This window comes from Melozone crissalis, unplaced genomic scaffold, assembly GCF_028551555.1.
Source record: "Melozone crissalis strain CALT ecotype California unplaced genomic scaffold, PUWL_Pcris_2 ptg000009l_1, whole genome shotgun sequence".
Lineage (NCBI taxonomy): Eukaryota > Metazoa > Chordata > Aves > Passeriformes > Passerellidae > Melozone > Melozone crissalis.
In genome coordinates, this window is record NW_026535787.1 from 11289854 (window position 1) to 11434032 (window position 144179).

Consider the following 144179-nt stretch of genomic DNA (forward strand, 5'->3'; position numbering starts at 1 on the left):
CTAGTGCCAACTATAATGTGAATATAAAACTGAAGACTTTTTAAGATTCAAAGTTCAGCCATGGGTGTTGAAGAGTCCAACCTTAACTACTACTAATATGTGAGCAAGAAGGAAAAAAATTCCAAAGCAGGATGAACATATTTTAGCAGTATTTTCAGAAGCATAAAATATTGTTAGGAAAGAAGTACAGACATGCTCCACAGTTATCTCAGCTTTATCTTGTGCTCCCTTTCCTCCATGTGCCTGACTTGCCCTTCTCAAATGTATTTTTAACAGTGTTGGGCATAGACAGCTGGTCTGTCTGGCCCATGCTTTGCTATGGAATTAAAAAATCTGGTTCTAGATGAGGTGACAGCTTCTGTTGACATGGAAACAGAGATAACTTTGTGCAGTCCACCATCAAAAGAGAGTTTCACAACTGCACATTGTTAACTACAGGTTACACACAGTCATGCATTCAGAGAGGTAAGTTTTGATCAGCCATTTGAAAAATAAATTACTTCTTGAAATATGTTCCCATAATCCAGAGATATCTTTACTAGGACTGGAAAATGTGGCTGAAGAGCTGATTTTTCTTCTGTAATCTTTCTGCTTTTGAATTGTAGAGTGCTTGTTCTGGATGCATGAAGGATTCTAGAATGTGATACGCCACAGACTTTGTTACAGTGAAAAAGTGCCTTTTCTGAAATGGTTGCAGAGGCTGGGATAAGAAGGTAAAGAAAACTAGTAAGTGAATTCTGAAGGAATGCTCAAAGGATCTCTAGCATTCCACATATATATAGGTGCAGTATTTTATATTTCATATAAAACAACTGACTTATTCAAGAGCTCCTTGCAGCATTACTGTTTACTACAGCTACAATCTGTGTGTATTGCTACGTTTTCTTAAAATTCAGATTTTATACAAATCACTTGTTTTATCATATTGGCACTGGGACAACAGAATGAAGCAGGGATGGATTTTCATGGCATATGCTAAAACTGTTGCATTAGTAAAGACTGATTGAAAAATAAATCCTGCTGTTGACATGCTGCTCTTAACTTAATCTAAGTTGCTCTGACATTATGCTCATTTAGTTACTAATTCTTATTATGATTACACATTCAGGAAAAAACAAAACTGCTTGTTGTGTGGACACAGTGACAGATGTCACTTGGGGCTAATTTTAATGCATCCCCCCATTTTTACTTAGGTAGTTCTTGAGGCATTAAATGTGCCCCATTAAGTCAGTTCTCCTTTTTGATTTCTGAAAAACTGAAAACCACATCTCACATATCTAACTGAGCATTACAAAATCTCATTGTGAAAGAATCCCAAAAACTGCAGTCAGGTGGAGCTGCCTCTTTGCTGGTAAATATTAATGTAAACCTCCCTATAATTACAGAATCAGGACAGGTTATGTACATTTACCTGAAGTGTCAGCTGAGTGTATCTGCTTCTGCAGGCCACATAAATAGTTATTTCCATTTTTCTTGCAGTTCCTGAAGCTCTTGAAATTTAATACTGACATGTAATCAGTCTTCTCTTAAGATCCCCCATCAACTGCTTAAAAAAACCCAAAAAAAGTAATAAAGTTCCTGGGTACAGCCCTGTTATATTAGTTTAATACTGACACCTGGTGTATCAAGTACAATCCTAATTTCTTGCCCAAGGGAAAGTTATGTGCACATAGGCTAGGGGAGGTAGCCATAAATGCCTTAGGAACCAATTCCTTTTGCAAGGTCTAGAGAAAACAGTCTGAGGAGAGGCATCAGTGCATGGTAATTTTTACTTTATTTAATTTTTGGGGAGAGCTTTCTGTGCTTACTGCCAGACTGACATAACCTTTCACTTCCAGTTATTTTCAGAATGCAGCTGGGAGAGCTGCAGACTGAACAATGGCAAAGCCTGAGAGAAAAGAAAATGCTGGACTAGTGTCAGCAAAGCCACTCCTTCTCTTTCAGTGAGCTGTACCCCTCATATTTGACTGTAACTTCTGCTTTTTGCCAGCTTTGAAACATTTATGAAACACTGTAATTGTTCAGGCCCTGCACACTTTACAGCTCCCCAAGACAAGGCAGATGTACAAACTCTCTCACAGCTGACACAACTTCATCTTCTACATTTCAAAGGAATTTGAGGAAGACAGAATTTCCTTGAGAAAGTGAAAGAAGACAGATCCAAGGGGTAGAAATTGCTTTTATTTAAAAAATCTAAAATGTTATTTATAAAATGCATTTCATCATCTGCACTGGGAAACAATTAGGGAACACACAATTGTTGAGGCCTCTTGATGCTTTCAGAATTTTAACTCGCCAAACAAGCCTTAGCTGGAGAAACTGGTTACACACCTACCACCACAGGCAATCATAAGGATTACAGGAAGATTTCAGCCTTCAAGCATCAACTTTTTTACAGAGAGACTTTTGGTAAGCAGCCCATGTGCATACCTGGAAATATCCACTTAGTGCAGTGGACTCATCTTTAAAATTCAATTGTTTGTGCCAAAATACAGTATCAAAAGACACAAAATAAATAATTCAGAACATTTAATAAATAAGGATGCATTGTGATATCCAGTGTATAGTAACTTCTCAACTAAAAACTCCAACCTGTAGAGATCTCTGAATAAATACCCTTTTGTGGATTTAGTTTGTACAAGTAAGCAACCTGCCCTTCCCTTCCAGTTCCCAGATAAACACTGAAGGAGATTTAACTCCCCCAGGGTGAAGGAGGATATGAAAGAAAAAAATACTTAATTTATTTGCTCTGAGAGTTTTAACAGCTCCTACCTAACTTGTCCCAAACCTGCAAAGCTTTTAATAGTTTAACTTCTCTGTGAAGTGGTTCTGTTTTATATAGGTCTGCTTGCCTTACACAGTGCATTAGAGACATGAAGACCAAAGTCCTACTGTACCTCCAGTGGATTTTGGGATGAACTTACAGCAGGGCAGAAGGAAAGGCCACAGTGACTCTAAAGAGTTGGTACAGATGTTGAACACACACATTTACAAAGCAGCAACTGAGGACTGTACTGCACCCATCCATGGTGTCACTGAAGAGGCACTTCTTTCACTGCAGGAGTTTTACTTACTGGAAGCTCCACACTTAGTTGGGGTCACTTTCAAAGAGGCACAAAGGAAGGAAAGAATCTTCAAATTAAAAAAAAAAAAATCCTGGTTTTCAATGCAGGAAAATTAAGCAGATGTCAGCAGTACTTTGGGAATCCTCTGTCAAGTTAAACAATGCTGATGGAGTGGCTGTGTGCAACTGTGATTCAGTTTAAGAGGTTTTTAATTGGATTACTTCAAAGATGCATTTAGACAATAGCTATGCAAACAGCTGAATCAGCACAACTGATTTATGGCAGTGCCATAAATCAGGCCTGCTGCCAGGAGAGTAATAAGCCTATTTTAATATAGTCATAGGTTAAAACAATAAATCTAAGCCCCACACTTTATCTTAGCAAGGTTAATACAAAATTATTCTGGAGAAGACAAGAAAATCCTTAAAACCACCTGTTACTAGAGCTTACTTGATGAAGACTGGGCTGATGGATGTTGAAACCAGTCTTAGCTGAAAGAAATGTTTTTTTGGTAGGAAGTTCCAAGCAGATAACTGAATTCAGCTGGTGCTTGATTATTGCTTAATCCCTCCAAAGAGAACTGTCACCAATTCGGTTTTTTTTTCACATCTGTGACTTTGTTCTCCTCACAACACATTTTCAAGGTATCTGGATAGTGATCTATTTGCCTAAAAGAGAGTCCACCTCAAACCCTGAGTTGCACACAACACTGTTTGTTTCCCAACAGGACAGCTACAATCTCTGTTCCATTTAGAGTAGGGATATGAAAAAATTTCAACCACATAAGAACTAAAAAGCACAAAGTAGTTGGGTCAATTTTCATTTACTAGGGCTACAGGAATTACATTTCATCCAGGCCATCCCTTCTGTCCCACACTTTCTCCACGAGGACAGTATGGCTTGGGGTGCTTCACAGAGAAGATGTCACACATTTGGAAATGCAGAATGATGAAATTCATGTTGGTCAAATTCAAGGGAAGACAGGCAGGTGTGGCTTCAAGATACATAAAATCACTGTAGTTTTAAAGTAAGGCAGGGGCAGGTATGAATATTTGGCAATATACCCTCGTTCTCTGTGGAGAACATCAGCACCTGTGTTTAACCATCACAGCCAGGTCAGGAATGAAGCCCTTGGAGACCAAGAAACTGCACTGGCAAGAGCCACATTTTCAATAACGTTTCCTAATCATGGGACAATTTGCCACAGAGCCTCAGCATACCATTATGCTGTTATGAACAGCAGAAGAATCAAGTGAATGCTTCAGTCTCATTTAAGCTGCAAGATGCCTTTAGGAAAGGTGCTTAAATGCTCAAATGGCTCAATCTAATAAATAAGTGTAAGCTGAACACTGCCAGTGCTCTGTGCATTAATGCTGCTTCACAGTCCTTCCAAGGAAATACACTGGACCCAGGAATACCTCAGTACCACATCATCTCAAACCTTTGGTCACATTCCCTTGATACTTTGAATACACACCGCTCCAGGATTTGCTAATAAAATTTAGCAAGAAAATGTGGGTGTGTCATCACTGGCATTTTCATCCAATATCCCCTCTGCAAGTAAACACAGCACACTTCAGAACTCGTTTGTACCTTTAAAGTAACATCAAGCTTTAGCACAGGTAGGTGTCCAGTAACACCTAATGGGAACAGGTGAAAATTGAATAGAATGAAGCTAAGATCATGTTCCATTGCCAGTCAGATGAGTATGGATCCTTTTGGAGAGCTGGAATGCAATTGAGAAGAGTTTCTTTTCAGTTAAAATTCGTCTTCCGTAAATGTTTGTTGGGGATTTCTATAGCACTGACTTGGAGAGGCCAGGACCCAGCAAGAATTCCTGCTTGGATGGCTACACCTGTCACAACTGCCAGGTCAGGATCCACAGAGGTGTTGGGTTCCTTCCCAAAGAAGTCCCGAATGACTTCACGTATTTTGGGAATCCGTGTGGAGCCTCCCACTAACACAATTTCATCCACTTCAGCCTTGTGCAGGTGCCCTTCCAGCAACACCTGTTCAATGGGCACGAGGATCTTCTCAAAAAGGTCCTCATTTAACATCTCAAACAGCTTCCGAGAGATTTCTGTTTCAAACACGACTTCCACAAAGCTGCCCTCTACTTTGGAAGCGTCTCCAAGATTTTTCAGGCCTTCTGCGTTTTGTGACGCACTGTTTGCTTTTACCTGGCTTTTTGCAAGTTCTCTCGTCAGCTGGTTTGCTGGCAGAGTCAGCAGCACCCTCAGTGTAGCTGCCTCATGGACAGTCAGGTTTAATTTGGCAGCTTCCACGGCCTGCCTGAGGCGGTGAATCTCCTCCTTCTGCGTGGGCAGAGAACCAAACCTTTGACGGAGCTGATCATACAAATACACCATCAGCCTCTGGTTGAAATCCTGTCCTCCCAGCTTGTTGTTACCTGAAAGAAAAGAATAGAAGACATCAGACAGAGCACCTTCAAAGCCCCAGAAAACAGCTTCTCTTTTACTGGGAGATGGTGCTCAAGGGCCAGAACAATCACAGAAGGACCACAAGTACATGAGCTCACAGAGACAACAGACAAATATGCTTCTCCACTGCACACATGGTGGATAATAATTTCCACTGTTTTGTTTTGACTAAAAACAGTAACTCACTTAGTGGATCTTTGTCTAATTAAATCAGAGTGAAGCTGCTGAATCTTTCTTTGCTGTTCCACTCTAACTGGACTGAGCAGCAGCAGCAGCAGCAGCTCACATCAGAACTTGCTTGCTGAAGGCAACACAGGCAGCTGGCACTGTGAGCATGCAGGCCAGCTGAAGGATGGCTGTCTCTTCACTAGAGTGACCAAACACTGCTGCCAGAGCTCTGTGCCCAGGGATGAACCATTCATACACTAATCCCAAAACTTCTGGGTTAACATCCTGCACATTCCCAAACCCTGCTCAGCTCAACTGGCACCAAACCCCAGGCAATGAGGCACCAAAGCACTGATCAGTGATCTGCCAATATTCCCAGTTTGAACAAAGGTGACAGAAAGATTTGAAACAATCCCAACCCCCCAAAGTTTGGTCACAGAAAGTGTAACATGCACCAGCACTTTACTAGTGGGCACAAAAGTTAACAGACACGGATAAAATAAAAGCACAACTTAGAGCCAAAACTATGACTCTGTGGTCTTAATTGCTGAAACCAGCCACAAACCTAATTTTGCATGAAAATCAGCTGAGAGTGCATTGGGAAAACACTCTGTGACATGGCTGGTATGTTTTAAAAGTCCCTCCAACAGTGACTTGAGGTGTACCTTGCCTCCCCCTCCTTGAGAAACAAAAGCATTTTTCTCACCTGCCATGGCTCGTGTGATGAACATCCCTCCCATCTTGTTCAGCAGAGACACATCCAAGGTTCCTCCACCCAGATCCACTACCAGGACATTAAACACATCAGCTTTGTGCAGCCCATAGGCCATAGCAGCAGCTGTGGGCTCGTTGATTACTCGCAGAACGCTGAGCCCTGTGAGCAGCAGAGACAACAAGCAACACTCAGCAAACTGCAGTTCTTACATCAGAATGACATTTGCCATTACTTGTTGGGCTTTTTTAACCACAATCAAGTTAAGTGTCAGATCTAAAGAAGTAGTTTCCTAATCAGTAATATCCAATGAACTCTTTTCCTTACTAAACCCTAAAATAGTGCTGCTTCAGCATCAGGGCAAAATCACAAACCTTAATGTGCCCAAGCAAACTGCTTCCAGAGAAACCTTGCTAAAGGAGCTTTATTCCATGCACTCTATTTCTGCTTAAATGATTGTTCAAGGGTACTCTATATAGCCTCCCTATGTGGAGATTATAAAAAGGACTATTTTCTCTGAAGTAAAACTTACTTCCAGGCACCTATGTCTGCATTAGCCAGCTGCACCTGTTGGTACTCAGAAGTTCTGAGCTGTTCCTCACAATAAATCCATTCTAAGCTTCTCTGTCACTGATTCACTGTTTCTATATCCTCCACAAAGACCTTGCTGTTAGTGAAACAGACCTCAAGCTCTCCAAGAAAAACTCTGGAACAGAGAGACATCACCTGCAAGGTTAGCTGCCTGAATGGTAGAATTCCTCTGCCTTTCATCAAACTCTGCAGGCACGGAGATGACTGCCTTGGAAATGGACATGCCAAGGTTGGCTTCTGCCATTTTCTTCAGTTTCAGCAGCAGCTTAGAGCCAATGCGCTCTGGAGTGATGTGAAAGGTTTCATTAGTTGTCACAGAAAATTCAGCTAATCCATTCTTGTTGATAATCTAGAAGGATAAAGCAACACAACCCCCAAGTGAGAAATCTTCCTATGCTCCACCACCCTGTTCCCACCAAATATTTTATTTGCATGTAGTCTCTTTATTCAGGAAGAGTTTAAATGTGCTTTTGCCATTTCTGGGCCACTTTTATTCCCTGATTAGGAGGATTACGTAAAACATGCCACTTAAGGGGTCAAAGTATATCCAAAGAAATGATACCCACTATGCCCTAGTAAAACACATTAAAAAAAGTTAAGACCTAGAAACTGTGGAGTCAACTTCCAACACCTCATTCAAAGACAGAGGGGATGGATTTTTAATCATCAGATTATCTTTCAGGTTTCTGAAAGGAAACAAACAGCTTGCTACTGAAACAGCTTCTCTCAACAATATTAAAAAATTAAAAATACTTCCACTTTTCCACTTCCACTGCAAGTGGAAAAGACCACTTGCAGTACACAATTTTTTAATTATTTTTTCAACCAATTCTGCACAATGCTCATATAATGCAGGTTAGTTTTCTTTTAAAAAACTTTCAAGTTCTGCTGCTGGTCAAGTAAGTAGTAAAGTACTGAAGGAAAAAACACACTGGGACAGAGAAGATGTGGCTTTAAAACTTTTTAGGGTTTTGGTTTTTGGGGTTTTTGTTTGTTTGTATTTTACAATTTTAGGGAGAAGTAAAGTTTCAGAAAAGCACAGTTAACATTTCAAGTTTAAATTCATCCTTTCAGAGATGGGGCTGGAAGGTTACCCAGAAACACATTTCTCAGTAGGGAAACACAAGATCCTCTGGAAAATCATTATCAGCTCTCATGAGGTGTACCTCAGCAGAGGTACGCAACTTCCACAGCCATTTCCTTCTGCTCTCTGGATACTTCTTGTTTTCAGGCACATCAGACTGCGCCATGTAACTCACAGTCTGACAAGATGATCAACCACATTTCAGGTATCAGAGAATCAGGTTGGAGGGACTTTCCAGCTCATCTCCTGCCAGGGGAGGGACACCTTCCACTAGACCAGGTTACTCAGAGCCCCATCCAACCTGGCACTGAACACTTCTGAGGATGGAGCGTCCACAACTTCTCTGGGAAACCTGTGCCAGGGCCTCACCACCCTCACAGTAAGGAATGTTTTCCCTAATCTCTAATCTAAACCTACTGTCTTATCAGTTTGAAGCCATTTCCCCATGTCCTGTCACTCCAAGCCCTTGTAAATAATCTCTCTCCATCTTTTCTGCAAGCTTCCTTTAGGCATCGGAAGGCCACAGTTAGTTCACCCCAAAGCCTTCTCCAATCCCAGTTCTCTCAGCCTTTGCTCCCAGCAGAGCTGCTCCATCCCTCTGATGCCCTTGGTGCCTGCTCTGGGCTGGCTCCAGCAGGTCCCTGTCCTTGCTGTGCTGGGAGCCCAGAGCTGGATGCAGCCCTGCAGGTGGGCTCTCAGCAGAGGGGGCAGAGGGGCAGAATCCCCTCCCTGCCCTGCTGCCCACGGGGCTCTGGGTGAGCCCAGCACACGGGGGGCTCTGGGCTCCCAATGGCCAGGCCATGGCAGCCTCTCACCCACAGCACCCCCAGGGCTGCTCTGGATCTCCATGCCCAGCCTGGATTGCATCCTGCTTGGAGGGAACTGCAGCTGGAGGCTGCCTACCTTGAAGGGATACCTGCTGCTTTCACTCTGCAGCTCCTCTGGAGTGAAGACTTTCCCGATGAACCTCTTGGCGTCGTAGATGGTGTTCTGGGGGTTGGCATCAGCCAGCTCCAGGCCCTGGTAGCCCACGTGCACGCCCGTGTCCGTGAAGGAGACCACGCTGGGGATGCTGCTGTGGCCGCTCTCGTCCAGGATGACTCTCACAGCCCCACTGCCCGGCAGGAACACGCCCACGGAGCAGTAGGTGGTGCCCAGGTCGATCCCAATCACCCTGGGCGTGGGCATGGGCAGGTACTGCTGTGCCAGGTAGCTGGCCAAGAGCAGGGCCAGCACAGCAGAGCCTGAAACATGGAGATGGGAACAGCGGGGTTAGGGCATCACTCTGCAAACCTACAAATCTACACGAGTTTCTCTGTGTGACACGCTGCACCTCCTGCTGCTTTATTTCACAGCCCAGAGCTTCGTTAGCTGCCTAATTAGTTTTTAATTTCCTGCTCAACAGAGAGCGGCTAGGAGTCAAGAATTTAAAGCATTAAATATTAAACTGATTAAGGAAAAAGAAGGCCAAGAGACAGCCAAGCCAAAAATATCACCAGGCTGTAATAATTCTGTTTCTCTCTGCATGTTACTGCAGTAACACAGGGTAATTAGTGCTTCTGCAGGAGCTGCCTATAAATGGCCCCAAAAGGACACTGAGTTAATGGGGCCACCCAAAATCACAGTGAAATGACAAACTCACAATCCTAACACCTCCAGCTTCACCAAAAGTCTAAAAATAAGGGGAAAGAAACCCATAGAACCTAATTCTGTTTCAGCCATAACTCCCAAAAAAAGAGTATTGCCACACCTCTGAATCTTTCCTGTACCTTGAAACCCAAGGGAAGACCAGTTTATGTGCAGAAGAGTTTGTTATTGATTTTAATTTTACTTATAATCAGCAAACACACGAAACCCAAAATTCTAGCATCAAGTAATGCTTCAGATGATTACAAAAAAAAAAAGTATCAACAAAAATCTCAACAAGAAATGTAAATAAATTAAATTTCAAGAAGCGGGTGACCTCTTTTTTTCCCAGCAGGCCATCGTAGTGCTTCAACCAGACTGGCTGGAAAGCCCTGGCTTGCAATGGGCTGCAAATCTTCCCAGGCATTTCTGAGCAATGTGCTACTGAGCACTCTGGCTTTCAGAGTATCCTGCAATGGCTCAGGCTGGAAAGGACCACAGTGGGTGATATGGTCCCAGCTCCCTGCCCAAGAAGGGTCATCCCGGAGCACACGGCACAGGGCTTTGTCCAGACACTTCTGGAATACCTCCAGTGAGGGAGACTCCAGACCCTTTCTGGGTGATCTGTTCGAATTTTTGCTCTTTCATTGCACAGTGAGGAAGTTCTTCCTCATGTTCAGGTGAAACTTCCTGTGCATCAATTCCTGCCCATTGCCCCCTGTCCCATTGCTGGGCACCACTGAGCAGAGCCTGGTCCCTGCTCTGACCCTTCCCTGCAAGAATACATTACTCGGAATAGGAAGAATACATTGATGAGGTCCCCTCTCTTCTCAAGCCCAACAGCCCCAGCCCCTTTAGCCTTTGCTTCTAAAATCTCCAGCCCCTCCTCATCTTTGCTGCCCTCCGTTGGACCCGCTCAAGGAGTCCCATGTCTCTCCAGTACAGAGGAACCCAGAATCGGACACAGCGGAAGACACCGAGCACGGAAAGTCCGTGCCACCCTGGAGGGCCAGCCCGGGGCGACACCGGTGGCAGAAAGACGCGACAGCAGAAACAAAACTCCCCCAAAGCCCGCAGCCCAGCCGCGCCACCGCCTCACCCAGCACAGCTATCTGCCCCGCCATGTCTGCCCGTGGCTCCGGCGCTGACGGCTCTTTCCGGGCCGCGCGGGGCACGCTGGGAACGGTAGTACGCGTATCCCGCCAGCTTCGGTGTTGCTATGTGTGAGAAAACCACAACTCCCAGTGCGCATTGCGGCCCGGCCGGTTCCGGCGGGTACCAGCCAATGGGCGGGGAGACGCGTTACCCGTTAGCAGGAGAGGAGGTGTGTGCCCTCTTAAAGGCGCATGCGTAGACTTGAGCGGGGAGGTCGCGGTGCTTGCTGGGAGCGGAAGTCCCGGGCCCCGGCGCTATGGTGCTCTGCGGCCTCCGGCCAGGGTGAGGCGTCAGAGACCGCGGCTGTGGCGATGCCGGAGCGGAATGTCTTCCTTTATCCCTCTCGGTTCTCAGCTAGAAAGTACCGAAACCCCCGCTGCAAGGGTTTCGGGAGAGCCTGGCCGTGGTGTGTTTCACACGCCCAGGAGCCAGGTTCACAAAGGAGACACTGTTCATTCTGCTCAGTGTTCAAGGCAGAAGCTTTCCACACATCAAGCACACCGGTTCTCAAAACTTTACAATAAATATATTCATTTCAGCAAACAAGTCACAGTTCGCTGGCTACAAGTTCTCTTATTAATGGTGAGGGGAGATTTGCTTCTTGTCCACCTGGCACTTAGAGAAGGAAGGAGAATGCAGGTGAAACCTAAAATGCGTCCTGGAGGGGCAGAATTAGCAAACACTAAGAAATGCAGTGGGAACCAAACTCTGTGGTTTGCTTCTCATCAGTTATCCTTTTCCCTTCCCTTCCCTTCCCTTCCCTTCCCTTCCCTTCCCTCCCTCTCATCATAAGGAATAATGGATTTTCACATTCTTGCAGAGCAGGTTTCTGTTTCAGGCAGAAGTTTAAGTCAGAAGCTTTTTAAATAGAAAAAAAATATTCATAAATGAGTAGCTGGTAGCAAATAGCATAGTGGAAGAAAAGTTAGACTAAGTCCTATGCACTTACCATCTCCAGCATCTCTGTTTCTCCTAAGTGACGGAAAGACACATGACACAAAAGTCATTCCCAGGAGCTCACTTCTTAAAATCTTCCATATGCAAAGAAAGTGGCACTGCTTTAAAGTAATAGTAAAAAATGCATTCATTCTCCACTTATGGTTAACATATAGTGATGTGCTTCATTCTCAGCATGAGAAAGTGGAAGGTCCTTGGAAAGGGATGGAAAGGTTAAACCATTCAGCCTCCTTAATGGCTCATGATCTGTCTGTTTTCTAATTACTTAATTTCTTTTCTTAATTTCTTTTGGATACTTTAATAATTTTTCTTGAAGTGGGACCATTGCAATTTTGCTCATTCTTAAGTGGGAGGAAACTCATAATAGCTGTTTACAGTATTTCCCCATCTCATGAGCGGGTACCTTGTGTTTTTTGCCACTGTCAGTGGATGGTGAGCAGAAAAAAAGGTTTAGCACAAACAGGGTGTACAATCAAAGTGGATTTTGCTCATGATTTTGATATTTAAGAGCAGCTTTTTTTAATACATAGAGACCATCTGAAATATGATGCTGCAGAGTGCAGATATGTAGGGATGTGTTTTTAAAAAGTACTGACACAAGCCCCTCATTACAGAGATTTTTTCCTTTTCTGGAGCAGAGGCCGGGCTTTGGGTTTTGTCCTTGAGGTTAAACCTCTAAGAGACTTTGGGATCACTTGTTACCACACCTGCCCAAGGACAGAACTCAAATGCCTTTTTTTTTTTCTCCTGTGTAATTTCCGTTCTGTTTCTCTTTAGCAGAGCAGCTTAACGAATTCAGTGTGTCACTCAGGGCCTCCCCAGCTGACTGACTCCCTGGAGGCCTGGCTGTTCCCTGGCAGTCAAGTCAAGGGGAGCGTCTCAGCAGCCTTTCTGCCCTGCAGCAAAGCTCTGCCCTGCCAGAAGCTTCTGCAGAAGTCACTGACTCCCCTGTAGCTGCTTTGGGGCTGCTGCAGAGTTTGAGGGCTCAGTCCTCCACAAGGATTCTGTAGTGCCTTGAGCACATGGTCTTCAGCAGATGTGTGTTGGAACCCAGGACATCCCTCTGGCTGTGCAGGATGGCCAAGACCCCTGCCAGGGGGCTCAGAGACCCTGGCACAGAGCCCAAGACCCCTGTGGTTTTGATTATGACCCATGGAGCAAGTTACCAACCTTATATGAAGATCAGCAAGCCACAACAGTTTAGGTAGAATATTAGTGAAGTTATCATGGGGTGGAAAAGTAGAATTTTGGGGTTTTTCGTATGGGGGTTCAGGAGGCAAGATGGAGGGAACAGGGTGTGTCCAGCCTTTCTCCTTCTTCTTCTTGGCCTCCATCTTCTGCTGTGATGTTGTCACTTTTAGATTGGTTTAGAGTGGAAGCTCACTGTAACATAGGTGATAGGCATTGGAAAATATTGTAAACATTGTACATATAGTTTTTAGTATAAAAAGATGACACCACCCCGGGGGCAGGCAGTGTGCCTGGAACTGTCCTGCTGGATGGACCTCAGCTGGACAGGAGAAGGAATTTTATAGATAAGATACAATTAACAACCTTGAGACTGAGAAATTAAGAGCCCTGACTCCTTCTTCAAGCACCAGGCTGGGAAAAGAGACTTTCTAATGCACCTCGAGGTCACTCTGACAAGCTAGAGACCCCAACAGATGTGCTTGAAAGAAGTCCACAAGTGCCTAATTGTTTCCCTCCAGGTCTTCTCCATGACCTAATTAGGACCTGCTCATGGATACTCCTGGACTCTGCACAGTGATGCCAGTCTTGTCTTGCATCTCCAGAATAGGCAGAACTAATCCTGGTGATCTTGCCCTTGTGTTTTTGGGCATTGCCACTGTGTCTTCTGTATCACCTTTTTTTACCTACTCTTGTTTGCATCTGTCTCCATTTTCCTCAATTATCTGAGGGAGAGCTACACTTAGGCATGGATTGTTCAGGAACAGAAGGGAACATTCAGTGTTTCTAGAAAAAACAGCTTGATTCTGCACAGAATAATTCAATATTCATTGGGCAATGAGGGAGAGGCTTATTTGACTGGGACAGAAAGCTATGGAGCCTCTGCCCCACAGAGTGGGGGAGCATTTATGCTTTCTCCTCATGAGGAAAGCATAAATGTGTTTGGGGCAAACACTGAAAGGCTTCTCTTTGTTTTCCTGGAGTGCTGTGCTTTTGCCACTTCCCTGCCACAGCAGGCAGGGCACATAGTCCATGTGAGCACCCTCACTTGAGGGTGGGCAGTGCAGGCTCAGACCTGCACAACTGCTTGGAAAAGCTGTGATAAAGCTTCTCTGGGGGGCCTGAGTGTGATGCTTCAGTGCCAGGGGCTGCAGTCCTGAGCTGCTTGCCTTGGACACCTGGGCTGGGCCACAACTTTGGCCACCACACACCGGGACCCTGATACCCACCTGGAATGACTGTAAAGGGAGTGTGGAACCAGCTCCCTCTGAGGGGCTGGGCAAATGCTTGTTTATCCTTCTTAGTGCATCTGTTTACTCTGGTAGTAAGCTGTTTATAACATTTCAAACGCTTTTCAGGGATTAATTTCCTTCAAGGGGCTGTTCTTTTCCCCTGGTGCTTTGATAGGTGGAGGTAAACATGTTTTTGTCTGCAAGTAGCTTGAGGGAGAGAATTGTACTTACAATGTAAGAGCAGAGGCTGGTTTTAAAACAGTCTCCCATCAGATGTGAACTGGTGTCTGCAGGAAAAATCCTGCTACACTGGGGATTATCACTCAAACCCTACACCTGTGATGTGCTAAACACAGTTCAAGCATTCGGTGTGCGTGGAATCAAATACAGCTTGTTTTCATTTGCAGGATGCTTTGCATCAGCTGGATCCCTGCATTTGGAGAAAAGGGAATTGAGTTTGCAAAGCATCCTCTTTTCTGCTGTTGTGCAATTCAGGATTTCATCTTTCTGGGGTTTACTGGGTGAGTGCTTTCTGCATTGTCTCAGCCAGAGTCTAAAGCTGAAACTCAGGATGCTGGGATATGGTCAAAACACAGTGTGATCCCATCAACCCAGGGTGATCAATCCATGTTTTCCCACTATGAAGGAGGAAGGGGGAGAGGGATTGAGATCCACTTTGTAGGTGGAGAGAAGCATCAGTGTCTCTCTGAGAAGGGAGGTGATTCCTGCAAGGTATTTAGGAGATGCTAGAATCTGAAACCTCATTTTCAGTTTTTAACGTGGATAACAGTGCCTTAGTGCGAGCACGTTGTCAAAACTGCAGAGGTCCCTGATAGTTCCTTTCCCTAATTAAAACACTGATCTTCTCCTGCTGTATATGCTTGGGAAAGGGATGGATTTCACCAGCCTTCCTCTGACAGTTCAATGTCAGGCAGCTGGATAGAGGAGCACAGCCTTCAATTTAGATGCAAAAGTTTCCATTAAAATTCCAGCACACAGCCTAAAGATTTCTGGCTCCTGTTGAGTGGCTGGGCAGGGGTGTGCTGCATTCTCCATCAGTCACAAACCCACCCCCCAGCTGGAGGCAGCTTCTCCCAGGGCTTCTCCCAGGATCCACAATCCCAGAGAGCTGAACCACGAGGCGTGGGAGGAGTGCAAGCAGCACCCAGCAGATGTCTCTGCCATGCAGCATTCCTTCCCCAGATTGCTTGTGGTGTCTGACAGATACCTGCAGATTCATATAAAGCATATTAACCTTTAGCAGGAGTTATCCAAAGTCTTGTAAAGGCGTAACTCAAGAAAACGGTGCCACATTTTCATTACAGTTTCTTTAATTGCTTTAAAACACCCATTTCACCAAACCCTCGTAAAATAATTTTGAGGTTAACAATGAAATTACTATTTCCCCTTTCATGAATACAGTTGCAGTGATACCAGTATAATGTAACCCAGTAGGTGTCTAGGAAAAACAATTTGGAAGAGAAAAGAGATTTTCACATATTTTTTTATCTGTCCCACTTTTCTTCTTGAATTTCAGTTGGTCTTAATGCTGATGCAGCTTCCTGTGGGGTGAAAAATAAAAACTAGAGACATTTTATTGAAGAGAGAAAGCAGTTTGGCACTTACTGATCTGGTAACTGAGAGTTTCTCTTCCTGCTTGACCATGGTGAAGTGGGCCAGCATTGCCAGGCCAAAAGGCAGCTGTGAACTTGGCTGAATTCTCCCAGCCACATCAGCCTGGGGTGGTGGACCTGAATCGTGGCTTGGCTTGGATTCATGCTGGTGCCTGGAGCACATCATCCACCTTCTGCTCAGCTTGGGTGTCCTGTGTGGGAGCAGGGAGAGAGGGACTGCACGGGGTGACAGGAAAAGTGATCATTCATAGCACTTCACTCGCTGTGTGAAGGGCTGCAGAGCTCAAGGATGGGATGGCTGGGAGCCTCATCATCTGCACCAATCATCATGGTGATAATGATAATGAATAATAAGAGTTCCAGCAGTCTCCCAGGAGGCCACTTTACCTCCTTCGTGTTGTTGCTGTGTATATGAAATCCATACAGATGTCAGTCAGGCTTGTCAATCTGGTCTATTGTAAATGACAACAAAAGGATAAACACAAGAATGCACTCAGATACAGCTGCCTGAACAGTGAGCTCCCCAGGCAGAGAAGTTTTGCAATGTGTGTAGATAGAGAAAAGTTCTGTTCTCTTTTTTTTTAAATTTTTTTAAATTATTTTTTTTTTGAGTACTCAGGCAGAAGTATCAGAGTATCTGTTTTACATTTGTTCTTTTCCTGGAGGTGTAGCCTACACTACCTCAGTGGGTTTGTTCACTGGATAAGAACTTTTGGGCCTTTACTGTGAATCTTTTGACTGGCACAGATCTATTCCAGTCATCACTTAGAAGCAGTGTTATGGTACTCCAGGAGCAGCTATGCTCTATCTATTTTCCTAGAAGACCTAGCTCCCTGGCCCATATTGTTTCCAATCCAGGAAAAATTAACAGGTAAGAGCATGTATTCCTCTTTACACTGTGTGAAGCCAAGGAACACTGAAGGTCAGTGACTCAAGAATAAATAACAAGCCTGGAGGGCCAATACAGTTAGAAACACTGTCCCAGAGATCTCACAAAAGCATCCACCTTCTTCCATTATTTTTAGGAATCTCTATTGAGCAGTATCATCAAAGATTTGATGGGAGAGGAGAGGACACTTCTCCTGGTAATGGCATTTCCTAATGATCTTTATAGTACACATGTGTCCTGCAGGAACCAGAGTTGCCATTTTTGTGTAAATGCCCACCTTACTTCAGTTCAGTGGATACAAGGTTCAGGTACAACTGAGATGTGAGCAAGCTCATCCAGCATTACACAAACTCAGTTTTGGTGTCACTCATTCCTGAGTGCCATATGTAAAACCAACAGCACTTGACAGCACAGCCCACCACGCTTCTTTCATACCCTCTGAAACAGGGGTTGAAATGTTGAGAACACAGAGGAAGAAAACTGTGTCATCAGCCTAAGTCAAGGTCCTTGGTGTTGCTTTGTACCTTCCCAGAACCTCTGGTCAATTGGCAACCACTCTGCATTAGTTGTTCCCTGTGCCAAGGCTCACAACCTACCTGGAGGGCTCTGGAACCTGTTCCTGACAGCATTGATGGAATCGTTCTGACGTTACTCAGATCACAAGACAAGCCAAGATGTCAGCCACACCATATCTTCTTTTTTCAGCATCACCCCCCCTGCACTGTGGTGTGAGTAGCAAGTGTCTGTTTAGCCTGGAGAGAAGTTTGTTGGAAGCAGATACTGAGGAGTTAGAGCCATTCCAGGAGAAGTGTGTGCAGCTAGGGAAACCGATCCATCCACAGAAGCAGAGGTCAGCTTTCTGTGCAATCACAATAAAATCAAAGTCCCATGCCAGTTTCCTCTCTCTTTCTTGAATGATTGCACTGTGTGTGGGTCTGGGCTGTACCAACACCTTCGTGCAGCCCATAATTCATTGCCCTGCTTTTGGCTCGGTCCTGCAGCTCAGATATGAAATGTTTGAAAAATCAGCCACTGCTTATACATGCTCAAGCACAGGCAGAGACTTCACAAGATATGCAAAATCTCTGTGCCAGCATATTTGTGGGCGCTGAGCCCTTAAGCTTCAGAATATTTTTAACAAATACAAAATACTGATAAAAATGCAGCAGTATGTTTATGTCGTGGGACTAAGAAAAATTTCTGTGTGCAAACAGTCTCATTGGGCTGGACTGCCTTTTTCTTCTTTTCCTGCTTGCAGTACATAGCACAGAGGGCTCTGTGGCTGTGATCACACTCAGGTGCTCCCACAGCACCCACAGCTGCAATTAAACAGTGTGAGGGAGGGATCTCACAAGCTCAGGAAGAGGCAGTAGAAGTATATCAATTTCTGCTGAATTGTTGGGACAGAGAATGTGTCCCTTATGGTGTGGAGCAATCCCAAATGTTTCCCATCTCAGTATAATGCTCTTCCCTTGCTGTCAGTCAGTCCCAAAGTGAGCAGAGCTGACAGATGTCGATTCCTTCAGATTTTCCCTTTCCTAAGGACCTTGACAACTTCAGCTGCTGAACAACAAACTCGCCTTTTTTTTATTCTCCTTACCTGTTTACTCCCCCTGTAGCTGTCCCCTCTCTCATGAGGAGATGTAGATTCAGTTCACATCATGCAACATCAATACTTTGCACTCACTTTGCTGAAAAGGATCCAAGGAACAATACAGCAAACTACCTGTCCTTTTCTGTCTGCTGTTTATTGCAGTCACCATCGTCTGTGCTTTCATTTCAGAAGCAGTTAGGTATGCCAGAAGCACTTTAGGATAGACACAGATGCACAGTGCTGTGCCAATCAAAAAAAAAAAAAAGAGTTAAAAAAGCTGCAATGTGCTTATCAGCAAAATAAAACAAATGGAAACAAAAGGTGAGGTGTTGCAATTTCAGTAGTAATGAATAACTCAAATTGCAAGATCTGTCTGCATCCTTGTTGCCACTACATTAATTGAAAGCAAAACAATACTTGTATATCATGCTCTGTATGGTCACAGCTACTGATACACAGCTTTTTGAAGTGGGATTACACATTCTTGGTCAATATATGGAAAATATGGCATGTCTAGATAGTTCCAAAGTGTATGGGATTGGGAGCCAAATAATTATAACTCTTTGGTAATTTGATTTTGTACAAGGGGTCTCTCATAAAATAATATTGAGTTGTCTGTTATCTGCAGTCACTGAGGGTTAGTAATTCACTGCCCTTTTGTTTCTTCTTTCTGATTATTGTGTGGGTAAGAATTCTGCAGGTGAGCCTCTTCTGTGTGACTTGTATGTATTTTTGTTTCAAATTCCATGGCTCTAAAATCTGAGCAAGACAAACAAAGATTTTAATTTTTTTAATTAGACAAAAAGCTCTACTAGCTGAAACCTTTTCCCAATTCTCAGAACTCTTTTTTTTACTGCAAATTGATAAATTTTAGTTCGAGTGTGTGATAAACAGCAGCAGAGCTCTTCCTATAAAAGACAGTTCTGAGAAAATGCAGCTTACTTTGCAGCCTGCTGTAATGAGGTAATTCATGGAGGGCCTGTCAGGAAAAGCAGCTTGCCATCTCTGTGCCATTTTTAAACAATGTGTATTATCTATTTTTTCCCCTCCACTTTTTGCAGAAATACTAAGCTTTCTCTATATTACACTGAAGGATGGTAACATAAATGGAGGGGGGAAAAAGCATTTTTCTTTTGAAACACAAACATTTTAATCAACCTGGGTAATGGATCCACCTCTCTGCTCCTCCTGCTGCTGTTCCCCATCCAGCTGGGTGCTTTGCAGTCTCCCTTGCAGTGACATTGTGTGGCACCACTGGCTTTTCCAGCTGCTGGAGCAGCAGCAGAGCCCAGCACATGAGCACAGTGACTCACACTGCTGCCCCTCTGGGGGGAGTGCAAAGCCCAGTAATGCTGATTAACACAGTCTCCAGCAGTTAACCCAAAAGTCCATTGCAAACCCATCTATGCAATAATATTTTGTGCTAAATAAAACCTGAGAAAGTCAGGACTGGGGAGCAACTGTTCATGATAGAAACAAAAGCTGCATTTGTTGGGCACTGCTTTAAACCAGCAGAACTCTCTGGTTCAGCCTGCTCTCTCCGCTGTTAGGCCTTTTCCACAGCTATTTTCCAGCTGTTATTTTTTAATGTAGAATAAATGTTTTGTCTGTAATTACATTTAAGTTATTCTATGAGGTTATAACATTCTGCTTTCCTGTCTGAGCAGGGTCTGTTCCATCTGAATTGCAAAATGGATATAAGATTGCAGTAGTTAGAGAAGGAAAAGCTGCATTAGACTGGAGTCCATCATGCTGTAAGGGTGTGATATAACACTGTGACAGAGGCCATATCAGATATTAAATTGCTATAATACAGAAGTGTTTTGCACATTCTTAAATTATAATGAGAAAGAGCAGCCTAGGAGTGGATTTCTTATCAGTGTAAGAGCTGAGTTACCATGAGAGAAAGAGGTTATGCACAGACTATTAGAACAAACAGTCTGCTAGGTTGGCTCACATGATTAAACCTTCTCCAGCCTGAGCCCTGAACATTTGGGACCATAAGGTCCTGGGTGACCTGCTCTCATACTCACAAGCAGAAGAGCCTGGTTCTGTTCTTGGCTCTTGAGATAAAATCTGTGAAAACCCAGTGGGTTTGGAGCAAAGCAATTCCCTGCTCTGCGCTTCCCAGAGACAGGAGGGACTGTGTGCCATGGCACATCCACTCTGTCCCCGGCAGCTGGAGGTGGTGGGTTTGTGCTTAGCACCTGAAGACAAACTTTGTCTTGCTGGGAGGATGAAAAATCCCATGCCATGTTTGCACAGGAAGAGATAGAAACTTTTTGGCATGCTGGCTGGTCCCAACATTCAATGGCTCGATTCTGTTTAATTTCTCCTGCATTTTAATTGATGTAGATGTAACTGGTGCCTTGTTTTACCCAGAGTGAAGCAGAGTTTGAAATAGCACTTTAAATGTTTGTACACTCCCCTCCTCCATCCCCCCAAATGCCAAGTAAAACAGCTTTTAACACACCTTGTTAACTGGTACTGCACATTAATGCAGTCGGGGAAACTGCCACTTTACAAATATCCTCTTTCATAACTATTTTCTGTATATTTGTTTTCAGCAGAGTATGAAACCATGGGATAGAAATGCTTTGATAGTTTTCTGCTTCTGGATGTGTTATTGAAAAACAAGGAATATCTTTAGTGCAGAGCTTTAAACTCTCACAACAGGTTTGGGGTTTTTTTTTCCTCTCTCAAAACACTTGTAACAAAAATACACTGCACCAGGTGCCCTGGTTTCATTTCTGCATGCTCCCTTCTCAGAGGTTTCACATAACTCAGAAATGGAAAGTCAAACTACACAGTGTGTATTTGCTGCTGATGGGCATATACACAGGGGCAGACTAATAAAAATACTGTATTTTTTCTCAATACAGTGTACATTTCCAGTGCTGAGTAAATACTAAATGCAATGGCTGAAAGATCCTGTTACTAAGGCAACCAACTCCCATGTTATCCTTAAATATATATACATAGTCTGTCTGCTACTTGCAAAGAAAAATTCTTGTCAAGATTTGCTGAACTGAATTCTTGATGAGGTTTGTCTTATAAAAGGCTAAATGTTGTGGGTGCCTCAGACTGGACTTGCAGGTTGACAATAAGAACAGAAGCTGATGGAGAGGATAATGATTTTCAAGTTGCAGAATTATGACCAACTTGTACAAAATTGTGGCAGGACAAAACTTTTCTAAGGCCTATGCCTGCCATAAGTGACTCCAGAGAATTAACGTGTGTAAATATTTCATAGCACCTTTTTCTGAGACAGCTCTTGTAACTTGCTGTGTTAGACAAACAATTAATTTCTATGGTAATTCCTGTAAGGAATGAGCCTAAGCAAAGTAATGCCCAGTGGCATGGAGGTGGTGTTTGGCCTGTACATTTTGCTATTATTATTTATTTCCAAGTACATATTTTTGATATAAGAGCCCATCCTATCCTACAGCTGGCAAGAGGTCATAATTCAACAGTGCTGCAAAAGAGTGAAGACTATAGGTGAGGCACCACATGCACAGTAGAGCTTTCCTTGTTTTCTCAGCTGTGACTGACTTTTTTTTGCCATAAATGTTGATTTTGTGGGCCACTCAACTGTAGTATTCATCCAATGTAAATAAAAAGAGTTCCCTCACTGAATGTTTAGTTCTTATGCAGGTGCAGTGTCATTTTACTTCTGGACTCAAAATTAACACAGCAACAACAGAGGAAGGCTGAAAGCCCAGAGCTTTATGGCCTGACCTAAACCATCCTTGGAGGCAATCTTTGGTTTCATGGCAGGTGGCCTGTGGAGTAGAAATATTTCAGTGGACCTTGAGCAGGACAAGTTTGCAGCTTCTTGACCTCATCATGTTTTCAGTGAAGCACTACAGGTGCTTAATAAATTAATAAATTCTGTATTCAGGCTTTAGGAGTTACCTTAAAAAAAATTTAAATAGCTTCAGCTTAGTGCCTTATCCCAGTAGCTTGGGACACTAAATGAAGCGTTGTTCTCTTATTGTTGTTATCTTATTTCTAGAGCCCCATACCTTCTGAGTGGTTTTCTCACAAGCAGCTCTTCACAGCAGTGCTGTTCCCACTTCTTCATCAGGGCTCCTCCAAAGCTCTCCTTGACTGGCCAACCCACCCCCTTTTATCCCAGTTATCTTCATTAGCCACAGCTGCCACCCAATTAAGGACATCACAGCTGCAGCCCATCAAGAACAACTAGGATTGGGGCAAGGCCACTTATACAATACACAGATTTTACTAGGACTCCTACTATAAGGAAGTTATCTATGATGGTGTTAATTGCCCCATGTGTCTCTGAAGAGCAGATATTAAAGCAGATATTAAAGGGGTCATAGAGTAAACTTGAGGAACAGTGAAATGGTATTAGGTGAGACTTTCCCCTCCTACAGAAGCCTTAACCCCAGTCTGTCTCTCAGAGTCTTAAGTAGTGAGGCAATTCACAAACACTTTTTCCATATTCTGTGTTAAGTCTAAGAATTTTTTGTCCAGAACCGGGGAAATTCACCTGTGGGCCACAAAGATCTCTCACTGCTTTGCTTTCCTTTTTTGAGCACTGAGTGAAGTGTCTCTCTCATGCCTTCTCTCAAATCATGTAATAGGGCTAGGAGGTCCTTATCCATGTCCCTCAGTTGGGCTGCTCTCTCTCCGTGGCTTGTGTCCAAGTACTTTCAGCTCTTTTCAGCATCTCAGAAGTGACACCATTCTGTTCCCATTTTAGAAAATACCAGGGATACGCTGAGGCTGAGAAAAATCCTTCCTCCTAAATAAGCTGTTCTGGATAAAACTTTCCTTGTCTCATTCCTGAGTCTTTTCAGAGGCTTCCCTGGTGTGGTCCTAAAGGCGGCGCTTGTAATTAGGGAAACTCATCCTTCCGAGCACAATTGGTACAGTGCTTTTGTCAGTTATCCCCCAATAGGGATAATGGCATTTTATCCCTAAATCCAGAGGTTAAACAGGTTTTAACGAAAGTCCCTAAACCCGATGCTTAACTGCACCGTGCCTGAGCTCTGTCCCATAGAATCCTCCTGGCTCGCCAGCAGATGCTCGAGGAATGCACCCCTCCCCTTGGAGACCTCCATCCATCTGGAGTTCCCAGGCAGCCCTAAGGCTGCACTTCTCCCTTTTCATCAACAATAAGCTCCTTGCTCTCAAAACCTTCAGGGAGTGTGGATTACACAGGCATGGAAATGGGATTTTTAGTAACAAGTGGCCAAATGTTCAGACATCTCCTCTAAAGACATTTGTGCTTCTAGTGGAAAAAAAAGAGCCTGATCCCAATAAGGAGTCTATTTCTAAATTAATAATATTTTTTAAACTCCCTCAAGTCTGAGATACATTAAAATACAAGGTGACATTTGAATATGTGCTGTGGGTCAGACTCTGATGCTCTAAGGCACATTGAGTACTGTTTTACTTGCAAGTAGTTCCATTAATTTCAGTGACCCACTTATGGAGTGAGACACCACTCAGCAAGTGAAGAGACGTTAAAAATCTGTCCACAATATTTGATGATAATTTGATTTCTCTGCTGCCTTCCAGACCCAGTTGCCCCATTCTGCTTTCACCATAGTGCAGCATCTCTTTCATAGATGCTGACATCTCTAGATGGCTGTCAGCCTTTGTGATGGAGAATATCAGAATAACACTGCAGCTGTGTCAATAAAGCAGATATGCATCCATTCATGAAGAGGATATTTTTGAGCAATTCTTGTAAATTTCCTTGGGTTTTTTTTCCTCTTCTAAGTTGATATTCAGGTTTCTGTGACTATGGTAACTTCTGTGCATTTGCATATTGTAGGCTGTGCAGCAGCAAAAGGAGATAATTGATTTTCTCCCCAAAGCAATTTGGTGCTCTTCACTTCAGAGATCATCCTTTGGATTATCGACTCCTTATTATTAGTCATTTGCAAAATTATTGCTATAGCTGTGAGGTTCATAGCCCTGTTAGACTTTTGGCTTCTTTTCCTCTGGGTTTTCTTCCTGACCAGGAAGGTTTTAATCCTCTTGTACTTGAGAAAAAAGAAAAAAAAAAAAAGCCAGCCAGCTGTACTGGCACCTCCTCCCATAAGGCTGACATTTCAAATCAGTTCTTTATCAGCACATGCTTCTTGCTTGCCTTTACGATAGCCTCAAAAAAATGTTGCAAAGAGCTTGGTCAGTGGTGATAACCTCTCCAAAGCAGTGACCTACAGCAAGGAGAGGAGTGTTTCTGAGCAGCCACGGTATAGTAGCAAATAAGCAGTTTGTACTTGGCTACACTGTCACTCTTCTCAGTGCTCACATTTGGACTAACACTGTGCCTATGCCCACTTTTTTTTTTTTCCTGTTTCAAATATATTTATAAAACTTCAGCACAAAGCCTCACTCCAGGTTAAATGGTAGATCAACATTAATCATATTATTTAGTCCAAAATTTTCAAAATTCTCAGATTAGCTTTTGAAGACTCAGAATGGACCTAGTGTGGGAGCCTTTTTAGTTTGGGTTGGATATTCTTTTAATGAAAAAAGGTGAAGTTAATGTTTTACGAAAAAACCCCAAAAGTATTGATAGTGCAGCGCTTACTTGCAAGTATAATTTTCAAAGCATTTCGGACTTTACAGAAGTGGTAGGGATAACATGAATTCAAGGTAATATTTGAGCTTCAGACACAGCTATTTCTCTGTTTGCACTCTACATTCATAGTGGCATTTCTCAGGCTTTGCACTGTTCTAGCACTGCAGGTAGCAGTGGGAGTGACTCAGTGCTTCCATTTCCATCTGTGGTTCCCCACCTGTGTCTTTGTTGATTTCTGGCTTGCAGTTAGGGTAACATTGAGTACAAAGGGCCTGGTGTTGTGCACTTGTATCTGAACTGGCACAGAGGTGGGATGATGGAGCTGTCACAGCAACCCCCATGGCACTGGCATGGTTGGCCATCCATGGCACTTGCACATTGTGTGTTAATTTGGTTGTAAATCAAGCTCTGTGAGCTTCCTGCCAAGCTCACCATCCTGGGGGCCAAATCATGTAGAACTGGAACCCAAATATGTATGTATGGTTTTACTGGTGTCCCAGTCATGGCTTCCCTAGTGCTGGAGAAAGAATGATGTGGAGAAATGGTGTTTTGGGACAAAACATGGAATAGCAATAAGGGCTGTGACTACTGATAGCATTTCTTTTGTTGTACAGTGTTAATTACAGGAGTATTCATACACACATGCATTCATGTGCATATACACAAACCCCTCATTTTCCTTCCTTTTTATTAGGAGCCATCCGTGTCTCAGGATCACCTCTGTGCAGTTCAGGAGAGCTCTGTATGTCCAATTCTTAGCCTAGCCTTTACAGACAGGTGTCTCATCTCAGCCCCATATGTCTCCAGTAAATGTGATGCTGCAAACTTTATAGTAAACTTGTTCTATAATCTAACTTTTCCAACAGTTATAACATTTGCCTATTATTTAATCTAAATTCCCCCTTGCTGCATCTTAAACCCATTGCTTCTTGTTCTGTTCTTGTTCTCTAATGAGAATAATTGGTCTATGTCATCTCTGGAGCAGCCCTTTGCATATCTGCAGACAGTAATGCTTCCCCCCAGTCCTCTTTCCTCCACACTGAGCAGCCCCTGCTCTCATAACCTTTTCTCAGAGGTCTTATTTACTAACTCTTAAATCATTTTTATTGCTCTCATCTGAACTCTCTCCAATGTCTCTGTCTGTTTGAAAATGCAGTGCCCCAAAATGAGCGTTGTTCTGCGAATGAGGCCTGGCTGGTGCTAAGTAGAGCAGAATAATTATCCTGCTTGTTTAACAAGAGGTATTCCTCAGCATGGCTCTTGCCTCAGCTGCCAGGGCTCTGTCCCCTGGCCTCCCCACCCATTTGTTATCCTCTGCAACCCTGCAGAAAACAGGAGCTTTCTAAAGCAACATTTTTAGGACAAAAATAAATAAGTTAAATCCTCATGTCTTAACTATTCCCAGTTCCAAAGGGGAGGTGCTCCCCTCTTCATCTGCTCCCAGCATGGAGGGGCTGGCAGTGTCTCTGCTGCCTCCCCACAGTTCCATGTTGGCTCTTGGATAAATCCAGCTCAGACCCAGGGCACAGAGCTGTGTGTGAGCAGTGCTGACCCTTTGGCTGAGATGCACCCCAGCATTTTTAGTGTGGGTGCACTGTTAACCTCTTGGCCAAGCCTTGTGACTCAAACATTGCATTTTCCCAGTCCTCTGTAGCTCTGGAGGCCTGCACAGGAGCCTTGTGTAGGTGGGAAGGACAGCTCTGGGGGAAAATGGCAGGGTCAGAGGAGGAAGAGCACCTTAATTTTTTCACTCCCATTCAGTGAGTGCAGGATAACTTCAAAAGAAGTTATCAAAGCAAGGGGTTTTATTTTGTTTTCATGCCCATAGCAGGAACAATTTGCTGGAGCATAATTTCTGGTATTTGTTTGGGCACTTGGTGTTTAAGGCTTGAGGGGTGAGGCTGTCCAGCAGCACGGGAGCTGCAGGGGCACCAGGGTCTCACAGGGATGTCTCAGTGCTGGGGACCTGCAGGCACTGACTCAAAGCTCCCTTGCAGATAAATCTAAGAGGTTATTTCCAATTCTGTGCTGGCTTACACCTGTGGGGCTGAGGTGCTGATACTCTCAGCGATCATCCTCCAAGGAGAACGTGGACAAACATGGCATATCACTCCTAATATTGGCCACCACCACTTCATAGGATTCTGTTGTGTCATAAAGTAAAAAACTTTATATTGCAATTTACACTCAAAACATAGGGACAGCAATACTTCCAACAAGTGCCATGTGACACTTAAACTGTTTGACAGGCTTTGGAGCTAAATCCAGAGGCCTCTCCTTCAAACATCCCCTTTGCCTTTGCAGAGCTTGGAGTCAACCCTGGAGACCCTCTGGCTGGAAGTGCTGCTGCAGATGATCACTTCTTTCAGAGAGCAAGACAACACCTGCTGACGCATTGTTTTGCCTGCAAAGAATTAAAAACTCTGTGAGTGCATTCTGCACAAATGTTCCAGTCAGACTTCAGGAGAGAGTGTGAGTGGTAAAAACACACCCACACCTCAGGCTCAGTGTTCAGCAAAGGTGCTGGGCCAGGGCTTCGGCTTTGCTGAGTCCATGTTTGTTGAAGCAGAGTGAGGAGCTGGTTGTGACTTCCCAACTCTGTGTCAGGCAGGGGAAGCCATGGATTTGCTCCTGTGTAGCATCTAACAGCATGCCCAAGGCCTCAGTCCTGGTGCATGTGGATGGTTTAACCTGGGCACATCCCCTTGCCCTTCCTTCCCTTCCTTGTCTCTGCCTCCCCTGCTGCCTTTAGAGTGGAGGTGGCAAAGGAGCAGGGGTGTCGCAGACATCTTTTCATTAAAAATCTTTCCTTAGGATTTTTTCTTTCTGAGAAGCTGCAAGGCCACAGAAACAAAATGTAAACATTGATTATCTGCTGCTGTGGAATGCAACAGGTGGATCTGTGATTGGTCTCATGTGGATGTTTGGAATTAATGGCCAATCCCAGTCAGTTGGCTCGGACTCTATCTGAGACACAAACCTTTTTTATCATTCATTCTTTTCTATTCTTAGCTGGCCTTCTGATGAGAACTTTTTCTTCTATTCTTTTAGTATAGTTTTAATACAATATGTATCATAAAATAATAAATCAAGCCCTCTGAAATATGGAGTCAACATCCTTGTCTCTTCCCTCACCTGAAAACCCCTGTGAACACCGTCACACAGGGGCACAACTGAGGGAACATTTCAGTGCTGGAAATCTATCATCTATGCAGGTAGCACAGCTTTTCTCTTTTACCTCAGCCCCTCTCAGAGGATGCAGAGAATGTGCCCGGGATTTACGAGGCTGGTGCTGAATGCAGCCAGCATCACTGCCTGCTGCATTTTTCCACCTCGGTGCACCAGTATGCTGCTTAATAGACCTCTGGCATAATGTGCAACAGTACCCAGCTCTGCAGCTCAGAGCTAAAAATGAGGAGACAGGAAGAGATGAACAGCATAGCTGTTTTTCATGCTGCATGAAGGGAAATTACACAGGAAGTAAGTCACCTCCTGAAGAGACTAGACACGAGAGGAGTTATCTTTCTCTGTTAAATTAAAAAGAGTGATTAAATGCCAGATAGTTCAAGCACCTTGGGCAGATACTGCACAAGCACTTTTCTTGCTAAGAAAGTAACCACCTAAGTTACTGGCTGACTTTAAAACAACTGAGAAGCTGTACTTGTAAAAAATCACTATTGCTAATTTACCTTCTGGCAGGTGTAGGAACCAGATTTGGCTCTGAGCAGCACTTCATGCAGTACTGCAACACTGCAGCTGTAAAGAGTACCTGGGCATGTGAGGAGGACATGGTGTCTGGGCTGCTCCATGCTTGACTGCTGAACTTGAATGGCCCTCACAAAAGCTTCACATATTGAGCAGAGAACTGTGAAACCCAGCCCCAGCTGAGTGCATGGTCTGCTCTCTCCTTTGGCTTTGCTAAGGCATGCAACACTGGGTTCACATAAACTGACTGGAGCTGGGGACTCTGGAGCAAGGTATCCTGGAATCTCCTATCACATCCAGCATCTCTTTGGCATTTCTTGTTAGCTAGGTCAATACACCTGCCAGAGGAAATTCTTTTCTCGTGCTGTCTCAACACTAACCCTGTTCTGTCTCAGTCACAGCAGGTGAACTAAAGCAGAATGGTCCCTCCAAGGTGTCAGAGGGTTTTCAGCACAGACCACATAGCAAAAATCTCCGTATCAAATCTTGCACACAAGGAAAGATTTTCTTTTTTTCACCTTTCTATTTTTGTCCCTTTTACCTTTCACCACATTAGTCATACTTAAAGGAAAAGTGCAGTTCATTTTAAAGTGTCCTGTCCCAGTCTATATGAAAACCTTTCCATTCATCTCAGCAGATGTTGGCAAGTTGTGAACCTGACTGCTAAAGGACAGACCCACAGGGAAAAGGATTCATCCCATCTTTAAGCTCTCTGATTCTGGGATTTAGCAATTTTCTCTTAGTGAAGATTTGCCTCCACCAAGAAATAGGTGTAGCTGGGGTTTAATTGGAACTGATCTGTACAAAAACTTCCCCTAAAAGCCTAGTTTCCTCATAAAGAGGAAAGAATTACTACACCTGAATAAAATTGTCTGCACAGAGACCTGGCACAGTATTGCTACCCCACATTTGCCATTTCATGTTATCAAGATTTAGGTAACACCCACAGGCCTTTCAGCTCCCCAAGCAGCAGGAAAATTACAGGAACTTCCTCGGAGTCTCCTGCTCTTTCAAACTCCCAGCATTAACAAAACAGTCTCTGAGTCAGTGGAATTGTAGTAAAAGTAAAGTAGTGGGGTGTGAACTTCTCCCTCTGGTGTCCCTGGCTGGAGAGAGAAGCAGAAAAACTTTGTTATTCAGATCAGCTGCTTCTCCTGGGCTGCTGCTCTGGCTGCAGTCTGAGGGCAGTGGGGGAAGGAGAACAGCACAACCCATCATTTGCAGCTCACATCAAAAGCTGACCAAGCCAAAGGAGCCTCTTTCTCCCCCACTCTTATAAATGATAGTGATAACTTTTATGGCGTGGGATAGGAAGGGATCAAACTGTTGTTATTATACCTTGCTCCTTTGAAATATATACTTCTAGTTGCCCATATATGCTTGGCTACTCAGGTCCTAACAACATGATGGGCTATCTATAACGCTTTTAAAAAATCATCTTTGAAGGATGAGTGGGACAGAAAACCCTCATATCTTTTAGAGACCAGCCCTAAAAGCAGATTCCTTCTAAATCCATCTATTCCAGTTAATAGGGCTTGGCACAGCCACTATGTCTACTATTCCAGACCTTAAAAGATAATTTATAACAGAACTTTGAATGTTTCCTGGCTCAATGCATTTTTTAATATACTGGATCATTTGCATTAGTGTCTCTGTTCACCTTATATTTCATGAGTAAGTAAATTGTGAAAGGTTAACCTCTTCTATAAAAAAACAGGACTTTATGTGGAAGTCAATATTGGCACAGTCTGGAGAAGAACTCTGTCTCAGCTGTCAGGGTGAATGTTTTGTCTGGTCTTCATTGCAATTCTTTTAGTTTTACTCAGTCTCTCTTTCCTTTTACTTTTTTTTTCCCCCCCCTAATGCTAAAAAAGGAAATTTAATAAACTAACATTAGCATCAACCTCTCTAAATTGCCAAGTCATACTCTGGCTCGCTTTCCCCCCACGCTGTGCACCACGGTGAACATTTATGCTTACACCACGTCCCTTCCTGAGTAATTTATAGCATTTAAAAGCTTAGCTGGTCCTGTGGGCTGCTGGTTCCTTGGTGCCTAAGTGGACTCTTGGCTCTGAGGCAGCAGCTCCAGGTCTAGCAGAGCCCCCCCAGCGTTTGATTGCTCCCCCACTCATCCAAGGACATAACCAGCAGCATGAAAGATTCTCCCCAGACTGATGCACACAATTAACTGAATTACTTCAACAGGGTGTGGATAGGATGGGTTTAAAGTGGAACCTGTTACTGTGCCAGTGGCTGGATGAGGATCCTGCTGTGCCATCACAGGGGAGGAAAATCCTTCCCTGCCAGCTCTCGGAGAAGGAGTTCTTGCTGTGACAGCAGATCCAGCTCACACGCTTGATATAATGCCCTCAATTACCATATCTCTGTAATTATCATCCCTGTCTGATAAGCCTTGTGGAAACTATCAGATCTTGAGCAGAGGATCTGGGAGACTTGTAAGAATATAATGTCTAGAATTGATCTGTCTGTTTAATGTTTCATCACCCGGCCACCGATTGATCATTCTTTGAATAAAATGATAGCATAGCTGTATGCCAACACTTGTGATTCATTTTCACTTAGCTAATCAAAATGTTGTTTCACAAGACCCTGATGATGTTTAGGATGCCTTTTAGGAGGTATTCCTTACACCAAGCTGGCTGACTCAGATGGTCTTTTCCTTATACTATTACTAGACCAAGCCCCATGATTTACGAGGCATGCTTTCCTCTAGCAAGTTCCTACCAGGGTGCAGAACAGGTTGATTTAAAAGTTTATCAGCTAGAGAGAAATCATAGTAAATATTATTTTTTTTTTTTTTTAGAGTTGAAGGAACTGCAACATCCCCACATATCCTGGATGAATAACTGAACATTTTCTATTTCTACATGAAACTTAAGGATTATCTGAAGATTTCTGCCAGGTCTGTACAGATCACCCATTCATCTTTAGCTGGACAAGCCAAGCATCTGTTTTCAGTCTATCTCATGCTGAAACCGTAATGCTAAGATCCAGAAACTGACCTGCTTTTAGGAGGGCTTCTTTTAGCAATGTGAAAAAAATGCAAAGAAAACTTCTTGCTGCTTCTTTAAGTCATGAACTGCGTTCATGTTTGTAGCTGAGCTTTGAAAGCCTGCACCCATCAGCCAGGGAAGTGACTCTAACTTTTTTTATGAATGCTAGTTGTTCTTTTTGCTGCTGTAATCCTGATGAGTTAAGCAGTGTAATGCAGTTTGATGTTTGCTGTAGCAATGGAGGGGTGAGTAAAAATCACCTCTAGGAAGAAGGAAGCACTGAAGTAGAATGAAGCAGTGAGTCAGGAGACTCTAAAGTAGTTAAGAGACTGTGGTTTTCAGACTACAATTGTAGGCAAGTATTGCATAGGCCTCGGGGACACAGGTGAATTTTACCCAGAAAACAAAGCCTTTTCCCACAGGTTCATGTCTGGTATAATTATGTTCTAAACTTCTGCCTTTTTTTTTCTTTTTTAATATTCTGTGAGCCTCAGTAGCAGCAGCAGTGGAAAAATTGCTCTGTAGCGCTGAACACGCTCTGCCTACAGCAAAGGCAAAGTTCATAAAGGACACAGAAAGCACAGAGCCCCTGTTAACCTTCTGAGAAGGAAGGTGTGTTTGTGTGTGCCAAGAAAGCAATCTTTTTTTGCCTCAGGTCTTTGTACAGTCTCCTATGATTTCCTTCTAAAGAGAGAAGACACCACTGTAGTAATTTTGTAACTATCACCAGCTTTAAAAAGACTGTGGGAGCATCTGGAGGGGCCAGAGTTGTGATTCATCATGTCAGCCACCACCTTGCCCATTATTTTTAAAAACTGAGTTAAACAGCCTCTCAGACACTGACAGCTTGGATAGAAGCCTAACTCAATGGCTGGTGGCTGGAACAGCCACTGGACAACGTCCTGCAGAGCGATCAATAATCCATATCCAGTTTTTGGGGGTTTGGTTTGGGGTTTATTTTTGTGTGTGTTGTTTTTCAGGTTTGTTTGCTTTGGTGGGGTTGTTTTTGTTTTTTTTGTTTGGATTCACTTGTATTTTCAAGTGTGATTTCTAATATTTAATGCCTCTTTCACAGACCAATATGTCAGACTTCCAACCCCTTTGCTTTCTGCAGCATTGATGGCCTCTGAGTTAGTGATGCTTGTGCAATTCCAGATGAGAGCTCCCAGTGCTCACGTGGCTCCACTTCTTCCTGATTAAGCAGAACAAGTGAGCACCTGATTGACTTTTACCATAAATGCTGACATTTTGCAGCCAAAGGGGAGGGGTTGGGGGGAGAGAACCCTTTTGATAGTGTTTAAAGCACATAGGCCATTTTCAGCAAGGATTTCCATTTCAAGAGATTTGTTAGTGTAGTCTTGGATTAGTCCATGCATCGAAAGCTTTACTTAGGAAGATTTTCACCCTTTGAGGCACACACATACCAAAGCTCTTTGTTGTTTTGAAGCCATGATTATGTGCTGAATAATGAATATTTTTAAAAGCCTTATGCAGCCACACTGTGATACCTTGACAATTTCAGCCAATCTCACTCTATTTTTCTTTTTTTTTTTTTGACATTAGCTAACATAAAACTTTTGTGCAAAGACTTTTAGCAATTTAAAAGTTCTTCAGTGCCAGGCAACTGACTTGCTGAGATGCTGATTTAAAAAAAATGAAAGGTATCTTATGTTGATTTTGTTTCAGAACAAGCTGACTAGCTGCAATTGAGGTTAATTGACCTTTATAATGGATACACAGGACAGTCCTAAAGCTGTACACATAAACTGCAAGTTTATTTGATAGCAAATTGTCTTAATTGACATTCATTGTGCATCTTTCTGTTGTTTATTGCTAGTTGCTCATGTGAATAGTTTGTTGATATTATAGATAGGACAAACATTTGTTTCAGATAAATAGGATTTTCAGTTGAATAGGTTTTAATTAAATGATCCCCTGTATTCAATTTTGAAACTATGAAGTACTGTATAGTATGTACCTAAACCTCTTATCTAGGATCTTATATTGTTGAATCATGTCTCACACAAATTTGTTTATTTTTTGACAAATAACGCTTAATTTTTCTGCCAGTTTGGCAAGATTTAGGTGTTTTGCCAGAGAGAACAACAAAATTTCAGTGTTGAAGAGATTAAATTTATGCAAGAATTACAGGTGACTGGTGTGCACATGCTCATGCACAGCTCCTGTTTTACTGGACACTCAGACATTGTTTTCTGTTCACCTCACTGAACAGCTGTAGGGCTGACCCACCCATGTAGCTACAGCCTTTGTGCTTTTCACAACACACAAAGTTTCTCCCACCTTAGCTATGCGTTAAATATATCTACAAATTCAGTCCAAACCAGTAAATTTTCCCTTTTTTTTTCCTAACAAAATGAAGCTGTAGCTGGCAGAGTCACTGGTCACACAGCCCCTTCCACTGATGATGGCTTTCCCTCCATGCTGCAAGCAAAATGAAAGAGCAGCCCCTCCAAAGCCTTTTCTAGGTCACAAAGGATCCTTTCCTTAACCAAGTTAAAATAAGAAAAGACTGCTATTACATTTTGGCTGAAAAGTGAAGCAGAACTAAGACAGGTAGATGTCCTGTGGGCATGTACCTACCATTGAGTGGTGCACAGCTATCAGTTAGCTGTTATGATCTTTTAGCTCCTTCTGATACTTCAGCACTCTCTTTAAATATCCTTGCAGCTCAACACATCAATAAGGAAGTATTTGCTGTATATTTTTACCAAAGAGACATTTAAAGAGAAATAACTGTTCTTGAGTAAGTTACATTTTATTTTAATATGCTGGGGTAAATAATGATAGTCATTCACCTCTTATGTTGGAAATGAGAGCAAACTTGGGAGGCAAAGCAGTTAGGCAATAATGTACAGAGAGATTTCTTTAAAAGAGTGCAAGTTCCTCGGGTTTGCTGTATTCATTTTTCTTTAAAGTGTTTTTTTTCCCCACATGAGTGGCTTTCTATTTCCACTTCTTTTACATTTGCACTCTCTAAAGTCTAAGGTTATTGCCAACAGTATTTTGAGAAGTGCCTTCCCTGGAGGATTTTTTTTTTTTTGGATAGGCAGCAAGGGACTGCTCTCAAATACGATGGTGAACATTTTAGAGAGATTTGTGATGTAGTGTGCATCACAGGCATAAAGACCTTGTTCCTTTCCGAAGAAAAGTGGCAAAAGGCTGGGGCCTGATTTTCAGCTCTGGCTGAGCTGCAGGAGCAGTCACTGAGAGCTGCACTGGGTGCTGGGTGTCAGAGCAAAGCAGGTCAGTTGTGTCTGGGTGAGCTGCTGCTTCAGGAGATGGGAATAGAAGCAGCAGGCTGTCTGTGCTGGTGGCAGAGGATACACTGCATGCAAACTCCACCCCAAATCACTGAGGAACCCTCAACACTCTTATGTTTGCTTGCATTCAGGGTATTTATGATTCACAGAAGGGTTTGTTCCTTCTGTATGAAAGCTGAGGCTTGGGAATGATTCAGGCTGAAGCTCTCCCTCCCTCAGCCACATGGACATAACTGGCAGCCAAAAGGTGTCACCAGCTTGGCCACAGTCTGCCAAAATTCCCTGATGGCCCTCACAGTCCTGACCTGTCTCCATGTCCTAATGCTGAGCTCCACAACACGGCTACACCTTTGATGTTCCACCCTAGAAACCTGTGCAAGGCATACAGCACGAGAGGTCTTCCAGAGAAATGTTCTGGATTGGCATGGGGAAAAGGCCTTGGGAGCTGAGGGCATGTGTGCTTTGCCCAGGAAACATGCACTCTGTGGGACACTGGCCAGGCTTAAATTAAGCAGCCAAGGTATAGAAGCTAATCAGGAGCACCACTTGCCCTCCAGCCCTCTTGTCCCTCATTTCTGTATGAGTTCTTGGCACTGGCAGATTTTCTGTGCTATTGCTGTCAGCAGACACTTCTCATGCCTAGCAGAGATTTCTGAGCATGTCAGACCTAATACTGCTGAGCCACAAAAAATAAAATGACCCTCTCAGACCCTCCAAGCCCATCATGGACCTCCTCCCATCTATGTCTGTCACCATTACAGTGCAAGAGTTCCATATTGCTAGAAGTTATTACCTCTTTGATGTTTCTTGTAGGCACTGACTCCTCCTTGTCCTCACAGCAGCCAACTGACTCCAGTTCCCCTCAACCAACCAATCCACTCTTTTATAACACTCTGCTTATTGGTACAGCTGTGGCCTGTTAACATCAGGCCTGCTCCTAAATCTTTAGTAAAAAGTCCAGCTGCAACTCTTTAGGGGATAAGATTACATTCTCTACCACCTTCATTTACCCACACTGTATCCCCCTACATATGTCCTCCTTCTAGAGAATACATATTTCCCTGAATACTGAGTTCATGTTCATTGCAATGACTGCTGTTCATGCAGACATGGTGGAACTCTGTAGATTCAACAGCTGTGTTTGCCTGAATTTGTTACTGCTCTCCAGCCCCTTTTGCCTATGTGTCTATGTGTCTGTAGTGGCATTTGTTGGCCTTTCCTAGCCAGGAGAAAGTAGAAGGTTTGAAACCACTTCTGTTGGTTTTGCAGTGAACAGACCAGCCCTTCCTCTAGGATCAGTTTATTGCAGAAGAACAGAATTATAGATCCATAGAATGGTTTGAAAGGAGCATTACAGATCATCTATTCCAACTCTCTAACTGGGCAGGGCCACCTTTCGGAGGACCAGGTTGCTCAGAGCTCCATTCAACCTGGCTTTAAACGCTCCCAGGGATGGGGCATCCTCAACTTCTCTGAACAACCTGTTCCAGTGTTTAGCCACCCTCACCACAAATATTTTTTTTCCTAATCTCTTATCTAAACCTGATTTCTGTCCATTTGAAGCCATTCCCCCTTGTCCTATCACTCCAGACCTTTGTAAATAATCCCTCTCCATCTTTCCTGTGGGCTCCCTTCATGTGCTGGAAGGCCACAATTAGATCACCCCAAAGCCTCCCAGCCTTTCCTCCCAGCAGAGCTGCTCCATCCCTCTGATCCCCTTGGTGCCTCCTCTGGACTGGCTCCAGCAGGTCCTTCCTGCGCTGGGAATCCCAAAACTGGGTTCAATTTAAGGGTTGTCAACCTGCAGCAAGGATTCTTTCCTGTGTCATTCCTCTGGCCAATCCTCAGGGAATCACAGGCAGATGAGGAGCTGCAGGCTGGTGGGTTTATCAGAGTACATACAAACTGAATGCTCCATACAGCCATATTATAGCCTGTTCCACGTTGTCAATTATAGGCAAAAATGTGCTCATTGCCTCCCAAGAACTGAGGATCAGGGACACAGATGAACATCTCATGCAGGAACTCTTAAAGCAAAGGGATACGCTTGTGCCATCCTATGTCACCTATTCCTGGGCCAGCACACAGTGTCATTGTACAAAGCAGTACCACAACATATGCAGCCAGCAGACAGAGCATGATGTAAATAATCTATTCAAAAGCTAACATAGCCCAAAACCGCATCTGTGAGCTGTGAAAAAGGCAGAGTGTTTGCCATGCTGTTACTAGACATGTTGAGACTGCTTCTCTCTGACTGACAAAAGGCTCAGGCATCTGTGACACTGTGACTCAGTGGCACGACTGCCATCAAAGCTGTCTCAGGACAGATACCAAGCTGCCACTGTGACCCAAGGACTGGGGCAGCCTGTGGCACATCTTCCCTTACGTGCTGCCCACAGATCTGTGAGTGTTTGCGTGGGCAGAAAGAGCTGTACTGGCCTTGACTTGATGGAAAAACTGATTTCCAGGCAAGGGGCAGGGTGTACTCATCCTGTGAACACTGTGACATCTACAAACTGGCCTGCCTGTTTCACAGCACCCATTTATTCCTTCAATATTGCCTTGTTATCTGTGCACCAGCCTTCTTTACAAATGGGTCTACCAGTGTGATGCAGCTCCATGGCAATGCCAGAAATTATTTCAATTGCCACAACGTGGGAGAAAGTGCTGTGGTACAAAGGAGCCCTTTATTTCACAGCTGATGAGCTGTGGGCTTGTGCACATCACAGACCAGACACTCAGGGGTAGAATTGGTGAGCTATGGGATGGAAAACTGAGTGGAAGGTGGGTGGAAAATTGGCTGGGCCCATTGGCAGGGTTGTGTGAGTGCTGTGCAGTCCAGCTGGCAGCCTGCAGTTGGTTGAGTCCCTCGGAGATGAATCCTCTCCAGAATTTCCACAGAGCTGCCCAAATTCTTCCTTGCTCTCCTGTGCTCATGGGCACCTCAGCACAATGAAAGCAAGCCCTTCCTTGCTGGTAGCCCCTAGGCTGCTGCACTCTGGCTTTCAGAGGTGTTGTTACAGATTCTGGAGAGCAGGAGGCTGCCCCCAGGGATCTGCAGGCTATTCCACATGGATCATGCATGGCCTGGCACTCAGCTCCTCTTTTTGATGGCAGAGCAGCCCTCCTTTAATGTGGTGCCAGCTGTGGATGGCAGTCACATGGGGCTGAGCACAGGGCAGCACTGGCAAACACTGCTAACTTTGACCAGAGATGGGTTTGCTTTGGGACGGAGGAGGCCTGCCACCACCTGAATTTTTGTGGGGTGATGGTGGTCACAGGGGTCTTAGGATGAGGGAAGAGATATAGTTCTGATTCTACGTTACTGAAGGCTTGATTTATTATTTAATGATATATATTACATTAAAACTACACTAAAAGAATAGAAGGAAAAGTTTCATCTCAGAAGGCTAGCTAAGCTAAGAATAGAAAAGAAGGAATGATAACAAAGGCAGCTGCCTCAGACTCTCTGTCCGAGTTAGCTCTGCTGTGATTGGCCATAAATTACAAAAAAGCACATGAGACCAATCACAGATGCACCTGTTGCATTCCACAGCAGCAGATAACCATTGTTTACATTTTGTTCCTGAAGCTTCTCAGCTTCTCAGGAAGAAAAAGTCTTAAAGAAAGGATTTTCATAAAAAGATGTCTGCGAGAGTCGCCCAAGTCTTTCTGAGCTGTGGCTTTCTGCTGTGGGCAGCAGCAGCAGCAGCAGCACATGTGTCAGTAGCCAGCCCTGGGGGAGTGCTGCACCTGCAGCACAGCCCTGCGCAGCCAGGAAATCCCCATGACTAAAGGCTGCAAGGGCTGCCCCTCATCAGCTTTGCCTCTGCTGTCACTGACTGGTTTTGCATCTCTTTGCAACTGCAAGGAGCAGTTTCCAAATAAGTGACTTGCAAATGTCTTAGTCCTCCTTAAATGTAGAGGCAGGTGAATAAAAATGAAAAGGGACGTGACACTCTTGAGCAAGTGACAGAGAGGAACAAAACCTCTGCTGCTTTCTTCTCTTCCCTATCTCAGGGACATTTTAAGAATTGCTTGAAAGTCACTTAGATCTCCACCAGACTTTTTCCAGGAACTCCTAGAACAACCTTTTATCCAGATTACCCAGCACTTAAACCACTTGGAGAAATGCTTTTGCCATTCCAAACATTTTAATCCATGATCAGTGTGATTAATGAGACCACTGAGAGAGGAAAGCAAGTCGGGTCTGCTGCTTATAGAAAATACAATTTTTTTGCTTTGTGGTTCAAAATTTCCTCATTCTTTTTCTCGGAACAGTGTGAGAGAGCGGAAGTGTCTCAGTTTGAGATCTAATCTGCTCTGCCTTCTCAGGAAGCTACAAAAGTCTCAAACAAGCTTTCAGTTGATGTCTTTTTCTAAATAAGAGGCCCTTTGGACAAAGCCTTGCTGATTTAGAGATCAGAGCAATTACAGCTCATGCCCTTAGTTCCAGATACTTTACCTTACACCTGTATCCCCTTGCCATCAGCCCAATAGGCAGAGTTTCATTCCTCTAAAATACAGCAGCTGTTGGGTGTTTTGCTCTGCTGAAAGCTTTGCCTGTCTCATTGCAACTGTTTAGGGAGGCCTTATTTTCATTTGCAAAACTGTGCAAATTAACATTTGTCAGAGTGTTTATATCAGGGCACAGCTCTGGTCTCTGTGGCTGTCAGTTCTTGACCCTGCTAACTTAACTGCTTCTTGACAGTCACAACCATATTTAAGCTCACCTCAACATCCTTTTATAGGTTCAGCAATTTTGCAGATGTCTTCAGAACCTGAGGACTAAGTGCAATCTGCCACAAAAGCCACAAGCTAAACCCCTCTGAGAGAAATTCAAGCTGAATTTAGTCCTTCTCTAGAATGAGGAGATGATAGAAGCCAATTCAAAGCCATTATTTCAGAAGTTAAGTCATATTAAGTACTGTCAGTACTGCATGTCACAATGCACTACTGGCTGGAAAAGCATTAAGAAACAAATACAGCTGCTTGATACAAGCTCTCACATTCTGCATCCCACCAAGGGTTCTGCATCCCCACAACACCTGGCAGTATGGGGTTATTGCTGCTAAATTATGACATTTGTTGCTGGTATGAAAAAGAAGTTAAAACCAGAAACAAATCATAGTACCTCCCTTTATTTTTTTTGTTTTGTTTTTGTTTTGTTTTTTTCCTTAAACAGAGTTTATTTACTCCAAATCTTTGAAATCCTGTTAATGCAATTTTCTAAAATGGCAATTTTATACAACAGCCTTCAAAGCAGCCTTGTGTGTTAGGAGTCTGACAGCAGCAGTCTTTTGAGAAGTCATGAAAAGTACAGAAAACATTTGCATTGGGGAAAAGAAAAAGAAAGGGAGAAAAAGCCTTCCATTTGTTTATAGCTTCTTCAGAAATACTCTTTTAGGGGTGGAACTTTTTGTGTTTCATCTCTTCTGAAGGTGATTTTCTTTCAAGCTGTCAGCAATATGTGGAAGCTCTTTAACATAAATGCAAAATTCCTTAAATTATGAAAATTTTGTGACTAATGACTGAGCAAAAAATCCCCCTATTGACTTGACACACAGATTCTTATGGATGCTAAAAATGCTCAGTGGAATTACTATTTACTGTGTTAGTCTTAGAAAAGAGCAGTCTTTGAAATGTAATGACGACATTAAAAATCAAGTATTTTGAAAGGGTTTAAACACATGATTCTGTTTATTATTGAAGGAAGTACTCTAAAAGAAGACAGGCAGTTAAAAATGTGTATTCCAGTGTGAAATATACTGGGAAAAGACAATAAAATCTCATATGAAAGACAGTCAGGTACAATAACCATGTTAGCTTCCAAGTTCTGTATACAAACACATACTCTATTAACAAACTTCACATCACACAAAAAAGGCAACACCTTCACAAAACATTATCATAAAAGCAGAGCACTGATCCTGATGGCTTTTTGCTATGAGTTTGAATTCTCTGTATAATGCTTGGGACAAATGAGAACAGGTGTGAAAAGAACCATAAAAAAATTGCCACTGCCATTTGGATGGCTCTGTTCTTCCACAACATAGAGACCACAGAGAACTAAATTCAGATTCACCCTGCAGTTCTCTCATGGTTCCAGGAAAAAGTACAGGAAAAATGACAGTCTACTTTAGAGCTCACTTTGGAGAAAAGTTGTCTGAAACAGCTTTAATATTAGTGAGAATTGTCTTGGTACTTTTCAAAGTAGAGTGTGACTGTATCCACATTTTTATTATGATGATATATCAATGAAAAACATTCTGTACACAAATCATCAAAACACAGCTGAAAATAGAGACAGTGTGATGAATCCATATATTTTTAAAATAAATATGTACAATATTTACATTTTGGACAGTTCCAGAAATTAACATCTCCAGATTATGAACCACTACCTAAAAAAAAATCCCTACTAATATAGAAAATGCATTTGCTGTACAAATATTTATAAATACTTTTGTATAAACTTCTCAGGGTAAAACCTGTGGATTCATTGAAAAGAAAAACATGAGAAATTCTTATCAACTAACATTTAGCTATCAAGTGTCCACATATGAAACAGTTTGAGCATCATGAATCAGAAAAAAGTAGATTCTCAGTGTTGAGAATATTTTGTATTCTGCTTCTGTGCCACCATACTGACAAATGTGATTTTCTTTTCTGAAAATCTGCAGAAAAGCAGCAGGACCGAATCAGTTTGACTCACTGATTGTTATTGACTGCACCATGTCACACAGGGCTTCTGGGTCTGCTTCTTCTTTACCATTATCTGAATTTTCTGATGAGATGTAACAGCCAGAATCTCTTGGACAGTCATTTAACTGGGATTTGTCAAAACTCTGGTGAGGGCTCAAGTTCTGCGTCTCCTGACCATCCTCACTTTTCTGCTGTTCTTCAGCTAGAAAGAACAGAAAAAAGAAAGAAAAAATTGTCAATACAAGTACCTTGGGAAAGAGCTGAGATAGCAGCATGACTGATCTTGAAGAACTTTGGCAACAGAGCTGGTAACCTACACATGACTACATCAATACATTTTGTCCATCAGAAGCAGAGAGAATTAAAAGTGCGATTACACGAGTGTAACAACACCTGAGCTGACAATGGGGCTGGTCTTTTTCCTTCTGGATGTTTCTCAGAGATGCATGCTGGGGGCTTTGGCCTGATCCTTCATGCTGAGGTCCTTTTTTGGCCTGATCCATTATCCTGAGGCTGTGCAGAGTGCAGCAGTCACTGTGTGTGGTCACCATGCCCACAGCACAGATGGAACCTTCCCCTTCCCAAACTCGTGTATCACAGACTGGGATACTGAATTAACCACTGGGCCTGGTTTAAAACACATTTCTCTATAGATCTGTGTCTTTGGAGTGCAGCCCCACCACCTGATGTGCTCTCTGCAGCACAGAGAATGCGCTGCCCTTCAGAAGTGCCTGGCACAAAGACGCGCCAACCAGCTTTTCTAAGCACCCAGCTTTTCAGCAGGAGTGGGTGGCTGATGGAAACTTCCACCAAGCTCAGCTTGATATCCAGAAGGTTATTTTCCAAAACACAGAAACCTCAGAGGAAGCTAAGCTGCCTAATTTCTGCTGTATAGTTTTTGAATGCTGTTCCAAAACTAAGTAGAGGCAAATTATCTTGCAAATAATTTGCCCTTGTTTAGCTGCTGGATGACTAATCTGTTCAAATTCAAAAATCTGGAACTCAGTGGCAGTATCAACAGACCCCTCAAGAAAAGTTCAACAAGAGAGGACATACAAGTATCTAATGACTCTTATGTGTACTGGTTTTAAATTTCCTCTTCCTCTTCTCTGGCTATGAAGTACATGTTTACTCACAGTAAATTTCTTAAGAAAATAAGCTATAAAATATAAATATTTCCATTTCCTACTTTTTTCTTGTGCTGTTACCAACCACCTGTAGCTGTAGTTTTACTTCAAATTGTATTTGGCTTTCTGAACAAAGTATAGGGAAACATCTCAGAGGAAACAGATGGTTTTGCTCCAGATTTTTATCCCTTCAGAAAAATAGTACCTTTTTGCTTTTGCAAAGAAAGTTCCCTTCTTCTACTTGTTTTGTTCCTCTTTGGTTAAACAGTCAGTTCTGGATCTTTAGTCATATTTAAACTGTCTCAGTTCAAGTCGAAATGGAATGGAAGTCCAAAGATATGAAGGATTTCATGCTGTGTCAAAATCTATATCTATTTTAGTTTCTAGAATTTTAAAATTTTCACAAAGAGCATTCATATAGACTATTATTTCAATAGTTGGAAATTTGGTAAAATGTGAAAGATTTTACATTTGATTTTTTTATCTACCTTCTATTGAATAACACAGAATAAATTAGAAATGAAAGGCTGAAATTTTTCACTCCTTTAAGGTGAAATGGAACAGTGGGAGAGTTTCTTCGGAGACATCGTGTGAGATTGCAACAAGCTTATTTCACAAAACATTTTGATTTGTTGAGAAGCATTTTGAGGTCTTGATGGAAGTCTTGTAGATTTGTTTGGCCTGATTAAATCTGCTTAATATCCTTTAACTTCCAATTGCCTAATAAATTGTAAAAATTAACTGATTTTTTTAAAGAATCCAAAGTCCTAACTTGGTTATTTTTTCAGTAAGGTGTGAGAGTATAGGCTTAAGCAGATGTATTTTGAAGAATAATAAAAAAAAATACTTTAAATATTTTCCAAGGAATAAAAGTCCCACCTTGTTCTCAGCTAAATTAATTGTTAATTGCACTTGCATGCGAGAGCACACGTTGCAGTAGATTTAATTGATATCTGTAACTGTTTGATCTCCTTCTCACTTTACAGAACACAGTTTGTCATGTCAAATGTTATCTCTCTCTTTGCAGGGAAAATATTTGATCATGTAGGGTCCCATTGATTTCTGATTGAAGTCAGGAAGGAATCACAAAGGCGTCGCGCTGGTGAAGGCATTCCCACTGCTGCTGGCAGTGATAGCACAAAATGCAGCACAAAGAGCAGCGATGCCCCAGCAAAGCCTGGTCCTGAGCGTGTCCCCAGCTCCCTGCAGCCCCATCCCACCTTGGGGCAAAGGGAGCCAGGGTTTGTGCAGCACTGGGAGCCCTCCTGCCCTTGGCCTCCCCCAAATCCCCTCGGCCGCCGACGCTGCTCGCTGCCCTCTCATCTTCCCCTCCAGCTCATCTGCTGCCCTGGCAAGCACTGACCTACAAAGGGTTAATCCTGTTTACATTGGCAAGGGCAGAGAGGGGCCCCCATCCACTTTGTTTGTTCTACAATGGGGAGAAGACCGAGTAGCCAGTGGATTAAAAGGAAAATGTGGTCTCAGCCACTGTATTAGTGCCTTGTAACTGGTTGCCTATATAATCTAAGCAGCTCCTATGTGAACAACAGATCCTAATTTTTTATCAATGTCTCCCCAGGGAAAAATGCACAGACAAGCCTGGAACTGAGATTTCTTCTTTTTTTTTTTTTTAATTCTAAATTTAGGTCAATTAGGAAAATGAGAAAATTCTATTTAGAAGACAAATATATGTAAAACTTCCTGTAAAACTAGTTGAATTTTCTTACATGAAAAACTGAAAACCAAAAATATTCAGGTGTTTGAGACAGTAAAAATGCTATATTTTCTATTTTTCATTCTAAGCAGAAAAAGTTGGAAGAACACCCCTCCCCCTCCATTTTTATGAAGAAATGACTGTAAGCAAACTTTGGTGCTTTTTTTTCCTCTTTAAAGCAGTCTTAAATATTATGCAGTAACTACTAAACCATTTGAACAGGATCCTGAGTATTATAAAAATACATATTGTGCAATTTTAGAAGTTGCTTCATGAGAAGAGCAAAGGAACTTTTACTCTTTTTCTTTCTTTTTTTTTAAGCTTTTGGCTCTTCTATTCCTTTCTGCTTAAGTCCTTTCTCTAACATGTACACACTCAAGTTTTACATTAGGAAAGGTGGGTTTGGTGCTTTAATCTTTTGGACATCAGAAGAAAGCCACGCTGCACAGAAAACAGGAATTGATAAAATTAAACTGCCGTTAGATGTTGCGGAATCATCAGAAATAACTATCTTATCAACAAATGGAAGTCCTATCATTTTTCTACAGTAAAGCAGTTTCACAGAAGATAAATGGCTCTCAGTCACTGTTGTCTATGATATGGCCAGAAGAGCCCAAGATATGCATCATTTTGACACATATATTCCAGTACTCTTTCAGACAGTAGGATTATATTCAGACTTCTGAAAAAAATGTGAGGCCTTTAGCCTTGGTGAGAGATGTGTGATGCATCCCTTATCTTCCTCACTACTTAGACCTTTAAAATGAGTTTTTGTTATTCAATGACTTAGATGTGCACGACACGTGCAAGGATAGATTTCTTTTTCCCTTCACCAGCGCTTTTCCCCTTTCTAATGAGGTTAAAGTCCTGATTAGAGAAGCACTTTAAGCTTGGCTTTAAGGGAATTCAGCTCAAGAATGCGCAGAGGTCACTCTGACTCCTGTGCAGTTATGTCAGATGAGTGGCAGGAGGCTTGGATTTTGTCTTGGACAAAAAGAAGGTCACCCAAGAGCAAACCAAACTTCATGAGTGGGCTCTCTGAGAGTTTGCCTTTGTGAGTTTTGTCAGCTGGGCTAGGAGCACTGGGCTCCTGAGTGCTTTAGGCTGAGTCACTCACCTTGCAGCGGTGCCGTACTGAGCAGCACCTTTCAGTAACTAAAGGCTCAAAATCACAGAATCACAGGATACTTGGAACAGACCTCTGGAGATCATCTGGTCCAACCCCCTGCCAAGGCAGGGTTACCTGGAGCAGGTGACACAGGAATGTGTCCAAATGGGTTTGGAGTGTCTCTAGAGAGGGAGACTCTGCTCCCTGTCTGGACAGCTGCTCCAGTGCTCTGCCTCCCTCAGTGTAAAGAAGTTCTTCATGTTGAGATGAAACTTCTTGTGTTTTAATTTATGGCCATTTCTCCTTGCCCTGTCACTGGATCCTACTGAACAAAGTCAGTTTTGGAGGATGAAGCCAGACCTATGTATGTACACATACATACATATATCACCTGTGCCAGTTAGACCATCTAAGTGTGAAAATGAAATGAGATCTCACAATGCATCAAACTCAGAAAGGATCATCTGGGAGCAGTAAAGGACAGTAATTCTTGGAAAAGAGAAACCTGGAGTGGCTTGTGCAGTGCTTTGGACATTCAAAAGACTAATTATTTTGTGGATATTTACAGATATGCAACTTAAAATATTGCATCCACTGAAATCAATGGCACAGCTTTTATGGGAGCAAAAAGTTATTGAACTGATGTGAGAACTTGTGGTGAAAACAGAAATGAGAAGCTTCTTTTTTTAGCTAAAATCTGGAAGCAAACAGATGTGCTGAAAAAAAAAAGGTGAAAAATTCTAATACTCATGCAAGGTTGAGCTTCCTTGGGAAATCTGGAAATATTATGTCCAGGCCAATGTGTTGTACCACAGATCAGAAGGAGAGATTGTCTTTGAGCACTGTTTGACCTTGACAAGGTACTGTATTATCCCTTGTGTTGAAAGGCACTGCCCAGTGTAAAATGGAACTCTTGGTCTCTGATTCTCACGTAAGGGATATGACTGAGAACTGAAAGTCGTGTCCTTATTTATCTCCTATCTTGCTGTCCAAGAACAATAAAAAAAAGAGTAAACCTTATTTGGTATTAGTAGTGGAATTTAAAGTATGATCTGCACTTAAATATGAAAAGCAAGCTAAGGAAATGGATTTGGGGAGATAAGTGTAAAATATTATCCCCCAAATTGCACATATTCACCTTTTGGGGTTTTTCCATAAAATTACCTGCATGCACATATCAAATGGAGTCTAATTTTTCTTTAGCTCAGAGTAGCTTTGGACTAGGATAACCCAGTGGATTTCAGGGGTGAACCTCTTGACTTAAATCATGTATTTGGGAAGAGAATTGAGCCTATTTTGCACACACAGAAACATGTGTCCTGGGAAGCGGTCAAGAAAAGAAGTTCCAAACTTCTTTTAGTACTTTATTCATTAACCATCCAGCAACTGCTTCACTTTAAAAATAGCATCCTACAAAAGCACAGACATCCATCTCCTGTCTAGAAGCCATCTGGGAGAAGAATGGAAAGCTATTAAGAAATACTTTATGAAAAAGCCTTTTTTTTTTTTTCTCACAGCCATGAATTCATGGAAACCAAGACTTTTGCCCCAAATATAAAGGTTTGACCAACTTATAGAAAATCTAAAAAAATGTCTGAGAGGGGGGGAAGGTCATGAGGAGTTTACAAATCCTTGCAATTCTAGGATAGCCTTGCTACATGAAGTACTTGAAGATGATGAATTTGGGCCTGGACTCTCAGGAAGGAGAGAAAGAAGACAGTGCAGTAATAGAAAAAAAATCTGCTTTAAAAAACTGTGTGGTAGCAATTGCTAAATAAAACTTACTTTTTAAAATTCTATATACTTATACCATAAGTAAGAAAATTCTATATTCTCATACTATACCCATAGTATAAGATGGGTAAAATTTGTTCTTTCAAATTCACTCAGGTCTAAATCGCATGTAAGTTTAAAAAAAAGTCACTGCCAAAAATCCTGTATTTTGCATGGCTTTAAGTAGCATATAATGTGGAAACTACTGCTGCAGGTCTTTTGGTCAGAAAACTCAATAAATGTTTATTCTGTGAGATGAATTATACACGAGTATGTGTCATGAAGAAATTACTTAGTATAACATACAATAAATGTCAAGAAAAAGCCAAGGAATGACAAAGAAATTAAAAGCCTTGTAAAAACCTCTGGACATGTCACAAGATCAGATTTCACATTAAACAAATATGAAATCTTGTTTTACTGCATTTATAGGAGGGTCTAGTAAAATGAGGCTATGTTCCAGCACCCTTGGTTGTTCTGAGTAATGGCAGTGTCACAAAAACTCAGAAACCCTTGTATTTCAACTCTGGGCCATACCTGCCTGTCCATCCATTAATCAAACATGGAAGCATGAATGGAATGCAGAGACAGGGAAGTCTTCCAAGCTCTGTGAGGAAGATGGGCCTAGAACAGTAAATAGAGTCCATGGCCTCAGCTTATTTTTAAAAAGTGAACTTTTTACCTGGAAAGTGCTGAAATTCTATCTAGAATTCTCTTGGCCAATAAACAGATTACGTTGTAGCTGTGGATAATTATGCAGCTCACTTCTAAGCAATGCACAAAATCAATTTTAATTAAAAAATCATTTATGCTGGAATGAGCCATGCCCATTTAGGAAGAAAAAAAATATTGACCCAGGAAAGTTCAGTCCAGATGCAGAATTCACTTTCAGAGTAGCACCCAGCTCTTTCAACCCAATTTTCCAATCTGATTGACAGAAGGACAAAGAGGTCAAACGATTCGTACAACGTCAGACTCACGCGGAGCTTATCCCCAAGATCATCTTGACACCCTGTCTTTTGTTATAACAACTTAACAGATAGCTACTCTCCAGTTTGGTCTTTAGTATCCTCCTTTCTGGAACAGCTTGTTCAGTTCTGTCCCCACCAGTCATGTGACAAAGGCTCTGACCCCTCTGAACCAGACACGGTGAGGATTCAAGAGCCAAACTAGGGCAGTATTTACTCATGGCTTACCCTAAAATATACACAAATCTTACAAAATTTAACTAGACTTAAATGAATGCTTATAGCTGGTATGACACAAAAAGGTGTTGAGGTTCTGGTCCCTGTGAGCATTCAGAAATTATGGGAAAATTACTTGATTGAATTTGAATACTGGAAAGATTTGCTGTACCTACCTAAAATGCATGTGAAACAAATATTCATTTCACGTCTTGAAATGAGACTACAGTGGCGTCACTGATTCTGAAGCATGGACCCCTTTATAAGATTTAATGGTATTATTCCCAGAGCTGTTGCAAGAATTTGAACTATTAAACCATGCAGATAACATCAGGGACACTGTTTTGCCTGGAGAAGTGACTAAATCCTATGCTGCCAACGTAGGAAGAACCCAATTTGGGTAATAGGGTGAACATATTCATTTTCAGAATATGGGACATACAAGGACCTTAGGTTTGGTTTTTGCACAGGTGCATGAGGAACATTAGGGGTTAATACACATTCAGTGTTGAAAGCTGCTTGCTCTGCTTTTTGTTACCCAGCCAATACAAATAGCAAACCAGACTCTCACCACTACAGAGCAGTTCAGCACTCGTGTGGTCTGTTAGAAACCATTATGTTAAAGTTTGGCTTTCACACCTATGCAAAACTGCAAAATTACAATCTAGCATTTTTCTTTACTATTTTTCTTGTGTTAAATGTGGAAAAACATTCTCAGTAATAGGTGCAGAAAGCACAGCAAGGCTGGTTCCCACAGCAAACACACCATACTCAGTATGTACATTTTCAGGTGCCTTCCTGGCAGATCCCTGCAGTAAAACTTGTGCAAAATGTAATCCTTTTATTTTCTGGATTCACTCTTACAATATTTGCTTCTACGTAGACAGCCCTTCAAGAGTTTTTTTCAAACCTGTCATCTCACAAAGCTATAGACCAGAAAGAACTTCTGAACCTGGAGGGCAAAGAAAACCTTTCTAATGGCACTCCAACAAATTTGCAAGAGCCTTTCACTGGAAGCTGAATAAGAACAGGAACAACTTAAGGTACAAATGGGGTCCCGAAAAAAGCCCAAACATTCAGGAAAAAAAAATGGAAAGCTGTCTACATACTGAGGAGATAATAAGTGGATGCCTGAAAAAAATTGCTATTAAACTATCTCAGGAAGACATTGTTTATCCTTCTCTCTCTTTTTTCTGTGCTTCTCAATTGGAAGTGCACATTTGATGACATGACTGCTCAGCATAGGGTGAGTATGCACAAATATTAATGAAGATGAAAACCCCTCCCTTCTCATTTGGCTGAGTATCTAATTAAGTACATGCTTAGCTGTAGTTTCTACAAAACTGACAAAATTATTTACAGACTGGAAATATCATTAAAATATCATAAAAAAAGTTTTTCCTGTTTTGTATCCTAGCTTTTCCACTCCCCACAAAAGGCACAAGTGAAGAAAACAAAATGGTGATCAATACATGTGCATAAACAAAATGGTGACCAATACACATGCATATATAGACCCCATATGTTCAACTCTTGGAAGCTCACCAGAAACACAAGTTAGATTAACTTTGAGAGAAGAATGCAAACCAGCTATTATATTTATTTTTTATATATTTTTTACACTATGTTTTTACAAAAAAAAATGCTAATTTGGATAAGGATTTAAGTGTGGGATGAAGCGAGGGAAGAAAAAGTTTGTAATTATCTGCAGAACGCTGTTTAAAAAATTAAAGAAAATTCTTTGACCTAAGCTCTCTTTTGCTTAAGATATTAGTGCATATAATCTTGATAAATCTCAAACACTTACTGTCACAGTCCTGGAGATTTTCAATTGCTGATAACAACCTCGCCCTGTCTTCTGGGTCAGAAATATTTAATTCAATAAGGTGGCTTTCATGTAGATCCTTTAAGTCCTCTAGAGTTTCATAGCCATTCAGCAGGAGGGTCGAGGCATATTCCTACAAAAGGAAACAAACAAATCCTCTCATGGAAACAAGCACTAAGTTTAGTAGAGGAATAGGCACGATTTCACTTTTTCTTTTTGGCCAGGTTGAAATGGGCTCTGTTCTCCAGTCCAATTGGAGAGGTGGGGAGCAAGAGGGAACAGAGGCAGAGATGCCTGGGAGCCCTCCTGGCCATGCCAGCATCTGTGCCTGAGCTCCCTAGCACAGCCCAGCAGCAAGCAGGACCAGGGCAGAGCTCTGTCAGAAATTATTGAATTTGCTGAGGGTCTGGACTGTTGTGGGTCACTCCATGAGTGTCTCCCACTCTGAGCCCAGGAGGGGCTCTGAGGTGAGGGGTGCTCTGCCTTTTCACAGGAGAACCCCTTGATCCAAGCAAGGGGAGAAGCAGAGGGAGCCCTGGGCCCTGCTGTGTCACACAAGGTCCCCCTTGAGCTGTGTGTCAAGTCAGTACAAACCTCTGTGCATGCTCCAGGGAAAGGAGTGTTTGCATCAGCAGCAAAGCAATTACCCTTATTAAAAATGTGACTTGTAAATCACGACCTCATTACACTTTGACACTCAGTCAAGATCTAGGGTTGCAGAGAGGGAGAGAGGCTCAACATGAGCCTGGTGCAAAAATACTATTGCTCCCTAAAGATCACAAGAAATGAGAAACACAAATTCTCAGTTTTGGCTCTGGAGTCAGACTGCAGCCCTCCCCCTGAAACATCCACAGCCACACATCTCCTGTACTCAAACACACAGCTGCAGTCAGGCTGAGCTGACAAGTCACCAGTGTCCCTCTCTGAGTGGCACAGCCACATGATGAGGTAAAATGTAGTTCTATAAACCACTCATGCCTTTCCTGGTCTTAGAAACTCAGAACCAGACACAGTTAAGGGATAAGGGGGTTTTACCTCAGTATTTAATAAGGATCCTTATTGGTGCACACTTCACCAGGGTGGAATGTGTCACAGTGCACCCACACCACTGATTGTGTAGACAATTTTTAGACCTTATAAATTAGCATATCTAACAAGGATGCCCCAATGGGAGGCCTGGATGAATGGTGTGATATTCCTCCATCCATGGAATTCCCCCCTGGATGGGCCAAATCTGGTTTACAGGATATTTTCTAGAGAGGACCTTGGTTTCCCAAGACAGTGTCGGGTTTTCGGTCCTCCTACTACAAGGTCTTTAGGATGTTTGGTCTTCTGGCATAACAAAGTACTGAGGCTATGTTAAATTATCAGACTTTAAGAATTACAAGTATGCATGCTAAGGATACCGAGGTTACATAGAAGTTATATAAAATGTATATAAAGAAAAGGCAAAAATTCATCTTGGCATCACTCACATCAGATAAAAGACAGACACGAGGTTGCTTTGCTTTGATGACATGAAAATTGCTGAAACCTGCCTTTCTCCTGCTGCCTGTAAATGACATTCAAACCAGAGCACACAGAAAGGGAACATTTCAAACAGAGCTGGGAAATGCCTTGGCTGACCTGCAGGTGGACACATTCCAGGAGCTCTTGCAGTGTTTTAGGCTTGGTCCTTTTGCTTCCTCTGTGTGGGTTTATCCTTCTGGGTGCAGCTTCTTCCTCCAAGATAATATCCACATAAATGAACTTGAAATTTCCTACTTTGTTGTTCAGCATGCCTGTCCATATGCCCATGGGAGTTTTGCAGATGATATCTATGATGTCTCCTTTCTAGAACAATAAAAAAAGCACAACACAGCTTACACTTCTGGTTTGTTATATGTAGCTTTTCCTCTGTGGACCAAAACCAGCACTAGTCAGTGTGAAGTAACTTTTTAATTATCTAGATTTAGTGCCTTTGCTTTTATAAAATCCCAGGAAAATAATTACAGAAAGTGGAGCTAGTCCTTATCTCCAAACCTTTGTGAAGGAGAGGTGAGCACAAGCAGCCCCTCTCACTATTTTTGTGCTCCACTTGGTCCCTGAAAAGGGATAGGGTTGCATCAGCAGTTAACTTTTGTCATGGGCAGTGGGCATAGTTTTGGCAAAAAGCAAGGGATGACTGTAAGGTTATTTTCAAAATATGTGCCATAGCATTTACAGAATAATCTTATTATCTAGCCTCTCAAGGATCTCCAAAAAAGATAGCTGATCTATGTGAAAGGTGGACTCCTACCCATTTTACAGGAAAAATCACTGTCTACATTTCTCAAAGACAATAAAGAACATTTAACACCCCTAACAAATACGAGTGCTGGAAAAGGTGACAACTCAGCTATTTCAAGGAGGGTTTTTGGTGAAGGTGTTCACAGCCACATTGTGGGAACCAAGGTCTCAGCTCAGGAAAACAGTCATTCTGAGTAATTCTCATAGTAAAAAGGCTCTTACAAAGTCATGCACCCTACACAATTTGCTTCCAAGAACCTCAAAAATGAGCCCTCTCTTCTTGGCATGTATCACAGAAAAATGCTGAAAGCCTTTGAAGAGTTATCCAACAAATGCCTGCTTCATTTGGGATTCTGTTACAAAGTTAGAAATCAAACTCAGTTTGTTTAGATGTGTCCCCACCTCCACAGTTTACATCTTTTCTGGTCTGGTCAAGGAACAGCAAGTCAAGTGGTCACCCTAGTTTTTGTACAAACCCAAGTACAAAACTGACTGTGAGCTGGTGACCTGGTTTAGTTAGAACATGGGGCTCAGAGCTGTGAGCACATTTGAAGTGGAAAATAAACAAACATTTATCTAAAGGTCTACAAGCACATGTTATTCTACAAACTCATGCAGGCTCAGGAACTTCAGATGTGGATGCAGGTCAGGATTAGGCAGTGGCTCCAAGCCAAGCTGCAGATGCACTTTGAATTCAGATTCGGGGTACTGAAATTTTGTGTGATAAATCCAGGGAATTTCAACCCTAAGTATCAGCTTATAATTCCAAAATACACCACCCTAATTAATAAAAAAAGAAACCTATATGAGCCAGCAGATATTTGCCATTTAAATAATTAAAATTTTTTAAGTGTATTAAAAGAAATGCCCTAGATGTGGGTGGAAATGGAGGGTAAGTGTTGAAGACTGTGAATACCAGCAGAGCAACAGCTCTCATGTAGGCCAGAGAGGAGAAGAAGGAGTCTGTGTGAGAAACAGGATTTGGCAAAATGAAGCAGCTGTGAAGAAGGAAAGAGTCTGAACGGCTGGGGGTTTTTAAGTAATGTTCAACTGGGCCTCTGTTTGTTGCACTTCTTCTTCACTCACACAGCCACAGGTTCACAGAGACAGGTGAACCCCAGAAGGTTCACAGCTCAAATATAGGCTTAAAGAAAAGTTTAATGGAAAGGGAAGCTGTTTTTATTAAAGGCCACTGAGCTTTGGATATATCCTTGTTGTGACTGGGAAAGCTTGAGGAGACAACTTCATATTCCATGAGATTTTACTCTTTCTTACTCCAGGCCCTGCATATGTGTTGCATGCTTCCCACATACAACGTCCCAATTGTCCCATGTTGTATGTGGGAAGCAACACATATTTTACTCTGAGGAAGGCTGGGGTAGGTAGGGAGATGCCATGAAGGGATTCCTACCTGGAATGAGTGCCTTAAAAAGCCTTTGGCAGCACTTGGCTTTGCAGCCTTGTCTGAACTAAGTCCTAACAGGAGCATTGCGAAACCAAACCTGCCTTGCTTTTAGAGTGTTCCACGTGCTTGAGCAGGTAAAAATTCATTATTAGATGTATTATTCAGATGTAAAATATGGTGTCCCTGGCATTGCTAGTGGGAGAGAAGGGGTCCTGGTGGCTGTCCTACCTTGATTTTGAGCGAGTCAGTGTCGTAAGGGCTGGGTGTGAAGTCGGTGTGCACCTTGGCGCGGCCGCAGAAGGGGCCGTTGTAGGGCACCTCGTCGTCCAGACGCAGGCTGTCCCTGTTGCTGGTGCCATCCGAGCAGCTGGTCACCCCACCTGGGAGAGAGGCAGCTTGAGACACCCCTGCACCAAATCCCCACACAGGCAACTCTGCACAACAGCCCAAAGGAAGGGTTCAATATCACAGAATCAGAGACAGAGCATACCCTGTGTGGGTTTGACACCTTCCAGGATAACTGCATTCAGTAAAAATCATGCTACAAGACACAGCACAAAATGGGTAGGAGATCTTTCATTAATATCTTCCCTAAAGTAATCTTTTTCTGGTGATGATACTAATAGACTATGCATTTTATTTACAGACTTTTTGAAATATTACCTCTGCAGATTAATAAAATGTACCCTAAAAGTGCAATTTAAGGAATTAATTCTGCTGAACTTCTCCTGTTTATTCTGAGAAACGAAAACAAGTACTGTAGAAGTTATTTTATTTCATTCCAGAGCTAGCTGAAACATCAAAGGAACCTGCATTGCAGAGGAAATTTTAATCTTATCAACATTTCTGCCTGTCATTTTATCCAAGTTGAGCAATAAAATATCAGCAGAGTAATTCAAGCAAATTTGAGCAAGCTCTGCAATATCCCATCCAAATATGTTTTCAGATAAGAGCAGCAGTGTATTGGAAGTAAACTCCCATATACGATTTTCACAAATCACGTCACAGAAAATGATCATAAAAATGGTTTTGTTTGAGGTGATTGCTTAAGTGCACAGCTCCATCTCAGGGCCAGATTAACTCTAAGTGCAAATGGTCTGGACTGCAGCTCCAGGCTGCACTCAGGGCTGAGCAGTGCCTGTAGGATGGCACAGCAGTGTAATCAGGGATATCTGTGACCTGCCACCCAGCAGATACCCACAGCAGGGCAACACAGAGAGAGCTGGAGGCACATCTCTCATCAGAGACTCCTCTGGGCAAGGCTGCCCTCATGGGGGAGGGTTTTCAGTGGGTTTCAGGTGGGCTATGTCTCTCTGCATCATGTCCCAAAGCTGCCAGGTGAGACCCACATCCCCCATCATATTGTGTGGCTGCACCCAGGGATCGCAAACTCAGCACTGAGGCAGTGATAACCCCACAAAAATTTGTTGTATATATACCAGCACTATGCCCTATAATTCATGTTATTTTTCCCTTCAGCTAGTATTTCCACTCTTAAAAACACTCAACTTATTTCTGGATAGATGTATACCTACCCTAGCTGCTAGCCATTCAACCAAATTACACTTTTGTCTGCCAGAATGAAGAGCTCTCTACCATCACATTTTTGATCACCAGCTCTGATTCCACAGGCATAAGCAATAACTATATTGATCCAGTGACTGAATGAGAAGTATAGGTGTCTTGTACTTACTAGATGAGCTCTGGCCACTGTTCAGACTGTAGAGACTTTCCAAAGAGTCACTGGTTTTTAGGGAGACCTTCTCAGTGTGTGCTCCACCACCAGGATCACTGTCTTCTTTTCCCTCTTCATTCTTTAACACAAAAAATCCAATGTTAACCACAAAGAAATGTGTTTTAGAGAATTTTTTTTTTGTTTTGAAGCATCATTGGAGATTGGTTCATAATTGCACTTTATTAAGAACTCCTTTGTGAGAGAAGGCATTTTAGAAGCTGGTACTAACATGCCCAACAATCACCTCCAGTATTTTATTATCCTGGAGAAATTCCCTCTTGTTTCTGCCCCACTCACTTCATCGCCTCCCTGCTCAAAGGAAGACTGCAGCACACCATGGCAGAGCTGAAAGCTTGGAATGGAAAATTTGTGGGCAGCCTGATAAGATTTTGTCTGCTTGTCTCAGAGAGGGAAATACAAAGCTCAGCTCTGAAGGCAGGTGGGGAAGAGCTGGCTGGCACAGCTGTGTTTTGCACTGAACTTGTGAGGACGGTGGTTGCTTGTGGCAGGCTGGGGACAGCTTGCACACACATGGGGCACTGGTGTGTTCCAACACCGTGCTCACCACGCTGCCCAGCATTCACCCTGTCCTCGAAATCCAGGGCATTTCAGAATTAACAGGTGCATGTTTCTCTCACAAAGTCTAATGGTGTATGAAATTGGCCCCTTGAGTTTATCCCAATAAATCACACCTCAGGAGTCACAGCCTGTTCAGAACAATAAGATCCATATTTCAGTCACAGTTAAGTTAGAAACGATGTAACAGATAAATTAAATAGGGATGATCTTTTAAAAGGAAGGATTTTTCAGTAAAATTCATCATGTTGCATGTGATACCCGATGCAACTGAAACTTCCTTCAGCACATTGTATTTGGGGAAAAATTAGTTATTCACGAGTTAGATGATGAAGCAAAGATGACAGCGCATGTGTGAATTAGAGACCCATACAGGTACATATCAGGCAGAGCACTGAAATGAAGAACTATACTGGTTTCCAACAAGAATTGTGCTTGTTACAGCAGCCAGCAGCATAACAGATTAATCAGGAGGCTGGTATTGATTGTCATCATCTCCTGCAGGAAGGAAGATCATGCTACATGTGTGTCCAACCAGATAATCCATTGAATTTCTGTCATGGGAATTGTTGCTTTAAATGTGCAGAAAGGAAATATAAAAATATAATATAAAGATCATCGATTGCACTTTAGAAAAAAAAAATAAAAGAAAACTAAACTAATGAAATACAAATCCTTGTCTTGGTCCTCCAAAAGGCATTTAAGGTATCCTGTGAAAAATTGTTTTCTACTTGTGACATTCCTCATTGATTTTCCTTACTTACCTTATATTGACATGGGAGATAGGATGCAGACTAGATAGATTTTTGAGGGGATTGTTACGTGTGACAAGTTTTTTTTCTTATAGTTTTAAATTTTGGAACTTACTGATACAAAGTATTGAGAAAACAGGATTTTAAATTTTGGAACTTACTGACACAAAGTACTGAGAAAACAGGGTGTTCAGTATGTGCAAGATTATGTTTTTTATGTTTAATAAAGATAGTTCCACTAAGATTAGATAAGGTAAAAGGAGATAAGTCATATGAGCTGGAATTCTCTAGGATGCTGGCTGACCTTTACAAAGTGGACTTCAGAAATAATTCTTGTATTGGGAGATAAATTCTTTTAATGAAGCTTTTTGTACACACTGAGCATCACAGTTGATGCTCAACATCACAGATGATGGGGTTCAATCAATACTCCCTTGTGTCCACATGAGGAGGGGTTTTGGGCTCATATAAATGTTCCTCAATGAAAAAGCAAAATTAAAAAGTAAAATTCTTATGACTCTTGAGCCCTTGCTGTGTGATTTGTGTGTACACTAAAAAGCACATGAAAGAGCAGGTACATACCAAAAGCTGGCTTAGTTCAGTATGTGTTGTTACCCTGGGTTTGTGGTTTATCACAGCTGAGGACAGTTGAAACATGAACAGAAAAAATGCACATAATATTTTTTACTACTTCATGTGTATTTCCAACAAACACAAAGCTCTTAGACTGTATTTACCATCTCCTCAGAGAGTGCCTTGATGTATTTTTTGCCCATCTTTTTCCTCATGGTAAGTGAAATGGCTCTCATCTTCTTACTCAGGCTTCCTCCATTGCTTGCTGCTTTGATTTGTACTGCCTCCCCAATGTCACTTATAGTCTCCAGCTCAGATATCTGTTTGAAATCAAAAAGTAGGCAATAACTCACCACAAAAATAAAACACAGCAAGCTGAAGCAGAAATTACAGGAAATATTAAGGACACTAACACAGTTAGCATGACAATATTCAGTCATGGTCATTTTCCTTGGAAACTGTGTACCTAAACAGGTTTGCAGCACAATACTCTATGTATGAATGACAGAAAGAAAATGTATTTTATGGTAGGTAATGTTGTTTCCCATTATTTATTGTCCCTAGTATCAATAAGAATTGAGGGAATTTTTGCAGAGGTCTTGAAAACAAAAGTGATATATCTGTGGGTTACTTGTAAAATGCTGGTTACTTTGGGCATGCACCAATATGAAATGAACTTTTTTTTTTTAATTGTTTCCATTTTCACATCAAAATGCCAAAGTTTAAGTGTGATTCTCTTGTTTATTTTTTTGTCAAGGCCTCAATCACCAAACAGATACAGGTATACAAGTGAAGTTCTCAGCACTGCAAAATTCACACAAGAGCTTCCCAATGTTTTTTGCATAACTGTCATGGGAAAGTGAACTGCAGAAATTCAAAGTTTGGGTTCTACAGACCTCAGCTGAATCATCTGTCTTTGATATCGAGTGGTGCCTGAAACGGTCAAAGCTCCCAAAGCTGCTCGTGCGCTGCAAAAGAAGAGAAGACAAACCTTGACTCACTGCTGCTCTTCTGCTTTGTTCTCTTATTAAGACTTAAAAACTGTTAAGCCACCTGTTGGTGTTAAAAATCCCTCCCATATCAGTGGGCCATGAACTGCTGCATCCAGCTAGAAACAAAATATGAGATGGCTGTAGGGGAAAAAATAATTATGACTGTACGGGCAGAAGTAGAAAAATAAGTCAGAGAAACAATACTGCTTCAAATACTAATTAAGTAATGGATATGATTATGAGTCCTTCTACATCTGTTTCACATTACTTATGTATGTAAATAACCATGCATTATTTGAAGGTAAGAAAGACTTGTTTATGAGTTTCAAAAAAAAAAAAGTGTCATCATAAATATGGTACAAGCAATAGACTTGGTTTTGGTGGTGTGAATTGTGGCAATTTATACAATGTATTTTTGCAGCTGGGAAGACAATTTATGATTCTTTACCATCAGGAATGAGCAAGGACTGCTGAGGATTATGAATACATCTTGTCCAAAATGCACACATTGCAGAGGGAGTAAGTAACAAAATAATCAGGCAGGCCTCCTGATTTTCTTACCAATTTTACAATTAGAAATTCTGATTTTTAAACATAAGTAGGTACAATTTTTTGCCATGCCACAGCTTTACTTGGCTTAACAAAGCTGCATCACCTGAGGTGTGCTTTAAGAGACAGCGAAAGTATTGCTCTGCCTTCCTTCTAGTTTTCACTCTTTGTGCATGTGGATAAATAGCATGGAAAGGAGGGAGGTGGCACAGCAGATTTTGAGGAGTGGGGTCATACAGAAATACCTGCCAGACATGCTCAGGCAGAGCTGCCTGACACTGCACTGCCCATGGGGGCAAAATGCATAAAATCACATTGATGCCAAGCTGGGAGTCCCTTTAAGTGTGTCCCTAGAAACAGCCAAAATTTGGACATCTATCCTCTCTACAGTGCCTTTAAGAGCATGTTTTAATGTCTTCACCAATACTCACAGCTGTATCTAGAATGGGTTGGGTTTTTTAAGTACTTCCCTCTTCCATACTACATGAAAATCTTTAATGCAGTACGAGAGTTCTTGAGCAGGGCTCTCTATTATACATGAGGCAATATAAACTCAGTCTATTTCTGAGTCTTCAAAATCCCCTCTGGAGGAAAAAGACACTGAACAAAATAGTAAACCACAAAATAAATGCGCACTGTCTGATTTAATAAGTGATTTCAGAGTATCTGGGCTACAGCTTTTCCTGTAGTTATTCATCATTTTGCCTCGCCCATATGATTTCAGCCAAACTAGTTCCTTGTTCCATTGCTTCCTTCCCCCACCCCCAGCCACATGAGTCATATTTTCATCTCCCCCAGATTTCTAAAGCACTGTGCACTCTTCACCTGGCATCTCCAGCTCCCTCCTTTTGCTGTCAATCCTCACAAAAGGCTTGTGAGCTCCCAGCTTTCCTATTACAGAGTTCCAATCTTCTCCACCAGGCAAGAATGGCCATGAGGCAGCCTCAGGAGCAACAGAGGTAGAACATCCTTTGGGCAACCAAAGAGGAGGAACAAAGGACTGGTTTGGGAGCACACTTAGGGCTGGCATGGACCTGCTTCCTGAGAAGTTAAGGAGGAATCCCTCCTTGATATATTTCCCTATTTCCCCAAACTTATTTATTAACCAGTTCTGCCACCTCCCCCAAAAAATGAATGTGGACAAGGCAGTGGGAGCCTGAGCAGAGTCAGATGGAAGAGAAAAGCCTACCCATATTTTGGCTCCATATTCTAAGCAGTGCAGCTTAAAAGAATAATAACATCTTTTTTTTCCCCCCTGCCCTATATTTCTGGGTACATCTAACCTGAAAAATATTTCCAGCCAAAGGTTATTTGAAGAAACTGACCCAGATTTGTGAATATTTTTGGACAACTATAATGACATTTACTATTCACTGAGGGGAAAATAAAAAAGAAAATACAAAAATCATTTGTTATTGATTGTAAAATCTCTGTTGTCTAAACACTGTGGTTTGTTTTTTTTTTACATTGTGGAACTGAAAATTACTATTTGAATTGTACATTTAATTTTATCTAAAATTCCCATAAAAAGCTTTGCTATTAAGTAGATGAAGAACATCCTTTGACAAGGGGTTAGCTCAATAGTATGATATAAAAACACAGCCCTGAGGATTATGGTTCTATTAGACAGGATTAACACCTTTGACTAGCTTGTCAGCCCAGCCAAATGTGCCCTGCAGCACAGAGCAGGAGGGAGAAGGGAGCCTGGGATTCACAGCAACACTGGGAAGGGAAAGTATAAAATTGTCTCAGCAATCTCTAAACATACATTGACCTTTCTGCTGCATTCCAACACTTCAATATGTCTAGTAGGAATAAGTGTATATTAAAGTGCAGATGTGCTGGAAATAGTTTAAAAGGAACAAGAGGGAAAACATTGTTTAGTGTTGGTCTTACCTATAAACACTTGAGCACAGTTATTCTTTTTTGACCCTCGAAACAACCTTATATCCTACATGTGCAGGAGCCTGGGGCTATTGGTAGTGTACTTCAATGCTGCTTCATCCTTATTAAATATTAATAAGGGTTACAGGATGATTTCCACTGTTCTAGATAATGGTGTTGCTGCACTGGAGGGCTGCTTCAGCAGTTCTCTACACTAACTTTTTCCATTAAGTAATCAATAGGCACCACCTTTTAAAAATGTATCCAACCCCATTACACTGGTAACGAAAAGCAGATTTAGGGGCTCCTGGCTGCAAAGGGAATGGGACTATTACTTTCAGTAGTGTCAGTCACTGCATTAGTGTCAGGGAACACCTACTTTGTGAAGATATGGACAGGCCTTATTTCCAGGTGAAGGGAAGCTTTTAAAGTAAATGCAAAGCTACTAAGAGAAAATACGCTATTGACTTTTGATACCAGGATTCAGCATCCTATAAAGTTAAGTGGTTTTTCTGGCTCAATTCATGCAAGAGCTACCCAGGGATATGTTAAGCAAATATGAATTTGCTCAGTAAAATCTAATGGAGGCATGGGCAGAGGGAGAAACAACTGTGTTTTCCCGCACAAGGGCTGATCAAATAATTTCTATAAATCAACGCATTAACTTTCATCTCTTCCTGCTCAGTATTCCAAACTAACAAAATAGAAAATATCAAAGACACTTTTCAGTATTTGAAAACCTTCTTCCTTCTCCTATATCATTTATTCCCTGAAATCCAGGAATTTTAAATAACCCTTTTAAAGGGATAAGTGCTATGTAATTGTTGTTTATTTTAATTTGGACAGTCTGCAGTTGATTGTCTGGCTTGACTGTAAATAGTCTATCATTTTCCCTAGAAAATAATATGGTATGGTATGCAAATAGTAGGACAACAACAGGTTCTGCAATCCATGTCTTTATGTTATGAATGATCCTTCCCTTGTAGGACATACAGGAGAACTAAGTTCTTGTCTGTGACAAACTAGTCAGAGCTTCCCTGTGTCTAAAAACAACCTTTGAGCCAAAATTGACTGCAGTTATCCTGATAAATAATCATTATGGGAGATATTCATCCCATATTTTTCTGTGGACAATTCACACTGCTCAGCAATGTGGTTGCCTGCTGTCATAAATTCTGGCCCATTATATTTTGCTTCAAGTCCTATTCAAAATATCTTTTAAATCCTGCATGTGTCAAAGGCTTTGTACTGACCCTCTCACACAAGTAAATCTCTTCAAATTCCCCCATGCATTTTAATTTTTAGCTTCCATTCATCCTTAGACTACCCAAACCACGCAAGCTGTACAGAGGCAAACATGGACACTGGAAGTAATAAAAAGGCAGCTCAGCATGTTGCTCAATTTCCTTGCCTGCCACAGACACTTGTCTTCTTCCCTCTTTGTTGAGAGCAGATCCAGCAGCCCTCAGGAGAACAGCCTGTTCTTGTTGCTCTGATTGATGGAGATAAGTGGAGATCAGGACTTGATTCATTTGTTCTATTCCCTGATGGTTCTGGTCCCTTCAGAAGGAGGAGACCACTCTGAGAATTGAAAGAGTTACCGAGTAGGGATGAATATTTCCACTCTGCTAGCTTATCTTCTTGCATAGATAATCAAAAGAATTGTCTCCTACTTTCCCAGATGGCAAGACAGCAATTTATAGCTTTTTGGATGTTCTGTGGGAAAAAAACCCCACAAACCAAATACCACCACAAAAATCCTCATTTCTGTATCAAGAATGAGAATTTGCATAAAAGATTAAGTGACTCTCCAATGGGTAAGGGGAGCAACAAAAGAGAAAACATCATGACCTTTGTACCACAGGGAATTTTTCCTATTTACACATTAGTTACACATATAGAACTTCTGACCACTAACCAACACATTAATATAACTTTATAGCCCACATGAAACACGGTCTAAACCTTGCACTTCACCAGTCAAAAGCAATAAAAAAGATACAGCTTGTTCCTGCTAACTCAAATAGAGCAATCTACTGAAATGGCATTTTTAACTGGCTTAAAAATGACTCCATAAAAGGCTGGTTGTTATCATGGCCTGGTGTTCAGTAGCTGCATGGAGGTGGGGGAGAGAGGGGAGCAAAGTGGACCTTGAACAGAACTGCCACCACCAAGCCTCAGATCAAACACCCCAATTTTAACAGTGGAAAAGGACTGGAAAAGCAAAGCTGAATTTAAAAAATGAGTTAATCATAACTAACACTCCTCCAGGTGAACAAACTGAGCTCTCCAAAGTAAACAGTGAGCAGCTGTTTTATCGGTGCCTCTAAGTGGTACCAGCCTCTGTCTCTCAGCCCTGACTCCCTGCTGACACCAGGCACGGAGTTCCCAATAACCCAGTCAGGGTCACCACTAAAAACCAGCCTCCAGTCCTCCCAGGGGCACCTTGCCCTGGGCAGGCACTGGGGCAGCTGGGAGAAGGGCAGAGCTGCTGTTCCTGAAGTTAAACGAGGCTGGGATTTTTTGCAAGGCCTGTAAGTCTTCCCCTGGAAGGGGCAGCCATGTAGGACATCTGAGCAAAGAGGCAGTTTGGTCAGGCAAAAAATAAAAAGTGCTGTGTTGATTAAACATCTTTGTGAGGGACTAAATAAGGAAGCAATTTAGGAAATGCCAGTCTTAACACTCGGAAAGTTTTGTGCAAGTGAGTATTGCAAAATGTGCAAGGGGGGGAGGAACCTGACTCCACTTTCTTTAAATGCACATTGACCCTGAGTTTTGAGCACCATTGTTCCTGCAGAGCACTCTCAGTTCCCAATGAGAAAAGTCACTCCAAGTGCTCTTCTGGCAGTCTGTCCAATTCTTGGAGTGTGCACACAGGTATTTGCAATAATTATGTAATTAAGACTTTATTATTTATATGACATTTAATTAAAAGTGACTTTCAGTGGCACACAAAACCATGAAAAGAAAATGACTTTAAAAGAAGGTTAAGGATGTGTGACAAACTCAGAGGAGCTATGAAAATGACAGCTAAGGATTTGGCATCATGTGCACTTCCACCTCCCTGCTATCCTTTTTCTACCCTTCATTTACACATGGGCAGAAACACCGAGGGATGAGCCTTAAAATCCACCCTCCACAAAACCATCACTGCAGCGGAGGGGAGCACTGCCTGAGTAAAGGCTGGTTAAACACTACGTAAGCATTGCAGGCTTTGATCTTTAATCCCTTAAATACCAACATCTTTCCTCTCCTGAAACTTCCTCCTCTTCAAACCCGCTGAATTCACAGACGAATTCTCACATCTTAAAACCAAATCACCTAGCAGCTTCAATTAAAGTCCTTTCCCTGCTTACTTAAACAGCATGATTTTAATAATGCTGTGTGTTATCTAGGTCCTGACCTTGCAGGGTTTTGCTGGATTTCCTGTGTGAGAGAAATTACTCACAAGCATGCTTGACTAAATAAAGACAAAAACACATTTGCCTGAAGAGGGGCTGAGAAGAATCCAGCCCCAAAGTTTCAGTTTTGCAGGGACCCCCAGGCCTGGCCAGCACACCCACAAGTGGGCAGCCAGCATGCACTGGCAGAGGAGGTGGGAATGTGGCTGTTCTGTGGAAGGTGTTCCTTCAAACGACCTTCCAGATGAAAACAAGATTAAAAAAATAACCTCTAAGTCACGGTCAAGTGTGACCGCCCCAAAAGCTCGTTTGTTCTTTTTCTGAAGAGTAAGCAAACTCCTGAAAGCCCTTACACGAGTTTCACTGCCCTACTGCAGCCTTACCCTTGACAACAGGTAATGACCAACAATAAGCTAATTCTAAGGAACTTGGGGGAGGGGGCCAGAAAGAGAGTTAGTTTTTATTACTTTTAAATGAGTGTTTGATACATCATCTTGGTTCCCCTGATTAATGTTTGCAGCAAACTCAGCCATTGGAGTTGTAATGTTTCTGCAGGCTTCCCTACAGCAAAGCCCAGCCATTAATTCAGTGGCATATGTCAGCTCAGCAGAGCAAGGTCACTCTTCTCTTTCAAGGGGAACCTTTTTAGAAATAATAAAACTGACAGAAAGTTCTTTTTTGCATGCTTTATGTCACCTGAGGTTGAGTGCTGCAGTTAATATCACAGAGCTTATAAACATTCCCATCTTCAGCAGTCTCCAAACCCACCAGGCTCTTAGAACCTCAACTATTTTCTTTTTTTTTTTAAGTAATATAGTGACAGCTTTATGTGGGGCAGATATACAGTATGTAATCCTAAATGAGTAAAAAGTAAGTAAAAAATGAACAAATCTTTTCTTGGGCATTTTAGAGGAGAAATTTTGGAAGACACTAAGGACTGCTGATGCTGCAGGATATTAGCGCTTAGAGAAAAAGATGTGGGATTAGGGACTTTATCTCTGTGGATGCTTGCATCTTTGGATAAAGGGAGGAAATTTTAAAAAGCACCAGTCCACCTTGTTTCCATTTCTCTGCTAACTGATACTGTATAGGCATGTGATGTAAAGGGAGCCCAAATTTAATTGATCTATTATGGAATGATTTTGAATTTGTAAGTAAAGGTGTCCCAGACATCTATGATAATTAATTGCAACTAGAACTTACTTATGGGGGTACAAATATTATGGGGCATGATAAACAAAATAACTAGCTGAAGAATAAGATCCAAACAATAGGCCATTTTTCCCCCTCATTATCTCCCTTCAGACATCCTGACTACACTTGATTAATGAACCCATAGTGAAATTAGCTGAAATTGCCTTAATGGAGATGCACTACAGTAGAGAAGCAAAATTCAGTGCAGTATCTATCATCAGTCACTGTGAATTTGAGTGCTTCATCAGATCTATCTGTCCATTTATTTAAATCATTTTTATATTGGAAAACAAAGCAAAAAAAGCAACAAAGAAATAAAACACTAGGTTCATTAGAATGGGTTAACTTTTGACTCCTTTGAAATGTAAACTAGGGTCACCATTTTTGCTTTTTCTTGTGTCCTCCCTTGTCTAATGGCTGTGTTCCAATGTTGGCTTTGGGTCACCCAAAGGCCAAAACTATCCTTACTGTCCAGTTGAAGAAAGCACACATGGCACTTCATTGCAGCTTCTCAGGCTTCAAAAACTGGACATGCTTGCACAATTTGTGCCTGGGAATCCTAAATATGCTCCTGGGACTTTTAAACTTATAAGTTCAGCAAGCTTTTGGTTTCTTTATTGAAGCTGAAAGAAGGTTGGCAGCTCAGGGTTTCCATATGATTTGGGAGTGTGTAAGAATCCTTTTTAGAGCACAAGTTATAATGCATTAAATTCCATGTTTGCTTTGTAGTGCAAGCTCTGTATTTGAAATCCTAGGGAAAAAAGAATCTAGGAATTTAGATATCATTCTGATTCTGTTCAGGTCACTCCAGAAAAGGAATTAATGCAACCAACAGCTCACCAGTAAGGGCACCAGTAAGAGCATATGTATTCCCCTCTCTCCATTTGATTATCTCTGTGGCATGAGTTGTTGTGATCACAGCTCAGTGGAAAGCTACATCTTCAGTTCATGAAAAACAAGTGTACCAGGTGCCTGAAGTGTGTTTTCACTCTGACACATGAGAAGAGTGAGACTGAGCATTTTCCCCCTCCCCTGCTCCAGCAGCCTCCACGAGAACCACACGTAGTGGAGACACCAGTAAAGTGCTGCTCCTGAGGCAGTGACACCAGTGAGGGCTTTGAGGTGTTCTTTGAACCCCAGATTTAAGGACATACTGCAAATCCTACTGAAATCAGGCCTATCACTGCAAAGGGAACTCTACCAACTACATTATTTTAAGCTGTCGTGAAGGGGTAGGAAGATATTGCCTCTTTCCATTCCTTCAGATACTGGCTAAAATCGCAAATACAAAGACATTTTCAAACAGTTTACCACAATTACCAAGATATATTAAAAGTGCAAACTCCATTACAGAGACAGGAAGAAAAAGATGTAAACATGCCAGTAATCAACATCAGAAGAGCCCTGCCATGTGCTTGTGCTAGAGCTGGATGCCTGCTCTACCACCATCAGTCATTTCATGCAACCTCTCCACAGCTTCTGAGCTGCTCTAACCATCAGTGAACCACGTCCCCTTTTCAGCTTTTTGAAGTGGCTTTTGAACATTACATCTGATCTTAAAGAAGGAGGCAGAGAGACAGAAATGCAAGAGCAAAACAGCCCAGCTGGGGCCAGTGAAACCATTGAGGAGCAGCAGAGCTGAGCATCCGCTTTGCACAGGTGCAGAGAAGCCACGTGAGCCTGCTCAGCTGGCTCGGCCACTGTGTTGTCCCCTCCTCACACATCTGCTTTGGGCTGTGCTGTCACTAAGTGAAGCTGATTTCTCTGTCTCATGGCTGCAGCCTGTCAGTGACACATCTCCACCTCTGTCTCAAAGAAAATGGTAGAGGGAAGACACAAAACTGCAGCATGATTTCTGGTGGAGCAGCACTCCTCTGGTGTTTATCCTCTCCCAAAGGAAGCCATGAGGAGCACTGCAGAAAATCCTAAAGCCAAGTACTCCAGTATTCAGGGACTCATGTCCCACTTGTCCTTCAACATGGCTGGAAGAACAGCAAACCTACCAAAGCTACCACATCAGGTCAGCATGGACAAGTAGGGGAACTCTCACTTCTTACAGCTCTCGAGCAAGTGGCCATTCAGCACCTCATGGAAATCAAGTTCAGCAGTGTTAGGTTACATGGCTGTTCCTGGGAAGATGGTAAAAGAGATGAAGACAAAGAAGGGTAGGAAAAGGACTAAAAGAAGTCCTTTTAGTCCTCCCAGAATACATAATGGTGCAAACTAGCAGGTCACTAGAGCTTGTTGCCAGAGAAATGTTGTCAGCTTCAGTGCTGGGTGATGAGATAGAAAACCCTTTGATCTTGAAGTTCAGCTTTCCAGAAAGGGGCCAGAAGATGTTATGACTGGCAATAAAGCAGCCTGAAGAATCTGTACAGGTGAAGTAATTATCCAGATTTCTGTGTATCCATGGAATAAACTAAAGAAAGTATGGAGAGGAAAAGTAGCAGAAAGGTGTATATTGTGCAAAGTCAAAGAAGCAGCTTGCCTGAAGAAATCTCCAAACTTTTCCAGAGGCTGGAATTTCACTCTCAGGTTTAAGAAAAAAAAAAAAAACAAGAACATGCTCTTGGGTGCACTGTAAGTGGAATAAATTTTTTTTAAAACTACAAGACTTAGAGTAAGCATTAATACACAAGAGATTTCACTTACAAAAAAGATAAGTGGTTGTTCATCTTCCTGTGGAATGACAACAGGCATACAACACACCTCCGATTCATGAAATGAAGTTTTCCATTAGGATGGTTTCAAGGATATATGATATGCTAAATATTCAGAGCATATATAATCTGTAGCCTGGTGCCAAGCAGCAAGTGTTGAACAAAACCACTGACACTGCCAATTTGTGGAACAGAGTATAACTGTTTCTAACAACTGGAGTAGCTCTGCTGTCTTTGTTGCAGCCTTTCAGAACAGAAAGCTGAAGGGATATTGTGATTACAGAGACCCAGAAGACTTTTTTCCCCTTTCTCAGGAGTGGGTATTCCCAGCAGGTTCTACCCATATAGCAAGGGATTGATTCTCCTGGCTGAAGTGTTTGTGGCCACCCAGAAAGTGCCTTGACAGCTGCCAAGGGATGGCTTTATAGCAGCTTTTGTCTGAATTTATGCTGTGACATAGATTACTAGATGAATATGGAGGTACAGGAAACTAAGCCACATCCTCTGCCAGTCCTGCCCGTACATTTTTACTGCTTTTTCCCCAGCAATGACAGGTATCCTAACCAATGTTTACTTTGGGGTATTTGGGTTTTCCTAGAAACACAGTAAGTCAACTGCTCTTAAACAACTCTTAAAGCATTAGGAGACATCTAATGCTGATTTGTGTCACCTTGGTAGTTGTGTTATGTTATTTGTCAGAGAGCACAGTTATAAATGCTGTGGCTGATAGTCTGGTTTCTAAAAATGCCTGGATAAGGTGGTTCAGGCAGACTTTTTGAAATGTTCCTACTTGCTTAAGAAAACAAACAAAACCCTGGATTTGTTACTGTAAGCAAAATGAATATTAATGTGTAAATATTCCCTTCAGAAGGTTGCTCTCACTTGTTTTAAAATATTCTGCTCTTAAGGATTAAGCCTGGCCAGTGAAGGAAACCAAGACAGGGAAGAAAAACAAATTAAATGAGTATTGTGCGAAGTTGACAAAAATGTCAAAAGATGCTTAATCAAGGGAACACACAAAATAAATCAGTACTGGAACAGGCCACAGATATAATTTTTCCATTGTAACAAGAGCTAGCCAAGAGTTTTGAGAGTATGTCTTGATCAAAATGGGGAGTCTGGTCATCCTAATCAGCCTCCTGCCAAGGGCCAGGTGAGAGATCACTGTTCTTTCCCCACAAACACTCTGGACCTTTACTTCCGGCTGGGCAAACAAAATTCCTCCAATTTCAATAGCTCTCTAGAAGAGATATGTTAACATATATGTTAAGACACAACTTTCTGAAGCTGCTCATGAAAATAAAGAATAATTAGCTGAAGACTGTGAAGCATGATGATAATATAAATAAAGAAAAAATAGCAGAAGTCAGAGAAGCAGTGAGATGATTGCAGAACCGCCCCCTCACACAAGGGAAATAACCCAAGGTTCACTCTAACCTTGTTCCAGTATTTTATGAAGCCTAGGGGAGACAGAAAACATCTTCTGAAGTGTCACCTGCAATCCCTTCTTTCCCCATCTCCACACACATGGTTTTTACAAGTATCATTATTTTTCTCTGAACCCCCCCACCAAAGGCCCACAGGTATTTACAGCATAAACCAGGTTCTTAAAAATACTTCCCAGTTGTTGTCATCTGCTCCTGCTTATTTACCAGAGTTCAAATGGATTTTGACAAACAGTCTTTGCTCAAGAGGCAATGCACTAAAGCCCTTTAATGACAGAACTGTGTGTCATCTTTGCCTATAAGCATAAATTTGCACAGCGGGCAGTGCGGTGAAAACAGCTTATCATCAACTCATCACCTCTCATCATTGTTAGAATGAAATGCAAATGGAAACCAACATCACTTCAGTCATGGTTGTGAAAATTAGCATCTGTGACATTAGCACTGGCTCGTTTATTATGCACTTCAAATTTCAGGGGGAAAGAAAAGAATGTAAAACTTCATAACTCTACCAGTCTTTACCTTTGAAATAAAATTAAAACCTTCAGCTTTCCCCACTCAAGGATAAATCCTAGTTAATATTCATTAACACTGAGCAATCTCCTCACTGCAGATCTTGTCCTACAGAAGTTCTAATTATGTCTCAAATTATTTTTGGTGTTTAGGTTTGCTGTACCTATTTTCTTTTCTTTCATAAGTATTCCCCATTGGAAAGGCATGAGCCACCATCTGAGACAAAAGCAGCACCAAAAAACTTGCTTATAGCATCTGTCTGCATTACAGGCTCCAAACTCCTAGGCAAGCAATAAACTTTACTAGGATAATCCTGCTGAAATCAATGGGATCACAGCTAATTTATTCATTTAAGTCAGAATCAGGATCAGGCCTTTTGTGAAAAAAATATAAAAAGGTGAAATTCTGGCCTCAAGAATATGGCAAAAATGTGCATTGATTTCAGCAATGTCAGGGTTTCATTTTAAGCTTATAAAAAGTAAAATTACTGGTATGAAACTGTACTAGGGAACAAATTTGCATATTGAAATGTTTCCTCCCGTTGGATTTGCTACTCTTTTCTCATAACCCCAAAAACAAATAATGGTTTATCACCTAAGTAAGCAAATATTGATTTAATTAGAAGATTGGACATCTTTTTTGCCTAAACGAAATGCAGAGGCATTGACCCTGAATTGTCTTACACACCAGAAGTAAGCTGAGTTTAAAGCACCAAGTGCATTTGGAAGCAGAATAAGGAAACAAAAACGTCTCAAACCTTTAGCATAAACATAGATCAGCTGTCATATAGAATAATGACACAAGACTTTCTTCACTCAAGCCAGAAAAAATGGCACAAAGTCGTCTTTGCTTGATGTTGAAGCGAAGCCAAGAATCATCAGGCAGTTCTCAAGTTTGCTGTGTCCAGAGGAAAGGGGAAGAGAGAGAGAGGGGGAAAGGAGCAGGTTCTGCCCAGCACATTTCATGTGCTGGCAAGTGGGCAAGACAATGCAGGGATGTTTTGCAGATTATTTGCACCTGGACAAATGTGTAAAACAGTGCAAAGTGGAATGCAGAATAGCTGTGAAGTGCTTCAATGGGGTTTTATGTGCATGGTGCTGCCTGAAGGGTGTACAAAAGAGACGACTAGAACCTGTATAATTTGTTAGAGTGGTTTTGTCTTACTGTCATTCTAAATCTGCTTCATTCGACTCCCCAGATTCACTGACATCTGCAACATCATAAGGCTCGGAGAGGCTGAAATCCAGGTGATTTCAGGACTCTTTCCTTCATCCTCCAAGCCAACTGCTCTCCTCCTCCCCAGCTCTCTGAGGGGTGGTGGGACAGACTGCACAGACCCAGAGCTGAAGCACATCTAGGACATGTGTCCTTTCCCTGCTCTGCCGGGCTCCAGGAATGCAGGAGCCAGGGTGAGCCACTCCAGCCATCAGCGTGACCGTAGACCTCAGGGCTTTGTGCAAGACCTACTTTGGCTGACCTCACCTGCAGACACATAATTTTGCAGCTCTGAGCAGCCTCACAGTGTAAACCAAGCCCTGTCTCATCTGGCAGGAATGAAAGGAGGGCAGGGAAGGACTCCCCGAAGGGAGGGATGGGAGATGCCCACGTTCTGTGTGTCTTACATGACTTTTTAAAAGTCATTTAAGGTCCTGGATAGACAGATAGGTTACATCAGATAGGCTTGGAATAGAGAGCTTCAACCCTTCAGTTGGTTGAATTTCTTCAATATTAAGCAGGGTATTTTTAACCCTTAAGACTTTTCCTTTATAATTCAGCTTCCTGAGCTGCTATGCAAGGTATAAATGTGCACTGGTATAAACAGCTACAATGATAAACATTTGCAAAGGATCACAATCCTTCCAGTATCTCTTTTGAATGCATTTCTATCTCATTTCTCTCCCAGTTTTCTCTGAAATTACACCTGGTTTAGATGTCTTTTTGCCTAACAATGAATGTTTATTTATATAAATGTATTCAGTAGTTATAGGCATATCCATGAATACACAAGAGCTTCCAGACATTGAAAGAAGTTATTAGCATGGCTGCAGCACTACTGAAATCTTGCTGAATGACAAAAAAAACCTTGCAAAACTATTCTTTTGTGGCATAGATTAACTTTTTCATAGTGTACACTGAGAGCATTAAAATAGATTTTTGTCTACGCAGCATCTAACACATCTGCAGAAGTCTCTTAGCACCACAATAATAAATAAGGCAACTGCATTGCACATAGTGAACAGTGAGATATTGAACCTGAATTACTCTTGCATTGGTAATTGAATTGGCCACCTCCATGAGGGGTTTTAAACAGGGACAGCAAGTTGCCTTGAGAAAGGCTTTAACACTGGCCTTATGTGATATGCATTAATCTTTATCAAAAGGCATCAATTCATGCCAGTATTCTTCACATTAGAAAGTAACAAAACCAAAAGGATTGAAAAGAAAATATTGGTGAAACACTCTAATTAACACACAGAAATTCGTACAGTTGTGATAAAGACAAGTGGTCACCATGGATAAGATTCAGTTGCCTAAAAAGATCTTTTTGGTGTCCCCTTAGAGAGTCTAAGGCTGTCATTTAAAATGAAAACCAGGCCTTATGGCTGTCCCACAGGTCTGTGTGGATGTGTTGGAGACACTGGGATGTCTCAGTGGCCTAATGGCAAAGTAAGGTAGCCCAAGACCTGCCCAAGGCAATGGTATCATGCCATGTGAGCATGAGGAGGGACCAAATGTGGCCAGCACAGAGCAGGGCCAGCCAGGACATGACCCACAGAGGTCACTTGTGAAATCCTGTAACTTCTCCAAGAGGTGAGGACTTGTGTCCCATCTTACCCAACTCAGCATGAAGCAACTTGAGTATTTACGTTGCTTCCCTGGGACGAGTTTTGAAACGTGCTACAAACAAAGATTCCTGATCTGTGCAATGTGGGGCTGTCTGCTCCCCTGCCCTGATCGTGAGCAGCACATCCAGCAAAGGCATTCCCCTTGTGGAAAGTTTACACAGTGCTGTACAAAAGTGGGCCTTTAGAAATAAAAATCAGACTATTGTTAAGGAATGACTTATTTTGGAAGAGGAGAATGGCCAAAACTGGGCTGGAATGGGATTTGTTTCCCTCTCTTTAAAACTTTGAAAATTTTAAAGAGAGGGAAGCAAAGCCCATTCCCAGGATCTTCCATGGTAATTTTTTGTTTAATCAATAATGTACTTAGATATTAATTATAATTCTTCCCTGCCATTAAAACAGAGTATTATGAATAAGCAGAAAAAAACGCATACCAAAACAACCAGTCCAATGCTTAAAAAATATTAAAATGTGGGGGAAAATGGTATCAAAATCACTTCAAATCCATGGAAAAAGCTGTTAATTTTAACTGTTAATGAGTCATGGTCTGAAATTGCAAGCACAGTCTACAAAAGCCAATGCTGTGTGAAACCACAAGACCTCCTTGCTGAAACAGTGTCTGCAGTAATCTCTTAGGACACAGAAGTCACTAAGGGAGGTTTATTCCCAAAAAAATGAGAAGGTGGGTCTGTAAATTGGGAAACAACTATTGCTGAGAGCAGAGAAATACTAAAAGGCTTTTCTAATCTCTTTGGTAAATTTTCAGCACTGGTAAGTGAGGCAAAAATGGAGGCTGAAGTACTCAGGTTGAGCAGTAGCTGTTGCATTGCAGACTTGCAATACTCTACAATACTTGTACAATACAATGCACAGAGGTAATTTTGCACTCAATCCAGTGCAGAGACTGAAAAGAAATTTCCAGCATTGGACGCATCCTTATGCATCTTGCAAAACTCTCACTTCCTTTCTTACAATTCCAGATTGTGGAAAGCGTCCAGTGTAGCACATTGTCAGTTTGCTTAGAGTAGTTCTTTCAGGCTGATATTTTAATGATTCCCAGAGAAATTAAGATGACAAGCACTGACTGCCAAGTACCCTCTTCTCCTGTGGTTATGGTGATGCAAAAGCAAATTTATTAAAATAAGGAAAAAAATCTATAGATTTTCTAATTCTTCACTGATTCTTCACTAATTCTTACACTCCTTTCTGGGGACATTACTGGTTTACCACAGATGAAATGGAGAGAGGGGATTTTGGGTGCCCATCTGCTAAAAGATTGATGCAGAGCATAAAACTACAGAAAAAGTCCAGCACTGGAATTCATTAGCACAGCTACAGCAGCTTCACAATGATGATTCCTTGAACTGGACCTTTACTATTATAAAGTGAGTATATGCAGACAGATTCCTGAGATTATAGCACCGAGGCAGTTGCAAGCACATAAGAAAATCCTGAAGTTAGGATTTAAGAGGAAATCCTCGCATTAAAAATTGTTAAGAATTCCTGTTATTATTATTAACTAACGACAAAACCATGACATTCTTACCTTTGGTTTTTGGCTTTTCTCCTTCTCAGATGCATTAGATGGTTTTCTCTTCAGCATGTTTAACTCAGTAAATCCACTGGACGTGCAACTGCTCTGAATTTGTGACCAAAGTGAGTGCAAGGGAAGGCACTCCGGATGTGTGCATGGGTTATGCAGTTCCTTATTCTACCAGGATGTGACTTCACTCAGCTACCTTGTGGCATGGGGCAGCAAACTGAGTCCTTCCTTTGGGGAGGGGGTGAGGAAGGAAGGGAGGAAGTGACGGGGACAAGAAAGAGAGAGGTGCACCAAGGACAGGAGTTGAAAATTAGGGCAGGGGTCAAAGCAGAAATGCTTTAAGACTTATCTGTGTGTCACCACCAGCCCTTAGTAAGATTTTGGACAACTTCAAGAAAATAATTCTTTTTTCCTCTCTCAATTTTTCTCTCCCTAGCCCTATGGCACTAAGTGCACCTTTATTTCCACCAGCGCTGGGACTTGTGTGTGAAGAAGGTGGGCTGATATTCAGATGACCAAGAACAATAATATCAACTATTATTGACACCAGATGTGAGCTACACTGTGAGTGTAATTGGCCCCTAACTCCTCCATTCTTCTCTTGGCTCTCCAGCAATTCAATAAAAGAAATGAGATTAAAGGTTGCTGTTTGGTAGAGAAGGGAATTATCTACAGCCATCCTTTTCTTTTGCATGGTGGAACAATTTTTTTGCCATTCATCACAGAACTGAGACACCCTGAAACAGCACTTTTCAGTCCCCCATTTTCCTTGATTCACTGAAAAAGTCACTGGGAGAAAAGGCAAGTCTTACAGAAGACTTTAAACAAAGAGGCTGAGGAAAATGACAGAGATCCTCTACAACGTCTTGGAAACCAGCCCAAAAGCTAAAATAAAATGGAGCTATTAAAAGAGCCTAAATTCCTGCGTCATTTTGCTTGATTTTTTTTTTTTTTATCTTAGAGAAGAAAACAAGTCTTGAGCATCCTTAGTAAAACTTATTTGTTGTGAATCATAGGCCGCCAACCTTGAAACTATTAAATATTCCCAACATTTTGCTGAGCAACGGAGGCAAATTCTCAGTTTCAAACCCCACATTTTCAGGGTCCTCGCAGAGCTTCAATTAAATCCTAATTAAATATTACTGCATATGTAAAAGAATTACCTTAGTAAGTTGCAAAAAAAAAGGTTCAGGAGTAACTGTCAAGAAAAAAAAGCTTTGGTGATTTTTTTCCCAAAATTTTGTTATTTTTTCAAAATTATCTTTTTCTAAGCAGCCTAAATTCATAATTTTGGCATAAATAAAAGCTATTTTTAATATGAATATTCCAAGGAGGGATAAGATATGCTCATCAGATGAATTCCCATTTTGACTTGCTATTTGGACTTCTCTTTAAATGCTGAAAAGAAGTTTTGGAGGATTTTTTGGGTTCTAAAGGATGGGCAGCTGGATGGACTGAGACTGACTGATGAAGGAATAATTGTTATACACTAATGGTATTATGAGGTTTTCCTTTCCAGGTCCTCTAAGATGGGGATTGGTAAGAAGGGGAGGAGGAACTGGGGTTAAGGTACTGAAATTTTGTCAAATATAGGCCAAAAAATCTCTGGGTTAGTGGGCTGCAGCGTAGTGTTTTGAACCTCAGCACATGAAGCTTCACTTCACATTTTAATCAGAACAATACTAATTTAAGCCAAAGTTGAATGTGAGGGTTTTATTATTGAAAACATATCCATTAGAGTTCCTAATCGTTGAGATTATTACTAATAAATTAATTTATAATAAGGGTTCGCTCAGAGATATTTTTTCCCTATATTTGAAAAGACCACCTGAAACGTCAGTTTAAGTTTCTAAGCAGAAGGAGGTTTTGCCATGGATATTTAATCAACCTCAGTAATTCAGTAGGACCATAAGTTGTTACAAAAGCTGCATGTGTGTTTAATAGTAATTAAACTTGGTTATTATCTCCATAGATTTACATTGCAGTATATTGGTTTTCTTTTTAATCTGATCCAAACGTGAGGATTAAATCAGACTCTGCTGATCATTAGACTGTGATTTCCTGTCTCAGGCCACTGTTAAAATCTTCATGATTAATAAAATGGGAACTCAGCTGAAGAGTAATATATGAGCTTCCTTTCTGTAGAATATTTATTGTTAAACAGGAAGAAAGAGGCTATTTCAAGAGATATAGTACCCACCCATATCTATTTCCTTTCCTCATCCACATATCAGAAAAATTATAGCAGCTTGAAGGCTGACCTGATTATGTTCTTGCCCTTGGAAGGTTGACCCACCAGTTTTAAAAAGTAACAAAGGGAAGAAAATCAAACATATATAACATTAAGTTCATTTAAATTAGTTAACAATTAGGTTTCAAAAGGAGCTCTTCTGAATTAAAAATTAATAATAAGCTTTGTGCTTATATCCTCTGTATTTGAAGCTAATTTTTCAAAGGGGAATGAGTACCTGTGTAATATTTAAAGAAAAATTCTTATATTTAGTATTCTCTTTGACATGACTGCCTGTAACTTATTCCATTTCCTTGCTGGACTTTGAATCTGATCCAAATCCCAGTGAAATCAATAGGAATTTTTCAGGTAATTTTTATGGGGCTTGGACTGACTCCTCTATCCTGAAACAACCAGGCAATGTCACTCTTTTATCTGGAAAGTCTTACAGGCAGAAAGGCTATCCACTTAAAAATAATTAGGATGACCCCATGAGAATGATTCTCACTGTCATTATATTTATAAAAGGCAACATCCTTTACAGCTTATTATTATCATTACTCACTTTTAATGAATGGACCGTGATGAATGGTCCTGGATGTTCAAGAGCTTTATGTGCCTCCCTCCCACATGGTATCATATTCCCTCAGGGGCTCCATCCAGTTACCTTCCCTGAGAGGAGAGATCACTTCCACACTAAACTGCAAGAGTAAACTCATCCTTTCAATACTTGATTATTCTGATAAAACCAGAAAGTAGGGCGTTAAGTAGGCTGAAGGGTTTAGCACTCTGGCCACCTGTCAAAAAGCAAATGAAATGAGATTTTTTTCTGTATTAGCAACTCCTTGCTCATTGTCCATCAGACAAAACCAGTCCAAGTTCAACTGGAGGCTCAAAGATGCCTTGGGGCTCTACATTGCTTTCCCTAATAGTAAACAAGTACTAGTAAACAAGCCCAGAGTGTCTTCTGCAGACAAGAACTAAATAAACTATTTAGTGCAATACAACACCCTTAGCCTGTTTCTTTTAATTAAAAGAAGACATATTCAGAACAAGAAAGGAATCCTGCCTTCAGCCTGTAATTTTATGGCCGTGCATCTCCCTGTGCCATCTAAGTCACTTAGATATTGCAGGAATCTCAGAATAGCAAGTGAATAATTTGCAGTGAATAATTTACTCAACAAATTTAATCTTTATTTCCTCAAGGAATGTTCATGAGCAGAACGCAATTTCCTCAAATGTATTAATTATGGGCCAGAATTTAGCTAGATACTTCCCTCTCCCGGTCTGATTTGAGCCAGCCACAGCTACAGTCACTGCTATTCCTCAGCAGAGCTCTCTCCATAAACTACCACAGCAAAGACTCTTCAGAAACTAAAAGGAAAAATTGCGAAAAGTGAAATCAAGCCCTCTCTCCACTGATAAACCATGAAAGAAGACAGAGGCTGAGGGCTGGGCTGTAAGTATTTAAACAACATACTCACTTTTATTTTAACTCCAAAGATCGAGGCTGTGATTTTCCACTGGATTGCTGGGGAATGGAACTGGATGCCTAAAGTCCCATCTTTGAGACTCCCACATGCTCCTCATCCAGAACTTAGTATTGAAAATTGGTCCAAAATATTTAGGGACTTCACACAACAAGGTGCATGATTTCCTATTGAATAGGCTCCCATGTACTTTTCTCATCAGGAACAGAAAATGGAGAAGCTTCAGAACCTCAGAGTCTTAGAGAGACAGGACATGATTAAATAGTATTTTAAGCTTACAGTTTTGATTTGTGGCTGTGTTGACCCAATATCAAGAAGACTCCTATCCCATACCAAGTATAATACTTATGAAACCTGGCCATGCAGCCAAGGGAATAACTAACACCTAAATTCAAAAACTTAATTTTTGCTTCAAAACCAAAAATTTTTGCTTCAAAAACTTAATTTTTGGTAAATCGTTTACATTGGGTGGATTTTTAATGACATACATAAAATGAAAAGGCATAAGACATCACGAAGAGTGGGAGTCAAAGCTTGATTGAGCAACCACACCAGGGTGCAGAACAGCAGGAATACCCTAATCATGCCAGGTCCCAGGAAATGGGATTTTGGCCTCCCAGACTACTGGGCTTCCTTCTCTTCCTTAAAAAAATGTTACTGTGATTCTTCCTTCTTTTATGCAAACCCTTTGCCTTTAAGGTCAATGGAGTCATGAAGAATTATGGCAGGGACAGGCTATAGAACACCACTACCAGAGTTTAAAGAGGTGTCTGGTCCAAAAGAGTGGCTGATGCTCTGTGAGTAAGAAAAAGTGTCTAATTGCCAGGCCCTCAGACTGTGTCCTTGGCATGTTCCCAACACCACCTGGCCTGAAGGGAAATTGAAGTACCAGGAACTTATCTCAAGCTTTGATCCCAACACACTCCCTTGCATTAGCAGTAGATGAACAGATCAGTCATACCTACACTGTGTCAGGTTAGCCTAACACTAATAAAAATCTATACTACTGTGACATAAGGATTCTCAAGGAGATTGGCTTTCACCTATTGAACAAATCCCTTTCCTATTAGCTTGAAGAGCAAGAGTCAAAGTTGTGTCTATTCCTTCTAGGTGCTCACATTGAGAAAACAGAAGTCAGCAAGGTTGATGTGTGGTAAAGCAGAAGCCACAGATTTATCAAACATCTGTGTAGAGCCTGCTGCAGCCATGTGCGTCACTGGTGGTTTTCCTGTACAATTCCTGTGCTCTGCAAGCAGAGAGCACTTTCCAGTTTGTGATGAACAGCACAAAGCAACGGGCAGGATGCTGCTGCTGTGAGTTCAGACGTGCAGGGGAGCACCACAGTGTTTCAGAGTGAATGTTAAAATCAATGCTAAAACACACTGCAGTGCTCATACCTAGAACATCTCAGTGGATTCTGTTGGTGAATGCTGTGATTACTAATCAGCTACAAGGGCATTTTATCCCATGGAATTTGCAGGTTTGGATGACTTGCCTTATAGTCATCCAGCTGAAGTTCAGCCTCCCAGAAATGCATTTACACATAAATAGTGATGGTTGTACATCTGTTTAAAAAGCTCAGATGTGAGATCTTCAATAAAGGAAACTGATATAAAAATAAATTTAGGCTCTCTGTTTTAATCTCATACACAAAACATGACATGCTTCATTTGGTATTTAGAAGACCAGCTTAACACAGGAGCACTGACAGTGCAGCAGGGGATTTTTTCAAGGTATGTACATGACGTCTGCCAGCCTATCTCTGATTAGAATCAAGATCAACAGAAGTAAATTCTGATTAACTCTAATGCCAGCCTGCTGTCACAACACTCTGCAGTTGAAACCATCTTTTCCCAGTAAACATCTCCTGCTGAATTTCTTCACTGGTGTCAGAGTGTCACATTGCTGTGCCATCACAGTGTAAGGACTGCTGTGCAAAGGCTAACAGAAAAAGGAATAACACAGCACACTGCACATCCATTCCAGGGCTTGAATTTCATACTGATTCTAGAGGAAAATGTTGTTCTCCCTTTCTCCTTTAACATGGTTTAAAGTGAGTGAAAATCATAATTTGGAAGTGATAGAGAGTGACAAGAGAGTTTTATTTGTAATTAGTTTTAAAAATCTATTTCTACCTGTTTAAATGATATGATACCTGACTGATAGCCAGCAGAGACACAAAGAGAAAGGGTGATCATCTGCAACCTTCATCATCCTTTCCCTCCTCTCCTATCAATGCTCTGTACCAGAGCTGTGGGCTTCTATAGCAAAACTTAATCCAGGTGCTAACATTAATGGCAATACCTTCAAAATGTGGCAGGAAGTGGGTCAGAATAACTCCATCAGCAGACCTGCCAAATCACACACACTGGGAATGAGACCTGAGAGCTGATTTTCTCTTACTTCCAGGTGTGAACCTCAGTGTAGGGCAGCCTGGCTCATGCTCTGTGCTGGTCTGGCAGGTGTAGGAGGTTACCTGGATCCCTCAGCTGCTTGCTCCAAGGCAGGAGTGAGGGGGGGTGGGAAAGATACAGCCATGCTGGGCTCCCTGACCAAGGAGAGGACATGGTTTTTCCTGCTGGATTTTGGCACTGAGGACTGGCAAGGTGATTGCTGCACCCTGTGCTGGTCATGGCCACTGCTCCTCTTGCCCCACTCAGGATTTCATGGGATGCTTCAGGCTGTGGCTGCATGGTCACAACTGGCTAAGCTGCCTCAGGTCAGCTGAGCCTCTCTAGCAGGGTGGGGGCTTGCTCTTAGCCCATCAACCAGATGAAGTGAAGCACAGGCACATAAATTTATTTCATTAAGGGTTTTAGATAACATGCTTTATCTCAGGCTGTAGGCTAAAGGCACTCACAGGGACAGTCACAGTGCTCAGTATGTTTAAGGTAATTACTTATGTATCAGTAACTTGTCTTTGGGGAGACAAGGGAATGGAAAGGGAAAGCTGCCTCCAAAGCTGTGCTTTGTACAAAGTAATGCTTTGCCTCTTCACAAACTTCTCCTTTTTCTTCCATATTCCTTCCATCAATCTTTACCTTTTTCCATTATCCGACTCCTTCCCCTCTCACTTCCCACAGCTTTTGTCTCACTTTGCATACCTCTTCTCCAGAGAACCTTCTTTTACCATCTATTCTCATTTATGTACTACTTTTTTCTTCTATTACAGGTATTATTTTGTATGGTTTCTGTTTCCTTTGCCTTACTGCTGCCACAGAAAGCAGAAGCTGATGAAAAGACAGAAAAACTTTTCCTGCAAACAGCTCCATAATCTGCTAAATGTTCTACTGAGCTACAGACAGCAAACTGGAGGGGATCCTCACTCCAGGAGGAAACTCTGAAAGCTGGATTTAGTCCTTCTAGTTTACAAGGGTTTTTTGGGTTTTTTTTAACTTATGTAGAAACTGGTGGAGAGAAACATTGATATTATGCTACTCTGGTTTGTGAGGAGAAAGTTCCCAAGAACCTTTGAAATATCTTTGGGTTGAGACACCCCTAGAGATGGAAAGAATAATACCTAAATACCTGTAAATCAGCACCTTTATGTACAATACACACCCAAACCCATTAGAGGAAGAAAACAAACTTTTGAAGCCAAGGAAGGGCAGAATCATTGCTATCTGTGATACCTGATTCTCACCCCTACACGTGTGTGTGTCATGGTGCAGTTTTAATCAGACAGCTTTAACATTTACCACATTTTCTCTACTGAATGTCTGTCTAATTAAGCGCAAACTATGAATCTGAATGACAGTGCCAGGCCCTGCAAATAAAGTGTTTGAACTGCTGCCCTTCTGGGGCACAGGCTGGAATATGTATCCTTGCTTATGCACAACCAATTGATGTGTTCAGGAACACACCATCCCCATTTTGCAAATGAAGCCTGAGGCAGACAAGTGAAGAGATTTGTCTAATTTCACACAAGAGGTCTGTAGTAGTGCAGGGAGTTGAATCTGCATTATCTACAGCCTTAATCACTGGATCATGAATCATTAGTTTAAATAACCTATGCTGCTATAAGGAAGTGGAGTAAGAATTTATTTTGGCCTTCCAGTTCAGGGGAGAACTGTGTTAAAAGTTATTTACTTTGCAATTGATCATTGACTGCATGTAATTCTCAGGGTGTGACCCTGGGGTTAGGTGTGCAGAAAATTTGAGCAAATATAGAGTATTTGAGCAAAGTTTGGGGAGTTTGATTTCAGTCTTTCAGACTGGAAAATCTGAATACTATCCTGTTATAATTCTTAGGGGAATTATGTTGAAGCATAAATGTGAAGCAGGAAATCTAGGTATTAAAACACTTACACAATCTAGAACTAAATATAGAAACCCTCAAGATAGCTGCAAAAGTTTCTGTCTCATGATCTTAAACTATCTGAACTCCTGATTTTCCTACTTCCCACACACTGTTCGTCATCATTTCTTGTGCTATGCTATCAAAGGTAAGTTGTAAGTAGAAGTGAACAAGAAGTTTCACGTCATTTAACCTAATTAATTTGGTTCTTCTGCAAAAATTATTCAGCCAGATTTTTTCAGATGTATTGGAGTGTAAGCACTTCCAGCAAGAATTGTTATGTTCAAGTTTCCAATTTGCTTTCCTTATGTATTAGAGAAGGTGAACTTCTGCAATCAATTAAATGTCTGCAGAAAAACGGTCCAGAAATTTCATTACCAGAGGTGAATTCCTTTCAAAATAAAAGTGAACACTCAGATACAAATCACTGTCCATTTTTTTCTGAAAAGCCCTGATCTTTGTCTTCCAATGATCTGTCCATACATCTGAGAGTATTTAAATAGCAGAATTACAGGTGTGTCCACTCTGTGTTCATTGCTTCATTTCCAGTCTTATTTTTCAGGTCCTATTCTTGTTCATTTCACCCACAAGTATTTTTTCCAAGCTGGATGAACACACAGTTTTCACATTAAAATTTCAGTTTCTAAAAACAAGTTTGGAATTATGCAAGACATGCCCTGCTTTTGGAGAATGTCACAACAGAAGGGCTTCTTTTAAAGGGCTTTAAAACACATTCATTATAATAATGCTGCAGCCCTGGAAAACCTTTCTGGCTTTGAAAATCCTCACTCTTCCATTTGTGCCATTGCTGAGCACTGATATCATGTGGCTTTCCCTTCACTTCTCTGTGAGGGAGATGTAAACAGAACTAATTTCTTCTGATTTGTGAAAGCCTTATAATTAAATTATTTTAAATTGTACAAAAATGACTTATCAAAGAGAATAACAAGCTTAATCTTAACTCACAAAAGAAGCAAGAAAACCCAGCCAGGTTCTGAGCCATCTCAGAGCTTCCAGAAAATTGATGTCCTCAAAAGAAGAGCCATTTGAGTCAGCAAGAGGAGAAGACAAGGAGTATCAGGCACTGTGGGTACACTGCCAGCCACCACTTAGCTATTCCTGTAACTTAAGGTTAGTGAGGATCCTTGAGGCATCTTCAGCAATGGCTTCCTTACCAAAGCCTCAAAATCCTTACCTAATTAGCACTTTCATTTTAGTTTCATCAGGGATTCTGAGGAAATCTGAAGCTAACTTTGCTCCTTCTCCTGCATGAAGATGAGCACACTGAGCTACTGCAAGCACAATGAAGATTAAACATTTTAGCTACAAATGGGAAGCTTGTCACCAACTCAACAAGCACGAGATCTAGAAAATATATATGTTTCAAAAGTCAATCTACACAGAAGTGAAGCTGCATTACTTTGTCTGAGGAGATAAACTGCACTGTAAAGATTGTAAAAGTTGCCTGATGGTTTAATTGGTCAAGGTATCCCTGCCAGCATCAGGAGCTAATACATTAGCACAACACAGCATGAAAACACAGCCTGGAGTAGCTGATTCATTCAGCAGGAGCACTGATCAAGCAAAGTAATGTGGTAATGTGTATTTTTCTTTTTCTTTTTTTTTTTTTTTTTTTTGCTTTGTATGGTTATGGGAAGAAATTATAGCCTTAAAAACAACAAGAAGAATGTCTTCTATACTGGACTGATAGCAGATCCACATAAGGATGATATTGTCAGAGACTAGGTAAATGAAGCAGCAGACAGGCAATGCAATCTATTTCCTTCAGCATGCAAAAGTGCATCATTTTGGCAATTCTAAAGTAGGCTAGCAGGAAGTCATCCTTTTACTAGACAGTTTGTTACCAACAACTCCACTTAGCTTAATTATATTTTGACTCTTAATCATGTTTCATGAAGCAGGTAGCACTCTTTCTATTGAGAAGTCATATGCCATTTACATAGAATAAGTCTGGGAAATGCACAGTTTTCCCTGCAATTTCAATGATCACTTTGCCTTTCGTACTACATTCATGACAGTAATCCAAAATCTTTCATTTCTCTCTCTAGCTGTAGCTCTGCAGGACCTAGCAGCTATTGCAGAAGCAAACCTATGAAATCTGCTGAGGTGAATAATAATACTCTTCTGCAGTTATCTGCAACAATATTAAAAATGTTGTGGTACTCTAAACTATCTTTTAGTGCGAATAAATCCACTTCATTATCATTCTGCCTCATATTTACTAGCAAGTACTAGCAATCCAACTTCACAAAACAGCCCAGAAGTTTGTGGCAGAAAAAGTTTGGGAAGCTTTTTGGTAGAGTTAGGTATACATGCCTTTAAGATTAATAGAAAGTATGATATCATTCCCTATATAGCTATGAAAATTCCAGTCAGGTATTAAAAATAAAAAATAGGGCAAGAGTTACCATAGTGAAGAATAACAGCATCAGATTTTTCACATTTTTTAAAACCTGCTTTAAGACTGCATGGTCAAAGACATACAGATGAGGACACCAAAATTTTCACATTCCTATGCAAGAAATAGCAAAAATCACTGTAGGAAGTGGAATGGTGCAGACAGATATTTGCTATCAGCACAGTGAATGGTGCATCTTTAGAGATGCTGGAAACACCCTCCCAGTTTGCTGTCTTCCAAGAACAAAGCTTGTGAGAAACCTTGCACTTTAAGAGGTGATTTTCTCTCACTTTTTGTATTTAACTGAAGCAGGCCCTGTAATGTTTACCAACTTGTTGCTGTAACTGTTTCTTGAATAAAGGTTTTTGTGAAAGTAGAAAAAGTAAAACTCTATAGATTCCAAAGCATTAAGAAAATAAGTGCTCCTAAGTTCACTAGTATTTATGTAGTTTTATTCTGAATCCATATTTTTCTTCACATTTCCAGGAAAAATAAACACTGAAACTTTAGTTGTGGCTCTTGTCTTTTCATCAGTTTAAAAAACAAAGCCATTCAAATGTCACCAGCACTTTACTATAATACATTTGAATAAATCACAATCCGTACCTTCTCACAAATCTTAAAATTCAAAATAAGTTTTCAAAGTTCTGGAACTGGGGGAGAAGAGGAGTGCCTTTGTAGCACTGTTCCTTTTTGTCTATCAGTTCCTGTATATCTCATGTCTGCAATCTGGGGAGCATAGGGGTGTTTCTAGGTGTCTCTTTACCTTGGAAGAGAGGTGCTGAATGCAGAGGGAGAAGGGCTGAGCTGGTGGAACAGTGGGGAGAGCACTGAAATTAGCCAGAATGTTATAAAAAGCAACAGGAAACCTCTTGAGGGTCTTGTAAATGAAGATATGACAAGATGAAAGAGAAGCAGCTGGGGACAGTTTCATATCTTAGAAAACAAATCCTGTTTTCATGTCTTAGCCACAGCTTGTCACCTGAACATGCATATCATGGTCTTGATTGGTTTTGTTCACTGCCTCTTTCCAGCTGCCCTTTATCTCTTGTCTGGGCAAAAACTTGGGGCCTCACCTTGGCTACAGCTGAGCAGGACACTCTAACACCCATAGAAAATAGATTTATACTTGGATCTGGCTTCCTACTTTGTCACTGAAATAGGAACAGGAGCCATAGCTTTTAAAAGGACCACTTATTACTGACAGTAAAGCAGCCAGAGTGACCAGAGCAGCTGAAAATTGGTGTCTCAGAAAAGCAATTTGGGGATTTCCAGGCATTCTTTTTAGTGCTATATTTGTGCCAAATGAGGATTCAAAATGCAATTGAGAAAGCTCTTCTAAGGCATGTTCAGGTGTCTCTCAACAGAAAGACATTAGCTGAAGAAAGGAAAAACTGCAGAAAACAGTCAAATTGCTTAAGAAAATTGAGCAGTCAGAAAGTCCATTAAAGCCTACAGCATTCTGGTGTGCAGCAGAAACTGCTGGCTGAAATGGAGCAGAAATCTTCCCACAGCAATTCTCTGGGCAGTGCAAATACAACTTTGAGCTTTGGAGCACATTTTGCTGGAGAAGAACACTCTGCCCTGTTTGTTCATTACCAGCTGTCTGTACCCTTCCTCCCCACTCCACCAGTCCAGGGAGCAGAGATCAGTCCCTGGAATCACAGTACCCCACACCTGCATAAACCTCCAGGCAGTATGCAGCACGTTTTTGAGAACCAAAATGATCAGAGGAGGTGCAGAGGGCAGGGTAAGAGCAGCCACAGCAAGGAAGAAAGGCTGTGATGGGGCAACCAGCAGCCAGAACTTATGCACAATGTGTCAGGAAAAGTTGGAGTAAGGAAATGTGCAAACCAGGATTGACAATTGGAGTGTTTCTTCATCAAAAAAATGAGTGTCAAAGTAGCCATGTCTCCTAGGGGTGAAAGGGAGATGCTGGGAAATGGCTTGTCTGACTAGGAAGCAGCCAGACCAGGAGAGAAGGAAAAAGCCACAAGGTCACTGATGGGAGAGAACCATGGCCAGTAACAGCAGGGAAAACATAATCCTGATCAGATCACAACACTTTCCTGAGAGGAACATGGAGAGAATGAACACAGAAATTGGCATAAAGTCTTTTGCAGTTTCCCCAAACTTATTGTTCATTCCACCACAACGCAACACATTCATATCGGAGAGAATCCAATCTTTCAAAGATTTCTAATCTGCTCTTAACCTAAAAATGGGAGAGAAAATGTATCTTCAGTACCTTTAGATTTTTTTTCTGCCTCCTCATCAAAATGCCAGGTCTTTTTAGTCTTGGGGAATGTCCCTCATACTTCATTCTCACTGAATGCCAAACACAGGTTGCACCAAAGAAATATTCTTATGGTATCAATGACTAAATCCTTCTTCTGTAAAACCTAACCATGCTGCTAAGAGGTGTGAAGAAGAGAAACCCACTTCCAGTAACTCTCTGCTGATTTGTCCCCAACAGAGGATGTTGTCTCCTCTCCTTTTCCTGTAAAGGAGGCCTGTGTGATTCTACAAATGCATCTTCAATGTTTCACAGATATTGGGAGAGTGGATGGCTCAGCCAGTGACAGAGAAAAGGATTCATCTGCTTTTCCTCTCTTTGTCCCAGGCTGTCCAGGATAGTCTGGGAACCCTTTTGTGAAGAGGACCTCACTGTGCTCCACTGTGCCTTTCAGGTCCATTGAAGCCTAGCAAGCTCCTGTAGTTTACAGCCTTCTGATTGTGGATTTTTCCTGCCTCGTGAGGTTGAAAAAGTCTTATGCAATTGCACAGATTGAGAAAAAGCAACAGAAGGCTGAAAGAGCTTCTATAAAAGTCATATGGACACGGCACTTCTAAGTATACTACTTTGTTGGGGTACTGAGTATCTTAGCATACAAATGACAGAAGGACAGCTTTTAGTAAACACAAAAAAAAAAGAGAAAAAAATAGTCTGAGACAGACAGCTTAACTGTTTTCTGCAGGGCTAAGCCTGAGGAATAAAAAGAAATATAAAAATCCAATAACCTTTCCCATTAGGGTCAAGTGGTTGTTAAAGTGGTGTCTGGACAATCTTTTATTCCATCCTCTGCCTCTCTGCCTGCTTTTAAGCTGATTCATAACATCACAAACATCAGCCCAGATAGCCCCAATATTCTTTGTGATAATAGAAAAATACGCAGCATAGTAGTTACTTTATCCAAGCATACAAGAATATTTTTCTTTTTTTTCTCCCTTAGAAAAATTTTTTAAAATACACTCTTCCACTTTCTAAGGAAGAAGTATTTATAAGTTACATGTCCTCGGGAAAGAATACCAGTAAAAATAATTTCACATGGCAAGCTTGACACACCAAAAAAAGCAATGCTTTATGTTGCCCCTAGCAAAATTTTGGCCAGCCACTAATTATATTTTAAAAAGCTGAATTATAAAATATATATATATGTATATAAAAAAGACCTGTGGTTAAGTTAACTCTGCACAAAGAATCTAATGGGTGCACCATGGCAGGATGGGTGAAATGTGGGTAGTCAGCAATATCCCTGTGCCAGAGGCTGTCCAGCTAATGCAGGTGGTTACTGAGGGATTAAATGGGGGAGGCTGGAGAAGAGTGGCAGGAGGAGCCTGATGGAGCTGAAGATGGATATGGTTTTTGGAGTATGTTCTCACAGTCCTTGTCTAGATGACCTCTGTCAGCATTTTTACTGGTTTAGGTGATAAAAACTGGCAATATGAAGCATCATAAGGGAAGCTGTGAAAAGTGCTGGGGCAGAAGAAAGGAAGGAGTCAAGGGAAGAAAGGTATCGAGGGAAGAAATTGGAGGAAGGGAGTTAGGATTATTCATATTTTGTCTCTCTAAACAGCAATCTGTCATGGAGAGATCCAGGTTTTTCCTTGTGATTACAGGAGAGCACTGCTTAATTCACTGTCTGCCATGCAAGCTTTAATAAAGGCCAGGCCTGATCAGCTTTGTGTGCATGGCTATGTCTGGATAATATTTGTCTGATCTAAATATTTGTCTGTCCCTCAAGCCAGATCAGCAGCAGTTTGCTGATGGAATAGCAGAGTCTTGGACCTTTGTCTTGCATCTACCACTTTAGTCTCAGAAGCATTTTGATAGTTCATATCTAGCTAACTCCTCCACAACTTGCTGCAGCAGACACAACAGAGGAGTTACCAAGCCAAGGAAATGCAACCATACCTTCCTTCCCACAGAATAGGGAAGAGTATTATGGAATATATTACTTTTACTCTAATAAGTAAATCAACATCAGAAAGAACATCTGCACCTCCCCCCCCCCCCCCTTCTGTCTGATCCTCTCATAGCAAAACCACCAGTGTCCGCTTTTTGGTCCTTAAACAGCAAAACTGAATATCCAGCCTTTGTAATCTTCAACTGAGCCAGTTGGTAGAATGCAGATGCAAAGAATGAGATGTCTTGCCATTGGCTGTAACCTAAATCTAAAGGCACTAAGCCCACAGAGATACATTAAAGTCAGAGAGCCCGTCAGGAAGGCAGATGGCAAAATAAACAATTCAGGAAAAAAAAGCACTAAACCCCTTGCTGGCACTTAATAGTAACATGGGTAGGACAAATCTCACCAGGGTAGGGAACATTAACAGCCTGTTTGTGACAAAATGAAATAAAATTATTTCAATTGACACTTATGTCCTCATCAATCTGACCAACATCTCTATTACTGTTTTTACCTGGGACTTGAGCCTTTGCTTGGGATGCTGACAGCTGCTTGCATAAAGGAGCCAGGCAGAAGATGGAGGCCAGCATCCTGACACAATTCACTTTCTGCAGAGGCTCCTGTTTCCTGGCATGCAGGGGGACTCCTCTGACAGACCACAGCCTTTGTTCACAGCTCCCAGCCCATTTCTGCCAACTCTCTGTCCCACAGATCTGGCTGCAGGAGCTCTCCCTGGGAGTGTGCAGGGCTGAGGCTGTCCAGGGTTCCTCTGATGCATCTCCCTCAGCTTTTTTTATGGTATTTTCCTTCCTTTCTTTTTCTAATTATCCACTAGTCAAAGTTTCAGACTCTGTTTTCTACATCAAATCCCAGGAAAATCTACAGCTAGATAAATCCCACATTTCAAGTCCTGCCTGCTATGTCAGTCACTGTGTCATTGGAAAGGAGCTGAATTACCTCCTCCATGAATTCAGAAATATGGCTGCTGTACAGACTCCCATCTATTACCTCTCTAATGCTGTATGGGCACTGAGATCATGCTGCTCTCAGCAGGACACTCTCTGATCTCAGGCTGGGATTGCTCAGCCCCACATTTGAACACTCAGCTGGCTCAGGTTTCAGCAGGTGTCTCACCTCCTGTGGCTTGGCTGTACTTTCCTGGGAGATGGTCCTATTCCACAGTGAGACAGCTCTGTCCCTGGAGCACTGCAGAGGGGACAGGCAGAAAGGGAAAACTGGCTGCTTTTTACTGCTTCCCTGATGTATTCCACTGTACCAGTCACCCTGCATGTGCTCACCACTCTGTGGAGTGCCAGAAGATCTGATGTGCCCAGTGAGGAGAGGGAGAAAATCCTTGTTGTAATGCCTCTATTTTGTATATCTCACCAAAAATAGTTTCTCTTGGTTTTCCACTTCTAGTTTTGAATATCCCTTTTTAAAAAAGCCTGCAATTAAACCACAAAAACCTCCTCAAGAGATCTGTCCAGGAAGATAATTTCAGAACAAGGTTAAACTCTGCTTCTTTGTTTCTGTCTCTAGAATGTTCTTGCTGCCACACGGGTAATTGCAAAAAATAGGCTCCACCAGCTAAGCTGACCAAGAAGATAGAAACACAGATACCTCTGCAACCTCTGACATTTGCCTAAATAACTCTAGTGTCCTTTACTAGCACTGCAGTGACCTCTAGGAGCCTGCTCCAAGTCCATTGGCTCCATTGTCTCTTACTGACTTAGCCCAGACTTCCAGAAAGTTTTCTAAGCCTGGAAAGATGAGTGTAGTACAGATGAAAAAACCCAAAAAACATGAGTGTGCTGATGAGAAACAGAATAGCCTAGAGCCTTCCATCTCTAAGCTGCTGATGTTTGCATGGTTAAAAAAGAACTACCCAGGGCTATAGGAAGCCCTGGTGTTAGCCTGAACAATGCATTCACATCCATTTACCTGAAATCTAAATTTGGTTTATAGCATTTCATAGCCACATGGAAGATGACAGTACCTCTTTAATGCTGAATCAGAGCAAAAAGTTTCCAATTTTTATGCATATCAGCACAAAAGAAACCACTTCCACTTACCCAGGAGTACTGTAGATCCATATCTGTTAGGGAATATGTAAGATGTGGCTGATGAGAAGAGCAAGTACAGTTTTCCCATTCCTCTATTTTTGAAATTAAAAAGTCACAAGGACAGAGCTGGTTGTCAGGAAACGGCTTCCAGTCACTCCACAAGTGAAATTCTGTTTCAGAATGAATTGAAATAGTTCCTAAGTTATTAAGTCTGGAAGTGTACGAGCGGCCCAGAGATGCAGAAATAAAATCTGTCCTGGTCTCAGGCTCTTCTTTTCTTCTTGTGTTATCTTTCCATGTCTTCTTTTCCTGAGGCTTTGTCAGCTTCATGCAAGAAGTCAATGCTTCTTCATCCTCTTCAGAGAGATAAGCATCTTCTAAGGCATCTTTAAAAATGCAAATACTTGTTATAGTATGTTGCAATTCATAGAGAAAGTAGCACAATTTTATCTTTTAACTTAATAGCTGTCTTTCACTCTATATAATGAAGAAGTCAAGGACAAAAAAACCCCAAACAAAACAAACAAACAAAAAAACCCAAAACCCACACATGCACACAAAAAAACCTCCCACAAACAAACAAGCAAACAAAGCCCTAACAAAACCAAAACCAAATAATTATGGTAATTAGGGAGATGGAAAGGATTTTTTACTGGGTCAGGCATCAGAGCCAAAAGTGAAATTTATTCTCCATTTGCTATATTCGTCTTGTTCCCTCAAAGGTGTGGAAAATTTTATTAGTTCTGCCCATGAAAATCTGCTAACTGAATGTCATATTGCTGATAGTTTCAGACAGCATGAGTTGAGCTGGAAAAGTTCAGGAAGCTTTCTGGACAATAGCTCTCCCACCCCTTGTATATATGTTGTGTTACAAAAATCCTTATTTCCTCATGTGTTTCAGCGCAGGCAGTGATTTGGCTGGAGCAGTAGTTCAGCAGACAGTTTAAACTCATTTTGCTAATACTGAATTATAAATAATCATATAAACAAGTGCATTGTATAACCAATGCGTGCGTTGTTAAAATAATGTTGACAAAACAAGTTCAAAGGAGGAACTGTTGCACAGTCAGACCAGAGATCCATAGGAGACTCCAGAAAATCAGCTGAGGCCAGAATTAATTCAGAATTTCTGTGTATTATAGCCCTGGGCACTCAGGTATAGTGAGAGACCAACTTGCTTATCACATCTCAGACCTTCCTGTACTCGCAGATGCTACTGACCTTCGGATTAGCACTGGAAATTATCTTCCCACTTGTGAATTTTGCCTTTCTGACCTGAAATGTGTACAAAACTAGAAAACCCAAAGTGTCCCCAGCATGGAGACCCTGCTGTTATACAATTCTATTTGCCTAAAATCCCCACTTGCGAGATCTACTGTTACAAAACTCCAGCTAGAGTGACAGGAAACAGGTTTTCACACTCTGGGGAAGTCAGAGCTGGAGTGGTATCACAGTAACATCTCACTTGGGGGTTGGAAATTGTGGGTGGTGAATGACAGACCAGGACAGGGTTGTTTACAGTCATGCTCAATCCAGTGTCATTTGCCAAATGTTGGGAAGAATGCTGATGTGATGCTGTACTTACTGAGGGGAACCAGAACGTGCTTAACATCCTCCAAGCTCTGTGTGCTTGTTTTCTTTGTTCGGACCAATTTCTGCAATCTTTTTAATGTTCCCCTGGACTCAGCTTTATTGTCTGGTTCTGTACCCTGCCAAAAAAGAAAAAGAAACAAAAAACCCCCAAAACAAAACAAGAAAGACATTAAAATCATTCAAACTGTGAAAGTAAAACCTAAGGGTAACATGGTGTTTATCTTGAGAATGACAAACTGTTGGATTTAAAGAACTGATCATTGACACGATGCTTTGAAAGTCAGGCTTTCTCTTGCTTCAGACTAATAGGTAAAAAAAGGGAGAAAGGCAACTGACAAGAAACATCAAGCTTAAGCCAGTGTTCATATTGCTGTTTGCACATTACTTTTCTTGAATACCTGAGCATTACTGAATACAAGCAGGATCAAGTGAAATAATGTACACAGCCCAAAAAAACTGAAACTGCTTTATTCTTTCAGGCACTGTTATGATAAAATAATCTTAGTTATGTAAACAACAACAACAACAATAATAATAGTATAATAATATGAAATCGTAATTTTTATTATTACTATTATTGTTGTTGTTGTTTTATTATGTGTCTCGATATACCTTTCAGGGCTACCCTCATGGGTGATATAAATCACACTGATGCTGATGGAGTCTATGCTGACTTCTTTCCTGAAGGATAGGACCCTAGGAGTCCTCCTTCTTTAATCACAATAATGCAAAAGTTCCCACAGTGGATAGCACTTGGCTTTAGACTCCCTCCTTCTCAGCAGCAAGCTATATTTCATGAGATCTGCAGTGTTCTGGAAGCTGGGAATCCACCACAGCAGCAGATCAGGAAGCCAGAGAGTTGACACCATTTCATGTCTCCAGTGTCCCCTGTAAGTCATGGCTTCATTAGTGCCTTAGTTTTGCAGTGAATTTCACAGCTATCCTTGAAAGCTGCACTTTGGTCTCAAAGTGCCACAACCTGAACTCATTACAGATAAAATTAAAACAAAAGACACTTTCCAGAAGTTCAGCTGATGACCTCCAGCTTCTGGTTGGTGTCCAACAGAGAGGATTGTGAGCACAGTGTGGACATCAGCTCATCAGCACCAACTGTTCTGCTGTGCTTTTTCTGTCCTTCACCTGTTGGTAGATTTCTTTCTCAAATTCAAGATAGCAGAAATGCATTTTTACCTCAGCTAACAAGAGAAACTGAGGTGCAATTTTTCAGTCTCTCACTGTGAGATGTCTTTGCAAAATAAATCACAGTGGTTTAAAATGCTAATATTGCTCTCATATTAGATCTCTTGTAGCAATAATAATTTGTTCACTTGTAAGTAACGACACAAAAGCAACATGATGACTTTGATTTATGCTCTGGGATTTCCATCATGGAGACATCAAGATAAATGGAAGATAATCTATTCAGATAATTTCATTAATGGCAAACTCTAATCCTCTTTTCCTTAAAAGCACTCATTTCATAGAGTCCATTGTTAGGGAAAAGTCATAAGTGCTTAAATAATAAATGCAGTTACTCCCTTTCATGGAGAAAAAAGCTCGTGCAGTATCAGCTGGTGGTGAGACAGCCTTTAAATTTACAGTATTTTATTTTGGCTTACCTTAGCATTAAAATATGGATTTTTATCTGCCTATCCAAACATTCTTTGGTGTAGGAACCAGACAATCAGGTGAACTGTGCTTTGCCCCAATCTATAAGCAAAGCTATCTATAAGGAAAGAATTCCCGCATGAACAAGAACTAAGAATTTTATTGATTTCCCTACTTAATGGGCTTTAGTGATGAAAAAATCATGTCACCTCACAAATCAAAATGAATTGTATAAAAAAATAATTCACAGGCTGCCCTTTAGTTGCAAATAATTTGCATAAAGTGTGCAGAAATACTTAAGCACAAAAAATACACGTTTTAAAAACCCATTCTGAAATGCATTACAGAAGAAAGACAAATTGTGTCTGATAAACTGTTTCCAGTTTCTACAAAGGTATTTTAAATACCTTAGAAATCTTTGCCCAGCGAGATGTTATGAGGATTAACCTGGTGACAGCAATACAGCAATTTGGAAGCTAAGTGTGAAACACTGCTGGTCAGATTCCTGCAATCTCAGCCCTGTTGAGCACTCTCTTTCCTGGGTGTAACTGCATTAATTTCAATAAAACTACTTGCACAGCATGTCACTTCTCAGTAGAAAGAATTTAGTCATGGCACAGTCTAATCTCCGTGATTTTTCTTCAACAGCTTTGCCTTCCACAAAGAAGTGCAATGATTTAATCATGACTACCAATGCACTTAAATTCAGAGTACAGAGTAATAGTGAGAAGATAAATATTAGTGTGTGTTTACTGTGTCCACAGTGCTAATTGTTATGGTACCTTAAAAATGTTTGAGAAGCTTCAGTAATAACAGGGCTGCAAATAATTAATATGAAAATAGTGTGTGATGATGGACAACTTCTTGCCCTGTTTAAAAGAGTTCTGTAAGACACACCAAATTTGGATAAATTTTCTGTTAAAAACTGTTGATAAAGCCATGGTCAGCCAGTGTATAGAGAAGCACTGTGCAGACTTTCCTGTGCTCCTGCCCATATATATCTGACCTTTAAATATTCCCATGATGTTGGTCTGGTACTCCAACTGGCTTAAAATGAGTGCAAAGCAAACTAGGCAGCTTAAGATAACAGGCAGATCCCGTCTTGGGAATCACAGCAATAATACAATATTCTCTAAATGATAAAGAAATATAATGATTAATAGCAGAGCAATAGTAAGGTATTCTACAGAAAACAAAGAGATATCACGATTAATAACATGGATATGGATAAAGATCTTTCAGCTTTTGGACAAAGAACATACAGCACAGGAAAAACCAGCCTGTTCTTCCCAGCTGCTGGTGAAAGAAATTCACAATTTTCATGGCCACTCACCATTTCACTGTTACCAGGCACACCTGGACTGTGAACTCGTGGTGGGATCCATTGCTCATAGTTTATCACCTAGACAGTAAGAGAAATAATACAAAAAAAAATAATTACAACTTACATAAGATCAATAAGCATCATTAGAATCATGTAATTAAATATAGACAAAACCTCAACAGTTTTTCAGGCTGGTACTGTGTGGATATGAAAGCAAAAGACTGACATACACCAGCTGCCACCCATTGAAATTGTTTTGGTGTTGAGCTGTCTTGATTTCCTCAGTTATCTGGGACTCAGTAACGTCTTGGAGACATCACAGTGAAAGGAGCACCATGGCAGAGGTGTGCATTATAGTGTGGGATTCTTGGATCCCATCCAAGATCTTGGCTTTCCTTGCTCAATGAACAGGAAAGGCAGGGAAGCAGCAGCTCCCCAGCTGAGGAGCATCACTCATGCAGTTCTAAAAAGGGTCTTGCTTAGTTCACCTCATTTTTCCTGGGATGTTGAGCACCAAGGGTGTGAGTTTGAACTGGATTAACAATGTGGAGAAAATGGGACATCCTCAAAACTAAGACAAGACTATTTACACTTTGACCATCTGCCCATAAGCCATTTGTTGGTCACAGCATCCTCAGGAGAGGAACTCCAGGGGAATCCACCTTCCTTGGGGCACTGCTGCTGCAGTTCCTAGGGGGCAAGCCTGGCAGTGCCTGCAGCTCAGCAGGAAAGTGATGAACCGTGGCCTTTTCCCTTCATGAATATGAATGACACGTTGAAGGCTGAATGCAACCTATGAATTTACGTGAGAAATGAGGCATGAAACATTTTTGAAAATGTATTAGCCCAAAGACTGCGTTACTTGGTATTTTATGTCCTTCCCAATATGCTACAGAGGCTTCCAGCCATCAAGGGAGCCCTGCTAGACACGAGTAAATAAGAACAAAGGTACAAAAAATAAATGCAGAAAATAAAGGCACTTTTTATGGTAAGGTACAATTATTGCAGCAGTGCTCATGCTATATCTCTCAACCTATACTTCTGTTTTAAGCCCCATTTTCCAGCACTTAGAGAATGAATGGAATGAATGAATGTCAATTTAGGAAATGGAGAAGGATTAAAGCTTTTTGTGAAGCACTCAGGGAAACTTATTTTTTTTCTCTATTTTTTTTTCCTTCAACTAGAGGAAAAAAAAAATCTAAGGTGTTCATCTGTCCTATTTACTTCTGCTTGTAAATTTGCCTCTTCCATGGCCCACAGAATCACAAACTCCTTCAGACCAGCTGAGGTAGGAATGCATTTTTGGGGACTGTCTAGTTTAGCTCCCTGCTCAGAACTGGTCACCAGAGCAAAGTGGAGACAGGAATGTCTCCAAAGATGAACTTCTCATATCCTCTGTAGGAAGCTTCATCAGTGTCTGACCACTCTTATACTAGAAGAGTGCTTTCTTTATTGTTCAGTGAAACTTCCTGTATTTCAGTTTGTGCCCATTGCTCCATCACATTCCTGGGAGTAGCAGCCTGTAATTCCCTGGAATTTCTGGGACAGCTGAGTTTTGTGAGCCATCCCAGCCCACTTTTGTGATCCTGAGGCTGCAGTTGTGCAATTGCATGCAGACTTCTAATTCCTCCTGTCTGTTCCCCATGCTGTGTGCATCAGCAGACAGGCACTTCATGAGGGCACTCATTTGTGCTGATTTTGCAGAAAAAGAGCTTCCACCATAATGCTGTTCTTTCAGCATTTCCTTGTTTGTGTGCATGATGTAGTGCAGCAAATGAAAACAGATATAATCAGACTATTTTGGAAGCTTAAAAGAGAATTGTTTCAATGATGATAAATAATAATTATATCAATGATATAATAATTATATCAATGATGATATATGATAATGAAGGCAGGAGGTAACAATCACTAAAATTCAAAATAATTCCAGTAAACTTGAATTTTTTATAAAGCAAGTACAATAGGTCTTAAACTGATACCAAAGCTTGGAGGGACCAAAAACCCTATAGCTCATTACTCATGCACCTGAAAAGAAATTTTCTAATGCTTTGAGAAGTCAAAAAAAAAGGACTTTGCTTCTAAAATGGAGCAAATACTTCATGGGAAAAATTTTTAAGGGATTTTATGGGAACTTATACTTAAAGCCAACATAGGCCTTATTCCCCTTTCCCCTCCATAGTCTGTCATGTCTGAGGAACGACCTGCTGGACCTTTACCAGGAGCCAGTCCCAAAGCTGTCATGGCAGGATAGGGACAGAGCCAGAGATCCCTCACACTAAGGGGAGAACTACTGCAGGAAATCAAAGAATAATCTTTCTCCACAATACCTAGAGAATGAGAGAAAGAAATCAAAGACAATGAGAGACGCAAAAGAAGAAAGAGTTCTTTTCTCCTTTCCTTCCTCCTCAGATACTCAGCTGGGAGAGGAGATAATCATGAGAACAAACTAACAGTGCAGAGACAGATAAAACCCTGAGAAAAAGCAGGAGGAACCTGGGACACGGTGACTTTCCTTGGTTTCCAATATGGAAATTTTCTGCCCCCCAACATGCAGAAAATGTTGTTGTTCTGCCCCCCCCAACATGCAGATCATTTGACTCTTTTTTTAACCCACATCTCGACTTTGACCTACATTGGAGCTGAGCACTGCCTAAACATTGGGTCTTCACAGTTCCCTGTCTTGTCTCAGATACCTTGAGGGTGATGAATGTACATTTTTTTCTTGGTTTTAACCTAAACATCTAAAAGGACTCGTGACATTGTATAGAAACAACAGAGGAAGCTCAGCTCAGAGCTTTTTATAAAGTTTAATGCTCACCTTGAATTTAAACTTTTCTGCAAAGGAAAATTTAGTAGATTTTCAGCTTCTAAATAATTTTATTGTATTCATTCCTCATTTAGAACACATACATACAGGTGTGTTACACATTTTTAGTCCCAAACTGGGTAAACTTTTATGCCCTGTGAAATCAGCAGGGCTAAGCTGGTTTGCCACTTCAGGAACTGAAGTAAAACATTATCAGAGCAAACATTGGACTGGAAGTGAAATAAAACCCAAACACCACTCATTCCAATTCCAGAGCTACTAATCTTTCTCCTCACCTCTGCTGCTCGCCAGCTGATGGGCTGTTACCTAATTTTATGTTGTTGCCATGATTATGCAAACCCAGGGATCAGAATTTGTTAATTCCTCATGCCAGTGGGATGACCAGTACAGATGTGAGAAGAAGAGATATGGTATATGTTGATAGAAATTCAGAAAGCATTAGGATACATGTGCCAGTATGGATCATGCAAGACAGATCTAACCACTCAGGATAGATCTTGCCAGACACAGTTCTGGCACATCAATTTAGCAGAAATGTATTCACTCAGGGAAGGAAGAGATTTTCTAGGCAATGAAATCCATATGGCCTGCAAAAGAAAAATCACGAACAACTTTGGAAGTCACCAGAGTCTTCTTTTAAAATCAGCTTCTAAAATACAGAGGCATGCTGAGTATGAAGTTTAGGCTAGGCAAATGCTGAATGGAAACAAGAAATGAAATTCTATTTGAATGAAAATTCAGATTCTGAAAAAAAAGAGTAGTTGTTTCACCTGACATGTTGTTTCTTCTATCTTCTTTCCTTGGAGCAAATGTATTCCATCAGCAATAATATTATCTTCTGTGAATTATGACCAAAAAAGAGAAAACATGCTTTAAAATGTCCCGCTTTATGTTTTAATGAGGAGCAACATTTGAATTGCACTTGATGTTTTGAGCTGACATTTTGACTCTCTGAAGTTAATCTTATATCATTTAAGCACACATTTTATCTTAAACTGCTTTGAAGTGAGACTGCAGAACAAATTGGCAAACTGACTGCCAGAAAGAAAACTCATTCGTGCTTATTTCTCCTTCTGTACTCAGTGCTCAGTTTACAAACCCAGAACCCCACTGTGACTTTGCTCTTGCCCTGCTCATTTACAGCAGCAAACTCTAGAATATTCATACAAAAAATGAAGGGAAAAAATGATCTTTTCAACTTAAATCGGTTTAACTTAGATTAGATTAGAAATTGCTTTCAAAGGATGAATGTCCTTCCATCTCTTGTGTTTGGATATGAAGAGTATTAACCTTCACTACAACAATAAGCAAGAATAGGTCAAACAAATCTGAAAAAATTATTTTAAGCAAGCTTACTTTGAAAGATCTACTTTTACTTCCAGTCTTAAGGCAAAGCACCCACCACTGTGCAACTGTAGGACAGCCCTAGTGAATAGATTCCATCAGAACAGATATCAGGATCACTCAGACATTGCAGGGAGAAAAAAAAAAAAACATGAAGAAAAATATCTGCTAATCACACCACATTTTCTGAAGTCACTAGAAAACAGCAAGTATGTTTTGGGGTTTTTTTTCCTCATTAATCCTAATTTGGCATTTTTATTGCTTCTGTGCAATACCTTACAGCATCAGTACTTCTCCTGTTTGCAAAAGGACAGCTTACTTAACATCTAGATCCACAAAAACTAACTGTATGCAGGCAAAAGTGATTGCATTCCCTACTAGTAACAGGAAAAGAAAGAGTAATTTAGGGAATAATTCTGTGACTTAGATGCTTTAGCTATGACATGGAAAAAAATCTGCATGTGGTTATAAAAATCTATATTCAAAGAGGCACATAAGATCCTGATCCAGATTTTGTCTTAAGCACCTACAAATCTCCCTGAAGTCACAGAGGGCCTGGCATCTGACAGTCTGGTTGTTTATTTCATTATATAGCTAGCTGGACTTCCAGGAGCACCATAACTCCTTTTAAGCAGTGCTCATGCAATACCAGATTAACATTACTGGGTTCTTTCTGGTCCTCAGGAACTTGTTTCCATCTCCTGCAGGCATCTCTGTACATCACATCCCTACACTCTGTCAGCTTACTCTGGAAATTCAATCCTGCAGTGTTCAGCTCTTTGCCCCAAAGTCCTCTTACAGTCTAATCCAAAATACCATTACTGAGTAGCTGTTTGTAGCTGAATCGCAATTGTGGGGCAACATAGAAAGCCCCTGACAACCTATATACAGTGACACTGCTTTTAGCATAATATTGTTCCAACCCAAATTAAACCAGCAAGTTATTAAAGCAAACCTCATTGGTCCCCCCAAACCACAATGCCTTTTTCTAGCCATAATATCCTGCACCCACTGTGCTCTTACATCTTGCTTAGATCAGCCTTGAAGCCCACTGAATTATGGAATAAGGTGTTCGTGTAAAAAACCAACCAACAATAACAACACAAAACAAAAACTAATAAACTAACCAAACACACAAAAACCCCATGCGAAATATATAAATGAACTTATAAATGAGCCTCAAGTAGAGCTGCAGTGTTCTTGTCTTTCAAGTCTCCAACAGATACCAGTCACCCTCCTGTGGAATTAATTAGGAGCAGTGGAAAATGACATCCACTGGCTCTGAGAGGTGTTGGCTCTTCCCTGTTGGTCTCCATAACCTTTCATGGAAGCCCAATGACTTTGACTTCCACAGTCAACTTTTCTGCAATGATGCTTTTAAGCTGGCAGATCTCATGCTGATAATTTGGGTTTGGCCTTAAGAGCAAAGGCAGATGTTTTCCACTATTGTGTCTGTGGAATATGTAGGTGCTCACTGCATTTTCATCCTGGAAAACTTGGGTTTGTAGATGTAATAATACATTTGATGTAATCAAGGGCTTCATCCAAAGGCTACCAGGCTCAGTCCCTACAATTATTTTAGTGAGATTTGAGACAGGTTTGTGGATACAGCTCAGAAGAAAGCAGAGAAGTCTGTGGTGACCACCACACACAGCTATTAAAATCTAACAGAAATTAATTTTATGCAATAGATGTGCAGACCTTGAAGATTATCTCTGCTAAGAGAAAAGTTTGATCAATAGTGACGAATTATCTGGATCGATAGCAATACACTGTAAATCTCCTTGCAAAGGTTTTCACCACTGTGTGAAGGGGACTTCCCTTGAAATAATTTTACTGCAGTAGGGGAAAGGGAAATTTTTATTTAGCTGCCAGCTTTGCTTCCTGTTCCCTCTGGGCCCCTGCCCTTCAATTACAACACTTGTCAGCTTTTAAAATGTGCACTGCTTCTTTTGCATGCTTTGGATATTTAAAAGGGTAAAAAATGCCTGGAGTAGAAAAGACTTTGGAGGAAGGTCAAAAAGTTGTACTTTCTTATTCAGCCTCTCCCCACTTCCAATCCAGCAACCTCTGGAGTATCATTGGAAGAATCATTCCAAAATGGTTTTGGTTAAAAGTAAGACTTGTCAGGAGGGAAACACCCAATATTTCTTTCACCTATCATTAGAACCTGTTCCTTGCAAGACAATGACATTTACTGATTGTCATTTACTGAAGGTCTCTTTCCCCCTCACTAGTTCAGTACAAGAATTCCTCTCAATCTTCCTGTCATCTCTTATTTCTGGTTCTGGTTCAAGAAACCAAATTTGCCCATACATGGGCAAATGCAATACCTATTGCAATTTCAGATCAATTTCCAAGCATTTAAGAGTTTAACTTCAAGTGGTGAGCTGAACTAAATTCAGAAGGAAAGTTGGCACCCTGTCCATTGCTTTCTTTGACATATCCAGGTAATAGTGGAATCTCCTATCAGTGGATGATCTCTAGACCATTTGTGCAGGAAAAATTCCTACTTCTTTAGTTAAAATTGAGAACAAGACATACTTTCAGTTTAATCTCACATATCTTAGCTCCTGCTTCTGCTGAGCCTTGTCTGGTTTGGTCTGGTTAAACAACAGTAAGACACCTTACTTAAGTACCTAACTTTAACTATATTAACTATGAAAAGTACAAACATAAATGCCATTCCTGGAAGCAACATCAAGCAGACTATCAAAGGATGTCGATTTTTAAAGTCCAGTTTGTGTTTAAATAGGTGAGGTAACTGCTCACTTGTTAATACTCAATGTTATTTTAATGAATTTATATTGGTACACTCTTAAGCAGTGTCATTAGCAACTTCCTAGCAGTAGCTGCAAGGTTGTTTTCATAAAGTTAGTCAGAACAGGTTTAAAAAGAGAAACAGACAAAGTACTTGCATCTAAAATTTGGCCAAATTTCTTTTGCATCTGCCACAAAAAGTTTCTTCTGAGAAAAGTTGCACCCTTTTCCTGTTGGATATCTTGAGCTGTGTAAAATACCCAGGAAATAGAGAGTACTAAGCTGGCAAGCCCTATACAACACAACTATGGCAATTTACTGCAGGAAAAGTCTCTTTTGGCCCATGGACTACAGAGTGTATTGGTCATAGAGTGTGTTCTTATCTTCCCAGTTTTAAGATAAGCTTTATTCTAACAACTTTTACCCCTCTTGAGGACAAAATAAATCTCTAAAAGACCTGACAAAATTTTTGGCTGGATTATTGGTGAAAAATGAGAAATTTTTCAAGGTGCCTTTTAAAATACTTTGTTGAAAATGCAAAATCAGCTGAAATATGTTTAGCAATTACCTTCAAGCTGGCAGTGCCTTCTGATGTAGGAATCATTCTCTGGCTTCCTGGAACCCTGCCAAAGTGTGCCATTCACATTTTTCCTGTCTAAAGTAAAAGCACAGAGAGCAGTCACCTGAATTCATAGCAAACCTGTGAAATAACAGGAAATTCTATCAAAATAGCATCAGCATGCAAATCAAACAAGCTTGCAGAACACTGGAGCATCTGCTCAGACATGGAAATGAACTGATGATTTTGCAATGTAGGAAGATGGATGGATGGATGGATGGATGATATTCATTTCAAGTTTTATCATCTTTTGCTGTGGTCTAATACCTCATTTAACACTTAACACATGATCAGAATGACTGTTATCTTAACCCTGGATCTAAGACCTAGGATCCCATAGAATATCTGTGCCTTTGTTTTGCTTCCAGGAATTGTATAATTATTGTATTATATATTGTACATTGTATTGATTGTAGTAATATTATTATTATTATTACTATTACTATTATTATTATTTAAGTCTACCATTGCCGAGCTAGAGTGTTTGCAAGGAATAGCATCCAGGATGCCCACAGGGATGCCCTGTGGACTCCAAGGCTTAGGTCTGGGAAGGAGATGGCCATTCTCCTGCTCTTTCAGTGAACTTCAGAGTGCCTGTGTTTCACAACATGCAGACAGCTATTTGGGGTTTGTGCTTTCAGGGTTTGTTTGGCTTTGTTTTGTTGAGTTTTGTTTAATGCTGGGTTTCACTCAATAAATTTTCTTTGTGAAAGCTCTTGTTGATCCTGTCAGGTGCAGGGAATTCATTACAGCCTGTTTGCTGTCCTGCATGAAAGTGTTCCCCGAGCAGGGCTGCAGAGTGAAGCCTTAACACAGGGGAGCTTTCATCTCTCTGAGACACATTGTGGAAAAGAGCCACATCATTACAGCCACATACAATAGCCTTTGTGCTCAGCAAGGACTAGATACAACAACTGAACCAAAACTCCAAAGAACAAATGAAAGCATGAGAACAGGAAGCTCTCACTGAAAAAAAAAAAAATCCAGGAAATTTTACTTTTAAGAAGCTGATGGTTATTTCCTATGGAGTGTTTACAAGATAGAACCCATTGAAACACAAGTGTAGATAACAACACACAGTGTCAGGATGGGTTTAATAAAATTTCCTTCTGGATGATCTTGTTTGTGAAAATTCTCACAAAGTCATTTAAAATAGGAAAGGGTAGGGACCTGAATTTTCTTAGATCAGAGACATTTCAGGGTTTTACTGAAATGATTAAAAGAAACATGGGACATGCTGAGTATTTCTAATGTTGTCCCATAACAGGTTCTTTATCTCAGTGTGGTTTCTATACTTAACTAGTTTATTTTCAATATCTACCTTCAGATGTGTGTGTGGAAAGCAGGGAAGAGGGGGGAATATATTGATAGCTTAATTCTATTTTTTCCTTTCCTTTGCATTTGCTCCAACAGCTGTAAAACAAACCAGACCCTTAATTAAAGTTGGCTCTCTGAGATTAGCAAGTAAACAGTAGATGATTTAAGCAGCTACTAACCAAATGCTTCATTTTCAGACATGGACTTCTGGATGGATCTAAAAGAATTAAAAGAATTTACCATTAGCTGAAAGTCAGAATGAAAAAATTAAAGCTTGTTTAATCAAATATGGGTATTTTCAAACTAATTCTTCAAAGCAGGACACAGGGATTTAGCTGTATTATTCCCAGTGGCTTTAATTGGAGTTACTTGTCTCATTCACCCAGTCATCTACTCCCACATGCCACACAAAGCTCTGAAAGCATCTGAGGCTCCATTCTGCAAGAATATGTGACTCAAGTTTCCTTTTGAAGTGAAGAATTCATGCTGGAATCCAGGAAACCCATCAGGAAGGAAAGAAGAGATGCTTTCCTTTAGATGTGATCTGAAGTGTCCTACAACTTTTAGAATTACTGCCTTAGGTTTGGTGCCATGATAAGGGATTGAACCCAAGAGGTACATATGAACATACCATCCCCAAGACCCTGAGTGCCATTTCATTGCCCCAGTAAACCTTGAGCTTTTTGCACATTTACATCAAGAATTAGTCCTAATTCATGGTCCCATCAGTGGTCAGTAGTTCATAGAGGACAACTTGAAGAATAGATTGGAAAAAGGAAAAAAATCTTTGAACAAAGGTTAATTTGTTTCATTTTATCCATTAAAAACCTAGTGGAGAGTAGTTTATGAGCAGCGGTTGGAATAGTTGAGAGCAGGGACTGTCTAATCTGTGACAATGATCAGCAGAAGGAAAAGAGTACAAAATCTGGGACCCCATCCTCAGTTATGCAGGTGCTGAAGGGTTTCCTGAGGAAGAGGAAGCTGAACTGTTGTGGGATTTTTAAGGAATGGTCTGTACCCACTACTTCCTTCTAAAATGATTGGATTTTGTGATTCCAGAATTCCACTGTTTAATTCTTGTTGTCTAAACAAGGAATACTTATGCTATTTCTGCTACTCCATATAATTTGGTGCTTCCTTGTTGCCCCATTGTGGGGAACAGAGAATGATTAATTCCTCATTCACTTCCCCCATATCTACATGAAAGATCAATGGGGAAATTTCTGCATTATCATTGGGAGTGCCATGCCAGGACAGTGATGGCTGGACACAATAAAATAATTTTCATTACAAAATATTTTCATGTTGATTTGAACTATTTTCTTCCAACTCAAATTTTTTTTAATTATCAGTCAAATTATCTCAACAATGCTTCTAAATTCTGATAATTTTTTTTACAATGGGATTAGGTTCCAAAAATAATAGTTTTATTTGCATTGTAAAATTTTACATTTTTGGCTATTTTTTTTTTCATGGGGCAGACCTAGTTCTGATCTAAGCAGGACACTTTTACACATCCAGGTGATTTCAGCATATCTGGTAGAGCTTGATAAGGCCTACACAATAGTTTGACTTCCTTTAAAATGTAAGAGAATGATGAGAAATCCATGAGTACTAAAGTTATGTCCATATTTTAATTAATGAAATTTTGGGAGGAGTTTCAGAGTCCTGACTGGTGACATAGAGTTGAGATCTCACAGATGAGTGCGCATGTCTCTGTGTTTGAAGCTGATAAGTTACCAGTGTTTTTATCAGATGACAAGAAATAGATTATCTAAGAAAAAAGAGCTCTTTATTTTCTTAGAAATCTTTACGCATTTTGAGATTTTTTTCAGCAACAGACACAGATAACATTCACGTTCTGAGTCTAGTGGGGCCCCACCTAGAGATGAAAAAAAACAAAAACCAACAAAAACTCCAGGGATTTTCATGTCTGTCACAGCAGACAGATAAGATTTGTCTGTATCATTCCATTAGGAAGGATTTCAGATTTCATTTGAAGGGGTCCACTTCAGTAATGCAATAGACTTCAACATGAAGCACTAAAAAGAATTTTCAAAATAAATTCCTCTCCCTGCTAATAAATATTGATCATTAGCTCAAACCATAGCATTGTGTCCATGAATGGGATTCAAAACATGTTGCTGTGACAAAAAAGATTCATAAAATTATGTCTGACCTGCTTTATCCGAGCCATTTTGCAAACAAATATTTTGCTTGGATTAAAAACACAAACAAACAAAAAAAAAACCTCTTCAGGAGATTATCAGGTCAATGGTGCAAACATGCTATAAAATAGGTTACCACTTCAATCTCTCTGAAAAGCAGACATATGGTTAAACTAAGCTCAGATTAACTGCATTTGATTTTAGCTGTCCTGGTTCTGATATTTTGGAAGAAAGCTGTGTGGATATGAACAAGTCATGGCAAAAGAACCTTAGTAAAGAATTACAATGTGGTCTTCAGCTGCAACATTAATACATGTACTCTATGAGAATGAAAGCAACATTGGCAAACCTTAATAAAACAACAAGGATGAAAGGTACAGACAAATAGAGTGACACTGTGTAGACCTTGAACTGGTCTCAACTTACTTTCTTTTTTTGGTCAGTGTGTTCTCAAAGTCAGGAAACTCCTTTTAAAAAGATAGAGAAAAAAGGTCTATGAAAATCCAAAATGTTTAATCCAAATCCATTATTTTTGTCACCGAAAAGACAATGAATTATATACTTTTGATGTGTGCTTTTTAATATCCACTAACACTTCTAGCCTTCCTTTTTCCAACAGCTGGAGCTGTAGAGGACACAGTGCAACAGAGAATATATGTAATTATGTAGCCTAATTTCAGGAGGCTTCAGTTATCCATAGCTCCCAGGATGCTGACAACCATAATGCCCCTGAAAAACCAGAGAACCATGCTCATACCTCAGGAATGCATTTCATATTTCTTCCATAGTATGACTTTTTGGAACTTTATGAGGATTAAAACATCCACAGGTTGCAATGGGATGGACACAGGACACAGATCCTGTAAACCCAAACGTGCAGGGGAATGTGCAACAGGGCAGGAAACTGCAAGTAAAATTGAAAACCCAGAAGGGGACCAAATCAGAATCAAACACTCGTCTGATCAGAAATCCAGAAGGGGACCAAATCAGATCAAACACTGGAAGCAAGATCAGACAGGCCCCAGGGCCCAGACAACAAATATTTATACCCTGACAAGTGTGGGAAGGAGGAGAAGTGATGTAGATGCTGAAAGAGAGAACAAAAAGGTGCATTGCTGGGCAAATGATGCCAAAATATCTCAATGCATGTTTGCTGGGCAGTTAACCATGGGCTTGAGGTTAAAATTAACTGTAGAAAAACCTAAGGATGTCAGGCTAGGACAGAAGAGATCTCCGTTCCTATATTATTGTGATATCTCCTGAGACAGGATATCAAAGCACTGTATTGCTTTCTTCTTATTTCTTCCAGCCTGAAAAGCAGGAACTGGGTTAAAAATGTCCATGACGATACCACTTCAATCTGTTGTGCAACAAGAAGCTTTTAAAAAAATGATATAACCATTCATTATTTTATAAATCTGTAAATTTAGTCTAACTGGACCTATTTCTCATGATATTAAGTTTTATTTATTTCCTTCTTGTAGCACTAACTACATCTGCAAGGCTCTGAACACAGTAATTTTAAATTGCCATCCAGGTTGCATGATAAAAAACCAAAACCTGTACTACATAAAACCATGTAAGTGCATAATTGAGCATTTTATACTTCTCCCCCTCCTCTCAGTAAAACTCATCATAGATTTTTTTAAGCTTTTTCAGGGAGTGCATTAAGATGGATATTTGTGAATGTTAATAACTGTATGCAGTTTCAACATCTTTTTTTTTGCCTGTGTCAATTTGCTCACAGATGCTGTATGTAGATCAAAAGAGTATACAAAATTTCTCACTCACTTTGAAATAATGTAGGCTATGTAAGACAATTTTCTTGCTGAAAAAAGTGTAAGCATTTTAGTCTTTGGACAAATATTTTCAATAACTCAAGAGAAATTACTACCTGAGGTGCACAAATACAGAGAAGTAAAAAAATTTAAAAAGTGATTTTAAGGCTTTTTTAAAAGGGTAGTGTCAAATTTCATTGAAAAATGTTAAATGTTTCAAACAGGTTTGTTAAAGGAAGCATTATCCATTATCCATGGAGGTCAGAGACCAAAGGGTATTCTAACTTAAAATCTGTATAGGATCCAGGGAAAAAATTTGAGACAGGCCCCATTGTGGCAATATACATAGATTTGATTCACATCTTCACACACCAAACAGCTGGTGTAGATCATGAAGCAGGGTTTAATCCTTTGCTCCACAACTTGAAGCCAATTCCTAAAGTTCAGCTAATTTGCATTGATGACAGTGCATCATATATTGAGGTGATGACTAATGTGGGTTCACAGGATGCCATGGGATGCAGTGCCAAAATGAAATAGGTAGTGGACTAAAATTGCAATTTAAAAATGGCACCTTTCATTCAACATGTTCTTCCTGTTCTTTCTGAATCAGGTGGCTAAAATGGGGTACAAGAATAAATTATTCTGGTTTGTACTTTTTCAAAGTATCTTTTCAGTATTTACTACATTTAAAATTATATGTAACTAAAAAATGAAACTAGTTTCTAAAAACATATTTTATCTTAGAATGTAAATAAAGGTTCACCTTGACTTTACTCTCCACATTCTCTAAAGAGCATAATTATCTTGTTTATGGGAACAATTCTTTCCTTCCTTATCCCAAATGTTTCCTAGGAAAGAGCTGCGTATGGAGAAACCCTGCATGATTAAATTACTGATAAAGTCCTTTTCTTCCTGATTTTATCAAATAACTCTGAATTAAGGAGTTGAATTAAACCCTCTGGGGTTCCAAGGTGGCTGAGAAAAGCTAGAGCTCCTGTGTGTGTTAAGACTTGCAAACAGGGGAATGACCATTCCAGATAAGCAGCCCTCTTGCCCTCCCTGGGCTCAAAGGCCAATTACAACACTGCAGATTAAGGCAGGTATCACAACTGAGTTTGATATTCCTGGCAACATCTTAGAATGACTGATTTTTTTGGCACTCTTCTGATATACAGGATAGTCAATGGTCAGCAAGTCACAAATATGTGGATCTTTTGACATTTGGTGATTTCAGCCTGACAGGAAACACATGAAAATGGTTTTAATACTGAAGGCTCTTTCCCTGAGAAGCTGGAGACAGCTCATGAGGTACAAGACTGTGACACCAGGTGACAAGTAGAAATTCAGTTTCCCACTTAATAAAATTTTTACAGGCAAAGAGCACCTATGTGATTAATTTTGTGCTCATGGCTATCAGCAGTTTCTGAGGAAGGTCCAATTCAGATTTCCTATGCATGAGCTACAAAAACAACTCCATAAATCTATTGTTTTCTTTCTTTCTGAGAATATCACTGAAGCTGAGCAACAGCAAAGTAATCACAAAGTTTACAGGTCAGTTCTCCAGGAGGATTAAAATCAAAAGACAAGTGTGCTTAACAGGCTCATAATACCACAGGAACCCAGAGTGGGAACATCCCTGGCAAATAATTCTGGATACTAAACAGGTCTCTGCAGTCATGTGAAGTAGAAGAACAGTGTACATGAAAGACAGCTTTTTCTTCATACAGGATGTGTCATTTTGGGCAGATGCTTGGCCAGAGCCGTGGTTCAAAAAGGAATGTCCAAAGATTGTGTTCAGTGAATGATGTCCTGCAGAGCTTCAGTGACCACACTAGCCTGTATTTCCCACATCTCCAGAAGAACTTCCCAGCCCAGCTATGATTAGGACAAATTACAGCAGATGAGTTCACTGCAAGAAAATCCCTACCTTACTGCATTTAGAGGAAGAATTTTCCCTAACCCTGATCATCTTTTTAAATGTGAGGAGATCTGATCGTGCATGCCTGCCCTGCTGATTTTGAAGTTATACAGGAAAAAGGAAGGGACAAAGCCTCCTGAGGAGGAAGTGCACCCTGCCAGGCTGCTCTACCCTTTGGAGATTTAGCAGCTCCATGGAACCTGCCGTGCTTCAGCCAACCATTCAAAGATTCACTCCAGTCCATACCTACTTAGCAGTGCACTTATGTACGTGCATTACTGGATAATGATGGATGGCTAAGTGGAGCCAATAATGTCCTGAATTTATCATGCTGTGGGGGCTGCCCCGCAGCCTGGAACCGAGTGACGGAATTAAAAATGGGAGAGAAGTACAAATGGGCTCGGTTAATAAGCTTAACGGCTTCATCCAAGGTGTAGCTGTAATAACTCACAGGCCAGAAATAGCAGATAAGATTACACACAGGCCTCTGGCCTCAGCCACATTTTTCCATAGGTCTTACTACCGACACGTCATCACTAATCTTGTTTTCCATTTCTAGAAAGTATTTTATAAATAATCGTGTTGATTCTACAGCCAGCACAGTGACACAGCATCCAGTTATTTTTAGTTAAGTGCTGAGCTTAACTCTTATTTTCTCTTAAACCAGAAAATTAAACCTAGAGCCAGCCTTGGGAAGCTTGTTAGTATCTGGTAAGCCAAGTGTGCCTACCCTGTTTAGTGTTGTTTTTATTGAGAATGAGCTGTATATTTAATGATGAACAAATGTGCCATCACCATAACATCTCTTTTAAGAAAACAAAAATACATGATACTTCCTTTATATTACTTTCTAGCAGAACCCAAAGTGCTGGATTCTTCTATTCAGTGTTATACATGTACCTTCATGGACTATGCAGTACTATCCGACAATGTGAAAGATATTTTACTAAAATTTGTTCAAAGTATGGGATTTTCTAATCCTGCACTAGTAGAAAATCTGCTTCTGCAGGCTGGCTCACAAATACAGAATTTCTTACTGGATAGGTTGCTTATTTTTCTTTAGCCAAATAATTTGTAAAGCCTAACTCTAACCCAATACAATGAAAAGTCTGAAGATGCTGCCACATAAAAAGTAGAATAAAACAAGAAAAAGCAAGAAATAGCCTGATGTAAACAACTACTGCAGTTTTAAGTCAGTTTCACATATTCTGAAAACCATACCAGAGCACAGTGCCATGGGTGTGTCTTTACCATACCTTGAGAAAATAAAGGGCAATTTGTATTAGTTTTCTATTGCAAAGTCCATTAGGATGTCATATATCCTATTCTGGGTACAAACCAAAAAACAGAGCTGTCTTTTTCATTTTATGTTGTCTAAATACTGCTTCTAACAGATAAACATCTATTGGCCAAGGAAATATTAGTATAGCAGTCATTGAAAATTAAGTTGGTTTGAAGCCTTGGCAAAGGGATCAATGTAGGAACTGTACTATAATGTTCATCTTTGGGCATGTAGAACGGCATGCAGTCCACAAATACAAATAACTAGACCTTCCCACAATGAACATACTCCAGTCAAGCTAGGATGAGGTTACAGCCACATTTCACAACCACAATTATACACTCTTAACTGGTAGCTCATTCTCATAGTGACAAGACCACAGCCTGGTAATGGGGAAAGCCCTGTCACTCAGGAGAGCATCTCCCACCTATTATAGGAGGAAAATTATAACATAGGGACATTTCAGAGCCCAGGCTCATAGATCATCACCACAGGCTGATGCTGTGAGGAATCATCTTGCGATCTCTGCGCTGCTACACTTTCAAAAGCAGGACCATTATTTACAGTCCCAAGGTGATTATGTGGAAGAGAGGAACATGCACAAAGTGAGGTGGTTACAGCAGATGGGTCTGAGAACAAGTTGTTTTCAGCCCTTTAGCAATTTAACAAGTGCATGCCATAATTCCCCAGGCATTCTCCCATCCCACCAGCTCCAGCACTTTCTCCAGGGAAACCCTGTGTACAAACCTGCTGTGTGATATTGCAACACCAAAGGCCCAGAAGTATCATAGGTACCTAACCCAGAGTGCACGTGGGTAAAACTTGGTACAATATCTGAAGGGAGAACAGTCTCCTCTGAATGATGAACATCCTGATTTCCCCTTCATTCAATCACCAGACTGCATCTTACATTGAAATAGAAACAGAAATTATAATCAAAGGCACATTGCAAAGCAGAGAACAGAGATTCTGAAATAAATAAGATTATGAAATTTAATATACCATGTTAAAGTATTTGTCAAAGCATCATCTATTATACCAATAACATGCAAATAAGAAAGGATTAAGTAGGGCAACATCATTTAGGAAGGGGAAAAAAAGCCCAGAAGACAACCTTCTTCACATGTTTGCCTAATGAGGTCTTGTAAAATGTCAAGTTTATTCCAGAGGCCATCAGTTACAAAATTCCTGCTACTCAAGCTTTAGAAATGCATTTTTCTGTATTATTAAAAAGGACAACAAAAGACAGTGATAGTAGATTCTTTAGAGACAAACCATACCAATAACTGTACCCAGAGCTTTCATATTCTGTTAGTTGCAAAGAGATTCCCCTGCCCAGTGCAGCTGCACTAATCTCCCTTTGCTGTAGAGAAACTCATGACCTGCTTTTCAAGTGTGCTGGTTGTGACTGGACAGTAATCAGGTCATTGGCTACAGAGATGAGATGTGAGCAGTGGCTCTGAAGAGCCCAAATAGTTCAAACTGGCAGATAAGCCAGCAGAAAACACACATGCCCATGTACACAGCAAGAGGTTTTTTGCAAAATGCATTGCATGCTTTGCAATGAAATGTTACTTACCAAAGACATGGACCTGTCAGGTGGCCCAGAGTTTCCCTGTGTGCTCACTGGAGCGCTGGCCTGGCTTTCAAGAGTAGCTGCATCCTTGGCTTCCTGATGCTCTGGGACAGGCTCATACAGGCTGTCCATCGAGCCCTCCTGAAATACATTTAAACAGAGATGAACACTTGCAAATATATTCAATTAACTGTAATTTTAAAAGGAAGATGCTTGTGTGATCTGCATAATGGTGTGTGTTTTACCTCCCCCATCTTTTGAAATCCTTTACTTAGTTTTATTTTCTCTGAAAAGGCATATAGATGTTGATTTTAGTAAGTATCCAAATGCTGGAGTTCACAGCGTCATGACTTAGACACCACAGATTGCCATGTTAAAGCTGAGGATGCAGTAAAAATGAATACTATGTGCTCAGAAGGAGTAAAACCAGGTGTAAATCTCCAACTGAACACTACATGAAAATTCCTGTGGAAACTATGAAAACCATATACCATGAGAGCTTTTATATGAACCATAAAAGTGTTTTCTAGCTAGTACTTCTATAAAGGAAAAAAAAAAAAAAAAGAAGAAAAGTTAATTGGATGCAGAAAGATAACCCCATTACTTGTAATTAGAGAGAAACAGTGCTGCCAGCACCCAGAATTTGACAGTTATGGTTTAGGTCCCCAAAATAATGATAATGGCTAGAATTAAAAATTCAATTTGCATTTAAATTTTTGAACTCTGGGTTTTAATGCACGTGTAAGGTTCTTTTTATCCAACCACCAAGAATATAAACATTTTAATAGAAACTAAGATTTTCACATTTATCCCACAACTCCAAGAGATGGGATTACATGTACACACTGCCATTTCATAATTCAAGAGTTAAGTGAAAGCAGATGGCAAAACTAAAGACACTCTAACTGATGATCCTAAATTTTAGATGTTGCCATTTTGATCTGCACTGAATGTTTTCCCAATGAATTTTGATTACTAATTTTAACTGCATTAATTAAGGAATAAATCAAATTTATAGCAGTGTGACTTACAGCAGAGCAACACCATTGAAATTAACATAGTATATTATTATTTAAAGGCATTTGTTCCTTTATGACAGAAGATAAACACAGATGTATATTTGAAGTTATATTATTAATACATAAAGATTTACAGGCAATATTTTTGACTGGTGGAGCAGCAGTTCAAAGACATGACTAATTTTTGCAAGCACAATGTTTATCAATGGATAGTTATTTGCCTCAGTCTGCTCGATTCTTGATAAACCAGAATAAATATTTTGGGAGAAATATTTCATGGTGAACTTCTTGAAAATACTCAAGTTACATACTTGAGCCTATTCTAGGAACTAATGAGTTAATGCTTCCTGGGGAATTGGTGCCTAGTTTATGAAACACATGGAAGTGCTGAACATCCAGCTGAGCCTGGGTTTTGACAGCAACTGCATTTTTTTTTATTACTGCATTTATTTTTTACCACTGTAAGTATTTTGCCATATAGCAATGATGGTTCAGCCTCCCCATCTGAAGCTGTGGATGGAGCAATTCTAGACAAAAATGATGGGTTTAAAAACTTGTTACACACTTCCAGGGTTCTGCAATGTGAAATGCAACCAAAGGGAAATGTGAAATGCTCCCTCAATAGGGAATAGAGCACAACTTTGGTGAAGAGATTATTTAATGAAGAGATGGAAGCATAAAAGAACTTGTGTGAAAGGGAGAGTATGAGAGAGCTAAAAAGGGAGAGGAAAGATAGGACAAGGAACAGTGAAAGGAGAGAGTGGTGGGGGGAGGAAAAGGGTAAGAAAATACACCAAAAGGATACAGAAAAAGATGGGAGGAGAAGGGGAGAAGAGAGCAAGGATAAGAGAGGGAGGAGAGGAGGAACTAGAGAAATAGAGGAAGAGTGTAATGGGGAGCATGTGAGAATTAGTGCTTGAAAGAGGATAAATGTGAGAACAAGTTCAAGCAAGAAAGAGAGATCTTTTGTGAGAAAGATGGAGCTCAAGGGTATCAGAAAGGGTGAGCCTGTAAGAAAAAGCCAGTGTGCAGAAAAACCAGCAGGTCCATGTGAAAGAGTGAGGGCACAAGGAGTAGGATGTGCATGAAGAATTGCCAGGGCATGAGGAAGAGGAGGCAGGCAAGTGGAGAACATGGGAAAGCACAACTGCTGTGAGAAAGAACACAAGAAAAAGCAAGTGCACAAGGAGGAAGCAGCACACAAACCAGAGAGCAAGGGGAGAAAAGAGAGAAAGGGATGAGGTAGCAAGGGAGAGACAGAGAATGTGTGAAAGGAGAGGAGCCATGAGTGGGAGAAGACAAGAAGAAAGAGAGCAAGAGACAGAGATGTTGGATTGTGAAAAATGCGTATTTTATGGTTGGCTTTTCGCAAATATTAAAATGAATATTATATGTGTTGTGTTAGAAAGTTATGCTGTATTAATTCTCTTAAGTACTGTGTTAAATATAGTTTTGGGTTATTACAAAATGTTAAAGTAGAAACTATGCTATGTAAGATTTTTTTTTTAAAGAACTTTTTTTAAAGGACCCACAGAGAGATAGCAGCCACAGGACACCTACATCTTTCAGAGAAAGAGAATTTATTGCTCCATTATCAGGGGAAACGAACTTCTTCCCACCTCACGCATCTATGAAGATGCCATCACAATTAAGAGGAAAAAGTTGACACTGACCAGACAGAATCCTGTGTTTGAATGGAATTTATGCATCATGTATGAGCTGTATGAATATGCAACAGGCTGTTGTTTTTAAGGGTTAATCCTCTGTTAATGTGTGTCCTTTTTCGGGCTTATGTTGCCCAGAAAAAGGTACCTGGATGTCCGTGACTCTTTGGTTTTATTGTCTTATATTGTCCTAATCCAAATTGCCCAAATTATTATTACTCTAATTATATTGTTATTTTTATAACCATTTTATTACTATTAAAATTTTAAAATTTTAAAAACAAGTGATTGGTGTTTTTCACATGGATGAGAATTAAGCTTTCCTGAGGAAGAGTGAACACAAGGGACTGGAAAGGTTGAGAGTGCAGGAGGAAGCACGGGAGTGTGTGGACAGTAAACACACGAGAAACAGCAAGTGTAGGGGAAGAGCCAGGGAATGAGAAAGAGTGAGCACATGAGAGAGGGAGGACACCAAAAAGATCAAATACAGGGAAATGAGCAAGGGTGTGACAAAGGGAGGACATGGGCAAAAAAGCAAAAGTGTGAGAGAGGGTGGCCACAAGAAAGGAAAGCAAAAGGTGAGACAAAGCCCATGGTGTGTGAGAGCATGGCTGCAGGAGAAACTGCCAGCATGTGCAAGGAGGTGCTGGAAAAAGGGAGGTAACAAGAGAAGCAAAGCCACAAAAAAGCCACAAAAAAGAGAAGCAAAGCCACTCTGTCCAGAAAGGGAGTGCATGAGAAATAAAGAGGGAGAAAGCACAAGGGCAAAGAAATGGAGTGACAAAGCAAGCATCAAGGTTTGAAAAGGGTTAAGCACAAGGTTGTGAGAAAGAGTGCGAGGGCACAAGAAAGGGAATATAAGGGAAATCAAGGTGTGAGAAAAGGAGGGAGCATGAGAAAGTATCCCTGCATGAAAGAAAGAGTGAGATGTGAGAAAGGATGTGTGTACAAGATAGATTAAGAAAGCAAATATGACAGTAAGGCAGAGCAAGCCCACATCAGAGGGAATGCTCACATAACAGAGAACACTCATGAGAAAAGAGGAGGGCACAGGAAGGAGATGGTGCAAGAAAGGGCAGGGTTGAAGGCAGGAGAGCACATAAGGAAAGCAAAAAGGGCAGAGCAAGGGTGCAAGAAAAACAGCATCATGAGAAAGGGCAAGTGCTTGGGAAGGAAGCGTGCAAAGAAGCATCAGCATGCACAAGTAAGGCTGCAAGAAAGTGCACATGTGAGAGAAAGGGAGAAAGAGTGTGAGAAAGAGAGGATACTGGGAAACAAGGCATGCAAAAAATCAGCTAACACAAGGAAGCAAGAGTGGGGGCATGAGAAGAAGGGAATGGGAATAACATAGTGAAGAATGAGCAAGAGATGGTGTGCAAAAGAGAGATTGTTCAAGAAAGAGAAGGCATGTGCAAGAATTGAGTGTGAAGGCAGGAGAGACAGTGAGAATGAGTTTGTGAGGGAAGGGGTGAGGTTATGAGAAAGGGGGTGACAGGGCAAGGCCAAAAGAAAGAGTGGTTGTGAGGAAGGGGATAAGAAAGAGCAGGACACCTTGTTAAGAAACAGTGAATATGTGAGAAATGGTGGACGGGGAATCCTTGTGACAAACAGAACTCTCAGGAAAGAAGGAGAAAGGGTGCAAGAAAGTGAGCACCAGGGCATGAGATTGAGTGGCCATGAAGTGTTAAGCAAGGGAGAAAGGGCATGGTGGTGCAGAAAAGAGAGTGAGGTCACATGAAGAGAGAAAATGGGTAAGAGAGCAGAATCACAGGTTCTAGACAAAAAGAATGAGTTTAAAACCTTTCCAGGATTCTGCAACGTAAAATGAAACTCCTATACTTCTCCTCAATAAGGAATAATACACGGCATTGTTGAAGAAAGGGAGAAGCATAAAGAGAGCTCCTGTGAAAGGGAGCATGAGAAATATATAAAGGGAGAGAAAAGGCAAGGAATAGTACAAGGAGAGAGTGGGAAGAGAATTAAAAGATAAGAAAGGGATGCACAAGAAGATGGAATGGAGGCTTTTGTGGGCTCAGGTGAGTGCAGCCACAGGAAAGAGTGAGAACACATGACAGAGAGGGAAAGGATGTGAGAGAGGACAACCAGGAAAGCAAGTGCAATAAAGAAAACTCACACAAAAAAAGCACAGGACTGAGAAGGATAGCACCCAAAAAAAAGGAGAAAATACATTTTCAGTTTTCAAAATTGTTTTCTTTGCTTGCTGGTTATATACTTCATAAATGTATGTTTTCCAGGTAGTAATTGCCTTTCTTTGAGGGCAACTCAAAGTATTTAACTGAAACTGAAAATTTCTATTTTATTTTATCTTAGAGTTAAATCTACTTTTATACCAAAACCTGCCAAGTCAGTAAAGTTTTTTTCAATTCATGCATTAATTCTTTTAGTAGTCCTGAGCATAGTAAACATCACAGAGGAAAGTGAGAGACAGCAGAATAAAACATGAGCTTAATTCTGGAGTGGTTAGCACATTTCCTTTATCTTACACGGAATAAAAAAGCTTTCTGAAGCTCTTTGTTTCAGGAGTTTCACGGGATAAAATATCCTAGTTCAGATCTAGAAGAAAATAATTGCCTGTAGCTCTTCCCTTTGCATGATATTATTATCATCATGGCATGTAGAGACTAGGTTGATCATAAGGTAGAGAAGGAGAATTTAGTAATGCAGCCAGGTCATTTTCCATCTCGGGCTTAGGGGTGGAACCCTGTCTGTGGTGGGATGATAGCAATTCAGCTAAAAGGAACAAGGGCTACATAGAGATGATTACATGGGAAGCCCTACATATTTCAACCACTTAGATCTCTTCTAATCATGCACCACTTTAGATGAAGGTCTTTCCACATTCAGCCAATCCTTCTTTGGTAAAACACATTTTTAAGTCCAGTCCATTCCTAAGTCCCATCACGTCCCACTAGTCAGAGCAGCATTAGCACCTTTCTATGGTTTAACATAGAGGCTCCAGCTAATTCACAATTTATCCACTACATCAATTTTATTAATATTCATTCTCTCTGCATTTTGCACTATAGAAACATTAGCTTTTAGTGCCAAGGGCTTTTTCAGCTTATAACATTACATGTAATACATTTTACATTGTGCTGTTAGCACATCTTTAAAACAACAATCAAAATAAAACATAACTAGTCCAATGCTACTGAAAATCACTAAGAGGATTAGACTTTCACTCAGTACTTAACTTTACATTTTCCTAGCAAAAGTGGTGGTTAGAAAGGCAACATATGTGAAAGGAATAGACAAATGAAAAGGATCTTGTTTGGCTTAAATCCTAAGAGCAGTGCTCAACTTGAATAACTGATGTGAACAACACTGTGATTAGGAGTGTCACAGCCTTTCTCTGCTGGCTTCTCACGCAGGTTTCTGCTCTGCTTTCTTATGAAAACTTTACTGAAGGGCGGGAGCTGTATTAGTCAGGATAGGTTTAAGAGGTACTGTTCCAGGTGAATTGGTGCTAACCCTAGTGTGAATATCCTTGATACTGGAGAGCCTACTTAGGAAAATAATGCGGGAAAAATTCGACCTTAACTAAAGGAATTTACAGCTCGGATATATAGTTAATTGCATTCACCCTGTTGATCATTTTGTAAACAGAAAAGGGACACAAGGTTTTGAAAGCAAATCTAATTTGCCTACAAATCTCTTGAGAACAAGGCAGTGAGTCTGATGAGATAAATAATCTCAGTTGAGAAACCAAATCATTCTAAAGTCAATTCAGGACACCAAGTACTGCTGGGGAAACGCGCCATGCTGGAGCACTCATACCAGGAGATCAGAGGACTCCCAGGTGGTAACAGATTGGAGTAATTCCTGTTTGCCTCACTGGGAAGGGGACAATCCAGTTCAGGCTCCAAAGCCTCATCACAATCTTCTTGTGACTATTATGTGTCTCCAGCCTCCACATCACCACTTGGTGATAGACTGGTCCATAGCACTGTATCTCATGCTAGAACTATGTCTCAGTTTTATGGACAGATATGAAAGCAAATAAATTAAACTTCAGCAGTATGAACAGATGTTCCTCTAACAACCTGGTTGTTCCACCACATTTGATTAGCCAGAAGTCTGGTTAAACACAATGTTATTGTCATTCTCTTAGGCTGTAGATTACTTCACCAACTATACTCCACTATAGGGTAGAAAGGTATTTTCTGAGCTATAAACCAATGTATTTTAACAGTACATGCATAAGCACACATAAGTACACACACACAATCTTTGCAGTCTCAATTCTTGCCAGTCAGTCTACATGAGATAAATACTTCCATGAGAATATTATTTCTTTTGTACAGCTCTTTTTGTTCTGTCTGTCAATAGTCTGAATTTCTCTTCCACAGTTTCAGGTTTAGCAGTTGCTCCAGATGTTCACTCAATGTAAATCAACCATGATTTCTACTCCTTGGTGGCTATTTGCATCTACTAAGCAACCCTCTCCTATAACACCTTTATAAGTTGTCTTTGAATCCTAATTATGTTGTTGCTGTTCATTATTTCTGGCTTGACTCCCTTGAAGGGAAAAATACCCTTACATTGATAAATTTGTAGCCAGCCTTTCCATGGTCACAGGGTGACAGAGTAAAAGTGGCCTGTGCACATACTTGGATCACCAGCTCATTTCCAAGCTAGACAATCTGAATACTGAAAGAAACTGCCCCATGTCACAGGCACAGGGAGGACTGGACAGGGCTTTTCCTTTTATGAAATCCATTAATGATCTATAAACTATCTTTAGATGTTGATAACTTGTGAGGTGTTTTGCTGGGTGAGCACAAGATTACCAAAGCGGACAGAATGGCTCCCGTGTAAAGCTTGTAAAGAAGGGAGGTTATCTTCTTAGCAGCAATCTTTAAACAGAACTAATTATTTCATTACAGAAACTATCATGGCACCAGCTTTCACTTGTCTGAACCATCCATTATCACAGCAGTCATTGTCTCTCCCACAGAAACCCTGGTGCTGCATACCCAGTCTAACAGGGAAACTGGAACCTCTCACCTACACAATCTACCTGACATTTCATCTAAATGTTGGTTTCTCAACCAATACAAAGCTCAACACCTTTTTTAAAAGTGAACTACTTAGAAAACAAGGAGCTGCTCCAAAAAAAAGGTAAAATATTGATAGAACAGTTCTTTCCCAGAGAACTTCTGAAATGAGTATTTTCAAGCTGTTACAGGCTGTACCACCAAGCCATTGTTAACTTTGTACAAATACATAGGCATTCACACTAAACTATGATCAAAATTGTCACTGAGTTCCCAGGGAATTATTTTTTGAGAGGTTCTTGTCACAGATTCCTGAAATACCACTGCATTTTACTTTAAGTACAAACCAGCTTTTAATCCTTATGATCTGGAAAACACCAGGACTCTGCACTAAGATAGTATTAGCAATCAGGAGCAACGATTTACACAAAGCAGTTGCCTATTTGAGTTTGAATATTGATTTCTATTGTTCTTTCTAAATGTATGGGAAAGATATACTAAACATCAGGGCAAAAGATGAAAAATGGGCAAACAGATCTACTGTGTTGGGTAAATACAGTAAATATACTCAGCTAATTACCATTACTAATACTGGGCATTGGTACTGGCAGATGGTTAAGCTCTTAAAGCAGAAACAGTTTCTGTGGATTTCCTATCCTGATTTACCTGTTCATTTCAAGCAGTTGCCTTGGGGCAAGGAAAAAGAGGGGGAAAAAAAAGAAAGAAAATTCCCCAAACCACCCAACGAAAACAAACAGAAAGTGCGAAAAAGCAGAACCAACTAAAGAGGGTCTTAAATCAAGTCCTCTGTGTGCAAATATTGCCATGACTAATTTATTCCTGATTACCATCTTCTCATGTTTGGCTTAGAGAAAACTATTGCTTGAAAAGTTCTAGCAGTTCTCCCAAACTACTGAAAAAGGAAAAAAGGATACTATTATATTAAACAAAAATAAATCCCTCATGTAGAACAAATTATAACATACGTATATTTAGTAATTTTATCTTACTTTGGAGGTGTTTTACTGTATTTGGATTAAATGCCTCATGACTAAATCTGCATATTTTTGCAATAGTCACAGGTAGTGCATGACACATTTATTATACATTCTTTGCTTTATATTTTTACTGAATCATATTTTGCTACATACAATTTCTTACACAAAACCTCCTTTGTCCAGGCTAGAGAGACTCACTGTTGTTATACAACCCTTGTTCTGTTTGTGATATAAACCCTTCATTATTTTCCATAAAAGCACACCCACCTGTGCAGTTTATAAACTCAGAAACCCACTAAAAAAAAAACATGTCTGTTCACACTTACCAGAGAAAAACAGAAAAGATTCATGTTGGTATTGAGATCCACTCCAGCACCCTAAAATTCTGCTCCACAAACTCCTGCCGCGCAATGCGGTTCCTTCTTGCTCTCCCAGCTGTTTGTACATTTCTCCCTGGAGATTACTGCAAGATAAAATCCCTGCAATAATCCACTGGATTCAGAGCCCATTATCAAATGAGACAGGCTTCCCCAGGCCAATACAAACTGTTTTCTGAATTAAAGAGCAGTGTTTACTAGCAAAACAAAAGCACGGTCTGAATGATTTTCATGAACTCAGAAAATGCTCTCTTGCAGGCTGTTGTTTCCATTAAAGTTTATCATCTAAGAGAAATAAAACTTTTTCTGTCTGAGACTACTGGCACAAGCAACTAACTCCATGGCAAATCTTCTCAATTTGCTGAGATTATCAAAATACAAATTCTCATGAAATGCTGGTTTGTTACTCACATTAATCAATATACCAAATTCTGCAATTAATAATCATTACATTATGAATAAAACCTTCTTACTTAGAGATTTGGGGAAAAAAAAAACAACTTGTGAGCCACAAACAAATTAATGAATATACCCACAACTAACCAACCAAAAGCCAAGCAAAACCCTCAAATTTTATACCTGTCCTCTAAAAAACAGTTTCCAAACTGCTGCCTAACATGTTTATTGCTTGATGATGAAGATGAGGATTAAATCAATTTTGCTGTTTGAAAACCTGGCAAATCTGGAAAATAAAAAAAAATTGAGAGTGGTTAAAGCTGACCCACGGGTTATACTGAGAGGTATTATAATGTATACATACAAGCAAACAAAGGAGAAGTGATTGTAGAGAAAAACCCTACACTATGTCACTAGCTGGTACAAACCAGGAAAATTCCATCACCAATAGTGGAGTAGAACGGCCTAACAAAGAATTAATGCTGAAAAAGCACTGTCAGTCTCAATTTTTACAGATTATTAAATACCTGAAATTAGACTGTGTTGGGAATAATATTGCCCACCAACCCACAATTAACTTCCCATAAATTAATTTCTGACAGCTTTTATGTGAATGCTATGAAATTTGATTGCATGAACAAGGAGCAATTGGTACTGAACAGAGAAGCTGAAATTCACCACTAACAGAGAGGCAGTGTCATGTTGTGACCATGTCTTGATTTCCTTTCTTTGGGCTCACAGCTTCATATTTGTAAAGGACAGACATCTCTTTCATCACTCCTACTTCTGACTTTTTCAGTTTATTCTAGTAATTTTTTAGTCTGAATCTGCATCCCAGCAAATCTGAAATGTACTTTGGCAGGATAAATACATTTTAACCTAAGTTGGTTTCTACCATGAGCAAAACCCAAACAAGTCTCACACAAACAAACACAGATAAGATTCAGGATTTTAAAAGGAAAAATCCTTAACTGACATGTTTCCAATTTGCTGTGAAGTATGTAAAAGTCTTCTTGAAGGCTTTTCCCAGGTCTCCTTTTCAGTTATAATTTCAGGTTGGTTTCACATATTAGTAAAGTAGGGATAGCTGTGAAGAGCTTTATGACAAGTGTTATCATCTGGAAGCAAATTAATAAGTTCTCATTTACTCCTTCTACAAACTTGAGGAACAGTAACAGATTTTGTCAATTACCACCTAGTGACACAAAAATAGACATTTGAGAGACCAAGCTTGCCACAGATGGGCTTGCATTTGCTTTATGGCTCACTTGCTAGTTTTCTTGTGAGGGAGCAAGTACTAATCCTTCCTGTGCCTCAGGTTCTCCAGCTGGAAAAACTAAACTACCAGCAGAAACCTCATGTGCAGAGCACTATGAAAGTAATGACCAAAAGCACCCTTTCCAGCTACAGAGAATTAATTACTTTTTTTTAATGCCTATTTACAGTAATAGCTATCTGGAAAGCTGCAGAAAGACTGGAGTACTATATAAGTTACTATAGTAATATGAAAATAAGTAATTCTGAATCTTCCATTCAGACTGATTTAATTTCTTGATTTTGGGTTGTAGCTTTAGAGGTGATTTGGCTATATACTCTGAAACATTTAGGAGGAAGTTTCTTGATTTTATACGGCAGATCCTCAAGGTAAGAGTAACTAAAAGGGCAGACCTTAAACTAAGCTATTAAGTTTTCATTTTACCTATATTTGTAGACATGCAGAACAGAGAATAATTTAAGGATAAACATTAAAATAGAAAAAGCAGCCTGTACCTACAGTTACAGATACACATATATGGCAAGGAAACTGTGTAGGAAGGGAAAAATGCACATGTTATTACATGGTTTTGGATACTGTCAGTGGTAAAACTCTTCTTATGAAAAAGTAACACTTTAGATGTTTGTTATTCACTGATACAACTTTCTGTAAGGGTCAAGTTTGTTGATAGGCCTAAACTAGAGATGACATCAGACTACTAGATAAATCCCAAACTGTAAGGAAACACCTACTGGAATAATTAAAATAAGAAGCAACAGATTATTATCAGGATGAATAATGTAAATAAAATACTCAGCAAGAGTTCATAATGCCATTTGACACCACAGCTCTCTGTGGAAAGAATTTGAGCTTTGAGAATAATTAAAAAACAGTAACTTAATAGATCAAATTTGAAAGGGGCATCAGTGTTGTGACCTCTATGTATATTTTATCTGTTATAAATAGCGCATTTTTCTGCAGCAGTAGCATAACAGAACAGCAAACCCATTATAACAGGGGACAGCAAAAAGTTTTTTATCAAATAGTTGAACCTTCACTTCCCAGCTTTAATCTTACATTATGGTTAGCATTTAATTCTCTTCTGTCACTGCTCCATGATTCCTGTATGCTTGGGCTCTAAATCTCTAAATCCTCAAAAAAAAAAAAAAAAAAAAGAAAAAAAAAAGTCACACAAATTGAGACTTTCGTATATTGAGTTTTCTATTCTGCACAATGAACAGACTTCATAGCTGAGATCTCAAGGCATCCTTGGCCTTTTCAGGAAACTGGGTTTCTGCTGTGCGTTCCCAGTAAGTGGCAATCCATAATCTAACCTGGCATACAAGCAGAAAAGGTCGAGCTATGTTGCAGGTACTCTCAATTGAGCCCCAGCTCCAGGCTCCCCTTCTAATGACAGCCACTCTAATGGTGCAGCTTCATCTGCCACTGAGAGAACTCAGCACGGCTGTGTGGTTCACAGATTTCTTTGTGTGATGGACAAAGATAAAATAATGTATTAATAGTTGTTAACTTGGACACATTGCAGTAAATATGGAAATAATATTTACTCCTAATTTCTTCCTCCTCCAGTTTTTCCTCTTACAGCATATCAATCCTTAATTAAAATTTACATCTGTTTGTCTTCTGATCATCATTTATTTGTCATCTGAATGTTTTCATACAGGTTTAAAACCAAAAGCAACAATGCTACTGCCTAATATAGTCTGAGTGTTAAACATGCAACTTCTTGTAGGCTGAGTGGCCACATTTCTCTATTCACTCCATGTAAAAGGCTGAATTATTACTTTAATATAAATTTCAAAGTAAACATAGTGGATTGCTATTATCTTGGAAGTTCAGAAGTTCAGAGGCTTCCCTCTGAAAGAAGAACTTTCAGCACTTCCTTTGAGCCAGTGGCTACTCCATACCCCACTTATTCCCTGACATGTGAGGGCAATCCCATAGGAGCACACTGCATAAAACCCCTGTCTCCTTTCAGGTGCTCCTGCTCATTTCCAACAGGCAGGTGACAAAGCAGTTCTGTGCAGAGCTGTGTGACCCACAACCCACGGCCAAGAGCTCCATGAGAAGTCACTGTCTGAACCTGGGAGACTTCTGCTGTAACACAAGTTTAACATTTTCTCTCGTGCAAATCCCCTGAAGACACTCTAAATGGTAGAAAGCGCCATTTCAGACCACAAACACAATAGAGTCTCTAAGACAGAGCTACTAACATTTGATATTCCTGAATCAGATGTTCCAATCAGTGGCTCTAAATTACATCTACTTAATAGTTTGGAAAGGACCCATGAAGTACCAACTAAAAATCTGATTCCTTAAACGGTATTGATTTTTTTTTTTCCTTTTAAAATCTCCTTCAATTTAGAGGCAGCTTCTTCATTTCCTCCTTTTACATTCAGCAGCTAATTAAAAATTGGTAAGGAAAAAGCTTCACAATCCTCCTCACCTTTGCCAAATTGCAATAGTCTGTTCCTCCTCTGAAAAGAAAATCTTACAGATGCAGAGATCAATTCAATACAGCAGCTTTTACACCTTTGCAACAAGGATTTTCAACAGAGTTTAGCTCAGTTAGAGACTATTTTAATCTTACTCAACATAAAATGCTATAACATTTACTTCACCCAAGAAAATCAAGCAAATAAAGACAAGAAGAGCCAATATTCCCTAACTCAAAATAAAATAGGCAAGTAAAATGCTTTCACAGTTTCCAGGATCCAAAGGAAGCTCTGTGCATAATAAAGTCACTGGCAAAATTCCCATCAAATTCTCTGTAATCAGAATTTCACGCACCTTCTCCTGCTAACTGATCATAGTTAATCACAGCATCACAAAAGCCTAAGGTGTTTTCCATGTGATTCATTGTAACATTCAGCTATTCCTTGAGGCTAACCTTCTTTTCAGGTTAAATAACCACATTGTTCTTTCCCTTGTTCCAAAAGATTTAATTTTGTTTTTCAGAGCATTTATATTTTAATGATAGGAAAAACTGTATCTCTGTTCTAGAGATGAAATGTGTATTTCCTAAACAGGAGGGCCAAATCCCCTGCTCTATAATTTACAGAAATTCAATGAATCACCCCCACACATTCTTTATTGCTATCTAGCACTATACTGCAATTTAGAGTGAAAACTGCTAACTTCTATCATCAGGTCAATTTATGTATTATCAGACAAAACTGATGTCTACAGTGAATTATGGGTATAGGAGTCATTATCTTCCCAGAGCACCTTGAAAACGAGATGTCTAATCTCAGTAATGTAAGTTTCCTGGTTAAATAAATCCCTTGTGCTTAGTAATTCTATGCATTTATAGAAAAGATGTCACTCCCCACACACCTCCTTACACTTTAAAAAACATTTTAAATCCTCAAGGGGATTTGAATCTTCACTAAACAGAATAGATTTCTGTACTTACTACTTAGTATTCTTAATCACACAGTTCATGCATTTTTGTTATGTAATGGGTTGGGAAATTCAAGGAACTGGCCTGTTTTGCAAACATTTAGTTTTCCATCACCCCACTTCCCTTTTACTTTGATGGATTTTTTTTTTTAATATCAAGATGACAGCACCCTGCAGGAAAGAGCTCCAAACAATCAGTGCTGCCCTCTAAGTGTGCATCCACCCAGGCCTGGTGGGAGCAGTTAGAACAGAATTTGGAAAGGCTAGCAGAGTTTTTCCAATCCACTCTGCAAGAAAGATTACCTCTCCACTCTTGCCTATGAGAATTCAGGTTAAGGCCTGTAGTCATCTATTTCTTCCTTGAGAGCATGATCCAAAGCTAAATGAAGCCAAGAAGAATCCATCTATTGATCTTAGCATTTCTGGCAATTTAATTCAGGGTTCCCCTAGCAATTTATATGTTATGTAGGACACAGCCTGAGGGTTGTGGGTGTCAGGACAGTGGGACTGAGTTCACCTTGAGCTTTTTTGCTGGGGACACCAAGCTGTGTGGAGCTGTGAACACGCTGGAGGGAAGGGCTGCCATCCACATGGGCCTTGACCAGTTCAAGTGGTGAGTCTGTGTGAACCACATAAAGTTCAACAAAGCAAGGTCCTACACCTGGATCAAGGTAATTCCAGGCACAAAGACAGGCTGGGAGGAGAATGGACCCAGAGCAGCCCTGGGAGAGGGCCCTGGGGGTGCTGTGGGTGAGAGGCTGCCATGGCCTGGCCATTGGGAGCCCAGAGCCCCCCGTGTGCTGGGCTCACCCAGAGCCCCGTGGGCAGCAGGGCAGGGAGGGGATTCTGCCCCTCTGCCCCCTCTGCTGAGAGCCCACCTGCAGGGCTGCATCCAGCTCTGGGCTCCCAGCACAGCAAGGACAGGGACCTGCTGCAGCCAGCCCAGAGCAGGCACCAAGGGCATCAGAGGGATGGAGCAGCTCTGCTGGGAGGAAAGGCTGGGAGAACTGGGGTTGTTCTGCCTAGAGAAGAAAAAGTTCTGAGGAGATCTTAGAGCACCTTCCAGTACCTGAAGGGAACCTACAAGACAGGCAGAGAGATTATAAGAGCATAGAATGACAGGACAAGGGAAAATGGCTTCAAACTAACAGAGAGTAGGTTTAAAGCCACTTTTAGGAAGAAATTCTTCCCTGTGAGGGTGGTGAGCCCTGGAACAGGTTGCCCAGACAAGCTGTGCCTACCCCGTCCCTGGGAGTGTTCAAGGCCAGGCTGGATGGGGCCCTGAGCAACCTGGGATAGGGGAAAGTGTCCCTGCCCATGGCAGTGGGGTTGGAATGACATGATCCCTTCCAACCCAAACCACTCTGATTCTATGATTCTAAGTCTATCCTAACTTGCCCCCAGTCTATCCTAACTTTCCCCCAGTTCCTGTGGCCACAGACACCTATTCCAGTTCCCAAGCACTGCCTTATCCTCAGGACATAGCTACAGATGGCTGCTGACAGCACCACGCTCTCAGAGAAACAGGAGCCAGCTGCTTCTCACAGCCCACCCTCCACCCCTACATCTCCAGGAGTAGCCTCTCAGCAGAATGTACTATTTTGTCCATACCACCCTATTTTCTGCTGTTTTTAGGGCTGGACCTGGCTCTTAGCCAGCCAGTTCAGCTTGCATCTGCCTAAATTTGTACACCCAACACAAAATTATTCTTCTGTCCCCAGGAATCTCCCCCAACACTCTTTGACACACTCATCAAATCAGGAGGAACTCACTAGCAGACAGTGAGGCTGCCAGCAGTATCTAGAATAAAAATAAATAAATAAGTAAAGCCTAACAATTACACTGGTGAGCTCCTGTCTCATGTTCTCATTAGGTTTCTGTGAGACTCCCGATTTTGGAAATCAAATTAGGAACTCAGAAATTCCCCACTTAGTTTTCATTTACCTATCCCATAGATTCTTAGCTGATTTAGATATGTACCTGCTGCCTGCAGCAGGTTCTGTTATATATCGTTCCCAACAAATTCTGCTGTACAAGAAACACATTTTGATTACACAAATTCTAGCATAGATTCAGGGGCTATATAAAACCATTTTTCTGATAAAAAAGAATTCCTTTATACAGCTTGAGAAGACCAGAAAACCATAGCAGTTATACATTAAGAAGTACAACAATGCAACACTTGCTGTTGCATCAAATAAAGCTTTTCTCTAACACTCTACAACTTGGGAATCAATCTCTACTCAGAAAAATCCATTGAGATTCCAATATTCTAAACCACTTCTGAAGTGTGAGTAATAATGCATCCAAGAAGTACCAAATTTGCTTGGAAGACAACAATCCAAACACTTAAGGGCTGCAAATATAGTCATGAGCTGGAATAGACCACATAAAATAGTTCACACTTCAGCAAGTAATGGATGCTGCCCACAGAGCACTTCTTCCCACCTTGCTGTTTTACACAGCTTAACAGCTCCACACTGTTTGGATGGAACATTGATATTCATGGAATTTGCTCTGTATAGATCCTGAGCTGGTGGATATCAGCAAAGCTTGATATTTTTCCTCTGGTCTGTGCCAGCTGATCTGGTGTCCCCAGGCAGTCACACTCGGGTAGCTAACCCTTAGGACAGGGCTGTTTTTTACAGGCAAGGAGGCATCAACTGACACAGTGGCAATTTGAGCTGTTTACATCCCTGTGCATGTGATTGCAGAGCCTCCAGCTTGGAGTGTCCTCTTTTTTGACTATCCACGACCCTGCTACACTGTCTTACTGCCTCCCCATGTGTTATAGCACTTGCCATCACTTCTACAAACATACTGTACCATGTGAGAGATAAACTGTATTTGCCTTTTATGGCCCCTTTAAAAAATGGCAGTTCTCATGCCCAATGGCAACTCATGACTTCATGTACCTCCAAAACAGGACCCATCTGTACCAGCTATTGCAGGCTATTATTAAGCTAATCAAATATGCAGAAGATCCATATTTGGGGAAGAAGTTCTTACACTACTGTCAGGACATGTTGTAAGAACAACACATGGCTGGTGTGTTCTAAAATATTTAGGGAAAACAAAATTTAAATTTGATTATCACATCCCATCAATAAAAAAAATTCCATCGGCTACACACTGTCTGCCCCAGTCGCATTAAACCAGGCTTATACAGTGGGAACAGTAGATGCCATCTGCAGCCCTAGAATAATCTTGGCAGCACACCAGCACATATTCATTTCTGTGGAGAACAGCCTTGCTTGCTGTAGCTGAGTCCTCATGGTACCTCAGATGGCCAAATTGTCTCAGAGCTAGTAACTGAATATTATCACTCTTTTAATCATCCTGGTTAAACAAGATGCTTGGAGTTGGCAGTTCCAGAAACTTTATAAAGGTTCAGCAGGGTAACCTTTCTTGCCCCCATGCCCTGATTTAGCGGAACATGATTACCTCAGGCATCTGACCAAAAGCCTGTGATGGATAACTTAAACTAGAACATACATTAAAAAAAAAAAAAAGTAGACAAAAACCATCAAACAATACAACAAAAAACCTGCTGCTGAGCAAATGTCAGTATTTTTCTACATTAAGTAGAACAGTCTTTCAGCAGGACAATTAACATCACTCTAACGAATTACAGATGGATTGAGAGGGGAAACAGGGAAAAAGCCAAGGCAGTATTTCTGTATTTAAATAGGAATTTCTACCTGTATAAGCCAACTTCTTTTAATTTATGAGAGCAAGGAACAATTGGGACAGTTCTTGAGGAAGACTGGCATCCAGCAATCTGCACAAAGGGTGTGGACAACTGGCACAGTTACAGTTCAAAGGCTTGTACATCAAAGAGGGACCCATTCCCCTGTGACTCTCCCTGCTCTTATTTCACTCAAATTCTTCAAAGTGGGATTCAGTGGGATAGATTACTGGGGTTTTTTTATCCTGGATAAGCATGGAATAGCCAAGATTTACTCTAACTCTATTGAATCCACATGTAGCTCAAAAAACCTGCTACCCTAAAACCACCAAAAGGCAAACACTGCTGTACGCAGAAAGAAATGTTCACAAATAAACTCCAAATATTGATCAGGAAAAGCTTATTGAATCACACAGATATTGGTTTAGTGCTACAAACATCTAGAAGCAGTTTTACCCAGGATAGTGGGTGGGAGGGACTCCAGAGGTTGCCCTGCTGGCCATCCCCTCCCACCTTCATCACAGGCACTCACATGGTACCAGTGGTATCAGATCTAAAACTTGACAATCTTTAGCACAGTTATCCTTTCAGTGTCCCCACGGCAGGGAATGTAGCACTACACCAATGTTGTCATACAGCTGAGTTTATTGTCTGTACTACTAAAAACCAAAATCATATACATGTCACCTAGCAGTCACTGATGAAGGAATGTCTGAAGTCAAAATGCTGATTTTCAAATCTGTGGTTTCAGCTGCTTCCTCACTCTTAAGATGCTTAGTGATACTTAGAAATGTGAAGTCTATCTGTGCAAAAATTCAGACACTGTAGATTTCTTGACAATATTTAGCAGCTAGACAGCTACCCTACATTTAAGCTAAATCAGGATCTCTAATTTATGCATTCATGTTCCTATGGTATCTCTGCAATTAATCTGGCTGCTTTCTTCAGAGCTGTCTTACCCAAGCAATCTTTGCAGAGAATAAGGGTAGAGGAGTGGACAGAACTTACCCTTCCTGCTGCAACCCACCAGTCACAGCATCCTTTATCTCTAGGGCTCAAATTTTCTTCTTGTTTTCTGTTCCCTTCATGTGATTCCACCACACCAGGTGACTTTCTCCTTCTCCAGAACCTTGAATAAGCTGTTCTGCTTTATGCAGATTAATTAGACACCAGTGGAGCTAAGGAGAGGTGTGTATAAATGTGTAAGAGCTTGTGCATGACTTTTTGGCCTGGTTGCCAGAGCAGTCATCACTTGACAGAGAATACAAGTGAATTCCCCATTCAAAGCTCCAATAACAATTAAATATTGATTTCACTCGAGTAGAAATGAAAATTGTTGCAGCAAGTAAAATAGAACGTTTTGGAGGACCAGCTACGTGTGCTCAGGGAAGAAATCAGAAGAAAACCAAAATTTGAACCACAAACCAGATTTGTGTAGTAAGCATCCAGCAAAGATCCTTGTTCATCCTCTGAATGAAACTGGAAACAGTCTAATTCTGCAGTTAGTTTGTAAATTGTGCAGTATATTTAGTACAAATGCCAATCTTTTTTTCTTTATTACTTCTGTGTGACCTCTTGAGGAGCAAAGGCTGACATGCATCTTACTCTGTCATCTCCCTCTGCTCACCACTGCATTCCTTCCTCCAGTCTCTGGGAATTTCCAGGAGCGAAACAGTGAGGGTAAGGAAGGAGCCATTCCAAAAAGACAGTGGCAAAGCCAAATGCTATGGGCTGATTTTTAGTAGCTTGCTGCTGTGTGTAGCACTAACCACAGGCTTAGTGCTACACACAATCAGTCCATTTTGTCACCAGTGTCTTGCTGGAAAAACCCAGTTGGATTGAGTGGATGCAGGGAATCTTATTTAAAAGAAAATTATGGCACCATATGAAAACTGAATAGGAGAAGATAAATGTGTGTGCACATATCCTAGCCTGGAAACTTCCACTGCTTCTGCAAGTGGTGTCAGCCACAGCCACAAGTTTTGCTGGGTCTAGTTTACACTTCCTCAAAAAAAGTATATTATTTATCTCACAGACACCAAGAAAGGCATTATATATTATTAAGGGATTAGGTAGTCAAAAAGAAAAACCACAATGTGACGGCTGGAATTAGATTTCTGAATATGACTAATAAAAATTTCAGTCACTGCTGGAGATGGGATACTCATCTGTCCTTCACCAAACATCTGAGTGCAATGTGTGATCTTAAGTACTCCAGAGATGTTTTCCCATTTTGTTTTCCCAAATGGTATCCTACATCTCCATGTTACCTGTGGGTTTTGTACTAATTGTAGTAGCAGAAGATAAAGCCCAGCCTACAAAAAGAAACTGGGAGCAGACATTAATAGAAGAAAAGCTAGGAGAAGAGAAATAGAGCTGCAGCAGGAGTTTTCAGTGGAAACTGAGACAAAAATACCATGTAAAAAGAGATTCAATGCAGGTCCAGGCTTTCATACAGAAATCCTACAGAATTTGTCAGAAAGATGCAATGGAAAAATTTTCAATCAACTTACCACTTTCAGGATTATATGCATTCTCTTGAGGCAGAGAAATCTTTGTGCACACCTATCTATCTAAATACATATGTGCATATATATACACATACCCTGGGTTCCATAAACTGGTTTGTGACAACATCTAGAAAAACTGCAAGTACAGACCTTTTCTCTTTCTTGCTTTAAATTAAAATACATGTCACATTAATGGGCTTCTATTTACAAAATTAAAAACTACTCTGCAATGACATCTTTACAGAAAAACCAAAGTACCTTTGCCACTTGAGCATTACAACTTTGGATTTGTAGAAACTCAAAAATCATTGAAAAACTACTGCAGTCATAAAATTCTGCTAAATCCAAGTGCACAGATTAAGCAGAAGTGTCTAGAAAAATTGCCAAAGCATCCAAGTGAAAACAAACATGAGGGAGATATAATTACAAGGGATAACAAGACTTTGGTTGTAATCTCTTGCATGTGTTGGTATTATCAGCTGAATCTTTGGGTAGCTCTGATCCAAAGGCTGCTAAATGTTAATGAGTGTATTCCTTCTGATTTTAATAGGTTCTCAACTAATTCCTAAACCATTTTAGTTGTGTGATGTAAAGCATGGTGTATGAACATAAACCTTGCATGGCATTAAATATCAAAACCAGTGTCTCATTATTCTTTATTTTTAATGTAGCAAAAATAGCCTTTTTCAGAAATAAAGACTCCGGGTAACAAATTTTTCAGCAGTGCTTTTCTCGAGTCCACACACTTAGACTTTGGCTTAGATGTAAGGTGAAGCAATTAATTTCCTCTGTTTGGCAGGTGAACAAAACTCTTTCAATGCAACTTTGACTTTCATTTTAGTTGCAGTCTGTTATTGCTAATGAAAAAAAATTCTTCCTAGCTTTTCTACTGTATCAGCTGGATAAATTGTTAACACTTAAGAACTCCCCAGGCAGTAATGAATGACACAGTTTTCTGTGTTATCCCTGATAAAGTTTAGGATATGGAAAGCAGCTTAATCCTCTTTCTATACTCTCCCATCTGTGCTTTAGAGGCACCACAGTAAATTACTACATACTGAAGCACTGCTTCAGATGCAATTTCGTATTTTCAAAGCTGAGATAATTTTACTCCACAGTGTATTTTTTAATCTTTGTAAAAAATAAGTAAAATGTTTAAGGAAGCCAGGTCAGATAAAACTCTTGAATTTAAGAGATGGATGGTAGTTTTCAGCAAAGGAAAACTTTTATAAGGGTTACTTGGAATACAGAATTAAGCCAAACAAATTACTTTGTTTACAGAAAATCTGCAAAGTGAAGTGTTAAGATTTAACTCAATTGTAATCTGCTGTTAATTATAAAACAGGAATAGCAGCTGACAAATATGGCTTGAGGCACTCCTTGTTGTACCTTAAACACGCTATTGCCTGTGTCTAATGTCTTTGATCCTGCTTTCACTTTGCAGAATGATTTTACTTGGTACACTTTTGCCATTAACCTGTTCAGTCACAGTTAGGGCTCATTTCTTTCTCCATGAGGAAAGCTTAAGTTTTGTGTTGGATTTCTCCATGTTTTATCAGATGTGCCTTTTGCTGCTGTCTAATCATTAAGGATAAAGGGACTGATTTAGTATCTATTGGAGTAAATTGACTGACTCAGTTCAGAGGCTGAGCATAAGCAGCTGCTCCAAGACTAGAAGTGAATGCAGTGAGAGATATTTTATAAACTCCTCTATCTTGCATTTTTCTGTATCCACATAAAACGCCACACTTCATAAAACTGAAAAAATCTAGTCAGTTCAGTGTCTTGCTCAGGTCACCATATGGTTGTAGAACAGCTGGTTCATGTTAAACCTCCACAAAATTGAGATTATACTTAGAGGAAGCAGCAGATACTTTGAAGAATCTGCAGTCACAGTGCAGCATCTAAAGCAGCCTGCCGCAAATCATCAAATACTCTGACAGAGAAAGAGTTCCTCTGTAACCCTTTGTTACTTTGAGTTTCAAAAGATCATCTTACTCCCTCTCCTATGTCCTGGGACTAACCTGAAGAATAGAGGCCATCCCACCTGGTGACCTAAACCCAGCTAAGCAAACACCTGCCACCCGACAACCGGATTATGGCAATCCAGTACTTTCTCTAAAACCTGTCAATTGCTTCTAAGACCAAAAGATGTCAAACCTGAGTTTAATCTCCTAATTCTGGGTGGGGAAAAGGGACTGTGGATTTTTCTGTGGGGGCAGGTAATCCAGCTCTGCAGAGAGTATCCTGCTGTCATTGAAACAAAGCTGCTTCTCCCTGCCTATGCCCAGAAGAAACTCCTATTTTTGTTCTATTTTCTTTAGCCCCTTGCCAAGTGCTGGCTTCTGGGATTGCAGGGGAACAGGGCCCCATCTCCATCACCCGACCCACACACATCTGCTCCTCCAGCGTGGTGTGGGGTGGGTGGTGAGCAAAGGGCACCTGAGTGGGCAAATCTGGATTTGTGCTCACCAGTGGGAGAAGTGACACATGGAGTCAAAAGCAGCTTGGTAATGATGAAAAGCTACCCATTGTGGCTAAATTGTAATTGTATATTGTTGAAGTAATAATGAAGTGGCACGGCTATGCTACTGTAAAGACGGAAATTTCAGCAAGCTCTTGAGAAAATAACAATTCCTGAATATAAGGCATTCGTGTGGTCTTAACTTGGCCCCTTTGGGTACCTGGTGTGACGTTATCAATAAAGACAGTAATGCAAGGGATCATGTAGGAGAAGCAGGGACAGGGTCTAAACCCTGCCTCTGGGGGGGAAGGAAAGCTCATTTCAAAGCTGGTGCCTCAAGAGGCAGGAGAATGGGTTACCTTGAGCCTGAGAAGGTCGAGGAATGGAGGGACCTGCTGGCAACATCCTCCCCCCTGCTTCTCCCCACACTTTCCTTGGGAACCCCAAACCAGCCCCAGGGTCTGCCTCGCGCACAATCCTGATCCCCAGGGACAGCATCCAGCCCCGTCCATGCCCTGGGGAACAGCAGGTGCACCAAAAAAAGAAGGACCTGGCTAATCTTGTGCAGTTTAACCTGAACATCGGCTCACAAAATTAAACAGCAGATGCTTCCCAAGGGCACGACACGGAGAGGCCTCCTTGAAGTAGGGGAACAGCTTAAGCCTTCCAGCTAAGGCTGACAGATTTTCTGATAACAGAAAATGAAGCAATCTAAAAATATGCTCTTCCAGCTACCCCTACAAACAGTTACAGGTAGATCATAGCATATTTCATAAATGTCAAAGCAAGCTGTCCTGACATCATTAGTCCTTTATTTTAGACACTGATAGAAAGAGATAAGCTAATTATTTATGAGTATTCAAAGGACAAACAAAGCACAGAAGTAGATTGATAGGAACACCCTTAATAACCCGATCCAAAGATAACTCATGATTTCCAGTTGCTTGGGGTTTTTTTAAGCTTTTTGTGGCTATGATACTTCTTGACTATATGTTTTTTATCATACTGCTGTAGGCAGTAATGACATACAGTAATGATGTATACAAACAGAAAGGAAGCAGGCTAAAAATTAGCTAGATTTATAGTTTGCTGATAGAAAAATAGAAATACCATGCTTGGTATCGTAGACATTAAGTTTAGATCTTGGGTGCAAATATAGAGCAAGACATATGGCTTTCTTAATGGAACAGTAACATAAGTTCACCTTTTAGTAAATTTGTGTGTGAGCTTGAAAATCATTGTAAACAAGGTAACTGAGATATTTTGGAAGTGAGCATTCATATAAACTGCTAATGAAGTAATGCTGGAACTTTTGCAATGTGTGAAGTTACTGCTTGAATAACATTGTGACTCTGCAAACATCACAATACAGGAGAGATATAAATGAAATACTCAGTGTCTCCAAAATAATAAGTATTCACAGCAAGTTGTGGCACAAATGGATGGAACACCAGCAAACTGCATGATTTGGGCATAAAAGCAGCAGACATTTCAGTTACAGGAGGATTTATATCTTTGTCAAGGCTTGGGAAGGCATTGAAATCCTGCCCAGATTGCACAGGTCTTCTTAATTATAAAGAACACCAATAATAAACAATGTTTAACTTTGTATGTTGTTGTGTCAACCATCCAAGGGAACCATATTTCCTAATTTTATAGTAAGATTCATGGAGCTGTTAAGAAGGCAGAGCTGCATCTAGCAGCCATCACAGAAATTCACCTGGTCTGCCATTATCTGACAGCCAACACCTCACTGGGGCTTGTGACACAGGCAACAGAACTTCACAATGAAACCAGGATCTCTGTCATGAAAAGCTGAGAGAATGTTTAACAACTGAGTAAAAAATACAAGTGAGAAGGCTGTGATAAACCTGTGAAGAGAACTTGTCCTTTTTTAAAGGAATATTTGTGCTTTCTTCTTCCTCTCAAAATGCTTTCAAGGAAATACTTATTTCCTAATCAGCTTAGTCATAAGTTATTATTAAGTGCACTAGTCTTTTTTGTTTCCCTTCTGAAAAAGAAAAAAAAAAGGTGAAACAGACATTATTAAATAGTATTACCCATAAGCAGCATTTGAAAATATTGGTGCAACCAGCCAGATTACATTCATTCTCACAAAGAAGAGCAACAAGAAGGAAGGGGAGGGTGGGCTGTTGGAGGAAGAAGGAGCGAAGGAGAGCTCCATTCATTCCCTGCCTGCAGTTTCCTGGCAGACACAAGGCCCACTCTGGTTTTGCAGCTTTGTAGGAATGCCAAGGGCATTGAGAGCAGCATCCATCCTTTCAGCAGGGAGGACAGGGCTCTGACCCTGCTCTGGTGCAGTGGCCCACAGGGCTGGCTGTGTATGGATGCTGTGCCTGTGCACTTCATTAGGGAGACTCCACCAGGGCTACACGGGCCCTTCCAGGAGAGCTGTGGGATGATTCTGATTCCCCCTGCTCCTTGCAGGTGGGGTAGCTAGCACAGACAGCCCCAAGAGCCCCTGAACACCTTCCCATCATTACTGCTGTGCTCTCCACACAGTGTGAGTAGCCAGCCTAGACACCGGGTTAAATAATTGCCGGTAATCAGTGGCAGCCTTAATTAAACTTTTGCCAAGCAAATTTAGTTAATCGTTCAAAACACATTTGTGAGATACTGCAAAATGAACAGCTTACCCTCCACCTTTGTGAAATTATGGTTAATCATTCACTAATGTCTGCATCATCCTATTTAAACCTTCCCCCTGTGGTTTTAGACTTCTTTCTGCTTGCTAAGCCACCACAGGGGAGTGATATGTAAACACACAAATACATTATTGTAGGCTTTTCCTATTTGTGGAGCTGGGGTCTATCAAGCCATATTTACAGCCTCACCAAGAATGATCTATAATTCATTCGTCTCACATTCAATTGAATTAATTTAAAGGTATAATTCAATTTAATAAACATGCAGCTCAGTGTACTGAGCAGCGAGACACTGCAGCTGTTTTGGGCATGCTGCACTTCACCCCATCAACTTTGTGTTCTCAGCCAGCCTCCTGGCCCCTGGAATTCTTATATATCAAACCAGAGCCACAATGGACCATAACAAGTCAACAACAGCTTCTGAACCTCCAAGCTGTGTAACTATTAACTGGCTGTCCCAAATTTCTTCAAATTCTCCTTCTCCATGAAGATTATGTCCTTTACTGTGCAGCTATTTTAAAATCCTCTTGATATGAACTGCTGCACTCTTGCTCCTAACTCTACTAAGTCCATTATAGACAACCCTTTCCTGTGATTTACGCCTCATTATAAAAACCAAATTTCTTGGTTGTCAAAAGTAAATTGACTGCAGCGAGCTGAAGGCACCAGATCCCTAGCATGCAAAGCCATCACACCACTCCAAGGGTGCAACTTCAAGTGTGATGGAAGGATATCCTATAAATACAGAGCTCTCATAGAGAGGAAAATGAAAAACCAATTATCAAGTTGAGTGAAGGAAGTGCAAACTGTCTCTCTCCTAACCTTAACCCCAACCACCAGGATGGGCTGAGACTTGGCCCACACTCAAAAGCCATCACCCAGATGAAAAAACTGTCAGCAGAGAAAATGTTCTGCAGGAAATTGCTCCTTGTGCCAACCCTTTTGCACCCCCACTGCTGCTGGAGATTTAGGCATTGTGCCTCTCCTAACAGTAAAACTTCTCTTTACTGTACTTTTAACCAGAAGTCTAAATTAGTTGTTCTCTCAGCCATAGTCTGAGTCCCCAACATATGTGTGAGAGGAAAAAGTTACTACAAAAGAAGTCATTACATGATACCATCAAAAGGTCTCTGTGAAACCTAAGACCATTATGTGTAATTATTGTAATTTCTGAGATGGCATTTTAGTTTTACATGTAAATAATTGATTTTTATAGCTTATTTGCCGAATTAAAATCAGAAGCACAGTACATGTTCAACAGACCCTTCATTATATCTTTCTTCATTGATCTAATCAGCCATTTCTCATCAATGCTGAAATGCTACTTATATTCCAAACTTCCTTCCAACTATTGGCAATTCCAGCAAAAGAACAATTTTTTAAATTGACTAAGATATACTCTATGTGTCATACACACAAGAAATGATCCAGGTTTATGTTTTTCCTTTAAAAAATAGCGATGTTACCATAAATTTATTTTCTTGGCAACTTTTTTCCATTAATGTTACTGATATTATTTAATTGAATTAAGATATGTAGCCTTCCTTACACACACAGAAATATTACAGATTCTATCCCCCTAGCATATTCCTCAGAATTTCTGAATTTTCATCAGCTATTTCACAATTTTTTTCTTGTCTATTGTCAGCTTTAAACCACTGTTTTCTTCTACTTACTTTGAAGTTATGCAAGTTGGCTGTCTGAGTGCACCAGCACTATCAGAGGTTCTGAGGCTACCCCAGATATACTTGGAAGTTCCATCAGCTCCTGCAACAAATACCAATGGAGGTATCACACAGCCAGGTGCATTTTGGACGGTCTTTGACTTCCACACACACAGAGCCAAGGAGCTTTTGGCAGCAAGGTCACCCACAGGCAGCTGTGGGGTTGGACCTGGACAGAGGTATGAACCCACAGCCTGTAGGTCCTGCAGTATAACAACCTAGCTAAGTCATTAATCAACTTGGATTAATATTTTCAAGAGTCTGTCCTTATGCTGCATGTATTGAATGGTAGTAGGTGCCATGTAGAAATTTAGATTTTTTTTCCTACTTTTTTTTTTCTCAATATGTAGGAAATCTTAGCATATTTACACTATCTACACCATTCTCCTTTTCCCCATAAATCCTATTCACTCTGTTTGTGCCTCTGCACACAAAAACCCTTACTAGTTTACCTTCTTTATCTTCTGCTAAGCTTGGCCATTACCTCAGAACTTGGGAAAAAGAACATATTCCAGTCACTGCTCTGTGCATCCCATACAAACAGAGCAGCAAACATTAACAAACAAAGCAAGCAAAACTCCAAACAAAACAAGCAACACCACAAAATCCTGAATATGCCAAATGCTTTGCATCAACAAACTGAAGAGGAAGAAAGCATTTCCCCCAAATTTTTCTGGTTTGATATTTCTAGAATTGTCTCAAATATAGGGGACCATATTTAAAAAATCCCCTGATATGGGATTTTTGTGTTGATGTGCCCCTTCAAACTTGGCCCTCTTAGCACAGATTCCAGCTGAACCTGAAATCAGCAGCTATTCCAGGCTTTGGACAAAAATGGTTTATGAGTGGTCCATCCCCTACCCCCATCATATCTGGGAGGAATGTCATGGCCTTACAATGGCACACTTTTTGAACCCTTTCCAATTTCAGATATTTCCTTTCTCTTTTAATACCTCATTGCTTTTGCATCAATTACAGCCTGACCTAAAGCCACACTGGCAATGAATGTGATATATAGTAGAATCCATTTAAATGAATTTCTGATGAAAGAATAAAACTGTTAAAAGAATAAATTTACTCCACAGATTTATACAAATCCTGTATATGCACTAAAATCCTCTTAAAGGAAAAACTGATGGAAGATTAAAATGTTAAATGAATTAAACCCCCAGCATCCCAGTGAAATATAATGATTATTTGACCTACTAAATGAATAGCTCCACTGACCATATAATACTAAGTCTTCAAATATATGTCAATTTTAAATATGAAGTGAAAAAATGTAAAGCAAACAGTGACCAATGAGAATATCTATTTATACAATAAACTTACAGAACCACATGAAAACGTTCTTGAAAGGTCTTTGTTCACTCAACCTTAAAGTTAGAAAGTCCTTAATTTATTTTAAGAAAGAGAGAATTTTGATAATTGTTAAAAGTTATTAACTGTACAGCATAAATGTAATTTTTGCTTTGTTTAATTTTAGCATATTGAAATGTCTGAGAAAGTCATTCCTTTTCTTTCTAGCTGCGGTAAATTTTTAGGGATTTATTTTGAAAAAAGATGCTGACCAACATCTGCATTAGAGTAGCCTGCATGCTATTTTACAGAAAGTATCTTTTAAAACTGTTTTATCTATCATCACTAGCAAAACCATACAAAAACACACATTGTGAATGTTGTCATATTTACTTTAGCTTTTTTTTAGTGTATAGTCAAGAACGTAACAGAGACATGTTTCCAAGAAATATTACATCCATGTATTTCAAAGCTAAAATAAAAACTGGGGATTTTGTCTTTGCCACCAAAAACACTATTCTGGTAACACTAACATTCTGTGAGGTGATCCTACTCTGGAAAAAAAACATGCCTTATCTGTCTGTCTTGGGTTTGGCCAACTCTTTTAGTAACTGGTTTCAGGTTTAAATCCCAGATTAAACCACTAAAAATGTGCACTCTAAATCCCCTGGCAATGAGTTGAAAACAATTTTATCAGTTTCCTACCTGAGAAGAGTTGAGTTCATATTCAGTTTAGGTCATAGGTGAAATGAGTTTGTCAGTCACAATCTAGTCTGTAATAAATTTATTTCTTGATCACAAAATTACTGTACTACTCAATTAAATATTGCCTGAAGGGACTGATCATTAGAGAAGGAGACCAAAAGATGGATATTAGGGACTGAAGTCCATTTTCAGTGTATGAAGAAGTGTAAAATCCCAAGACAGTCCATTCTCAATAGCAAGTTGCTGTGCATGAAAATGGCATCCTTCCTCCTGCCAACTCTTCACATTTACACCACTTTTTGATTTTATGACCCACCAGATTTCAAAAATTCCACACCAAGAAATACCACAACCCTTAAGTCACAGTCTTCTCTGCAGAAAAGGTTTTGTAAAAATTAAAGGGGGCTTTTAGTGACTCCTTAGCAATTGTGATTATCCTTCTGTCATTTAGCCCAAATTCTGTATTTTTGAAGGATGCATGGATAGAGCCAAGTCTTTACCAGAGGGGTCTGGCTGGCAGTGAAGCATCCTGAAAGCTTCACCTTCCCTATACAGAGGGAACAAAAAATGTGTGCAGACTGCAGGCCACCAGAGGAGTGCACCTGGAAGGGTGCAAATGTGTCAGTCCTTTCCTACAAAAAAAGTTATGTTCTGCTTGTTCCCCTCCAGAAGCAAAACCAGATGGATGTGAAAGGTTAGGAAGGGTACTTCAGCCCCCTAAGTGAGGTTAACTTCAAGTCCTTTCAATTTCTGATTCTCTCATAAACTAAAAAAAAAAAAAAAATGAGAAGGGAAATTTTGTTTACTTGACCGGCAAAACACAAGGAAAATAAGTCTTGTGAGATTTGACAGTGGAAACCTTTCAAGGCAGAATTTCTCTTTAATTTTCCCTTGTTACACGGACAACATCCCCCTAATCCTGCAGTTGCACTGAGATCAGAGACCACAAAGAAATTTTTAATTTCCTGAAACTCCATCCACCATTAAATTCTGATAATCAATACACTGCAATAGCCATGAAGAATAAAGCTGGAAATAACCATGCAAACACTTCAATCATCTCTTAAATTGTGTTCTACTGTACCTTGGAAAGCAAAAACAGAAACTGAAAATACAAACACATGGTAATAGGGAGACACAGGAGATTAAATTCCTGAATTAAAAAAATAGCTGGATGGCTGGGCCCAGAGAATGGTGATGAGTGGAGTTTAATCAGCAGGTGGCCAGTCACAAGAGGTGTTCCTCAGAGCTCAGTATTTGGGCCAATTCCATTTAACATCTTTATTGATGATCTGAATGGTGGGATCAAGTGCACCCTCAGTCTGTTTGCAGATGAAACAAATTTGGGCTGGAGTGTTGATCTGCTGGAAGGCAGCAAGGCACTACAGAAGGAGCTGGACAGGCTGGGACTATGGGCTGAGGTCCAACAAGGCCAAGTGCCTGGTCTTGCACTTGGGTCACAACAACCCCAGGCAGGGCTATGGGCTGGGGACA

The 144179-nt window shown here is 40.7% G+C and overlaps 2 protein-coding genes across 2 annotated transcripts; both read right to left on the reverse strand.

The window, feature by feature from the left end:
- Positions 1–3123: 3123 nt before the first annotated feature.
- HSPA13 (heat shock protein family A (Hsp70) member 13) lies at positions 3124–10824 on the reverse strand. The gene is made up of 5 exons (XM_054270343.1): positions 10787–10824; positions 8965–9305; positions 7113–7326; positions 6381–6548; positions 3124–5475 (listed from the first exon to the last, which is right to left on the reverse strand). Exons 1-5 carry the CDS (start codon positions 10809–10811, stop codon positions 4820–4822), a joined length of 1404 nt encoding a protein of 467 aa, XP_054126318.1. The 5' UTR covers positions 10812–10824; the 3' UTR covers positions 3124–4819.
- Positions 10825–41599: 30775 nt separating this feature from the next.
- On the reverse strand, positions 41600–91437 carry SAMSN1 (SAM domain, SH3 domain and nuclear localization signals 1). Its single transcript, XM_054270450.1, has 8 exons — positions 91369–91437; positions 58540–58611; positions 57808–57963; positions 55701–55821; positions 54236–54387; positions 51961–52167; positions 50317–50467; positions 41600–41805 (listed from the first exon to the last, which is right to left on the reverse strand). Exons 1-8 carry the CDS (start codon positions 91387–91389, stop codon positions 41600–41602), a joined length of 1086 nt encoding a protein of 361 aa, XP_054126425.1. The 5' UTR covers positions 91390–91437.
- Between the last annotated feature and the right edge of the window lie 52742 nt (positions 91438–144179).

Excerpts from the sequence above, each read along its gene's own strand:
- SAMSN1 (XM_054270450.1), bottom strand. The coding sequence starts at position 91,389 with ATGGATCTACAGTACTCCTGG. Across the intron at positions 55,822-57,807 it reads AGGCACTCTCTGAGGAGATG|AATGAAGAGGGAAAAGAAGA; the intron begins GTAAATACAGTC and ends TTTGTGTTAAAG. Across the intron at positions 52,168-54,235 it reads CTGACTCGCTCAAAATCAAG|AAAGGAGACATCATAGATAT; the intron begins GTAGGACAGCCA and ends TTATTGTTCTAG.
- HSPA13 (XM_054270343.1), bottom strand. The coding sequence starts at position 10,811 with ATGGCGGGGCAGATAGCTGTGCTGG. Across the intron at positions 7,327-8,964 it reads GCAGCAGGTATCCCTTCAAG|ATTATCAACAAGAATGGATT; the intron begins GTAGGCAGCCTC and ends TTATCCTTCTAG. Across the intron at positions 6,549-7,112 it reads TCAGGCAGCTAACCTTGCAG|GGCTCAGCGTTCTGCGAGTA; the intron begins GTGATGTCTCTC and ends TGCTGCTCACAG.